The 144,179-nt window shown below is 40.2% G+C and overlaps 1 protein-coding gene across 4 annotated transcripts; it reads right to left on the reverse strand.

The window, feature by feature from the left end:
- Window positions 1–17,352: 17,352 nt before the first annotated feature.
- Window positions 17,353–86,050, reverse strand: c16h1orf159 (chromosome 16 C1orf159 homolog). Of its 4 annotated transcripts, XM_072586215.1 has the most exons (13): window positions 85,972–86,050; window positions 81,855–81,885; window positions 75,987–76,208; window positions 42,660–42,815; window positions 42,375–42,464; window positions 37,746–37,830; window positions 36,774–36,875; window positions 35,467–35,532; window positions 35,226–35,360; window positions 33,088–33,113; window positions 30,609–30,639; window positions 22,220–22,320; window positions 17,353–17,904 (listed from the first exon to the last, which is right to left on the reverse strand). In XM_072586215.1, exons 4-12 carry the CDS (start codon window positions 42,684–42,686, stop codon window positions 22,238–22,240), a joined length of 645 nt encoding a protein of 214 aa, XP_072442316.1. In that variant the 5' UTR covers window positions 42,687–42,815; window positions 75,987–76,208; window positions 81,855–81,885; window positions 85,972–86,050; the 3' UTR covers window positions 17,353–17,904; window positions 22,220–22,237. The 4 variants fall into 4 exon arrangements, with proteins under 4 accessions (XP_072442316.1, XP_072442312.1, XP_072442314.1 ...); XM_072586211.1 differs by having other exon boundaries at window positions 17,353–22,320; window positions 85,972–86,048; XM_072586213.1 differs by lacking the exons at window positions 75,987–76,208; window positions 85,972–86,050 and having other exon boundaries at window positions 17,353–22,320.
- Window positions 86,051–144,179: the final 58,129 nt, after the last annotated feature.

Genomic DNA, 144,179 nt, shown 5'->3' on the forward strand with positions numbered 1-144,179 from the left:
GAAATCAAGAATGTTGATGAGAGCAATGCCATTAAATGAGGTGTATATGAACTTTCCAAAAGGCCACAAAGTAGACTCATGAGCAAAGTTATAGCTCAAGAAATAAAAGGGACAGTAGCAACATGGATGCAGAATTACTTGAGTTACAAGAAACAAAGAATAGTAGTTAATGGATATTCATTGTGGTAGTGGAAGATTTGTGGTGGAGTTCCCCTGGGACGCTTGCTTTTCCTGACATATATTCATGGCCTGGATCTTGGTGTCTTGGGCACAATGTGAAAATTTGCAAATGGTACAAAACGTGGAAGTTTTGTAAACTGTGAGGAGGATAGTGTTGAACTCCAAAAGTTCATAGACAAGTTGGCAGAAGGGCATGAAGGAGGCAAGTTAATATGAAGTGATGCATTTTAGTAGGAAGAAATAATATGAAATAATGGAAATAATTTTAAAGGGGGGTGCAGTGGCAGAAAGACTTGAGTTTGTAAATCCATGAGTCATTACATTTGATTAGACAGGTTTGGACCGCAGTTAAGAAAGCAGACAGTATCTTAGATTTTATTAACAAGATGTAGACTACAAGAGCAAATAGATTGTGTTCAGTTCATATGAGACACTAATTTGACTTGAGTTGGAGTATTGCATCCAATTTCTTGTTTTATGGACCAAACCAAACCCCTTCAAAAAATGTCAAGGAGATAGCCCAGGTCCTAACTTTCTCTTACTTTAAAGGCAGGTGCCAGGCATTGCCGTCCAGGTGCAGTTTGATTGCTCAAACAAATGCAAAACACAATTTATTCATACAGTATAGTTAAAATATAGACAAAATAAAACTAAACGAGAAGAATTGACTTAACTATAACTCAATTGACAACGTAACAAAGTAATTAACTACTCATTATTGGTTCCAATATAGCAACATCCCCAAAGCACATGTTTGGCAAATACAAAGTTAGTAAAATAGATTTTCTCACATACAATTCCAGCAGCAGGAAGAGAATCCCAACCTTTAGCTGTAACAGAGGGAGGAAAAAGAGCTTCCATGTCCAGCCTCAAGACCCCAACAACTGTGACTGACTGTTACACTAAAAATCCTGGTTTTGTGGGAGCTTGACACCACATTCAGGCTGCTTCTGTTGTTCCAACTTTAAAAAAATACCAAGGCCTCATAAGCTGTGTACTTTAGGGAGAATGTGCAAACTCCAAACGGACAGTCATCCGAGGCTGGAATTGAACCTGGGTACCTGGTGCTGTGAGGCAGCTGTGCATTGGATACAGATTGGCTACAGCATTGGCTATACATTGGGTGCAGATGACATTGACCACAAGGGTTCCAGGGATGAGGAAAAATACAGTGATGAAGATAGATTGAGAAGTTAGGAGTGTTCCCTTTGGTAAATGCAATGCTGAAAGGAGATCTGAGAGAGATATTCAAAATCATTCAGGGTCTGGACAGAGGAGATAAGAAGATGTCAATTACACACATGGAAGGAATGAAACCAAAGGATGACTGATGCAAAGTAATTAGCAAAAGGAGCAAAAGTGATAGCTTTTACATGCGGTGATTAGAGACTGGATGCGAGTGTGCTAGAGAAAAGATCAATCGATATCTTCAGAATGGATTTAAAGTTTTATTTGAAAAGGAACACAGGACAAAGACTGGAGGATGGTGTTAAGTAAAGTGCTTATTAAGAGAACCACTGCAGACAGGATGGGCTGAACGGCCTGTTTCTGTGCTGGGGAGACAGTGGCCTTGTGGTAGCATCACTAGATCAAGCTGAGACCATGGATTCAGGTCTCACCGTGGCGGCTGGTGGAAATTAAATTCAATTATTAAATGTGGAATATAAATTAAGTCTCAGTAAGGACCACTGTGAAACTACGATTAATTATTGTAAAAACCCATAACTATGGATTCACCAATACCCTTTAGGGAAGGGAAATCTGCCATCCTTTACCTTGTCCAGCCTACGGGTGGCTCCAGATCTATAGCAATGTGTGTTGAAAACAACAAATGCTGGAAGTCACAGCAGGTCAGACAGCAAGCTAATGTTCTGAGTCTAGATGACTCCTCAACAAGACTTGAAATGTTAGCTTGCTCTCTCTCCATGGATGATGTGCTGTGATCTCCAGCCTTTGTTGTTATCAACACAGATTCCAGTATCTGCAGTAATTTACTCCTCCACTTTCAATTGTCCTCTAAAACAGCCGAGCAAGCCATTCAGTTCAAGGGGCAATTAGGGATGAGAAAAAAATTGCCAGTGATGCCCCCATAACCTGAAGTAACCTAAAAAAACAAACTATGTTTCCAACAGCCAATACTCTAGCCGTAAGACAAGAATTTAGAAGGTTCCAAAATCCTAGATTGAAGTGATATTTATGGTAATATTGTCTTCATCGTTATAATGAAGCCATAAATGTGCTCAAAAAAACATGTCACCAACACACAGCAGCTGAAGTAATTTCCACCTCTGTGTCCTTGTAAAGATTTGTTTAAAATCTTTATAGAGAATTTCAAAGGTCAACCATAAAAAAAACGGCTAAGTGACAGTCAAAAGGGTTTCCAACTGTGACGAGTAATTCATAAATGGATTTAATCTTCTATTTTGCAGCAGATTTATAGAAATTAGTTATGCAGCATTTGCTGCAGTACAATGGAAAAGCAATTGTACCTCTCCAGACAGGCTTTCTGGTGTCTGTTGCAAAGGGCAGTTTTTGTTCGGAGTGAATATTTTACTTATTCCCTCCAAGGAGTAAGGACCTTATTGATGTTGCAGAGCCACACCTCACACAGAAAGTTGGTTGTGCACCTGGTGAAGTAAACATTCCAGCACCTGGTTGGATACTATCCCAATACGCTGCACATTTGCTGGAGGATTTGAATATTCACAGCTACTGGGAATTGATTTCCAATGAGTGGCCAAACTGATTTGCATTTCTTCCCTTGAATGTTGACTGTCGTACCTGATACTCATGTATCTAGGCTTACAGTCCCGAGTTGGTGCTGCACAGTCAGACATGCTATCGTCTTGTTGTGTCTGTAAACTTAAGCCCCACCTGTTTTGTCAGCTGGATATATCATATGGCCGCCTACTTGTGGAACGTTTCAGAGATCACCTCTGGGACACCTGCACCAACCAACCCAACCGCCCTGTGGCTGAACACTTTAACTCCCCCTCCCACTCCACCAAGGACATGCAGATCCTTGGCCTCCGCCATCGCCAGACCATGGCAACACGACACCTGGAGGAAGAGTGCCTCATCTTCTGCCTAGGAACCCTCCAACCACAAGGGATGAATATAGATTTCTTCAGCTTTCTCATTTCCCTTCCCCCCACCTTATCTCAGTCCCAACCCTCAGACTCAGCACCACCTTCTTGACCTGCAATCTTCTTCCTGACCTCTCCAGCCATCACCCTCACCTTAACCTCCTTCCACTTATCGCATTCCCAATGCCCCTCCCCCAAGTCCCTCCTCCCTACCTTTTATCTTAGCCTGCTTGGCACACCTTCCTCATTCCTGAAGAAGGGCTTATGCCCGAAATGTTGATTCTCCTGCTCCTTGGATGCTGCCTCACCTGCTACGCTTTTCAAGCAACACATTTTTCAGCTCTGATCTCCAGCAGCTGCAGTCCTCACTTTCTCCAGGAAGAAATGATGAGACAAGACTTGGGACACAAACATACCAAAATGAGTAGAATGAATGAATACAAGCAATGACATATTTGAATAATAGCTTTTCAGAATGATCGGATCAATTCTGTACAGTTGTGGTGCTGACTTTACATATAAAAAATTAACTGATACAAGTCTTTGTTGTTAGAATAGTCTTCATTCGCCAATATCAATGGTCAGTTGCTTTAGACCCATCTGTCTGGTCATGGCAGGCCTGGTTCTTTCCCTAAGTAGAGAAGGAAAATGGACAGAGGGGTTGCCCTGGGCCAAACTGCAGCATCAAGACGAGATGATTGTGCAGCATTAATATAACTGCACAGAGGCCAGTATCCCATCACCATGTTACCCTTTATTTACATTTGCACAGTAACACTGACTGTGGCCACCCAGCTCGGAGTCAGTCCCTGAACAGAGGAGATTCAGAATCCCCTGTTCATGTCGGTCAGCCAGGGCTCCCTGATTAGCCCAGGTTAACAGCCCCAATCATGGATCTCATCATCAATAAGATCCACTTGATTCCAATCACTACAGGCATCATCAGCAAAAGCTAAGGGCAAGAAGCTTTTCCATTTCCCAGGCTTGGAAAGGGGCACAGAGAAGGCCAATAGTAGAAACAAGAACAAAAAATAAGTCAAGTAGTCGATAATGTAAGGAATAAACTGTTCTTTTGAGATCCATATGTTCCTATATTACAACACTAATAACCCTTCCAAAGCACTTTCTTGTGTGCAAAGTGTTTTGGTATAGCCTGAGGTTGCAAAAGACATTATATAAATTCAAGTCATTTCTTCTTTTTAAGGTAAAATTGGATGTTTTAATGTTGCCACAGGTATAGGTGATGAAGCGAGATTGTTTAGTGGAGAGTGATATTTGATATACGCCAGGATGATGCTGTTCTCTGTCAGAGCAGGGCGGTTCACTAAGACAGGGTGCACTATCAGCTTGTTAGCTCATTCAGTCATGCTGCAAAAAAATGCTGCCCACCCTTATGTTAATACATGGACAAAACCATTTTGAGGTGAGGCAGTATAATTATAGCCTGGCACTATAAAGGGTCCGAGTTCTCTTAGGACACATGCTTGAAGAGTTTTTGAGCAATGATTCCTGTCTGGACCATTGAAAGGAATTGTTTAGCCTGATCAAACTGCCGAGTCATTTCCTGTTTATCACTTTGAGTTATAAAGGTCAGACAGTACCCACCTCCTCAGTCATCATCAATCATAAAACTGGAATTTGCATGTAAATGACACTGCAATAATTAACTGGTTATTCTGGTTTAAAATTTTTAGTCCGAACTGAATGATGACGATGAGGAGCCAGTAATGCAGCTCTCTGACTCTGAGTCACAAGTTCTGGGTTCAAATCCCATTCCAGAGCACAGAAATCTAGGCTAACATTCTTGTGGTAATACAAACTGAATGCTACATTATTGGAGCAGGGGATTATTCCTTATTGTCCTGGTTAATATTTATTCCTCAACCAACATCACTAAAACAGGTCAATAAAGCTTGAGGCACTTATCACAGAGGTGCAATGAGGAAATGTTACTGTGTCAGGCTTTTTAGCCATAATAAGCGGTGAGACTGGAAACTGCGTAGAACACCTCAGGCTGTATACATGCAAAGGAAGGTTCGTTGTAAATATCAAAAGCATTGAAATCATATTGAGATACCTCAGAGTGGAACGTACCAAGCAGAGCAAACTTTTCGTAATTATTCCATTTGAAATATTTGGCCTTGAACTGTATCCTGGGCATGGAATACATATTTTAAACATTAAAAATATTGCAATTGTAATGAGAAACTCAAGGATGTAACGTACTGCATGGAGACAAGATTTAAAAGGGAACTAAGGGGCAATGTTTTCACACAGAGGGTGGTGTGTGCATGTAATGAGCTGCCAGAGGAAATGGTTGAGGCTGGTACAATTACAGCATTTAAAAGGCATCTGGATGGTATATGAATAGGAAGGGTTTACAGGGTAATGGGCCAAATGCTGACAAATGGAACTAGTTTGGGATGCCTGGTTGGCTTGGATGAGTTGGACCGAAGGGTCTGTTTCTCTGCTGTACACCTCTATGACTCCAAGTTGAGTTTTATTGAACATAGGGGAATGGGTGGGTTGCGCTTCGGCGGGTCGGTGTGGACTTGTTGGGCCGAAGGGCCTGTTTCCACACTGTAAGTAATCTAATCTAATCTAATTACTTAATTTATAATTTGAAATGCTTTAGACTCTTCATTTCCCAAAAAATATATTTAATTCATAACATTTCTCCAATAAGCATTTCCAAAACAGGTGACCTAGCCATCACTGTTTACAGGATTATGTACAAATTAGCGGCAGCATTTCTCACATGACTATACTCCTGAAATATTGCATTAGCTGCAGCATTCTTCAGGACATCCTGAGATTGTGAACGATGCTCCAGGTCAATAGTCCCCGACCTTTTCAGTATCAAGGTACACAACAACAAGACAAACAATACCACGGCACACCCACTGTTTTCACACCATATACTCAGTATCGGAAGAGTGCGCATCCGTGGTTCTGGAAGCTTGCATATGCACAGTCGATAGGGACATATGGTGTCAGCAGATACTGCCTTCAATAATAAATGCTTAAAGCTCTAGAGGTGATTGGAGGCACAGACATGGTCTCAGTGCTCAGGTAAAGTGGCACACTTTGCACATTGTTGTCGCATTATAGACACCTATTGGTAACCATTGCTCTAGACATACAATTCTGTGTTTCCTCACCCTCCCAAGTTTCATGACGATTAAATCTTGCTGAATTATACAAGACTGCTCATCCCATTTGTATTTTTCAAATTGTCCAATTCACCTGCCCTTTCCCTACAGCTGTGAAACTGTCCTACCTTCAAGTACTTATCAGAAATGGTAAAAATCAAGCATATTTTTGGAAAAAGAACATTTTGACCTCATAAAGCATTTCGACTTGGAAATTACAGAAAGTGCAATTCCTGTCTTTTGTAAAATATGACCAGTCTTGCTTCCACCATCCTTTTGGGTAAAAAGGCGAATGGCATGCTTGCCTTTAGTAGCTGGACATTGAGTATAAAAAATGGCAAAGTCATGCTGCAGCTGTATAAAACTTTTAGTTAGACCACATTTGGAGTATTGTGAGAGTTCTGGTTGCCACATTAGAGGAAGGACATTGAGGCTTTGGAGAGGGTACAAAAGAGGTTTACCAGGATGTTGCTGACTTGGAGTGTATGAGTTATACAGAGAAGTTGGACAAACTTGGATTGTTTTCATTAGAGCCTGAGGCTGAGGGATGACCTAATAGAAGTAAATAAAATTAAGAGAGGCGTGGAATAGGGTGAATAGTCAGTGTCTTTTTCCCAGGGCCAAAATATTAAATATGCAAGGCAGGTTTATTTACACAGAGGGTGGTAGGTGCCTGGAACATGCTGCCAGAGGAGGTGGTAAAAGCAGATATGATAGAAACCCTTAAGAAGTATTTAGACAGACACATGAACAAGCAGGGAACAGAAGGTTCCAGATCATGTACTGGCAGATGGGATTAGTTTAGAATGGCATCATGTCTAGCGCAGACAGGGTGAGCTAAAGGGCCTGTAACTCTACCGTTCTATGTGATATTCTAGATGCCCTTGCTGTGTAAAAAAAAAGTTCAATCGCACTTCTAGTTCTTTTCCCATTACGTAAGTTTTAATTTAACCTTTTTAAGAATGTGAGGTTACTCATAAAGTCATTCTTTACATCTTAGATCATTATTAATTCCCCTTTTTATTTGCAGATGGTGTTTCTTCTGGAGATTAATAGATGCTGGGCAATAATGGGCCTGTTGTTATTAGAAAGCCTTGTACTTGCATTACGCCATAAATTTTTGAATTGCTTTCTCTTTCCAGGCATACACATATATTTGAGTTAAAGTTAGTCATGTTGAACACAATGTTTATGCTTAATTGCCCTTTCCTATGTGTGAGTTGGTGCTACTTTTTGGGATAAATTTACTGTAAGGAAGGAAGGAGTGGAAGGCACTGATGTGAATTTACAATTTAAACTGCATGTCTACTGCTCAAAAATAATCCTTCCAGTCAAAGAGTAATGATGTGAAACCACAACAAAAGTGCAAATTACACATGGATTTACGAAAAGCTGGTCATTTTACTTTAATTCCGATGAGCAGTGGTAAGGGATCATTTGGATGGGTGCAGTTGAAGGGCAGGGGTGGGGTGGTGAGAATCTTTAATGTATTACTTTGCATCTTTATTGAGGTAGTTCACATGGGTACCTTGGTTTATAGAAAGCTTAATCTAATAAAAAACTGTAGTTACAAGCAATATTTTTTATAATTGGATTGTTCCAATCACGTCAAGTTACAGAGAATTACTATGAAAAGTGAGAGCTGTCCGATTAAAGGTTAAGTAAAATTATGACACATAAACCACCTGCAATGGCAGGAAATGTGCACATATACACAACCCTGCTGAACTACATTAATGCTTCATGAAGCTCCAATTTATATAATGAATATTGCTAAGTTGTTTAATTCCATTCACTACTGCTTTGGCTTGCATACTGTCAATCAGTTTCTTATCTCCCACTTTCCAGACTTGAAGTAAAATCCTCTCTTGTGTTTTGTTTGAATTACTCAACCTCTTCTTGCTTTTTCTATAATTTTGTATTGAAAGGGAAATAATTAATATACAAAGGAGGGTGGATAGAGGGGATCTTTACATATGTATGCACCATGTATGGAGTTCACTGAAGGGAGTACAGCTACTCCCACTTTTACTTCAATGTGGCATGCAAAATCCATAAAATTACCCTATCTGCATTATATTTAGCTGATTATTGTGTTAACTATTTCCAGAAGGTAATAATGTTTAATGCCCTTTAGCATCAATTGACCTAATCAGAATTCTCATTCAGCACAATTTTACATATTGTGTCCATTTTAACATTTGTCAATTACAACAGCATTCCAAAAAAATGACTCACCCTGAGCTGATCATGTGATAGGTCAGGCTGTATTTATGTAGAGGTAGCCTGTTTACATTTATTAATACTGGATTAGTGGTGCTGGAAGTGCACAGCAGTTCAGGCAGCATCCAACGAGCAGCAAAATCAACGTTTCGGGCAAAAGCCATTCCTGATGAAGGGCTTTTGCCCAAAACGTCGATTTCGCTGCTCGTTGGATGCTGCCTGAATTGCTGTGCTCGTCCAGCACCACTAATCCAATATTTGCTTTCCAGTATCTGCAGTTATTGTTTTTGCCTACATTTATTAATACTCAAGAGAACACTATTCTTAGAATCATCTGCCAAAACAATTCCTCCAGAGCTATGGATAAATTTATTTTCAGTTCTTTATCATGGGGAACTGTTCAGTTGTTAAGTATATTCAAGAGAGAGTTTGATAGATTTTTGGCATTGCAGGGAGCTAAGTATTAGAGAATATAGGTGGAGAGATGAAGTTAAGGCAGGAGATTACCTCATTGAATAGCAAAAAAGGCATAAAGAGCCAAATGGTCCACTGCATTTCCTATTTTGTTGTATGTATAGAGACAATCAATATCAATGAAAAAACTCCTGTGAACACTTTCTGTTATAAACTCTTCCTTTACAATGTATATGGCCCACATAAAATTGTCCTGCTACAATTGAATTTGTACATTGTAGGCTCCATAAACAGTGCTGATTATAAATGCGGTTGTTGGCACCTGTAATGGCAGTGTAAATAAACAAGAATTTAAAGTATGTCTTTAACAGGGCTGTGGAAGTACTGTTGCAATTTTCCACACCCTCAAACCCTGCTTCTTCTGAAATTGACCCCACCTTCGCAACAGCAAGGGAGACTGAATACTGTTTTGATACTGCTGAAAAAGACACATTTTGTTGATACTTAAGAGGAGAGGGCTAATTGGTAGGCAAGTGGACTCTGATTAGTAGAGGCAATACTAAGGAGAATGCATCTATTAGATGATGACTGGCAAATACAGGCACCTACCAAGAATTATTCAAATCTGGCAGGTTGACTCTGGTTGCTTTGAGAGATAAATGAGAGAAGGCTTGTTACTGGCATTGTTGAGTTGAAACAAGCATAATGTATGTATATGTTATTTCTGTCTGCAAGGAACACAACGTGTATTAATATATGCAAATGTAGCACTGTATTTATGAGCAATTTTTAAAAATAATTGGATTGTTCTAATCACGTCAAGTTACAGAGAATTACTATGGAAAGTGAGAGCTGTCCGATTAAAGGTTAAGTAAAATTATGACACATAGGCCACCTGCAATGGTAGGACATGTGCACATACACACAACCCTGCTGAACTACACTAATACTTCATGAAGCTCCGATTTATATAATGAACGTTGCTAAGTTGTTTAATTCCATCTACTACTGCTTTGCCTCACACACTGTCAATCAGATTCTTATCTCCCACTTTCCAGACCTGAAGTCAAGCCTGACTGACAATCTTAAATTTCTCTGACCTATCATCATCACCAGCCCCCCACCTCCATCCACCTATTGCCTTCCTACCTACCTTCCCCCAGCCCCACCCTCTCTTATTTATCTCTCAGCCCCTTCCCTCACCCATGCTTCCCCCCATTCCTGATGAAGGGGTTATGCCCCAAAATGTTGATTCTCCCGCTCCTCAAATGCTGCCTGACCTGCTGTGCTTTTCCAGAACCACACTTTTTGAATCTTAAATTGGTGGTCAGCATAATTCTTAACATACTCAAGATTATTGTAGCCCAGTCATGTACTCACAGCTTCTGTTGGACACTGTTTTGAGTTTTGTAAGCTTGGGCTTATTGAACCTCGTGCGTAGCAAACAGATGAAGGGCTATGCTGTTTGATATAATCAACCAGTTTTAGCACTTTATAACACACAAATGTAGCTGAAAATGTGTTGCTGGAAAAGCGCAGCAGGTCAGGCAGCATCTAAGGAGCAGGAGAATCAATGTTTCGGGCATGAGCCCTTCTTCAGTAGGGCTTCCTGAAGAAGGGCTCATGCCCGAAATGTCGATTCGCCTGCTCCTTGGATGCTGCCTGACCTGCTGTGCTTTTCCAGCAACACATTTTCAGCTCTGATCTCCAGCATCTGCAGTCCTCACTTTCTCCTAACACACATATGTAGCAACACACCTGCACTGAAATTCATAGACCACATTTACTTATTTTTGTGATAGTCAGCAAGTCTTTGTGGCTTGATGGCAGTATCCCATTAATGGCAAACACTATTTGTATTGCCACTGTATGATACTAGCATGAAACTGCCAGTTACATTTGTTGCTCAAACATTTTGAGATACTTTACCCATCCGGATAATTTGAGGTAAGACTCGGCACTTTTCAAGGCCAAAATTAATTACCTTAAGTCCATTCATGAGTTTGGATGATATACAGTGAGAAACTATTCAGATGGCCATTATCTCACCGTATGGCTGTGATGTATCCTATTTCAGCATTAAGAATGCCTGGTCTAAAAATGTTTCAGGCTCTGATTATGACTTTGCAGATGAGGCCAAACTTGTAGCAGTTGAAACTGCTAATATCCTAATGCATATATTGAAACCAGTGATGATAGGCATGTAGATTGTAGTAGATAACCCCTCCAATCAATTTCTCAATTAGGATGTCAAAAAGGAAGTCCATTTGACAGCTCCATTTCAAATGTGAATTTGAGTGCAGGATGGAATCCATTGAAACCTGGAAGGAAACTCCTATAGGCAGTTGTGGATTCAAATATAGCAAATGTACTGTGAACATATTGGATATATGCAATAGAAAGGTTAGATATCATTTCATCAAACACACATCTGTCAAGAAACCTAAAAAAGATATTACTGAATTGCCCGGGTTCAATTGCCACCTCGGGCAACTGTCTGTGTGGAGTTTGCATGTTCTCCCCATGTCTGTGTGGATTTTTTCCGGTTTCCTCCTACAGTCCAAAGATGTACAGGTTAGGTGAATTGGCTATGGTAAATTGCCTGTAGTACTAGGTGCATTAGGCAGGGGTACATGTAGGGGAATTGGTCTGTGTGGGTTGCTCTTCGGAGGGTCGGTGTGACTTGTTGGGCCAAAGGGCCTACTTCCACACTGTAGGTGATCTAATCTAATCCATTTGGGAATAGATGGTGTCATTAAAACTGACCTCAACTACGAGTTGCTAAGTTCACTGAATACTAATTCATGCAATGGTGGCAAGTCGAGATCACATAATATAATTCTGCAGTGCATACATCTATGGCTTCCTTGAATGGCATATTGGTGGACAGGCTGTCAATGCCAAATGAGCACATATGCATATTGATGGCAATGTGATGCCTGTCCTGTATGATCTTTGTAAAGGTAAAAGAATTTTCATCATCTCATATGGAAACCTTGCTCAAAATGGTTTGTTCCAATTTGCCCAACCATGTGGCCAGTATACATTGTGCAGCATCAGTCATAAAGATGACTTTAGAACATAGAACAGGGAACATTACAGTGCAGTACAGGCCCTTTGGCCCTCGATGTTGTACTGACCTGTGGAATTAATCTGAAGCCCATTTATCCTACACTATTCCATTTTCATCCATATGTCTATCCAATGACTATTTAAATGCCCTTAAGGGGTCTACTACTGTTGCAGGCAGTGTGTTCCACTCCCAATACTACTCAGAGTAAAGGAATTGCCTCTGACATCTGTCCTATATCTATCACCCCTCAATTTAAATCTATGTCCAGTTGTGCTAGCCATCGCCATCCGAGGAAAAAGGCTCTCACTGTCCACCCTATCTAACCCTCTGATTATCTTATATGTCTCTATTAAGCCATCTCTCAACCTTCTCTTGAAAGAAAACAGCCTCAAGTCCCTCAGCCTTTCCTCATAAGACCTTCCCTCCATACCAGGCAACATCCTAGTAAATCTCCCCAAACCCTTTCCAAAGCTTCTACATCCTTCCTATAATACGGTGACCAGAACTGTATGAAACACTCCAAGTGCGGCCACACCAGAGTTTTGTACAGCTGTAACATGACCTCGTGGCTCCAAAACTCAATCCCTCTACCTATAAAAGCTAACATACCGTATTCCTTCTTAACAACCCCATCAACCTGGGTGGCAACTTTCAGGGATCTTTTATACGTGGACACTGAGATCTCTCTGCTCATCCACACTACCAAGAATCTTATCTCTATGCCTGTTGCTCCTTCCAAAGTGAATCACTTCACTTTTCTGCATTAAACTCCATTTGCCACCTCTCAGCCCACCTCTGCATCTTATCTATGTCCCTCTGTAACGTGCAACATCCTTCTGTACTGTCCACAACTCCACCGACCTTAGTGTCATCTGCAAATTTACTAACCCATCTTTTTACGTGCTCATCTAGCTCATTTATAAAAATGACAAACAACAGTGGCCCTAAAACAGATCCTTGCGGTACCCCACTAGTAACTGAACTCCAGGATGAACATTTCCCATCGACCACTGCCCTCTGTCTTTTCAGTCATCCAAATTATGATCCAAACCACTAAATTACCCTCAATCCCATGCCTCTATATTTTGTGCAAAAGCTTACCGTGGGGAGCCTTATCAAATGCCTTACTGAAATCCATATACACCACATCAACCACTTTACCCTCATCCACCTGTTTGGTCACCATCTCAAAGAATTCAATAAGGTTTGTGAGGCATGACCTACCCTTCACAAAACTATGTTGACTATCCCTAACCAACTTATTCCTCTCTAGATGGTTATAAATACTATCTCATATAACCTTTTCCAATACTTTACTCACAATCGAAGTAAGGCTCACTGTTGTATAATTATCAGGGTTGTCTCTACTCCCCTTCTTAAACAAGGGGGCATTTGCTATCTTCCAGTTTTCTGGCACTGTTTTTGTAGATCATAATGTTGTCATTGTCTCCTCCTGAGCTTCCCAGAGAATCCAAGGATAAATCCCATCTGGCCCAGGGGACTTCTAGATTTTCACACTTTCCAGAATTGCTAACACCTCCTCCTTGTGAACATCAATCTTGTCTAGTCTAGTAGACTGTATCTCAGTATTCTCCTTGACAACATTGTCAGTATTCACACTGGAAAAAAGACAAAAAAAAATTCATTTAGCGCTTCCCCTATCTCCTCAGACTCCACACACAACTTCCCACTATTATCCCAAATTGGCCCTAATCTTTCTCTAGTCATTCTTTTATTCCTGATATACTGATAGAAAGCTTTCAGATTTTCCTTGATTCTACCTGCCAACAACTTCTCAGGTCTCCTCCTGGTTCTTCTTAGCTCTCTCTTTAGGTCTTTTCTGGCTAACTTGTAACGCTCAAGCGCCCTAACTGCACCTTCACATCTCATCCTAACATGAGCCTTCTTCTTCTCCTTGACAAGAGATTCAACTTCTTTAGTAAACCACGGCTCCCTCCCTGCCTGACAGATACATACTTATTAAGGACACACAGAAGCTGTTCCTTGAATAAGCTCCATATTTCAACTGTGCCCATTCCTGGAGTTTTCTTCCTCATTTTATGCATCCTAAATCTTGCCTAATCGCATCATTAACTCTTGCCTTGGGTTGTATACCTGTCTCTTTCCATCAGGAAAGTAAACATAACCAAATTGTGGTCACTATCACCAAAGTGCTCACCTACCTCCAAATTTAACACCTGGCCAGCTTCATTACCAAGTACCAAGTCCAATGTGGCCTTGCCTCTTATTGGCTTGTCTACATACTATGTCAGGAAACCATCCTGCACACATTGAGTACTTTAGATGGACAAAAACTGACCCAAACTATAGTATTTCCAATCAATATTTGGAAAGTTAAAGCCCCCATAACTGCCCTGTTATGCTCGATCTCATCTAGAATTATCTTTGCTATCCTTTCCTCTACATCTCTGGAAATATTTGGTAGCCTATAGAAAACTCAACAGGGTGACCTCGCTTTTCCTGTTCTAACCTCAGCCCATACTACCACAGTAGACAAGTCTTCAAACGTCCTTTCTGTAGCCATAATACTGTCCTTGACTAACAATGCTATACCACCCCCTCTTTTACTGAATCATGTAAATTGCAAAACCTGCAACAACCATTCCTGTCCCTGCTCTATCAATGTCTCTGAAATGGCCAAAACATCAAAGTCCCAGGTACCAACCCATGCCGCAAGTTCACCCACCTTATTCTGGATGCTCCTGGCATGGAGTTTGACACACTTCAAATCAACTTCCTGCTTGCTGGTGAACTCTTGCGACTGTGAAACCATATTTCTGACCTCACTACTTTCAACCTGCTGGACACTGGAACTGCAATTTAGGTCCCCATCCCCCTGCTGAATTAGTTTACCCACTCCCCCCCCACCCCCCGAATAGCATTAGCAAATTTTGCCTCCCAGAATAGTGGTACCCCTCTGGCTCTGGGGTGAACAATCCTGTTTGTAGAGCTCCCACCTACCCCAGAATGAGCCCCAGTTATGCAGGTATCTGAAACCCTCCCTCCTGCACGATTCCTGTAGCCATGTGTTCCAACTCCATATTCCTTGCCTCGCTAGCACATGGTGCAGGCAACAAACCAGAGATAACTACTGTTTGCTCTCGCGCTAAGCTTCCACCCTAGCTCCTGGAATTTCTGCCTTAAATCCCCACCCCCTTTCCTACCCATGTCGTTAGTACCTATGTGGACCATGACACTCCTTCCCCCTTAAGAATCCTGAAAACACGATCCAAGACATCACGAACCTTGTCACCTGGGAGACAACACACAAACCGTGGGTCTCTCTCGTTACCACAGAACCTCCTATCTGTCCCCCTAACTATGGAGTCCCCAGTAACTAATGGTCTACTCATATCCCCTCTTCCCTTCTGAGCAACAAGGACAGAGTCTGTGCCAGAGACCTGTACCACATGGCATACCACTTGTAAGCTTCTCCCCCCCCCCCCTAATAGTATCCAAAATGGTTTACTTGTTGTGGAGGGATATGGGCATGGGGGATCCCTGCACTGCCTGCCAGTTCCCCTTCCGTCCCCCAACTGTAACCCACCTGCCTTTTTTTTGTACCCGAGGTGTGACTACCTCCCTGTAACTCCTCAAATACCCCTTCCACCTCTAAAATGATCTGAAGTTCATCCAGCTCCAGTTCCCTAATGCAGTTTTCAAGGAGCTGGAGTTGGGTTCACTTCCCACAGATGAAGTCAGCGGGTCACTAGTGGTGACCATGACCTTCCACATTCTGCAGGAGGAACATTCAACTGCCCTAACCACCATCCCTACTTTTCTAAATTCCCAAAGTGACTGTAGAAAAATAAAAGAATATAATTAAAAAAAAACTAGTTCCCTTACCATTCCAGCACACAGAACCTTTTTCTTTTGGTTACAGGAGGACGATGGTTGGGAGACACTACCCAAGTAGTGTTTTGGTTAACGAAACCACCCAAAATGTATTACTTCACTTATTCAGCAGTCCCATGTCTGCTTCTGCTTTGTGTGCTCTGCCTAAAAACTTAACTTACCCTGTGAATAAAGTGGTAAAATGCTTTGATACAAAAGGAGTCTTTCCTTCACCAGTGCTCTAGTGTCTTGACAATGTCCCGGATAAATGAGGGAGAAAATATCAATACAAAGTTTACATTTAATGAAACCCTATAAATTCTAGCCTATTTTGAGTATAGGATTTTCTGTTGGAGGTTTCTGCCTCAATTTGTCATTTTCCAAACATTGATATACAGGCAGGTGAAACACAATGTCACAATTTAGGCAGGATTATTGTGATACTGATGAATTTGCAAAATCCCGATTGAATTCAACATTAAAATAAAAGTGCTGCAAGTGAAATCTACAAAACAGCTGTCCATCTCAAAGAAGTCAATTCTTCTGATGAGGCATTCTAGGAGGGGCAGAACCTTAAAATCACAGCTAGAGAGTGTTCCAGGGTTGCTATCAGAAAGCATTCCTTCATAAAAGGACAGCAACGAACACCAATTCTCTCCCTAAAAAGAGAGAGAAGTCAATTGACAATTTAAAACTATGAATATTAAATTTATTTTAGGTAGGAGAATTAAGGTAGAGATCAGCTAACAGTGAAGACCCCATAATCCCAGAAGCTGCTTTCTCACTTGGCAGAAAGAAATGATTCATGGTGGTTTAAATCAGAGGGTCACCGATCTGAAGGTGAGGAACAAGGTAGAGAAGGAGAACCTTCACGGTAATCTTAGCTGGTGTGGGAACTGAACCCACACTACTGGCATCACCATCACAAACCAGACATTCAATCAACTGAGCTAAGTGGCAGGCCATCATAGAATCACAGCACAGGCAAAAAAAGGGAGATAATTCAGCTAAGATCTAATTGAATGATAGAACAGACTTGAAGGATTGAATGGCCTATTGCCATTCCTTTGCAGGAAAGATGCCTGACGAGCAATGATGCCAAGTAGGTTCTTCAATAGTCCAGTGGTTATGATTTCTATGAAAAGTTACTGTAGATTGAAAAAAAACTGTAGTCAGGGTTTGAAGCTGTGACAGCGGATTTCCCCCCATTGGAACAGAATGGGAGAAAGAAAAACAACAAAAAAATGACCATTCTTGCCCAAAACAACTCTAGTGCACCACTCAGTGGTCACTACTAAGGGAGCAGCTGCACAGGCAAAATGGAAAGGCCTGTGGAAAGGAGTTGATACAGCGGTTACACGTGCAAAAATAAAGGATAATAGTTCTTTTATTTGAAATCATTACAAAACAGCTCAAAAATCAGTACAAAACAATTATGGAGCAAACATCACAAACTATCTTGCTGTACAACAGCAGTAAAACTTGCAACAGCCAGCACTGAATCCGTTTGGTCAGTTCCCGCAACACATTTGATTCATTCAATTAATAACACAAGGTTCAGGTTAATCATTGCATAGTATTTGGGAGATAAATCCTGATGTTTTCTTTCAAATTGCTGTCAACTTATTGCCAATATTGTCACTTCATTCTTATAAATAGACATTAAGATACTTTCTGTTGACCAACCACCATAATTAGTTTATGTTCTCTCCCAATCTCCTTATTTCCAACATATTCAATCTCAAGGGGAACAATAATTCTCAATAAACTGCATTAAAACTATTAATTCACTCCTTAAGTTGCAGTGAGAGAAAAAATGTGCTGGATTAATAAAATACCATCACTGCCATTTTCCAGAATGAAAACTTGTCAGGGACTCTCTGTTGCAGGCTCAACATTTCCCAGGTCACAGGTGCGGAGCCTGAAACACAGTAGTGCACACCTTAGCACCACTTGCAAATTAAATCCATATAGGTATTTAGGAGATTAGATTCCCTACAGTGTGGGAACAGACCCTTTGGCCCAACCAGTCCACACCGACCCTCCGAAGAGTAACCCACCCAGACCCATTTCCCTCTGACTAATGCACCTAACACATCCTGACAATTTAGAATGGCCAATTCACCTGAACTGCACATCTTTGGATTGTGGGAGGAAATTCACGCAGACACGGGGAGAATGTGCAAACTCCACACAGACAGTCAACCGAGGCTGGAATCAAACCTGGGACCTTGGTGCTGTGAGACAGCAGTGCTAACCACTGAGCCAACGTGCTGCCCATATGAAAAGTGGTGTCCTTTGCATTTCCCTGGGTTTGCTGCAATGGAATATTAGACACCAGACAGGGACACAGTTGTCCATAGGGTCTGAGCCTAATATGGTGAGGCTGTATGGAATTAGGATAACTATATAGTGTCATTATGTCATGGGCAATTAGCTGTTTCTTAAATGAACATCATTCAAAAACAAAAACCTCCAGGCATTTTAGCTCATTGCTGTTTGCTGAAGCTTACTGTGCATTAATAGCACAACAGTGACTACACTACATTAAAGAAAGTTTAGAAGCTATGAAATGTAAATCACTTTCTTATTGCTTCCAATGAAGCAGCCAGGGTGAATTTGATTTACATATGGTCAGACGATTTGTTTAGCAAGCCACTGACCTAAAGGCTGGAAGCCTTCTGGAGCTTGATATTCACTTACTTTGTGAGCAGAGCAGTTGATTCTATCATAATAGCCCATTCAGTGCATGTCAAATTATGGACAAATAGAGCAAATACTGCAGAGATTCAAAGAATGAAATTTTGGTTATTCAAGTAAGGATTTCACAACCCATGGGTTATAGCTGAATGAATTAGCAAATATTTCCTTTGCTATTGTCCCCCTCACTGAATGTGTTTTGTTTAATCCTTTTAAAAAGATTTCACTTATTTGTGTATTTTGTGGAAGGATTTATATTCAGCGCCAGTTGCCTGGTTGACTATAGTTTTAGATGTTGACAGCATTTTTTTGTTCATATCAAACTTTTCAATAACAATTTAGTTTCTGTTATAGTGAGATATAAATTAAAGCCTGGCAGATGGAGGGGAGGGAAGTATTGTTTAACTGTCGACACAGTTAAAATAAAAAGTAACAAAGAAATGGCATCATAAGAAACATCTTTGTTGAAGACAAGTTACCACTGTTTGAACATTCTCACAGAAATGATACTTCTATTGGTCTTCATGCATGCTTGAAAAGGATAAGTCCAGCCTAGGCATGAAGGCTTACCATGTTTTACCTGCCGAGCTGGAGAACTAGTATCGGGGTCTCTCGCTAGGGGCAAAATCCCAGCAGTGACAGAAGGAGACCCATACATTCTCATTAATTCACCATTTATGAGCCTCAACTAGCCCACAGGTGCAAGTGCTACCCAATGCCTTTCCTGCCATATATAAACTATCTATGCGAGTGGGCAGACAGGCTACAGGCACCCTCCACTGCCATGCTATTCCAAGGAGCAAGTGTAAAATACAGCCCATGCACCTTTAATAAAATACAAAACACTAGATAGAATCTTGGTTAAGGACTGGAGGATTGCTATCCCTTACTCTGACATCACTCTGAGATATCAGTCTTAATTGTGGAATCAAGATGTTGGATTGTGGCTTCATTTAATATCCATCTAGAAGCAGCAGTGTAACTATGAGTCAGGCTGATACAATAGAGATGATACACCTTTTATAGTGGGGTAGATAAAGTTTGGGTTGAGTGTAATGAACCTCCTTACAATCTTTCCCATCTATGTTCTATACAGCTGCAAGCTGTATGGAAAAGGGAGATCAACACTTCCTCTCAATCAAATAAGAATACTTTTACTTCTGAACTGTTTGCTGGATGCTGCATTTTTGACCAATTCTTCTTAAACATTTCCAAAAGTAAAACAAATCAGTATTGACCTTCTGTCTAATCAGTAAATGTATTCATTAACATGATATCATGAGGCAAAGGATTGATTTTTACCTTTCTAATAGTTTCATGATATCATCACACTTCATACCTGAATAATTTACAAAATAACAACCAGTTATCATCTTTCTTCCGATATACCAACTCGCATTTGTTTTGTTGTAAGTGTATCAGTGCTACAGTCCTTTCATAATAAATGAAAGTTAAGTACTGCCTTGTCTGGGATAAGTTAGTTAGTGCACGGATTCTATTCTGCATCAAGAAAAAAATTTATTCTGAGAAGTTACACTTTAAAAATTGTTGACAGTCAAATGAAAGTGAACAGATAGAGATTAGATTTCTATTGACTATTGCCCCATGGAGACCAGCGACTACCACCCACAGCAAGGCATTCTCCATAAATCAATGTCATCCCAAAGGTCCACATTCAGATCAACAAACTAACATCAATCTTTAAGTTGATTGAGGACCTCCTCAAACTAACAGTCCAAACTCAGTGGCCAAAATGCAGTCAACGGAGCTGGGCAAATGAAATTAAAAAAAAAAGGTCACTTCTGGAGAATGAACACTTGGGGCCTTTGAATTTCTACATCTTCATTTCAAAAAGTGAAAGAAATGTAGGCTGGTGGGGGGAGATTGCTTCTAGCTCTGCAAAGTAATGATAGCAAAATTATGTTTACCTGATTTGCTACAATGCAGGCTCAAAATACTGTAAGCAGCATTTGACTGCAATACAGAGAATCAACCCTACCCATATACATAAATTGTGGCAAGAGTCTTTAATCTGAAACCTAAAAATTAAAGGAAAAGAACTCAAAATTCTGTGAAAGGAGCTTGAAGTCTGCTTTTAAACACAGGAGTCACCTTGTCATTGTTTAATGTCACATCATTCCATGGATTGTTATGTTATAGGGTATCCATCTCCTTCAAAAGAAAAAAGTCCTATGACCCAGGGTGATGCAATCTAAATAAACAGACTGCAGCTATGCAGAAACCTCAGCAGCATTGTAAAGCATCTGCTTAGATCCCTGTAACCCATTTTCGTGTTTGATGGAAGTTGATGTTGACAGCACGATATTGCATGTCACGTTTTCCAGTAAGCCCAGAGAATTTTAAATTGCAATATTACAGTATGCATGGTTGGGTAGGTTGGTAATGTGAAGCTATTAGTTACAAATTCAAAGTCTTGACTGCCTTGTCCTGCCAACAAAGGAGAAATGAAGGGTAAAAAACAGAAGGGCTGGAGGAAAGAAATAGTAATTGAATAAGTGGACAATGTGGACTAAGGAAGGCTTAAAGGAAGCCAGATTAGAAGCAAGACAATGTCAATAGCCCCACTAAAGCTGGGTAACAATGAATGAGGTAGCAGAATGGAAGAAACATATTTACATTTATTCTACGCTCTTGAATTTTGAAAAAGAGTAAAATATCAAACTGCCAGACTAAAGTATTTCTGACTGATTATCTATTAAAGAAAATGCTAATGTTACCCAGTCAAAAGGGTGAATATCTGATCTGAGGTAATTAGAAGGACTGAGCTGAGAACGGAGGGAATATTAGCCTCAAAAATATTAGCTTCACCAGTTACCTTCAGGGACATAATTCAATATGAAACTAAATGATAATTGCTAGAATGTCTTGAGTTAAGAAACCTCAATGCTACATTCTGCATTTGGCACAATAAAAAGAAAGTGCAATGGACATTACAAGAAGAGGTGACCAGCACTCTTAAATCCACAGCCAGAAACATAACCTGTTACAAATCAAGCTTAACACCTATAGAAAGAACACTGGAGCTGATGGTTTCTAGGACAAAATTCTATCAGTACCTTTATGGATAGAGAGCATTCAGGATGCATAGACTATCTAAATTTAGTAGGAGTTGAAGACAGAGGTGTTGCAAAGAAATCAGGAGAAGGTTAGAAACTAACTGATCTCTCAGTCTATCTACAAACAGTTGGATAGTTTAGACCAATATAGGAGATATATGCTTTCATGGTCACATATCAAATTTTGACTTGGCCATCATTTCATCTCTGAAATAAAGTCAGAAGATTGAGAACAGCCCAATTATATTGAACAATATGTTCCCAGACTGGGGAGAGATCATGTTTGTACTTGCAAATGCCCATGTGATGGGTATGCTGCAGGCAGTATGTGTGTGTGCTTGTATCAATAAACAACAATTCTACAAAGTGGCCCTTGCAATTTGGTAGAATGATCGTGTCCATCAGTGCAGGGAATGTATATAATGTACAAATTAAAATAATACAATTTCTTGAACATACATGGTGGACAATGCAGGATCAAACATTGCTTATGGCAGCCGTTGCAAATGAAGCTGTAGAAGCAGAGAGTCTTTCTCTTCTCGAATATCTTTGTTTTCGCACTGGAAATGCAAAGAAAAGGGAAGTAAATGAACTAGATGCCAGTCAGTAATTTTATTGGGTTAGGAGACTATTAACATAGCAATCACACGAATGTACTGTCAGCCAAAATACATCCAATCTGGTTATCTGAAAACTAAAACACTTAATCTATCCTGCTTCAAGTTCAATTCAATAAAATTAAAAAAAACACAACTTACCTGGACGTTTGGTTACTGTATTGGCATGGTATGGCTCCAGGCTAGTTATTAACTTCAATGTTTTACACCCCACTTTATTCCACGTTTCTGGCAATCCTAGACTCCGCCACCCAAGTCAAATTCTAGAAATATCCAAAGTCCAGCACCCTAGGCACTGTGGTATTGTACTGGCTGCTTTGCGCAATCAGGAAATATCATAAAAGTGAATGAGGATCAAGTAGCAGCAAAGGCTAGGTTTGCTCAAACCTCAAAACAAACATCTCACGCTCATGAATAAAACAACGTACATTCTATGCTCCATATCACAGTACCTTTCATTGGAGTGTAATCAGACAAAAATGAAGAAAACTAACAAAGAATAGATGAGAGAAAGTTTGGATAAAGACTTTAAACAGAGTCTCAAAAAGGAAGCAGCAGTAGAGGTCTAGTTTGGAAATTCCAGAACCTCAGACCTACATAGCAGATTGCACGGTCATTAATGATGAAGTGAAGATTAGTGTTAGAGCTTTGTACAGTTTCTTGTGCTTGCTGATGGAGAGAAGAATGAACTGTGGCAGCATTTAAACATGATTGTAAGAATTCTGAAATCACGCTGCTGTTAAGACTAGCTGCTAAAGATGGCTAGTTGACACAAGGGTGGTAATCAAAGCCCCTCTACAAGTGGAATCTTAGAGGAGCTCAAACTCAGAGTGAAAGAAGGGTAGCTGAGGCAGAAAAAAAAAGTCTCAAAGACAGTGCATGTGCCTTTGCCAGTGTACATTACTTTTAGGTGATGGTTACACTACTAAAGGAACAGTGATAATGCTTCTAATAGGGGCTACCGTTGGTCTTTCCTTTGAGCAGATAAACATAACAGAAATACACAGTTTCCACATTGTTGCTTATTTGGATCTTCCCCATATCTTGGGAAAAGTAAGGCAACATCAACTGCAGGACAAGGGGCAAAAAGAAGAAGGAAGTTCAGAACACAAGCAGCCACATTCTGCTGTATTGTAGACCCACAACTGCTAGAATCAGTTCAGCAATAGCTACAAGTGTCAGATTCTTGCAGCTACACCTGAAAACTGCATTCCACATTACAACTGGGAGCAAATTCTTATGCTTAGGAGAACCAGGGTAATTAATATGCTGGATACAGTGCTCCCTTCCATTGCAATTTCTGCTCAGACCCATACTTCAAGCTCAAATAATTGACTTCTGGTCTATTAAACACTCGTTAAGAATTATAAATGAGTGTTAGACCTTCCAAACATACCCATAAATCTTGATAGGACAATAAAAATACCAATGTCATTAGGAGTTTTGGCTGGAGTACCTAGGTGTATGTGATCTCCTGGTCACTATCAATTAAAATTCATTGTCCTTTCTTATGGACCTTCTGCCACGGCATAATAAGCCACACAATCCAAAAAGTGCTGCCCTTGCTAATGATACCCACTTCTCAATAGAACATTAAAAAACTGTATACTGAGTAGAAAGGCAAATGGAATGTTATCCTCTAATTTGGTGTCCTCATTTAAGAAAGATGTAAATGCGTTAGAAACAGATCAAAGGTGGTTCAGAAAAGGTTTGATCAACTAATACTCGGATGGGAGATTACCTCAAAATACCTAAATCTATTGCAGCTTAGAAAGAGGAGAGGTGAGTCCATTGAAACATATACTGAGTGCATACTGTAAGGTGTCTCCTTGTGGGAGAGATTGAAACAGGTTATCGCGAAGGGTCAGATAGGGATACCTGGCACCAAATGGAACGAAGGAACAGATGGCAGTTATAAAAGAGATAATTGGATGAGAATTAGGTGTGTATAAGAGGAACAAATAATCAGTGGGTCGATGTTTTGTACTGTGCAAGTTGAAATAAAACTGACTTGAAGAGCACGTGCCTGAACATTGTCGAGCCAACTTTTTAAACCTGTAGTGTTTTTAAACAGTTAGAGCAAAGAATGGTTAGCTGGTTTTACATCAAACATTGAAAGCCAAGTATTATTCTAAACCAAAAATGATTTGGAGAAAACTTCAGAAAAATGGCTGAATGAAATAACCATGAGTACCTGTCAATTCTTTATGTAAGAGCAATCAAGCCTTCTAACCATCCAAAAAACAGGGTAAGAAAATCTTTCTCAGAATTGGAAATTGACAATATGAATATGAATGAAGATTTGAACAAATTGGATTTTATTGTTTAAATGAATCTAAAGTTTATTTGCTCACTTGCTAGGTGTGGTCAGATTTTGACAAATTCAGAAAGGCGGAAGCTAGTTCCATGAAAAAGAGTACTAATGGAGTTTAATAGACTTCTGCAGGATTGCAAAACAATTAAAATGTAAATTCTACAATCTATGCTGGCATTTAGATACAATGACAAGTAGGAACAAGAGTAGGCCATTAGTCCCTTGAAGTAATTTGACAGTGTCAAAGTACTAGGTTTAGACAGCTTTGATAGGAATTAAAATTTGCAGACTGAATGCTGGAAACATGTCAAAATAACAACAAACTTTTTCAAAGCGTCTCTTTCCAGTAATATTTGAGGTGCAACAAGGATATTGCCAGGGATGTAGAGTTTAAGCTATAAGGAGAGGCTGAATAGCTAGAACTATTTTCCCTGGAGTGTTGGAGGCTCAGGGGCAACCTTATAGAGGTTTATAAAATCTTGAAGGGCATGGATAGGATGAATAGCCGTGGTCTTTTTCCCAGGGTAGGGGAGTCCAACACTAGAGGGCATAGGTTTAAAATGAGAGGGAAATGATTTAAATGGAATCAGAGGTAACTTTTTAATGCAAAGGGTGGTGCACGTACAGAATGAGCTGCCAGAGACAGTGGTGGAGGCTACTACTACAACAAAAAAAAAGGTATCTGGATGGGTATTTGAATAGCAAAGGTTTAAAGAGACATGGGCCAACTGCTGACAAATAGGACAATATTAATTTAGAATAGCTGGTCAGCATGGATGAGTTGAACCAAAGGGTTGGTTTCCATGCTTTACAACTCTGACAGATAATTGGAGCAAGACATGAAAAAGGGCTGGTGGGACTGTCTAGATACAGATCAAAGGCAACAGTATGAAATAATAACTTTAAACAAAGAAATTAAGGCAGAAATGCTTTTGACAACTAAGACAAAGGGAAGAGAATTTAGGAATTACAATAAAAAAGAATGAACCCCAGAAATGCCCAGCATATAATCAACCTATATTTCAGGTATGATTCAAAATACCATTTCACATAACCTCTCCATGAAAGAACAAACACTTTAATGTTCAAAACTAAACATAAAAACAGAAGATTCAGAAGAGGATGGCAAAGGGAGTACATTGTATTGGTTGTTAGAAGTTTCAATCCAGTGATAAATGCATCGATGGCAGAATCTTTCAACTGTATTCAATAGCAGATACATAGCTATGTTCTGTAGAATAGTCTGTATGAATCTAGATTGACTAATAAGACCGAGAACAAAGTTAAAAAGAGTTTGAGAACAGTGTTCCTTCTAATACGTGCAGTTGTGGTCTGTACCACTAATTGGTATGCTAATGTTGTTCCCAGCATTGACGCGTGGTTATGGAAAATGCTTCCATGCATAAACCTCAGCAGGTCCTCACAGAAGAAACAAAAAAATGTGTAATTTGAGAATTCGAACAGCTTCGGATTTGGGGATGCGAACACAAAAGGTTCTCTTTTTAAAAGTAGTAACTTCTTGGAAACTAGCCTGAAATATTCATTTTATTAATAAAGGGTGCAGTAGCTGTTGAAAGTTTGTTGTTATTAAGTAGGCTATCAATGAAAAAGATGTAAGGTGAAATTAGACATAGAAAACAAAAACCTTTTATATATGGAAAGTCTGTGAACTTGTAATGTACAGGTTGCTGTGCTATAACACTTGTTTCATTAACACATTCGCTATAACACAATCGATGAATTTTGGACACTGTTTCTAAAGCAAAAGTTTTAACAAGTGTGTATTGGTTATAATGAGATTCTGGCCCCATTAGTTTACATGGTGCTGTTATTAAATAATTTTTTTTAATAACACGTGATTGCATGAGAACAGTTCTGCGTTGTAGTAGAACTGACTGTACACAATCAGGATATTGTTCCTTCAATGAAACATAACTTTCCCATGAAAGAAATTAAAGGTTTATTGACATTCAGGGGCAAAAATATAAAGGCCAAATAGTTAATTGTATTAAAACTACATTGGCAGAAGCATGGACAAATTGCCTCAAAAGTTAAAAACTTTACTAAAGGGTTCAGAAATAGCTGAAGAAGGATTCAATAAGTTTATAGGAGAGACAATAGTGTGACAAAGGCCAAAAGACACTGCCATGGTTTACACAAATTTGTCCTTAGCAAGGGATTTCAGTGAGGTACTGGTTATGAATTTAAAAAGGTCTGGGATAATTCATTTTATGATTTGTAAATTTGTCAACCAGATTTAGTTAACTGAAGATAATATAAATAGCAAAGACAAGAAAATAATTGTGGATAAGGTCTTAGTAAAATGGATAGGGATGGATTTGCTCCCTTTGCAAAGTTTTTCACTGGTAATGGTGGGACATTTGTTAACTATAAAATTAGTGGTATTCAAATAAGAATAGAACAGATATGAATTTTGCAGCAGAAAGCACTTTTAGTAATGGAATTTGTGAAACAGCGATGCCGTAATATACAAAACAGCTCGGAGTTTGCACGTTCTCCACGTGTCTGCGTGGGTTTCCTCTGGGTGCTCCGGTTTCCTCCCACAGTCCAAAGATGTGCAGGTTAGGTGAATTGGCCATGCTAAATTGCCCGTAGTGTTAAGTAAGGGGTAGATGTAGGGGTATGGGTGGGTTGCGCTTTGGCGGGGCGGTGTGGACTTGTTGGGCCGAAGGGCCTGTTTCCACACTGTCAGTAATCTCAGTAACCTCAGTAACCTCATAATTTACATTTTGATTGCCAATATTTTATTAGCTGCATTAGCCTAGGCTGTCCATGCCACAGGTTCACGGTAAACAGTCAGAGGATAAAAGGTCCTGATCAGTAGAAATCCTAAAGTTTGGTCAATAATAGGTGAGCAGCTCCGCAAGCATGGGAAAGGACTACAATAAACTCTAGTTGAACATCAGAATGCACCTCATGCAAGCAAAAAAAAGTTTTCATTAAAATCAAAATCACAGAAGCATTCAGTGATCCTTAAGACATAATGTAAGCCCAATGGAAACAATTTTCAAAATGGAGAAATTTCTAGAAGTACTCCCAAAAACTACATACTGTACACACAGTTAAAAAACCAAAACAAAAAAGGATCTGTTGTTATTTAGTAGCATCTGGCAGGACTGCTCCAGACAAAATGGAAATAGAGAACAAGCGATGGTTATGATTTAATTAAGGGATCACTGGATGATGATATTATATACATACAAATAGACACAGATTTATGGGAAACAACTAATCAGTGGGTAGGAGTTCCACGAAGAACAATTTGAAATAACACACTGACCAGAAAAGCATTTGCCCAGACTCTGTCTAACCAGACTATTAATTGCTGGCAATTAATAACAGTTTCAAAATAAAGGGGTCACCCATTTAAGAGCAAGATGAGGAAGAAATCTCTCAATAGATCAGAGCCTTTGAAACAGTCCTCTCCAGAGAGCAGTAGAGGTTGGATCTTTGAATATTTTTAAAGGCAGAGGTAGGTAGATTCTTGGATAATAAGAAATTTCAATGGGTGTTGGGAGTAGGCAAGGTTGTGCATTTGAGGCCACAAGTAGATCAGCTGTGATCTCATTTAGTGGTGGAGTGGAAGAGAAGGGCTGAATGGATAACTTATGCTCCCAATTTGCACTTGGCCCAAATGGCTAAGCAGGTTTATTGACTAAATGGAGAGATTGCGTGGTTTGAGCTTGGTGAAAAATCATAGACTTAAGAGTCATAGAGATGTACAGCATGGAAACAGACTCTTTGGCCCAACCTAATCTAGGCCCATTTGCCAGCACTTGGCCCATATCCCTCTAAACTCTTCCTATTCATATACCCATCCAGATGCCTTTTAAATGTTGTCATTGTACCAGCCTCCACCACTTCCTCTGGCAGCTCGTTCCATACATGCACCACCTATCTGCATGAAAAAAATTGCCCCTTAGGTCCCTTTTAAATCTTTCCCCTCTCACTCTAAACCTATGCCCTCTGATTCTGGACTCCCTAACCCCAGGAAAAGACCTTATCTATTTACCCTATCCATGCCCCTCATGATATTAAAAATCTCGATAAAGGTCACCCTTCAGCTTCCAATACCACAGCCTATTTAGCTTCTCCCTGTAGCTCAAATACTCCAAACCTAGCAACATCCTTGTAAATATTTTCAGAACATCCCTCTGATAGAAGGGAGACCAGAATTGCACACAATATTCCAAAAGTGGCCTAACCAATGTTAGGACTGTACAGTACATGACCTCCCAACACCTACACTCAATGCTCTGTCCAGTAAAGAAAGGCATACAAAATACCTTCTTCACTGTCCTACCTACCTGCATCTCCACTTTCAAGGAACCCTGAACCTGTATTCCAAAGTCTCTTTGTTCAGCAATATCCCCAGGACCTTACCATGATGAGTATAAGTCCTGTTCGGATTTGTTTTTCCAAACTGCAGCACCTCACATTTAGCTAAATTAATCTCCATTTACCACTCCTCAGACCATTGGCCCATCTGACCAAGATCCCATTGTATGGAGGTAACCTTCTTTGTTGTCCACTACACCTTCAATTTTGATATCATCTGCAAACTTACTAATTATACCGGCTATGCTAACATCCAAATCATTTATTTAGATGATGAAAATCAGTGGACCAAACACCGATCCTTGTGGTACACCACTGATCACAGGCCTCCAGTCTGAAAAGCAACACTCCACCACCCTCTGTCTTCTACCTTCAAACCAATCTGTATCCAAATGGCTAGTTCTCCCTGTATGCCATCAGAGCTAACCAGTCTCCCAACAGGAACAATGTTGAACACCTTATTGAAGTCCATATTAGATATATCTACCACTCTGCCCTCATCAATCCTCTTCGTTACTTAAAAAAAACCTCAAATCAAGTTAGTGAGACATGACTTCCCATGCACAAAGCCATGTTGATGATCCCTAATCAGTCCTTGCCTTTCCAAATGCATATAAATCCTGTCCCTCAAGATACCCTCCAACAACTTGTCCACCACCAATGTCAGGGTTACCGGTCTATAATTCCCTTGCTTTTCCTTACCACCTTTCTTGAATAGCAGCACATTAGCCAACCTTCAGTCTTTGGGCACATCATGTATGACTAATCGGTGCTACAAATATCTCAGTAAAAGGCCCAGCAATCACTTCCCTAGCTTCCCACAGAGTTCTACTTCTACTCTTAACTACACTGGCACAAAATAACAAGGAATCACCTGCACACAGATGGCTGACAAAAGAGCTTATACAGGTTGTTCTGCTATAATGCATGTTTCGTTAACATGAATTCGCTATAACACGATTGATGAATGGAGGACATTGCTTTAAAATGTGCGCAATAGAAACATCTATTGGTTAGAACGCGATTCCGCCCCATTAGGTTAAAATGTGATTTTCTTATTATACGGGATTGCATGAGAACAGAACTACCACATTATAGCAGAATTGAAGGTGTTTTGTAAACTGGGTTTTGCTAGTCAATAATTTAAAATTTCTTATGTAAACTGTGGAGTGGAGCAGAAGTAGAAGTGGATGCAACTAATGTTTATCAACAAATTAGCTTCTCGCAAGACTTTTCCATGGAAATAAGGCGTTATTTCGAGAGGTGTTATTAGAATTTGTGCTATGGTTAGCATGTGTATCAAAACTGTAATCATGTTTTTGTTTAATCAAGACAAATAGCAACCAGAATAATTTTCTATAAATGACAAAGAAGGGGAGTGGTGAGGGTGGCAAAAATTGGAAATTTTAGAATGATAGATTGAACTTTTCATGAGCACGGATTGTTTATTATGCATTGGAGAAGCCGAAATGGATTACAAAAGCAGTCAATATTATGAACATTAAATCTCACTATATATATAAAAACACCCCCAATCTGTTTTGTTGGAGTCTATTACCTGATCTAACAGGGCTCCTCATAATTCCTGCCTGTAAAACAAAAAAGAGGCCTTGGTCACATAATACCACTGATTAGAATGGTTATTTAATCATTAGAATTAAAACTCATTACTATCAAATTAAAAATAAGGATTGATTATAGCATGAATTACAGAGATAATTTTCTACAGCATCTGCACATAAGTTGCTGTGAGCTGTCCAGTAGATCAAATAAAGGCAGCTAACTCCGATCCAATTCCAAATTCCATTATATCTATTTCAATTGACACAAAAATCACAATCAAGTAGAAATCTAGAATTCTACTGCACTTTTTACAATGCTACTTTGCTTGTGTTTGCCAGATGATCATGATTTATGATTTGAAAAATTGTGAGGAGCTGTCACAATAACAACTTTTAAAACAAGAAACAACTGGATAAATACTTAAAGTGCAAAAGTACAGGACTATGGGCATATAGGAGAGTGTGATTATTTGGATGGCTCCAGCAAAACTGTTATCACATCCTGACTAGTGTCCTTCTTTATTGTCTATTTAATCTAATCATCTCAATCTGATTAACCATGTGAAATATATTCCAATTCAAAAATGCAAACCTATCTGAAAGGAGGTTTGTCTCCTGGTCCATGGCACATTACTGTTTACAGATAGATATTGAAACTAGTGTTCTTAAGATTGGTGGATTGCTTCATAATTACAAAGGTGTCCGCAGCTCAGAAATAGGCCAATCAGCCCCAAATGTTAGGCAATTTTTGGAATGCTGTGTGCAGTTCTGGTTTCCCTGCTATAGGAAGGATGCTGTGAAACTTGAAAGATTCAAAAAAGATTTACTAGGATGTTGCCAGGATTGGAGGGTTTGAGTTATAGGCTAGAGTGTTTTTTTTTCTGGAGTAGAGGTTGAGGGGTGACCTAATAGAGGTTTATAAAATCATGAGGGGCATGGATAAGGTAAATAGACGAAGTCTTTTCCCTCAGGTGCAAGAGGTTCAGAACTAGAGGGCATAGGTTTAAAGGAGAGAGGGGAAAGATTTAAAAAGGGGCCTAAGGAGCGACTTTTTGATGCAGAGGGTGGTGTGTATATGGAACAAACTGCCAGAGGAAGAGGCGGAGGTGGCTGGTATGATTACAACATTTAAAAAGGCATCTGGATGGGTATATGAATAGGTTTTTAGAGCGGTATGAGCCAATTGCTAGCAAATGGGATTATTAGATTTATCTGGTTGGTATGGATGAGTTGCACCGAAGGGTCTGTTTCCGTACTGTACAGCTCTATCAATATTTGAGGATTCTGGGTCTATGCTTGATGGAGAAGCTAATTGAAACTTAGAGAATACTGAATGGCCTGGACAGAGTGGATGTTGAAAAATGTTTCCATTGGTAGGAGAGACTAGGATCAGAGGGCACAGCCTTAGAATAAAGGGAAGACCTTTTAGAATGGAGATAAGGAGAAACTTCTTCAGCCAGAGAGTGAGAATCTACGGAATTCACTTCCACACCAGACTGTGGAGGCCAGGTCATTTAGTATATTTAAGACTGACATGGGTACGTTCTTGATTGTTCAGGGGATCAAGGGTTACAGGGAGAAAACAGGAGAATGGAGTTGAGAAACATATCAGCCATGACTGAATGGTGGAGCAGACTCGATGGCTGAATGGCCTAATTTCTGCTCCTATGTCTTATAGCTCTAGGACTCTGAGTGAGGGGAGGAGTAAAGGTCAGGCACCCCATATCAAAAGGTGGCAGGAGACAAGTGTCTAACTGAGAACTTGGAGCAGGACCATTGTGAACATTAGAATTCATTGTCTCGAACCTGGGTTACTCAAAAATCAATGCCCACAGACCTTTAAAATGAATATAAAAGAACCAATAACAGGCAATTCAAAGACAACTCAAAATTACAAATGCTGGATGTGAACAAGTCCTAAAACTAAAATGTGAACGTCCCTATTTAGAAACACAAAGACTATTTATTTCTAAGAGGTAATACTTTTATCTGAGGTGATACAACTGTTTCAGTTATCTTGAATGAGATGATTAACTGGTGTAAAAACAAAAGTGCTGGAGGAAGTCAGCAAGTTTGGCCGCATCTAGCGAGAAACAGATATAGGTTCCAAGGAAAGGTCGCTGGCTTTAAAATGTTAACTCAGCATCTGTAGAGGAAGAAACAATCAGATCTGCTGAGTTCTCCCAGCGCTTTGATTTTATTTCAGATGTCCGGTATCCAACATACTGATTTTAGTTGAGCAGTTACCTAGTCATTGTTTAGTAATCAAAATTGTGTGGGAGATACTTTGCTCCTTAGGTCCCTTTTAAAGTATCATTGTTACCAAAAACAACTAAGGAAAATAAAATAATGCTCTTAAAAACACAGATGAGGCATTTTCTTTCAAATGAATCAACTAGATCTGCATTTACATGGAGCCTGAAAATGTAAAACATCTCAGATGGTTTCATAATGAAACATTGCACTTTGACTTACCATTTCATTCGGCTGCAGTATAGAAGCTGAAAAAAAAACACAGTAAAGTGACTTTAGACAGCAGTAACACACATTTCAGACAGGTTGACACTACATTATGTCCACTCACCAATTCATGAAACAACTCCCTGGAGGCTAATTTTCAATGACAACATATAACTGTCCTAGCCAGAACCAATTAACAACACAGACAGGATGTGGAACTGGGATCCTTCTGGTTTGCAGCATTTAGCTGCTTTCTGGATAAGCTGAGTGATGTTTTGGGGTGTACTGCTGGGGGGCACACACTTACTGCACATGCAGTTGCAATAGCTGTGAATTTGCTGCATTCTACCAGAAACTTTTCAACAACTATTGCAAGAGAAACCAGAACAAATGAATCACAGCAATTGCAATCTGCTATATCCTACCCAAAAAGGATGGCAGAAGAAGGTACATTAGTAACTTTCAAAACCAAATTAGATAAAATACTTGAAGGGAAAGAGAGCGTGAGAGATCGAGATCGAGAGCGTGCGCGAGACAGATCGAGCGCGAGAGAGAGAGATCGAGATCGAGCAAGAGATCAAGCGAGATCGATATTAATTGGATAGCTCTACAAAAAAGATGTAGCACAGACATAAGGGCTAAATAGCCTTCTCTGCTGCACGATTCCTTATCATCTCAGCATCTGAAAATTCACCCATTGTTAAGCTGTTGGATACAGAGTTCCAAATGCTAATTTTAAAAAATGGTGACGGGGGAATTCACCTTTCCCTAGGGGTGCAAAGGGACACTGTTGGCATCACTTACCAATTTGTAAGTGGTAATACAAACTTCATTATTAATTCGCCACAAGTTAGCAAATTGGATGACTACAATTATTCAATTTTGTAGAATATTTCCCCTTTCTGGAAGCAGTTTTCTTTCTAAAACTGGAAACTGGAATAGGGAACATTTGAACAATATTGGTGAGGACTGGGGAGCCAGAAAATAGTGTTCGAGGGCAAGAAAGGTGAGATGGGAATAATTGAGCAATATTGTTTGAGCAACAGCACCACATCAAGTCTCTAGATCCATTACATAACAGGCCACATCACAAGTCAGATTATAAAATGGCACAGGCATCTTAATTTTAGCAATTTCAAGGGAAGGTTATTAAACCGTACAACTTTAAGACAAGCAGACATCAACTTCTAATGTCTGTAACAAATATGTAACAAACACTTGTCAGTTACAGTTGCCAAGGTGTTAAGAAAATAAAAGTTAAAATTATTAATTTTCTGTTTTCAAGCCAACATGTCCCAACAGTTTAATTTTCACAATAACTTTAATTTCTATATTGATGTCTTAAAGTGTGTTATGAATTATATATTTTGTACAATTTGCTCTAGACTTTAATATTCAGCCATTAACTCTGTATGCTCATGAAGTTGGCTATCTGGCAATAATTTGCATTGTTTTACCCCCTTCCTCCACAATGAGGAGTTCACATTATATAAAACAGCACCCAAGTGCACACAACATGGTTTTCACAATTTCTCATCTTGGTGAAAATACAATTAAGTTGTGAGAAAAATGAAAGCTTGCCTTAACAAATTGGGGAATATTGTTGCTTTAGCTTTTGACAAATTGCTTACAGACAGACAATTATTAGATTATCTGTTGCTTGATACACAATGAATGTTCAGAAATTCTATAAACAAGTTCTTCCTATAATTATCAAATTTGTCAACACTAAGCATGGCTTGGATTAACAAATCTTAATCTTGGTAATGGATTTGACCCAAAGGAGCATCATTAGCATGGAGTAAATTGGAGCAATGTGCTCATCTTGTGAAACAAGAAATCGCTTTGATCAAACCATTCTTATTTATAAACTTATAAAGCTAATATTACTTCAGCACTTGGATTTAAATGCTCCAATATTTGCTTGCCCATCAGTTTCAATCCATTAACAGTTCCCATGCCAGCTATTAAGCAGCAAATTTATGACATCAGGACAGAATCAGAAAGATACAGTCAGTAGTTAGTTGCGTAGTGAGGAAAGGATACCTAGAAGAAATGAATAATAAAGACCATACTTTAAACAGTACGCATATCCATCTAGAACCAAATGCTCAACAGCCATAAAATGAAACAATACAATATTAGGTCTTTACCTTTGTTTTGCTGGTAAAACAAATGTGGGAGTTTGTTGGATCGCTTGAGGTAAAAAAATGCAGCCACAGAAAGGATGAAGAATGAACTGATAAATAGTGTTCCAAGGCATAATGAGGCAGCTATTCCTGGCCCTCCTTTACAAAAAAAATAAAAATCACGATGATATATGGTAAATGATGTTACTTAAACAATGGTTAGAAGTTTCATGGCATCTCTGTGGTTTTCTATTTGTATTCTTACCAATTTTAAGGATGGTTGGGCCCACTGTGGTGCCATTTTCCACCTTCTCTTCACTACCAGAGAATGCTACAATAGGAAAACTAAATGGGCGTGAAATTCATACAATACTAAAGATATCCAAATAATGAATTCAAAGACATATTTGAACTTAGGAAGTTGCAGCATTTAATCTTTGTATTATTACCGTAACAGTTGAATTACTTCTCCATCCAATTTAAAAATGCAACCCAAAATTATAATCCAGCACTTAAAAGGGGGCGTTAGATAAGTAGAGAAAGGAGAAAGCAATTGAAATATCTGGTGATCGAGTTAGATGAAGTGGGGCATGAGGGTGAACAGTATAGACATCAGTATAAGCAAGTTGAGCTGAATGGTCTGCTTTTCTATCCTACAGAAGCTGTGAAATCTATTTAGATTAAAGAAGTACACATCTCTACACCATATTACAAAAATATGTTCAACCTAGTCTGATGAAACAGTTTGAACTCCAATATTCTCCCTGGAAACTTTGGGATAACTAGATTAGTGAAAAAAACCCACACTGAAGGCATGAACCAGTTTCCAGTAGGAAGTAATTTAAATGAGGAAACTTTACTGAGGTTCTCTGACAATAGGTTTGGGAACATTTAAAGTTCTTACTTACATTAAATGTTAATTGGGCCCAAAATCTTTTATTTGGGATAAAGGTAACTCAGCACTTTCAAATGACAAGGCTCATAATATATTGTATACAACAGCGACAATCTATTTGGTTGATGGTGTAAATTAATTCATAATGAATGTCAATTTTTAATGCTTTTAAATCACTTACATTGAATCCGGCTGGCTACAAACAGCAGAGAAAAAAAAAATTGGCAAGAGTAGTCACTGAAGTCAGAAACAAACTTCAGTTTTTGTCTCCTGTTTGCAGGACTTTAGCCTGTTGCTCCTCATTGGATAACAACTGAAACCCACTTATCTTTTTTTCCCCTCAAAAGAACTACATGTTAGTTTCCTTGATTACCAGCATAACTTGTAAAACTTGCCCAAACAGTCCAAGTAGTGGAGATTGGAAAATCAATTTTGACTTCTAATCAGATATATAGTTCTTACCCACTGTAGAGACTACACTTTTAGTTTAAGTGTTCAATGCATCTGTCTTCAGGAGACATCAGGTTGTGTGTAAGGTTGGATGTGGGCTTTAAAGGATACCTCCCACTAGAATTAGCTAGTGTTCAAACAAAATTATTAATGACTTAACAGTCTAGTCACGTTTTATGATATATTGCATTGTCAGATGAAAAAAAGGACAATGTTAGGTTACTCACAGATGATGCATTCAGTCCTGTTATTCAAGGAATCAATTAATGTTTCATTAATACACCTGATGCAGGTGGTACTTCCATTCTTAAACCAGTGTCTGTAACAGCCTGAAAATGGAAAGTGGGTGAATAAGAGACAAATGCTACTCAAACCTCCTGTAATTATTTTCAGCTAACTTGGAGTTCTTAAAATCAAGCTCAACTGAATTAGTGGAGTAACAGATTGGACTGCTCTCTTCTCCATCTGCCTTGCACTCCCAATCTACATGACCATGGACCAAAAGAGGTTGTCTCCAGATCCCTGCAAATTATGACACTAAAGCATGTAATCCATAGCCCCGAAGTGTTGGCAAAGTTTTGAGGGAAGCTAAATATTTACCTGACCCATAGACAGTGTGAAATGGTGGAAAAGGGTATTATTCTGGGAAGGATCTGCCTTTTTATATAATGTTAATTGGTTAGAAATCTATTTTTTTCCACCAAAAGGGCAGAATTGGCCAGGCAATTCTCTTTTACATTTATAAAATTTACAAGCCTAACACATCAGTTTAGGCAGACAACTTGCTGCTTAACAAGTGATTAATCCAAAAGGCTACCTCAAAATAAAATACTTGAATCATTATTTGAACTAAGCAATACAAGTACTAAAATGAAAATTCAATTTTATTATCTCTATTTTCTTAGCAACTGACAGTAAAAGTACACCAGTTAGCCATAAAAAAAAACTTGCATTCTTGTGTTCGAGTGAGAACACAAGTGGTAAGAAATGGAAAATACTCAAGTAATATAGTGATTCACGAGAGTGATACTCTTCTGGGTTAATGTCTTATCTAGGAACATTATAGACAAAGTGCTCAAAGTTGAGTGCTCCATTCTCCAGTACAGACGTTTGCTAACACCAAAACACATGGAATGAAAAGTTGACGTATGTTTATTTGGTTGGCCAATATTACCAATGGCGTTATGTTAAAAATGTACCTGAATAACATGAGCTGCTTTGTGGACAAAGGCCAGAATCATCGGAGAGATCTGCACAACATTCAGACAGAGCATTTAATGGAATCTAGAAAAGAAAACCAAAGCATCAGAAATTAGAGTAAAGACAAAGATCTGTATTTCTAAAGAGCTTTCCATATGCTTAGGTCATTCCAAAGTATTTCAGAACCAATTATGTACTTCTAAATCACTGCAATAATGTAGCAGTCAATTTGCACATAATAAGGTCCACAAAGTGTAACGGAATAAGTGACTATGTGTTTCAAGGGTAAATATTGGCCAGGCTAAAGTACATGACCCTGGGCATTCCTACTGGATTTGATCTTCAAGCTTCAAAACTTTGGAAAAGCAAATCAGAGCAGGACTTGTACACTTAATGGCAAGATCCTACAAGAGTGTTGCTGAACAAAGAGTGCAGGTTCATAACTCCTTGAAAGTAGAGTTGCAAGTAGATGGGATAGTGAAGGCAACATTTGGAATGCTGTCCTTTATTGGTCAGAGTGTTGAGTATCGAAGTTAGGAGGTCATATACAGGACATTGTTTAGGCCACTTTTGGAATATTGCATGCAATTCCAGTCTCCTTCCTATCAGGAGGACGTTGTGGAACTTGAAAGGGTTCAGAAAAGATTTACAAGGATGTTGCCACGTTTTGAGGATTTGAGCAATAGGGAAGATGCTGAAGAGGCGGAGGATGTTTTCCCTGAAGCTTTGGAAACTGAGAGGTGACCTTATAGAGGTTTATAAAATCATGAGGGGCATGGAGAGGGTAAAGAGACAAGGTCTTTTCCCTGGGGTGGGAGAGTCCAGAACAAGAGGGCATAGGTTCAGGGTGAGAGGGGATATATATAAAAGGGACTTAAAGGGCAACTTTTTCACGCAGAGGGTGGTACGTGTATGGAATGAGCCGCCAGGGGATGTGGTGGAGGCTGGTACAATTTACAGCATTTAAAAGGCATCTGGATGGGTATATGAATAGGAAAGGTTTAGAGTGATATGGGCCAAGTGCTGGCAAATGGGACTAGATTAGGTTATAATATCTAGTCGGCATGGACGGGTTGGACCGAAGGGTCTGTTTCTGTGCTGTATATTTCTGACTCTATGACTTTGTACAAGGTGACCTTTCCCAAAACCATAAATATTTAGAGAGAAACGCACTTAAATCAGCATTGGTTAGATCTAACGTTCTCAGCGAGACTGTACATATGCCTCCATTTTACTATGAAGTCAGAAAGAGAATGCATCTCTGTACAATAACAAATCACTACTAAGAATAGGAATGTAGCTTTTTTTAAACAAAGGGTATTTATTCAACTGATTTCAAGTATGCCCTCTTGTGGAAATCATTGACTTGTTGAAATAGGATTGAATTTTAACTGTCGTAACAAATACTCAACTTGGCAAAACGGCGATTTCAGGAGTTCAATCAGAAATGAGAATCTCAAAAGATAGAAGGCTTTTATCTACTGATTAAAAATACCTGCACACATGCCATAATTAATGGTACATTAATATACATTCAACTAGTGAAGTCAAGAAAGGCATGGATAAGCCTAGATGAAGTTTGCTTCTGTCAACCTAGGCACGCATATTGCATTATACATGAGCCTTAAAAGTATTTGAACCAAGAACACCGATCATAATATTGTGCACTCAGAGGTTGCAGCAAGTCAACCATTAGGATGTTAGCCTGACAATTTTGTCACTAGACCAAAACCTAACAAAGTCTTAATTCATATATTAGTTAGATTAGATTACTTACTGTGTGGAAACAGGCCCTTTGGCCCAACAAGTCCACACCGCCCCGCCAAAGCGCAATCCACCCATACCCCTACATCTACCCCTTACCTAACACTACGGGCAATTTAGCATAGCCAATTCACCTGACCTGCACATCTTTGGACTGTGGGAGGAAACCGGAGCACACGGAGGAAACCCACGCAGACACGGGGAAAATGTGCAAACTCCACACAGTCAGTCGCCTGAGGCGGGAATTGAACCCGGGTCTCTAGTGCTGTGAGGCAGCAGTGCTAACCACTGTGCCACCGTTCTTGAATCTATTTTAGCAAACAGAACTTCAGAACCATTACAGTAACAAACAAGTAATACATCACATGGAAAAAACAGTTTTATATTAGAAATTTCTGTATTGTCAACTCAAATACCAGAGATTGTTCATAAACAAAAAGGGACAATCCTACTCAGGTATTCATTTTTGAATGAGCTCTCAATGTATTGAAAGTATGCAATACATTTGTCATTCGGTAGGAGCTGAAAGACATCTGGGAGTGGAAACTGATTGGATATTAACAGACCCAGTCACTTGTGAAGGAGTAATCAATAAAGCCAATATTATTGTGAAATATATTTACTTATTATGTGCATAGTCACAGAGCCAAGTAATAGCCTTGACAGAGGTTAGGTGGGGTTCTTCAAGTCTGTCTTAAACTTAGTCAGTAGACACTCCTCAACAATGAGAGTCATTGTTTGGACTGCATAGAATGGAGGTCTTGTTAAACCCACTGATATTGGTTGGGTGAATTGTATTCCTAAATCATTAGAACAAAAAGGAGACGATGAAACATTAAACGATGCTGTCTAATTACAGCACACAAATGGCACCTTCAAATTTGGTAACCAAGATATGCAGAAAATATTCTAACATGGAAGCAATACACAGAAGAACAAAGGACACTATCCCTCAAGTTAAAAGCTTCAGCTAAGAAGGCAGGCCTAAGAAAGCTTTATAAAAAGTCGGTTAAGGGTTAAGTAGTTTATATATCATTACAAGGAGGATAAGTTCAAACTAGTGGGATTAAGAGTTAGTATTGTTGGTCAGAAGCTCATAATATAATAAATGACAGACATTTGGAATGGCCCTTCTGGTGTAAGATAGTACAGTAAAAGCCTATAAAAAAATATAACTGGCTGATGCAATGTAACAGGGTGGATGTTCCTTTTCAAATTATATAGGTCTAATACATTCACTCCACTACTTTTTGTCATTTACGTAAGTGATTGGAATGTGAACATAGGAGGCACAGCTAGTAAGATTGCAGATGACACCAAAATTAGAGGTTTAGTGGACAGTGAAGAAGGTTACCTCATAACAATGGGATTTTGATCAGATGGGTCAACGGGCTAAGGAGTGGCAGATGGAGATAAATTTACATAAATGTGAGGTGCTGCATTTTGAAAAAAAAAACAAATCAGAGCAGGTCTTACTCTTAATGCTGAAAATGCGCTGCAGGTCAGGCAGCATCCAAGGAGCAGGAGAATCGACGTTTCGGGCATGAGCCCTTCTTCAGGAAAGGATTCCTGAAGAAGGGCTCAAGACCGAAACGTCGATTCTCCTGCTCCTTGGATGCTGCCTGACCTGCTGCGCTTTTCCAGCAACACATTTTCAGCTCTGATCTCCAGCATCTGCAGTCCTCACTTTCTCCTTATACTCTTAATGGTAAGGTCCTGGGGAGTGTTGCTGAACAAAGAGATCTTGGAGTGTAGGTTCATAGTTCCTTGAAAGTGGAGTCACAGGTACATAGGACAGTGAAGGAGGAGTTTGGTACGCTTTCCTTTATTAGTCTGGACATTGGATATAGGAGTTGGGAAGTCATATTGCAGCTGAATAGGACATTGGTTAGACCACATTTGGAATATTGTGTGCAATTCTGGTCTCCTTCCTATTGGTAGGATGTTATGAAACTTGAAAGGTTCAGAAGAGATTTACAAGGATGTTGCCAGGGTTGGAGGGTTTGAGCTATAGGGAGAGGCTGAACAGGCTGGGACTGTTTTCCCTGGAAGCTGAGGGATGACATTATGGAGGTTTATAAAACCATGAGGGACATGTATAAGATAAACAAAGTATTTTCCAGGAGTTTGGAGAGTCCAGAACTAGAGGACATAAGTTCAGAGTGAGAGGGGAAAGACATAAAAGGAACCTAAGGGGCAATGTTTTCACACAGAGGATGGAGCATGTATGGAATGAGCTGCCAGAGCAAGTGGTGGAGGCTGGTACAATTACAACATTAAAAAAGCACTTGGATGGGTACATGAATAAGAAGGGTTTAGAGGGATATGGGCCAAGTGCTGGCAAAAGGGACTAGATTAGGTTAGGATATCTGGTTGGCATGGACAAGTTGGACCGAAGGGTCTGTTTCAGTGCTGTACATCTGGAGGACTCCATATGGTTAGTGATCATATACTATGGTCTTGCGGCAAATAACTCCTTTCAATGTGAAACTGGCTGAAAAGTGCACAAATTGCAGAAGCGAAATAATTGCATAACAACGTACTCACGACATTAAATGATACCTTCTGATTTCATGTTCCTTCCTTCTCGAATTAACGCTCTGTATAACTAATTTGAACTAAAGAATGAATTAGAGAGACGCTTGTTTGTTTACAGTCAAAAGGTTTTTTGTGTTATATAACCAGCATGGATTTATCAAGCTGTAAAATTCCACGTAAAGTTTTCAATCTAGTTTGCGTGAAGGGAAAATGTGATGTAGCAAACGTCATTTCAGGCACTTCCTGCAATTCAAGAAGCAGAATTAACCACCACACCTCGTCCTGAATAAATGCTGGATCACACAAAAAACAGAAGTGCAACGTACCAACGACTGTGGTGTTTCAGTGCAGACTTGAAGCACCAGTCCTGCCACAAATACAATGAACGGCACAGTCATGGCCAGTACAAGAAGTTTCTGTGAGAGTAAAAACAAAACTAAAATTAATTTGCCTGAAAAAAACATACAAAATGCAACTTCAGTACCAAGAGCTCAGCAGTTAGTTAAACATTGAAGTCAAGCTAAAGAAAGCAGTCCGTCAAAGTCACAACAATTGGTAAAGACATACAGGCAGACTTATTTACTGAACCTTTGAATAAAATAAAATCTTACTTCAGTGAAAGAATTAAGTTCAGGCATTCGGATTTTCACTCTATCACAGCAATTGAAAGCAGATTCCTCCTCATAATGGCAGCCTTGTTTGTTGCTAGGATACAAGGGGCCTTATCTGAATACAAGCACAGCCTTCTGATTTTATTCCACACCCACCTAAAATCAATTTTAACAATAACAGCCTGAGTCAAAGCTTTCATTGAAAATCATCCTTGCGAGTAGAATTAAGATAACTTTATTTCAAAAAGGAAAAAAAAGTCCTAATTTCTACTTCTCTTTTTTTTATTTTGCCAATTAGGAAATAAACAACTTAACAGGCATGCTGCAGCTAGTACCAGACAGAAACATGTTTAAACCTGGTAGCAGAATTTTTTTTTCAAGTCTCCAATAAATAAGACACCAATTGTTAAACTTCACTTGAGAATGTAACTTTTTAAAAACGTTTTGCGATTTACATATGAAAGAAGTCAAACTAACATGGTCATTGTAACAAATGACAGACTTGATAAACAATCAAGCTATTTTTCAATGTATAATTTCAGTTACATCATACTGTAAACTTTTGCTATAAATTCTGTGCCTGACAATCATGTACTCCACAACCACCTGATGAAGGAGCAGCGTTCCGAAAGCTAGTGCTTCCAATTAAACATGTTGGACTATAACCTGGTGTTGTGTGATTTTAACTTTGAACTCCAGTAAATAAAGAATTATTGAAGTGAAACAAAACTGTACAATAGCAAATATCCACAACTTTCTGACGCTCTGGAGTATCAGTATTGTCAGACACATCGTTTCTGATAGACTTTTATAACTCCAAGTAAGGTTATGTGGGAGATAGATTCAAAGTGCCATTTCCAATTTCAGTTTGGTTTACGTGGGATGGTCATTAAATATATTTAGACCTGTGGCTGTGAGAAGGACAAAGTGATGAGAATCTCCAAGCTTGCATACCTTTTGCAATTAGTTATAAATTACTTTGGACGATATTACCTTTGTTACACTTGGTAAGTGGCTTGGGGATTAGGAGGAGAAGGAACTGGCAATTTATCATTCAAAGCAAAAGAGTAACAATGTAAAGATAACTTAATGTGTGTGGAGACATCTTGTAAAATAACAATCACTGAACGACCATCCTAGTTCAAGCCTTTTTATCTTCCACCACTACAAAGGTAAACTAAGGCGATCATATTTTCCAGTTTAACTGAATCCAGGATCACACAACCTGACACATATCCATATAATTCAAAGCTGTTCTAATCTGGCTCCAGCTCATCAGTTCAGTTATCAGTGGCACCTTTTATTAGGAATTTTGATTCTGGAGCCATTTCCTCAACTTAAGTTTTGTAGGAAAGCTGCGCATGATCCACTAAACGTCTTGGGATTTATGGGGGCCAGGACGGTATTTGCACAATGGCCAAAGAGTATGTTATAGTGTCATAGAATCATACATCATGGGAACAGGTCCTTCAGTCAAACTCATCCATGCCAACCAAGTTTCCCTAACTAAACTCGTCCCACTAGCCTGAGTTCAGTCCATATCCCTCTAAAACTTTCCTATTCATGTACCTATCAAAATGTCTTTTAAATGTTGCCACTGTATCTGCATGTAACACTTCCTCCAGCAGTTCATTCCACATACAAACCACTCTCTGCATGAAAGAATTGCCCCTCGGTTCCCTTTTAAATCTTTCTCCTCTCACCTTAAAAATATGCCTCTAGTTTTGAATTCACTCACCTTAAGGATTTTATAAACCTTTATAAGGTCACTCCTCAACCTCCTACAGTCCAGTGAAAAAGGTCACAGCCTATTCAGCCTCTCCTTATAGCTCAAACCCTCCAGGCTCTGCATGGTAAATCTTTTCTGAACCCTCTCCAATTTAATAACATCCTTCCTGTACCAGGGCAACCATAACTGTACACAGTACTCCAAAAGTGGCCTCATCATCCTGTACAACCTAAACATGACATCTCAACTCCTCTACTCAATGGTCTGAGCAATAAAGACTAGGGTATTAAATGCATTCTTAACCATCTGTCTATCTGTGAAGCAACTTTCAAAGAACTATGTACCTGAACCTCTAGGTCTTTCTGTTTGACAGCTCCATCTAAGGCCTTACCATTAACTGTATAAGTCCTGTCCTCCTTTGTCTTACCAAAATGTAATACTTTGTATTCATCCAAATTAAACTCCATGTGCCACTCCTCAGCCCATTAGCCCAATTGATCAAGGTTTCTTTATAATCTGAGACAATCTTCTTCACTGTCAACTACACCACCAATTTTGGTGTCATCTGCAAGCTTACTAACCATGCCTCCTGAATTCTCATCTAAATAGTTTGCATAAATGACAAACAAAAGTGGACCCAACACGATCCCTGCAGAACACCACTAGTCACAGGTCTCCAGTCCTAAAAAACCCTCCACTATCACCCTTTGTCTCCTATCATCAAGCCAATATTTTTTCCAATTGGCATGTTCTCCCTGAATCCCATGTGAACTAATTTTATTAATCAGTCTACCATGCAAAACCATGAATTCAATGTGAACTAACTTCACTAATCAGTCTACCATGCAGAGTCTTGTCAAAGGCTTTACTAAAGTCCATGTAGACAACATTTACTGCTCTGACCTTATCAATCTTTTTGGTTATGTTCTTAAAAGACTCAATCAAGTTTGTGGGACACCATTTTCCAAGCACAAAGCCATGCTGACTATCCCGAATCAGTCTTTGCCTCTCTAATGGCATGTAAATCCTATCTCTCAAAATCTTCTCCAACAACTTACCAACTACTGATGTCAGACTCACCTGTCTATAGTTCCCAAGCTCCTCCTTACAGCCTTTCTTCACAACATAAGCAACGCTCCAATCCTCTGGCACCTCACTGGAGGATAAGCACCTCGCCAATGCCTTCCCTGCAGTTCCACTTCTCGTCTTTAAACAACCACCAAACCTTAAACAGATCGTGACTTATGGCTGTAAATGATATAAATGTGTCTCTGCTAGGGACCCTGGAATTCCTTCGCTAACTTCCCATAACATCCGAGGAAACACTTGATCAAGTCTTATAAATTTGTCCACCTTTATGTTTTTTAAGACCTCCCACACCTCCTTTTCTGTGGACTGTTTTCAAGACATCAACATTTATTTCCCTGAGTTCCGTAGCTTCTACGGCTTTCTCCACATTAAAAACTGATATAAAATATTTGTTTAGTATCTCTCCCACCTCCTGTGGTTCCACACATAAATGACCTTGTTGATCTTTAATGGGCCCTATTCTCTCCCTAGCTTCCTTTTGCTTTTAATGTACTTGTAGAATTTCTTTCCATTATCCTTAATCTTATTTGCCAAGGCTATCTCATATCCCCTTTTTGCCTTCCTGATTTCCCTCTTAAGAATGCCCCAAAATCTCTTATATTCTACATCTAATGATCATCTCTTGTAAGAGAACAGTCTCAACTTGAAGTAAGTATACATTTCTACTTTGGCAATGTGAACAATACCTTTTATACACACATACATATATATATATACACACTCTATCACGTGCACTTACACCCATATGCACACACTCACATGAACACTCAATCAATGCACACATATAAGCTTGTAGGGTAAATTAGTTTTTACAGAATTACTAATTTTATTTTGCTCAAAAATTGCATGAATCCATGTAAAACCTGTAAAACTATACAGAGGATTTGTCAGTCTGATATAGCATTGGGTCACAGACAGACTTCACACCTATTGTTTAAAAACTGTGCAATCTTGAAAAAGTATTTGAAAAACATTTATGGGATTTACATATCAAAGAACAGAAACTAACATGTCCCATTATAAAAGATGGAAGTTTTAATCTAAGATTACTTACTGTATCATGTCTCCATGACACTGGACTCCTTTGGCTATAAATTCTGTGAGCATGATCTTAATCTCCACAACCACCTAATGAAGGAGCGGCGCTCCGAAAGCTAGTGCTTCCAAATAAACCTATTGTTTAAAAATGTGTTGCTGGAAAAGCGCAGCAGGTCAGGCAGCATCAAAGGAGAAGGAGAGTCGACGTTTCGGGCATAAGCCCTTCTTCAGGAATGAGGAGGGTGTGCCAAACAGGCTAAGATAAAAGGTAGGGAGGAGGGACTTGGGGGAGGGGTGTTGGGAATGCGATAGGTGGAAGGAGGTTAAGGTGAGGGTGATAGGCCGGAGAGGGGTTGGGGGCAGAGAGGTCGGGAAGAAGATTGCAGGTCAAGAAGGCGGTGCTGAGTCTGAGGGCTGGGACTGAAAAAAGGTGGGTGGAGGGGAAAAGAGGAAGCTGGAGAAATCCGCATTCATCCCCTGTGGCTGGAGGGTTCCTCGGCGGAAGATGAGTGGCTCTTCCTCCAGGCATCGTGTTGCCATGGACTGGTGATGGAGGAGGCCAAGGACCTGCATGTCCTTGGTGGAGTGGAAGGGGGAGTTAAAGTGTTCAGCCACGGGGCGGTTGGGTTGGTTGGTGCGGGTGTCCCAGAGGTGTTCTCTGAAACGTTCGGCAAGTAGGCAGCCTCTCTCCCCGATGTATAGTAGGCCACATCGGGTGCAGCGGATGCAGTAAATGATGTGTGTGGAGGTGCAGGTGAATTTTTGATGAATATTGAAGGATCCCTTGGGGCCTTGGAGGGAAGTGAGGGGGGAGGTGTGGGCGCAAAACTTGCAAAACTTGCGCCCACACCTCCCCCCTCACTTCCCTCCAAGGCCCCAAGGAATCTTTCAATATCCATCAAAAATTCACCTGCACCTCCACACACATCATTTACTGTATCCGCTGCACCCGATGTGGCCTCCTATACATCGGGGAGAGAGGCTGTCTACTTGTGGAACGTTTCAGAGAACACCTCTGGGACACCGGCACCAACCAACCCAACCGCCCTGTGGCTGAACACTTTAACTCCCCCTCCCACTCCGCCAAGGACATGCAGGTCCTTGGCCTCCTCCGTCGCCAGACCATGGCAACACGATGCCTGGAGGAAGAGCGCCTCATCTTTCGCCTAGGAACCCTCCAGCCATAGGGGATGAATGTGGATTTCTCCAGCTTCCTCATTTCCCCCCCCCCCACCTTTTCTCAGTCCCAGCCCTCAGACTTAGCACCGTCTCCTGGACCTTCTTCTTCCCGACCTCTCCGCCCCCAACCCCTCCCCAGCCTATCACCCTCAACTTAACCTCCTTCCACCTATCGCATTCCCAACGCCCCTCCCCCAAGTCCCTCCTCCCTACCTTTTATCTTAGCCTGCTTGGCACACCCTCCTCATTCCTGATGAAGGGCTTATGCCTGAAACGTCGATTCTCCTTCTCCTTTGATGCTGCCTGACCTGCTGCGCTTTTCCAGCAACACATTTTTAAACTCTGATCTCCAGCATCTGCAGTCCTCACTTTCTCCTAGTCGAAATAAACCTATTGGACTATAACCTGGTGTTGTGTGGTTTTTAACTTCGTCCAACCCCAGCACCACCAAGTCTTTCAGATACCAATCTTCTTGTACAACATCCTATAGTAAAACACATTATCAGTGGTTGAAATATTTCCTCTCATTATTTGGAACCTGTCTTACCCATTTCAAACAACAATGTAGTTTGGAGTCAGTGCTTTCTAATTTGAACCCATGAGCCATTAATGGTTAACGTTTTCATTCAAGGCCAAGTTTTGTGAACCTTAGACTCTTGACATACAGTACTACATTTGGGCATTGCCCCCAGACTCACCTGATGTTAAACTCACTTTGAAGCTCTGCTTTAAGATTTAGTGTAGTCAATTTCCTACAGCATGTAAGGAGTCAAGAGCAAGTGAAATTACCCAATAAGACTTTGATTTGATACTTTCTATAACTACATTGCGAAACTAACAGCAATTTCAGGAAGTTAAAGTTGTGTCAGTTAGATTAGATTAGATTAGATTAGATTCCCTACAGTGTGGAAACAGGCCCTTCGGCCCAACAAGTCCACACCGACCCTCCGAAGAGTTACCCACCCCTCTCTGACTAATGCTCCTAACAACGATGGACAATTTATTATGGCCAATTCACCTGACCTGCATATCTTTGGAAATGTCATTTGGATTTCTCTGCATGACAAATTGGGGGATGTAAAATGACAGTACTGCTACAGGTAAGCAGGTATAATCATAGGATGACCAGTGTTGGTCAGCAGTTCGTAATACAAAAATGGAAATAGGAAATTATTTTTCGGAAACAGTTGATCCAAGAAGTGTGAAGGAACCATGACAACCAGAAGCAAGGCAGGAGGTTCTGCAATGTAATATTTTTATGAATTTTAATTATGTCACCCACTAATCTGAAGTAAAATGTACCAGTACCTCCTTTCAAAGGGGCACTAACTTCATTAAAAAATGCTTGGTAAACCTTCATTGTCAGAGATGGAAGAAGACAAGATGTATGTCATTTTTTGAAGGTCAACATAACTAGCTGGGGTAATGACACATTTTATTGTTTATGTTTATGACACATTAGGTGTGTCTGTAAAATAAATGTTGAAACATTTACTATAGAGGCTCTACAAAGTTCATTATCCTTTAAATACAAAAAACAAATAAGCATTTGTTATTTGTAGTTGGTCCTGTAGTTGATCACCTGGCAATCATGCAGCCTACTTTAGATACTGCCAAGCTTCAAGTGCTGCAGAAACTGCACTGTGCAGACAAGTAGACACTATACCACTGAAATTCTGACCTGTGCCTAGTACAGAAATTATGTTAATTTCACAGAATGCCCAGTATTTCAGCTGTTGTGTTAGCACTACATTTAAGCGGCTAGTCCAGTTAGGTTTCTAGCCAAGAGTGACTATCTAGTCACAGTCATATTCAGACAGATGTACAGCACGGAAACAGACCCTTCGGTCCAATTCATCCATACCGTCCAGGTATCCCAAACCAATTTAGTCCCACCTGCTAGCACCTGGTCCATATCCCTCCAAACCCTTCCTATTCATATACCCATCCAGATGCCTTTTTAAATGCTGCAATTGTACCAGCCACCACTACATCCTCTGGCAGCTCATTCCATACACATACCACCCTCAGCGTGAAAAGGTAACTCTTTAGGTCTCTTTTATATCTTCCCCCCCCTCACCATAAACCTATGCCCTCTAATTCTGGACTCCCCCCACCCAGGGAAAAGGTTTTGTCTATTTATCCTATCCATGCCCTTTATGATTTTATAAACCTCTATAAGGTCAACCCTCAACCTCCGATGACTCCAGGGAAAACAGCCCTAGCCTACTCAAACTCTCCCTATAACTCAAACCTTGGCAACATCCTTGAAAATCTCTTCTGAACCCTTTCAAGTTTCACAACATCCTTCTGATTGGAAGGAGACCAGAATTGCATGCAATATTCCAAAAGTGGCCTAACCAATATCCTGTACTGTTGCTACATGACCTCCCAACTCCTGTACTTAATACTCTGACCGATAAAGGAAAGCATACCAAATGCCTTCTTCACTATCCCATCTACCTGTGACTCTACTTTCAAAGAGCTATGAACCTGGACTCCAAGGACTCTTTGTTCAGCAACACTGCCTTGAACCTTACCATTAAGTGCACCAGTCCTTCTAAGATTTGCTTTCCCAAAATGCAGCACCTTGCATTTATCTAAATTAAACTCCATTTGCCACTCCTCAGCCCATTGGCCCATCTGACAAGATCCCTTTGCAACCTTCTTCTGTGTCCACAACATCTCCAATTTTGGTGTCATCTGCAAACTTACTAACTATACCTCTTATGCTCACATCCAAATCATTTATAAAAATGATGAAAAGTAGTGGACCCAGCACCGATCCTTGTGGCACTCCAGTGGTCACAGGCCTCCAGTCTGAAAAATAACACTCCTCCCCCACCACCCTCTGTCTTCTACCTTTGAGCCAGTTCTGTATCCAAATGGCTAGTTCTCCTTGTATTCCATGAGATCTAGCCTTGCTAACCAGTCTCCCATGGGGAACTTTGTTGAATGCCTTACTGAAGTTTATATAGATCACATCTGCTGCTCTGCCATTATCAATCCCCTTTGTTATTTCTTCAGAAAACTCAATCAAGTTTGTGAGACATGATTTCCTATGCACAAAGCCATGTTGACTATCCCTAGTCAGTCCTTGCCTTTCCAAATATATGTACACCCTGTCCCTCAGGATTCCCTCCAACTACTGCCCATCACCGACGTCAAGCTTACTGGTCTATAACTCCCTGGCTTGTCCTTATTGCCTTTCTTATATAGTGGCACCACATTAGCCAACCTCCAATCTTCCGACACCTCATCTGATCTATCAGTGATATGAATATCTCAGCAAGGGGCCAAGCAATCACTTCCCTAGTTTCCCACAGAGTTCTAGGGTACACCTGATCAGGTCCTGGAGATTTATCCACTTTTATGTGTTTCAAGGCATCCAGCACTTCCTCCTTTGTAATATATGTGTGTGTGTGTGTGTGTGTGTGTGTGTGTGTGTGTGTGTGTGTGGTGCAGTGGGGTCACCTGTCGTGTGACATGAACCCAAGGTCCCTGTTGAGGCCATTCCCATGGAAACCAAACTTTGCTATCAGCGTCTGCTCAGCCACTCTGTGTTGTTGCTTGTCCCGAAGTCCACCTTGAAGGTCACCCAAAGGTCTGAGGCCAAATGTCCTGGACCACTGAAGTGTTCCCCGACTGAGTACAACTCCAATCATCGATTGCCAGTTCCAACATGCCACAGAAAGAAACTGTAATGATCTCCTCAGGAGACAGACAGAGGCTGCAACAAACAGGGTACCCTTTGTTGCCCAGTACTTCCCAGGAGCTGAATGACTACACCAAGTTCTTCACAGCCTGCTATATATTATCGATGAGGATAAGTACTTCTCCTAGGCCTTCTGTGCAGCTCTATTTCTCACCTTTAAACAACCACCAAACTTTAGACAAATCACATGGTGTGCAGGGTGTTTTAGCTAGGTGGATAAAGAACTGGTTGGGCAACAGGAGACAGAGAGCAGTAGTTGAAGGGAGTTTGTCGAAATGGAGAAAGATGATCAGTGATGTTTCACAGGGATCAGTGCTGGGCCCACTTTTGTTTGTGATATACATAAATGATCTGGAAGAGGGTATTGTTGGTCTGATCAGTAAATGTGCAGATGATATGAAAATGACAGAAAGCATAGGGGGCTGTCAAAGAATACAGGAAAATAAAGATAGACTGGAGAGTTGAGCAGGGAAGTAGCAGATGGAGTTCAATCCAGGCAAAATGTGAGGTGATGCATTTTGGCAAGTCTAATTCTTGAGCGAACTATACTGTAATATGTGTGTGTAGGTAAACGGAAGAAACTTGGGAAAAATTGATGAGCAGAGAGATCTGGGAGTTCAGATCCATTGTACCCTGAAGGTGGTTGCACAGGTGGATAGAGTGGTCAAGAAGGCGTATGGAATACTTGCCTTCATTGGATGGGGTATTGAGTATAAGAGCTGGCAGGTCATATTAAAAATGTACAAGACTTTGGTTCGGCCGTATTTAGAATACTGTGTACAATTCTGGTTGCCACATTATCAAAAAGATGTGGACGTGTTGGACAGGGTGCAGAGAAGATTTACGAGGATGTTGCCTGCTATGTAAGGTGCTAGCTATGAAGAGAGGTTGCGTAGGTTAGGATTATTTTCATTAGAAAAAATTAGATTGAGAGGGGACCTGATTGAGGTCTAAAAATCATGGAGGGTACAGACAGGATGGATAGAGAGAAGCTCTTTCCCAGATGAGGGATTCAATAACGAGAGGTCACGCGTTCAAGGTGAGAGGTGAAAAGTTTAAGGATGATACACCGGAAAGTACTTCACACAGAGGTTGGTAGGTGCCTGGAACGTGTTGCTAACAGAGGTAGTAGAGACAGGCATGGTAGATTCATTCAATGTGCGTCTGGACAGATGTATGAGTAGGTGTGGAGCAGAGGGATACAGATCTTTAGGAATTGGTCAATAGGCTTAGACAGTGGATGGATAGAGAGAAGGGCCTGTTACTGGGCTGTAAATTTTCTTTGTTCTTTGTTCTAGATCATGATTCGTAGCAAGCTGGCCAGCCTTCAGGACAACACCATACAACCCTGTCACACCAGCTGCTGCAAGTCATGTCAGAGTATCGACTCAGGTAACACCATTATATGTGGGGAAACCTCCCGCCAAATACGCGATGAGTACTCGTGTACCTTGGCCAACCTGGTCAATTTCACACACTCACAGGCAAGAATGCCCTGAGGAATGGTACATTGGCGAGACCGAGCAGATGCTACGACAATGGATGAATGGACACTGTGCAACAATCACCACGCAGGAGTGTTCCCTCCCAGTCGGGGAACACTTCAGCGGTCCAGGACATTTGGCCTTGGACCTTCGGGTGACCATCCTCCAAGGCGGACTTTGGAACAGGCAACAAAGCAGAGTGGCTGAGCAGAAGCTGATAGCAAAGTTTGGTACCCATGGGAATGGTCTCAACCAGGACCTTGGGTTCATGTCACACTACAGGTGACCTCACTGCATGATACACTCTCTGACACACATACACACATACACGCACAAATGCATACACACGCAGACCCTTCCTCATACACAAGCTCTCTCCTATGCACACACATACACCCCCCCCACACTCACACCGACACACGCACCCTCTCACACATACCTCATCACACACACACACACAGTTAACCAAGCTTACACACACACCCGATCACGTGCACTCACATCCACACACACACGCGCTCAGTTACTTTGTTGCCCATGCATGTGCACACATATAAGCCTATGGGGTGGATTTGTTCTTGTAGAATTACATTTTATTTTGCTGATGAATCCATGTAAAGCTCTGTACTGTAGCGGATTTGTCAGTCTGACATAGCATTGGGACACAGACAGACTTCACACCTATTATTTAAAAACCTGAGCTACCTTTAAAATGTAATTTAAAAGAATGGGATTTACATATCAAAGCACAGAAACCAGCATATCCCATTATAAAATATGAAAGTTTTAATCTAAGATTCTTTACTGTATAGCATCTCCATGACACTGGACTCCTTTGGCTATAAATTCTGTGAGCATGATCTCAACCTCTACAACTAACTGATAAAGGAGTGGCACTCTGAAAGCTAGTGCTTCCAAATAAATCTGTTGGACTATAATATGGTGTTGTGTGATTTTTAACTTTATTATTGACGATAGTTGGCCTAAGACACTGCCCTGAAGAACATCTGCAACGATGTCCTGAGCTGAGAGAATTGATTTATGGCGAGGCTTGTTTTGAGGATAAGCCCTCTTCTGGATTTCACTGCTTACACCTGATCCTCTATCCTAACACCAAAAAAAACCTGCATTTTTAAAATGTAAAGACAAACTAATTAAGGGCTTTTTTTCTCTGAAATTACCACAGAGGCCAAAGACTTAAAATGGTTACTGATCCTCAGAACCGTTTGTGAGCAGTTTTTCATGGGGAGTGTCTGAACAATGGGTTCAAAGGACAGGCTAGGTTAAACATGGCTTTTTTTTAAAAAGCAAAATCCCACAACCTTATTCCACGTTCAAAGCTAATGGTAAGCCATGACAATAGTAAACATATATCAGTAAGTGCTAAGCTCAGATTAGTTCCACTTTTGTCAAATTATTTTTCTTTAAGTACACATAAAGGAAAGTATGAACAAATGCTCATTATGGATATAATAGATTTTGCCTCACAGCTGAGTGCATTTTTTAACCACCCAAAGCTACAGCTACTTAACTAAAATATAATTGCACATCCACCAATGCTTTACATGAAGTTCAACATACTTTGTCATAAATAAATGCAACTAACCTATTGAATATTAAATATCTCATTCCAAATTAGTCTTTAACTGTGATTATAATTCAATTGCAGTTGGAGTAACCTTTTACACTCAACTTAGTATTTTCCATTTGACCACTTCACATACAAATTACAACATAGAAAGCAGTAGAATTCTTTAAAAATATAATTACACATAATAAAGAGTCATAAAGGTTCTTATCTGTAAATTTTCCTTTTCTTCGATTTGCTATTATTTGCTTTTCTTCGCTGTTAAATTCTTTATCTTTTTCCTTCATCTGTAATTTCCATTGGCAGCGTCTCTCATGCACTCTCAGTCCTTTTCAGCTCAATCAATTGGCTTTCCATTCTCTTTGTTCTACACTCTTGGGAATTTTCATGTTAAATCAGATTATCTTTTACATTAATTCTTCTCTGCTCCTTTGTTCCCTCCAATGACATTTTCTCTTCATTGCAGTTGTTAAAAAGTTCTTCAAAATTAAGTATATTGCTAAAACTAAATAATTTCCAGCAACATTTCATCATTGCAAACAAAGGTTAAAAGGGTTTATTGAAAAGTCTAATGCAAATATTTCTATTGAATTTGTCACAGTACCAGCCTAATTTTTTTTAAACATAGGAGCAAGAATAGGCCACTCAGCCCTTCAAGCCTGTTCCATTATTCAATTAGATCTTGGCTAAACTTGAATGACCACTGATTCATTGTTTCCTTAATACCCATTTTCAGCAAAAATCTATCAATCTCAGTTTTGACATTTGCAGTTGATCCCCAACTTTTTAGGTGGAGGGAGTTCCACATTCCTACTATCCTGTGAATAATGTGTTGTATGAAAGCATTCCTGAATTGTCGAGTTAAAGAGTTTTGCCCCTATTTTCTGTACTGTCCCAGGTTAGACCACTTTATACACTCTATTCTCCTAGGAATGTAAACTTAGTCTATTCAGTCTTGCCCTATAACATAATCAATCATTCTTGATGATGAAATTCAACTTATTCTAATCTCAACATTGATATAAAATAATATTGCAATATTTTATGTGAACATACATAGGGAAAACAAAGAAAGAGAGCAGGAAATAAAAAAAGGGCCTTTCTTTGGAGTTTAAAACTCCCAGATTACAATTTTGTTATCCAATACACTCCTAATCCTGCAGCAATAGTCTTAATTCAAAATGTAGGAACAAATTACTGCAGATGCTGCAATCTTTACTAAAAACAACAAATGCTGGCGATCACCACAGGTCAGACAGCATTGGAGAAAACAAACGCAGACTGGGTGACCGCTTTGCAGAACACCTCTGGTCTGTGCGCAAGCAGCACTCTGACCTTCCTGTAGCTGGTCATTTTACCAGAGTGTCCGACTCGCATGCCCACATGCCTGTCCTTGGTATGCTGCAGTGTTCTAGTGAATCACAGCTGGAGAAACAGCATCTCATCTTCAGACTAGGTACCTATCAGCCTTCTGGACTTAATATTGAGCTAATATTGAGCTCAACACCTTTAAATTGTGAACCAATTCCCATTTCTTCCCTTTCTTTTAGTTTGTTATCATGTCCTATTCCACTTACTGTCCTTTGAAATCTGGCACGAGACACACCATTCTTCTGCCATTTTCACAATCTAATAGCTTAATCTGAACTATCAACATCTTTTCTCCACCAGCACCCTATACCCACTAACATCCCCTCCCCCAAACTATCGTGCAAATACTGTCCCAATCACTTCTGCTATGATGAAGTAATCTAGACTCGAAACGTTAGCTTCTTCTCTCTCCATGGATACCGTCTAATCTGTTGTGATCTCCAGCATTTGTCGGTTTCAATATTAATTCAAACTTTAGATCAGATGTCTATCTAGTTACTCATGATTTGGAGCTGCCTGTGTTGGACTGGGGTGTACAAAGTTAAAAATCATACACCAGGTTATAGTCCAACAGGTTTAATTGGAAGCACACTAGCTTTCAGAGCATCAGGTACCACCTGATGAAGGAGCGTTGCTCCAAAAGCTAGTGTGCTTCCAGTTAAACCTGTTGGACTATAACCTGGTGTTATGTGATTTTTAACTATCTAGTTACTGATCATGTCTGAGATGTTACTTAGTGCTTTCAATTTGTGGAAAAGACTGCCACCTAGTGCAGGGTTTAATTGAAAAGGAAGTAGAGGTCCTGTTTTGATTTACCAGAAATTAAAAGTATAAAATAGCAGAAGGGAGAAAGCTAGTTTCTGTCCTCTTGTATTATGTTGTTTCGAATTACAAGATGAATTTTTGTCATTCCTATCTTTGTTGCCAGTTCCATCATGATGTACTGATAACCAAAACTGTGTACATGACTTAGGTCATGGCTTATTTTAGCTAGCATTATTCAATATCTTTGCTCAGAGTATTTGTCTGAAAATTAGCACGAGATTGTAAACCATTTTTTCTTAGGAGAGAGAGGGAAGAAAAAAGGGTGGAATTTTCCCAGCCTCTGAATGACTTGGACAACAATGAGAAAGTTTGGAAAACACAGTGGGAATGGGAAAATAAGATTGTAGTGTCAAGATAAAAAATTGAATTTTGTGTTTATGGTTTCAACACCTAGGTGAGAATCTCACTAGTGAGTGATGAGGGGCCTATTTGCAATGCATTCACATTTCATTACTATCTAATTGTTCCTCATTTATATGTAGATTGCTATTTTCCAAAGTATTGGAGAGAAACTAAACTGTGACAAGACCTGAATGAAAGAGTGGGTATCTAGTGGCTGCAGCGCACTTACGTTCTCTCCACGTATCTATCTTAGCCAGCATTCCCCATCATTTCAGGGCCCACTCCATGGGCAGCTTCACAAGCACTAGCCTAACTACATCATCATGGCACATCCCTGACTCACTTATAATAGAAATCACTACTTCAATACTCACTTGGTGCTTACCAACACCTTTCAGTGCAATGCTGCTACTATGTAGATGAACACATTAACCAAATGGTCAGGTCTCAAGGTCTCAGTGGGAGAAAGTGAGGACTGCAGATGCTGGAGATCAGAGTCGAGAGTGTGGTGCTGGAAAAAGCATGAGCAGCTCAGGCAGCATCTAAGGAGCAGGAGAATCGACGTTTCGGGCATAAGCCCTTCATCAGGTGTATACCTGAAACGTCAATTCTCCTCGAATGCTGTTTGACCTGCTGTGCTTTTCCAGCACCACACGCTTGACTCGAAGTCTCAGTCTCAGGTGTAGTTCTCAGTCAAGTCAAGGGAGACTGTTGGTAATCAGTTGGTAGAATTAGAGTCAGTTATGATTATCATCTGTTATCAGTCCACAAGTTTGGACATGTACAACCGTTCTGAGGATTAGCAGTAGGTCAGTTGGAGAGCTGCGCTGATATTGATCAGCAGTCTGATCAGGAATTGGTTGGCACCATTGTTTCAAGTTGGCCAGGGGAGAGAGCTACAGTCAACTCTGGGCATTATTCAGTAAACATTAGGGGTATTATCAAGGACCACTTCTGTGGTAGGGAAGTTAGGGAAGTCAATTGTGGGGATTGGAGTCAGCATGCTAAGTTGCAGAGGGAACAAAACAATTATGAAGGGGGGAATCACACTATAAAGGGATGGAAGATGATAAAAAATGGGAGGAAATGAGTACTTGAGGAAGGAGGCATATTTCATTGACAGCCACCATCACCCTGGTAGGGTGTTGGAGGGGCAGGGGAGCAGAAACAGACCAGCAAGTTTAGCATAATTAAGCTATAGCCTGGGGCTCAGGGGGTAATATGAGCTGATAAATACTTAAATAAAACTGTTGAATGCAAATCTGGGGAGGTTCAAATCTGATAGGATTGTCAGGAAGAGCAAAAGCAGAAAAGAACATGAAGATTGCACATAGTGGGGTTGGGGGGGGGGAAATGCTATCATCTGGATTTAAAGATTGATCCTGTGATACACTCTGTGAAGCATTATCGTTATCACCTTCCATCTCATCCAAATCACAAGTGTATGTGGAAATGAAGCATGACTGTTACCACATCCAGAGTGGCCAAAGTTAATGGGCTTTCTCTAAGGGAGCAGGGTTCATTTGTGAATGATATGAGGCTCTTCAAGGGGTAATTTCATTAATTAGGTACTTGCATAACACAAAGACATTTGTTATCACAGAATTCTGGATGTGTACCTCCTGCAATGACATGACTATGTTGACTGAAAATCCCAGCCACAAGCAATTTTAACCATGTGATTCATTGTGACAAAGTATTTCTCATCATGGCTGTGAAATACAAGTAATTTCAGGTGAGCTGTAAAGTTTCCCATATGATCCAAAAATCATGAACACATTCCAAGGTCTCAGCCTACACAAAATTCAGGAACCTAATACCTAAGATTATAAAACTTCAACCATACTATCTTATATGCAGAGCTACCTCTCTTGGGTAATGTGGACGGGTAGCTTGGGGGAGTAGGTCTCTCTTATCCTAGCAGGCTTACAATCTGCTATTGTATATATGCAACTGGCTTATGCAGACACATCTAAATTAGGTATACCATGGTAGGTCCATGTAAAGGCATCCCATAACCGTACTTGTCAGAATGTCCTCTAATGGTTAAATGTTCAGTTCTCTGTGACTATTGACTGATCACATTACTGAGGAGCTGCTTCATTTCTGATATTCTTCCCATAGGCTTATTGGAACCATCATCTAGACCTGTTGCCAACTCTGTGTTTGTGGCACTACACAGACATTGATGAGGAATACATGTTTCTGGAAGACCAGTACCAGCATCAACTTCGAGCTGATATGGAACAGTTATCTATCACTGGGTGTCCAGCTACTTATGCTGTGGAGAAAGTGCGAGAGACACAACAATTATTCAGTTTTGATGGAATATCCTCCATTTGAGAAAGAGGCAGTGGTGCTGTCAGGTGAGGATAAAACTCTGCTGCAGCATTCCAGGGCAACATTATCTCTATAGAGGTAGCAGCAGTATTAAAATGAGGACGTTAATGAGTAGGAACATCTTCACCATCCTACAGTGCAGTATGTTGGCTGCAGCAACTCTTACAGGAATGTTTTTGGCAACCACTTTCAATGGAACTAAGTTGGGATGAATCGTTTACAGGTTGTAAATGAATTGATATTTTTAATTTCAAAAATATACTTCAGTCATTAAAAAACCTTTATATACATATATAGCCATTAGACCAGTTCAACTCTGTACAGTCTTTGCATATTGAGAACAAACAAAAACCCAAGACATTTTTTACTTATACAAGACTATATTTACATGCATTTAAATGGGTCTGATAACTGAACAGACTCCCACTTAACTTTGGCAGAAAGATGGCAGTCTTTCCCAGCTCTGCCTTGACGGCAGCTGCCCCAAGCTTTTAATACGTCCCTCAGCTTGTAGTTCTGGATCTTGGGAAATGTCAGACTGCAACACTCATTCAAGGTCAATTCCTCGCACTGGAAGACCAATAAGTTTCAGGCAGAGCAAAGATCATCTTTTACCAAGTTGATGGTCTTCCAGGCACAGTCAATGTTTGTCTTGGTGTGGGTCCTGGGGAACAGACCGTAGACCACAGAGTCCTGCATCACTGCATCTCTCTCCAGACTTCATTTGCAAAGGCACATTCCAGAAGGTGACAGTCTCTACCCACCCCACAACAGCTACTGCAGCTTGCAGTAGTGCAGACAGTCCACATGTACATGAAGGATCTCACAGCTAATGACCTTCTCACTATCAGCCAATTCATGCCTTGGTGCTTGTTATAAAGTTCTGGTGATGAGGCATTCTGCTAAATGACTTTGACAGTCTGTTCAGCGAATAACTCAACTGCATCCACCTTCTTCTTTTTCGCAGGGTCTTGAGGATGCTATGTGCTGACCACTCCCTGATGAACTTCTGGTCAAAGATGTTTTTCTTTGCAAATTTCTCCACAAAGGACAGGCATATGGAACAGTCCAACTACTTGGGGCATTCTGCAGCAATGAAGCCAGACCCATCCTTTACTACACTGGGAACAGGTACAGTCACTGACTCTAAATGGACTGATGCTATAGAGGCAAGCATCCTCTGTTTCATCCCAACTGCAAATCCATTTACCAAATTTCTCTTTCTTCTTTTTTCCTCTTATTTAATAAAAGTTAACATTTCAAACTGATGGAAGCTTGCACAACATCGCTCAATAATCATGAAGATTTACGCTGGTATGGATCCCGCATAAAAGAATACTCATCTTTCAGACAGGGTTAAAATAGTGTTGCGCTGAGGATGCTCCTTTATGTTAATTCTTGCAGCTGCAGCTAAAATGACAGTCAATCACTCTGGTGATGATGTCAAGTGAACATATATTCACTAATATGATATTAAATTTACAATAAGTATTACACATGCCACCTTTAATGCCTCAAAGATTACCTCTTCCTACGGGATGGATCAGGGCATTTGTGGCAAATGGCCCAGAAATGGTATTACTGTCCTGGCAGAGTCATAGAGTCATTCACTATGGAAGCAGATCCTCAGGTTTAACTAGTCCACACCGACCATGTTATAGATTCATACAGTCAGAGATTTACATCTCAGAAACAGACTCTTCGGTCCAACTCGTCCATGCTGATCAGCTATTCCAACATAATCTAGTTCCACCTTCGAGCATTTGGCTCATATCCCTCCAAACCTTTCCAGATATATATTCATATACCCATTCAGATGCCTTTTAAATGTTGCAATTGTATCAGCCTCCACCACTTCCTCTGCCAGCTCATTCCATACACATACCACCCTCTGTATGGCCAGTGGGTCCCTTTTATATTTTTCCCCTCTCATCCTAAACCTATGTCCTCTAGTTTTGGACTCCCCCACGCCAGGGAAAAGACTTTGTCTATTTATCTTATCCATGCCCCCATGACTTTATAAACCCCTATAAGGTCACCCCTCAGCCTCTGACACTCCAGAGATAACAGCCCCAGCTTATTCAGCCTCTCCTTATAGCTCAAATTTTCCAACCCTGGTAACATCCTTGTAAAATTTTTTTGAACCCTTTTAAGTTTCGCAACCTCCTTCCAATAGGAAGGAGACCAGGATTACACACAATATTCCAAAAATGGCCTAACCAATATCCTGTACAACCACAACATGACCTCCCAACACCGATACTCAATACACTGACTGATACAGGAAAGCATCCTATCTGCCTGCAACTCTACTTTCAAGCAGCTACGAACCTGCACTCCAAGGTCTCTTTGTTAAGCCTACAATCTCATCCCACTGTAATCTGAGGTAACCTTCTTCGCTGTCCACTACACCTACAATTTTGGTGTCATCTGCAAACTTACTAAGTATACCTCCTATGTTCACATCCAAACCATTATATAAATGACGAGAAGTACTGGACCCAGCACCGATTCTTGTGGGACTCCACTGGTCACAGGCCTCCTTTCTGAAAAGCAACCGCCCACCACCACCCTCTGTCTTCTACCTTCTAGCTGGTTCTGTATCCAAATAGCTAGTTCTCCCAGTATTCCATGAGATCTAACCTTGCTAACCAGTCTTCCATGGGGAAACTTGTCGAATGCCTAACTGAACTCCATAGAGATCACGTCTAGCGCTCTGCCCTCATCAATCCTCTTCATTACTTTTTTAAAAGACTCCATCAAGTTTGTAAGACATGATTTCCCATGCACAAAGCCATGTTGACTATCCCTAATGAGTCCATGCCTTTCCAAAAAGTGTAAATCTTGTCCCTCAGGATTCCTCCAACAACTTGCCCACCACCGACGTCAGCCTCACTGGGCTATAGTTCCCTGGTTTGTCCTTAATACCTTTCTTAAATAGTGGCACCATGTTTCCCAACCTCCAGTCTTCCAGCCCCTCACCTGTGACAATCGATGATACAAATATCTCAGCAAGGGGCTTAACAATCACTTCCCTAGCTTCCCACAGAGTTCTCGGGTACACCTGATCAGGTCCTGGGGATTTATCTACCTTTAGGAGTTCCAAGACATCCAGACCAGACCAAAATATAGACTTTTTCAAGATGTTACCATCTATTTCCCCACATTCTATATCTTCCATGTCCTTCTCCATAGTAAACAATGATGCAAAATACTCATTTAGTATCTCCCCCATCTCCTGTGGCTCCACACAAAGGCCACCTTGCTGATCTTCGAGGGACTCTACTCTCTCCATAGTTATCTTTTTGTCATTAATGTATTTGTAAAAACTCTTTGGATTCTGCTTAACCCTATTTGTGAAAGCTATTGCATGTCCCCTCTTTGCCCTCCTGATTTCCCTCTTAAGTATACTCCTACTGCCTTTATACGCTTCTCAGGATTCATTTGATCTCTCCTGTCTATACCTAACATATGCTTCCTTCTTCTTCTAAGTCAAACCCTCAATTTCTCTCGTCATCCAGCATTCTCCACACCTCTCAGCCTTTCCTTTCACCCTAACAGGAATATACTGTATCTGGACTCTCGTTACCTCATTTCTAAAGGCTTCCCATTTACCAACCATTCCTTTACCTGCGAACATCTGCCTCCAATCAGCTTCTGAAAGTTCTTGCCTAATACCTCAAGATTAGACTTGATCCAATTTAGAACTTCAACTTATAGATCTGGTCTATCATTTTCCATCACTACTTTAAAACTAATAGAACTATGGTACTGGCCCAAAGTGCTCCCCCACTGACACCTCAGTTTCCATCTAAACCCTGAGCACGATGGCAGTCCCAGTCTATGTTTGGAAAGTTAAAATCCCCAACCATAACCACCCTATTATTCTTGCAGCTAACCAAGATCTCCTTACAAATCTGTTTCTCAATTTCCCTCTGACTAGTAGAGGGTCTATAATACAATCCTAATAAAGTTATCATACCTTTCCTATTTCTCAGTTCAATCCAAATAATGTCCCTGGGTGCATTTCCAGGAATATCCTCCCTCAGTACAGCTGTAATGCTGTCCCTTATCAAAAACACCACTCCCCATCCTCTCTTGCCTCCCATTCTATCCTTCCTGTGGCATTTGTATCCTGGAACAGTAAGCTGTCTGGTCTGTCCATCCCTGAACCACATTTCTGTAATTGCTATGATATCCCAGTCCCATGTTCCTAACCATGCTCTAAGTTCATCTGCCTTCCCTGTTAGGCCCCTTGCATTGAAATAAATGCAGTTTAATTTATCAGTCCTACCTTCTTCTCTGCTTTGACCCTGCCTGCCCTGACTTTTTGACTCGCTTCTTTTCTAAACTATACCAGTCTCAGATTGATCTCTTTCCTCACTATCTCCCTGGTTCCCACCTCCCCACCTGCCCCCCCCCCCCAACACCCCCACAACAGTAATAGTTTAAATCCTCCTGAGCAGCTCTAGCAAATCTCCCTGCTAGTATATTAGTCCCCTACCAATTCAGGTGCAATCCATCCTTCTTATACAGGTCACTTCTACCCCAGAAAACATTCCAATGATCCAAAAATAAGGATACTTTTCCCATACACCAGTTCCTCAGCCATGCATTCATCTGCTCTATCCTCCTATTACTATCTTCACTAACTCGTAGCACTGGGTGTAATGTAGATATTACTACTCTCGAGGATCTCCTTTCTTAAATTCCTGCCTAACTCTCTATATTCTCCCTTCAGAATCTCATCCTTTTGCTTTCCTATGTCATTGGTTCTAATGTGTACAATGACCACCAGCTGGTCTTTCTCCCCCTTGAGAACTTTCTGTACCCTCTCTGAGACATCCTTGATCCTGGTACCAGGAAGGCAGCACACCATTCTGATTTTTCGCTACTGGCCACAGAAATGCCTCTCTGTGCCTTGGACTAGAGAGTCCCCTAACACAATTGACCTCTTGGAACTCGACGTACACCTCATTGCATTAGAGCCAGTCTCAATACCAGAAACATGGCTGTTCGTGCTTCATTCCCCTGATAATCCACCACCCCCTACATTTTCCAAAACAACATAATGGTTTGAAATGAGGATAGCCACAGAGGTCTCCTGCACTACTTGCCTACCTCTCTTACCTTTCCTGGAGGTAACCCATCCAAGTAACCGTATCTACAACATTTTTCTCTCCCTATAACTGGTATCCATTACAACCCCTTTCTCTTGTAAATTCCTCATTGCTTCTAACTGTCTCTCCACTTGATCCATTTGATCTGATAGGATTTGCAACCAACAACATTTATTGCAGATATAACCCTCAGTAACACGTAAACTCTCTCTAAACTCCACATCCGACAAGAAGAGCCTATCACTCTACACAAGGCCATTTTTGCTTCTTCCAATCTACAGACCCAGAAAATAGCTCTGTCTTATTGCTCTACAAAATATGGGTGGCACAGTGGCAATGGGCAGTATGGTGGCACAGTGGTTAGCATTGCTGCCTCACAGCGCCAGAGACCCAGGTTCAATTCCTGCCTCAGGCGACTGAATGTGTGGATTTTGCACATTCTCTCCGTGTCTGCATGGGTTTCCTCCGGGTGCTCCGGTTTCCTCAAACATTCCAAAAATGTGTAGGTTAGGTGAATTGGCTATGCTAAATTGCCCGTAATGTTAGGTGCAGGGGTAAATGTAGGGGAATGGGTCTGGGTGGGTGCACTTCGGTGAGTCGGTGTGGACTTGTTGGGCCGAAGGGCCTGTTTCCACACTGTAAGTAATCTAATATAATTTAAAAATGCTGCTTCAGGCTAACTTAATACTTATGGTTTATATTTTTAAGTTTAATTAAGAGACATAATCTTAATAAAACATTTAATCAAGAAAGAACCTACTCATCTCACTACTGCAGACTTTCTAGAGGCCGTACTTAAAAATATTCACTTATCTGTTCCTGTACCATGACTTCTCCCAAACAGGTTCCTCCAAGATTAGTTGTGAATTTCACTGTTCATTAATTTTCCCAAATGCACTCCGATATCCAGTGATGCATGAATTCAAACAGCAAAGGCAGTAACTGCGCAGCTTCGCTGCTGTGTCAGTTAGCAGTGTGGGTTTCTTTCTTTCTCTCTCTCTCGCTCTCTCCTGCACTGACCTCACCAAGTGCTGCCTTTGTCTGTTCCTCTCCCTTTTAAAAGTGCTGTTGTTTTGACTTTTTTTCTCCAAAATTCCAAGACAACGCAATAGCATATAAAACAATAATTGCTGCTCCTGGAATTTGAGGAAATCACCTCCAACACCTAAAATACCTCAAGAAAGGAGCAGCCTATTACAGCCAGAAAATTTTCCAGTCCTCCATCTTAGTTCACTTCAGAATGTAACTTTTAAAAAAGTTTTGTGATTTACATATGAAAGAACTGAAACCAACATGCCCATTCTAAAAGACGAGATACTTCACAAACAAGCCAGGTCTTTTTCAATATGTAATTTCAGTTACATCACATTGTAAACTTTTGCCATAAATCCTGAGTCTTATGATCTTATACTCCACAAGTACCTGAAGGAGCAGCACTCCAAAAGCTAGTGCTTCCAAATAAACCTATTGGACTATAACCTGGTGTTGTGTGATTTTTAACTTTGTACACGCCAATCCAACACTGGCATCTCCAACTTCTGTAATGTGAACTATTTTCAAAACATCAATATTTATTTCTGAGTTCTCTAGGCTTAATTTTATTTTCTACAGTAAAATTGATGCAAATATTCATTTAGTATCAATCTCATCTCCTGAGGTTCAACACATAGATGACCTCATTGATTTTTATGCAGATCTATTTTCTCTCTAGTTGCTCTTTAGCTCTTAATGTAGAATCTCTCTGAATTATCCTTAATCTTATCTGCCAAGGCTATCTCATGTTCCTTCTTTGCCATGCTGATTTCCCTCTTAAGAATGCCCCTACACTCTTAATACTCATCAAGTGATTCATTTGATCCCAGTTGTCTATGTAATATATGATTCTTTCTTATTCTTGACTAGAACTTCAATATCTTTATTCATCCATTGTACCATACTCCTACCAGCCTTGCCCTGCACTCTACCAGGAACATAATGCCTCGAACACTCGTGGTCACACTTTTGAAAGCCTCCTGTTTGCCAGTTGTCCCTTTACATGCGAACAGTCTACTCCAATCAACTTTAGAAAGTTCTTGACTCATACCATTAAGAATTGCCTTACTCCAATAAAGGAAATTAAATTTTATGGAAGGTTTATCCTTTTCCATAACTGTTTTAAAACTAATCGAATTATAAAATCTTTTCCAGTTTGAATTTCCATATTGTTGAGGGTTGCAAGCAGGTGAGGGGCCAGGTAGCTCTAAGTGTCCTGACAGGAGACTTCTGGGATCCTGCATGTGGCTCCTCTTCCAGCTGGATGCCTACTAGAATCACCCTGTATCCTTGTGAGGGAGTGGACCTAGTGTGAGGCCAAGGTCCCTCATTCCCCCTCTCACCTTGATATTGGTGCTGAACACAACTGGCTAACACATGTCAGTGCTCGCAATATTTGGATGATGCGGTGGACTCATCCTTAAATCCAGTTTGTAGGGTGTCCCCAATAAACCTATGTCTGTTGTGTGCATTTTAATTAAATTATTAATGAATGAAAGTTATGAGAACTTCCCATACCTGGGGCTGAACAGATGCCTGGTCTCTGGCAGTCCTCTTGAGTGCCAGTGATCTGGCCAGCTGCAGAGACATGCCAGAGATGTGTCTACCAGAAAGTACCCATGGAGCTGTCAGTATCCCAGCTGATGGACATTGCCTTGTTGCTGCTTCATCTGAAAAGTCTCAATTCTTCTAAAAGGAGGAAATGATGTTTGGAGGGACTGGTCTCTTAGTGGATGTCGCTCATGTTTCAGAAAACAAAAGAGGGGGAGTGAATCGAGTTTGAAACTTAGGCACATTAAAAAATCATTCCCAGAGGTGGTGATGTGAGGGAAACCAGCAGGGGCTATTGCAAAAGGGAAAGTGTACCGAGAGAGTGACTTTGAAGAAACAAGGTATTTGAGTGTTTCAGAGATTTGATTTTCTGCAGAAGTGAATTTTAATGACATCCAACTGCTGAGTGAAAAAGAGTATGAAAGCTAACACATGTCAGTGAAGCTGAGCTAAGATATAGAAAAGGCATACTGGCAGCAGCATGTTGATTTTTCTTGGCTACTGATGTGAGATCGTGAAAGTTCTTTCTGCATTGGTAATTCCTGTGGTGGAGGTTACGCTGAAAATCCATACCACCACTGCATGTTTATGGATCCCGTGCCAGTTGACTGGCTGCCTTCACCTTGTGGTTTCAAGATTCTTGAATGTTGTTGGAGCTGCACTCATCCAGGCAAGTAGAAAGTATTCCATCATATTCCTGATTTCAGCTTTGTGGATGGTGGACTGGTTTTGATGAGTGAGTAGGTGAGTTACTTGATTTAGGATTCCTAATGTCTGCTCTTGTCTTGTAGCATCAGTATTTATACGGCTAGTTCAGTTCAATTTTTGGTCAACGGTTTCTGTGTGGAGTTTGCACATTCTTCCCGTGTCTGCGTGGGTTTCCTCCAGGTGCTCCGGTTTCCTCCCACAGTTCAAAAATGTGCAGGTTAGGTGAATCGGCCATGCTAAATTGCCTGTAGTGTTAGGCGAAGGGGTAAATGTAGGGGAATGGGTCTGGGTGGGTTGCACTTCGGCGGGTCGGTGTGGACTTGGTGGGCCAAAGAGCCTGTTTCCACACTGTAAGTAATCTGATCGAGATCCCTCTGTGTATGGTTCAGGTCTTGCTGCATTTGGATATGGATATTTCAATAACTGTAGAGTTGCAAAAAGTGCTGAACATTGCGAAATCATCAGCAAACATCCCACTTTTGAACTTATGATGAGCGAAGGTCATTGATGAAACCATAAGACCATAAGACATAGGAGTGGAAGTAAGGCCATTCGGCCCATCGAGTCCACTCCGCTATTCAATCATGGCTGATGCGCATTTCAGCTCCACTTACCAGCATTCTCCCCGTAGCCCTTAAACAGCTGAAGATGTTTGGGCCTGCAAACAAGTGAGGGGCCAGGTAGCTCTAAGTGTCCTGAAAGGAGACTTCTGGGGTCATACGTGAGATGACCAACCTCCAACAACCATACAACCATCACCATATTACTTTGTGCAAGGCATGACTCCAACCAACAGTGATTTTACCCTCTGATTTCCATTGACTCCACTTTTGCTAGAATTCCTTGATCTCATATTCTGTCAAATGCAGCTTTGCTGTCAAGGGCAGTCATTCTCATGTCACCTCTGGAATTCAGTTCTTTTGTCCACATTTGAACTGGCTATAATGACAGCAGAAGCTGAGAGCCTTAGCAGACCCCAAATTGAGTATCAGCGAGCAGGATATTGCTAATTTGGTGCTGTGTGACAGCATTGTTATTGATCCTTTCCATCACATTACTCTTGATTGAGAGTTGACTGAAGGAGCAGTAATTGACCATGTTGGATTTGTCCTGCTTTGTGCGCAGGACAAATGTATCGGTGCAATTTTCCGCATTGTCAGGCAGATGTCAATGCTGTAGAAGCTGTACTGGAATTGCTTGTTTAGAGGCATGGCATGTTATCGAGCCTGAATCTTCAGTATTATTGCCAGGATATTGTCATGGCCGATATCCTTTGTCGTATCCAATGCCTATAGTTGTTTCTGATACCATATGAAATGTGTCAAATTGCCTTACGATTGGCATACTGTGTACCTCTCGAGAAGACAGAGATTGATCACCCACTCAGAATCCACAAGATTGTTACAAATGCTTCAGCCTTACTTTTTGCGCTGATGTGCTGAGCACCACCATCATTGAGGATGGAGATATCTGTGGAGATTTCTCCTCCAGTGAGTTGTTTAATTGTTCATCACAATTCATGATCGGATATGGAAGGAACGCAGAGCTATATCTGATCCATTGGTGGTTGACTTGCTTATCCCTGTCTATAACTTGCTGCTTCTGATATTTGGCACACAAGTCATCCTGTGCTGTATCTTCATCAGGTTGACACCTCATTTTTACCTAGCATGCCTCTCTACACTCTTCATTGAACCAGGGATGCAGATTTTGTTGCTGCTGATGGCAAGCAGTGCCTCATGGATACTCATTGTTGAGTTGCTAAATCTGTTCCAAGTTCATTCAATCTAGCGTGTAGGAGAGTATCTTCAATGTGAAGACTGGATTTCATGCACAAGGTCTATATGATGGTCATTCTGACTGATACTGTCTTGGACACATGCATCTTTGGCATGTAGGTTGGTGAGGATTAGATCAAGTAAGTTTCACCCACGCGTTGATTCTTTTACCACCTGCCACAGACTCAGTCTAGTAGCTATGTCCTTGAGGACACATCCAGTTCGGTTAGCTGAGCCACTCTTGGTGATAAACATTGAACCCATTGTACATTTATGGACTTGCTTCCTCAAAATGGTGCTCAACACGGAGGAGTAATGATTCATCAGCTGAAGAGTATGACACATGGTAATAAGCAGCAAGTTTCCTTGCCCATGATTGACCTGATATCATGAGGTTTCAAGGAGTCCAGAGATAACGTTGAGGACCCCCAGGGTAACTCCCTCTCGAAACGTACACCATTGTTCTGCCACTTCTACAAGGATGGTGATCATACTATCTGGGACATAGTGTGTAAGGTATGATTCTGTGAATATGACTATGTCAGGCTGTTACTTGATTTATGTGTGAGGCAATTCTCTCAATTTTAGCATTAGTTCCCAGATATTGGTAAGGAGGACTCAACAGGGCTGAGTTTTACATTGTTGCTTGCCGTGAATGGTCAATGCCAGGTGGTCTTTCTGATTTCATTCCTTTTTTGGAGACATTTTAGCAGTTTGATGCAACTCAGTGGCTTGCTTGGCCATGTCAGAGGGCAATTAAAAGATAACCACATCTGCTGTGGAATTGTGACAAAGAATCATTGGACTCATAATGCTAACTGTGTTTCACTCTCCACAGATGCTGCCAGACGTGCAGGAGCTTCCAGGCACTGGCTGTTTTAGTGCAAACATACCATGTGGCAGCACATCAGAAATTAGGGCCATCCATAAGTAGGAATAAATACAACTAAATACTGAAAGATAAAAATTCACAACTAAATTCAAGTCTCACCAATACATATACCTCTTAGAATAATAGTGTTAAAATAATGCATCAGATGTTCAAAAATAAATACAACACAGATGAAGTAGAGAGTCTGGATGATCTGAGGTTATGGTTCCATATCAGGACATTGGTTAGGCCACTGTTGGAATATTGTGTGCAATTCTGGTCTCCTTCCTATTGGAAAGATGTTGTGGAACTTGAAAGGGTTCAGAAAAGATTTACAAGGACGTTGCCAGGGTTGGAGGATCTAAGCTACAGGGAGAGGCTGAATAGGCTGGGGCTGCTTTCCCTGGAGTGTCGGAGGCTGAGGGGTGACCTTATGGAGGTTTACAAAATTATGAGGGGCATGGATAGGATAAATAGACAAAGTCTTTTCCCTGGGGTCGGGGAGTCCAGAACTAGAGGGCATAGGTTAGGGTGAGAGGGGAAAGATATAAAAGAGACCTAAGGGGCAATTTTTTCACGCAGAGGGTGGTACGTGTATGGAATGAGCTGCCAGAGGATGTGGTGGAGGCTGGTACAATTGCAACATTTAAGAGGCATTTGGATGGGTATATGAATAGGAAGGATTTGGAGGCATATGGGCCGGGCGCTGGCACGTGGGACTAGATTGGGTTGGGATATCTGGTTGGCATGGATAGGTTGGACTGAAGGGTCTGTTTCCATGCTGTACATCTCTATGACTCTATTTGTCATTGTGCAAAATTACTTGATCTATAGCTCACTGACATTGCCGTGATCTCGTCATACTATACTCGACCAATGGTGAGGTTTTGACTTTGCACAGAATAATTGAGGAACTAATGAACTGAGAGAAAACTAATCAATTTAAAGATTGATTTTTGTCAGGAATATCAACTATTGATGTCAGCTAACTGGGACAATTTACTTATATTATTATTGGCAGATTGGTTATATCTATTTAAGATAAAGTTGACAGTGTAGTTTGTGTTGTGTATAGAGAACAAGTGATTAGACCTGGGTAAATTATTAATAAAAGACCATGGAAATGTACTTTTTGACATTGGAATTACAAATAATTTTGATTTCATTAACATTTCATTCAGATCTTGTTGATGGTAAACTGTTATCAATTGAAATGAAATATTTGGTTCCTCCCCACTGAAAAGAGGTCGACCATCCTTTCCCAAGTTAGAAACGCTGAATTCATTCAGCCATCTTCAATTGTATTCCATATTCCAATTATGAACTGTTGCTTAACTTATTGTATGCCAAAGGTCTGGGATTCTAGGGAAAGGTATGGCATGAATAATACAAAGTCCAGACGATAACGTTTTTAATTTTACATTTCGCTTGTTCTAAATAACATCAGTGCTGTGGTGTGGCTGGGATACTAGGAGGATTGATGTGGTGATATCCTATATTCTCCATGTTTGACTTATTCCTTCATCCAAACTTTTCAAATTTTTGCTAACATTATTGTGACTGAATATGGGATTTGTCTATTTAATTCATAGTAAACTCCATATTTTCTCCTGTTACACAAATGTGTAACGTGGCCTTGATCTCTGGACTGTTTGAAGTAGTACCCAGAGTTTCACTGATTGTTCGAAATTCCTTTGTCTCAGCTTTGAGATCAGGCTGGGAATCATGTAATATACAGTTATTTCTGACAGTACTGCATCTTAATGGCCAATTTAAATGGTTCTATAAAATGCATTGTTTAAAGTGGTACTTGGTTTCTGAATCAAACTTATAATAAAACATACAACAATGTAATTTTAAAATCAAATTATTATTCATATTTTGGAGTTGAAGTTTTAGAGTTTGTTACAAATTTTTAAACCAACTCGTTTTTACTATTTATTTGCAATAAACTTCTGTATTTTCTCTCCTTTTCCCAGTACAAGTTTCAGAGTAGTTTCCTCCCATCTGAGAGAAAGCTGTGTCTGATTTTTCTCAGCCTTTCATCTATTCTACTCTATAATCAAACACAAACAGGTGTATAGGAGTGACTCTATATAAAACTCCCCTATTTTCACTCCCTCGGTACAATGGGGTTTAAGGGTATTACCAGATGCAGTTCATTTTAAATTGAACAAAAGTAAATAAAACTCAAATTAATCATGGTACGCCTCCTTGATTTTTAATTTTTGTACTCTGGGAATTCAGCTCTCTGCCATGGTGAACTATTTGCTTTGATCAGGTTTGTCAATCTTCTTATAACCTTCATTTAAATCACTACGTCATATCTTTTCTCAAATTATTAAGCTCAACTCCATAACCTCTGCACATAACTTGGATTCCTCATAACTAGAATCATTTGATTGTTCATTTCTCAAGGGTAGAAATATTTTTCCTATGATTAGGTCACCAGGATGGGTCAAAATGACACTAATATGTGTGAAAAAATACATTAAATTAATTGAACATAGCATTTCACTCCTGACATGTTGCTGAATGTCCCATCAGTTGTATTTAACCATTTTAAAGATTTTCCTGATAAATAATATTGCAGTTATCCTTTTATATTTTCCTTGAATATCTCTTGCACTTCTTTAAATAATTGAGTTAGAGAAGGTTTTTTTAATTCCTTGGAGATCTTATCTAAACTTACAAAATGTCATGAAGTTTCTCTCATTTCAGATCCTGATTTCATTTAAGTTTTGTGGGTTTATATTTATTTAGTCACGGCTATCATTAGCTGCATATATTACAGATTCTTCTTCTCGCTCATTAAAAGACACTTAGGAAATCATTCTACTCAACATAAATTCCCTCTATCATTTTAGCCCAAACAAATTACCATCAAATGGTGTTAATCGATAATTACTGTTTAAATTTCACCTTAGCAAAAGAAGCTTATAAATAGTTTGAAAAGAAGTGAGAAGGTAAAAAGGCCAATGGATCTACGGAATTAACTCAGAATTTAGGGCTCAGTCAAAGACATAGTGGTCACTGGGATTCAGTTTCATAAACCTGACACACGATGAACTCCGGCATTTAATGTGTGTTCAATATGAAAGAAGTTAAAAATCACACAACACCAGGTTATAATCCAACAGTTTATTTGGAAGCACTAGCTTTCGGACACAACCACTTGATGAAGGAGCAGCGCTCCGAAAGCTAGTGTTTCCAAATAAACTTGTTGGACTATAACCTGGTGCTGTGTGATTTTTAACTTTGTACACTCCAGTCCAACAGCAGAATCTCCAAATCAATATGAAGGAACAATTTTAAGAATACATGTGGTTTTTAATTTTCATAATCTATGATATACTTTTGATCACACATTTTCACAAAAGTAACACACATGGCAGATAAATGTTTAGGGGCAAATTTATTCAGAAATCCACTTGTTAATTCATTTTACTCAATTTGCATTGTTATCTTCAATCTTGCTTTGGTATGACATTCTAATTACATATAATTTGCCAGACAACATTTTTGTCAACCAATTAAAGGAAGAAACCATAAAATGCTGCAAAGCAAAATTGCATATATTGTATAGTCCATAGATATGCTGATGATTTTCTCCTTCCACATGAACCATCTACTATAAACTATTCTCCTCTGCAATTCCATTCCATTACTATTCCCTTTGAAAAAAAGTCATGGTTTTCTTCAATATTATTTTGAGGTATAAAAGACCACATTCTAACCAGTTTCTTGTTACTGTCTTACTGACCAAAATGAATAATTAACCACTTTTCATCCAATCATATTTCTTCATAACATTGAGAGCCTCTGTAACAACATTCTTCCAATTTTCCAAATCTAATGAAAATAGTCCTAAAGTTGCATGTCTTTCCTTCTTAGGTACAACTCTTTATCCCTGCTTGAAAGCACCCTGCAGCTTTGTCATTGCTTTTATATCCTTCTTTTGCTGGGCTTCCCCAAACTATACACAGTACTTGAACTGTAGCCTGACAAAATCCATATACAAGTTCAACATTATCTTCTTGCTTTTATATTCTGGGTCTAGATCCCAAACTGAGGATCCTATTTCCTTTCTATATCATATTTAGATTAGATTCCCTACAGTATGGAAACAGGCCATTTGGCCCAACAATTCAACACCGACCCTCCGAAAAGTAACCCAGCCAGACCTATTTCCCTACCCTATATTTACCCCTGACTAATGCACCTAACACTATGGGCAACTTAGTATGACCAATTCACCTGCATGACTCTTTTAATGACTCATGCATCAATGCACCAGGATTTCTTTGCTCTTTTGCTCTATGCAAAATGTTATGACTTTGAGATATATGTCCCTCCCTTATTCTTACCAGAAATATTGCTTTATATTTTCTGTATTGAATCATGGGGGTCATCAACCCTTCAGGATTTGGCTGGAGTCTCCATGAATTGAAGACACTAGTGTGTGCAGCCTTGGAGAAAAATCATGCAGACATTTAAAAAAGATTTTGTTTTGTTTGTCATTTTCTTTGAACATTTCTCTTTACTGGATAGAAAAATATTTCATATTAGAGAATAACATGTCTCTTTGATTCACAGTCAAGTACCATCCAACTGGTAATGTATTTTTACTATCCAATTGGCATAGGAAGGCAGTTCATTAAAAGGATAGATGTATTAGCCAAATAGTGGCTGGAACGTGGGTCTAGTCATGTAATGAAATCTCCACAAACAGATTTAATCACAGTTGGCAACCAAAAGAAACATGTCTCCCACACAGTCACCCTTTTTGCTCAACTATACACATTCTTTGGCAGACTTTGCCACAATTGCATTTTTTGATCATCACAATTTGATGACAGAAGTGAGAAAACATTAACATTGATCAGTGCTACATGTCTCAACCTTGGATTGTTGTAGTTCAGAAAACAAGGTAGTTAAAATCACCCTCACACTGGAATATGTAGCTAACAATTATTACTCGATGTTTATCCTACTTTCTTAGTCCTCATCAAGTGTCAATTTTATCAAATTTCATTGAGGGCTATTCCCTGTGTGACCCAGTGAGATTTCTTGTGTAATCTTCCCAAATTTTCCTTTTTACCTTTGCACCACTTGCCCTACGGGGACACTCTTTCCCATTCCCTTTCCTAGGAAAACTGAGGCCAATTGTAATGTCCTGATACAAATTAGGATGGATGGACTTGAACTTGGAACATTTAGTCTGCATGGGTTAGTATGATCCTATTTAATGCACCTTCACTTTAAGCCATCAGAAGAGATCTTAAATTGTCAGAGACATAGACTTGTTTTCAAGGTAATTTGAACATTAATTTACTCCTTTTGAAGAGAGGGGAAATACTTATCCTTATGGCCTCGATCATGTTTACACACATGCTTTTTCTTCCTGAAACTACAAGGCAGTTAGTCTCGATTCTGTTTTTTTAAAAAATTCTCTTGTAGGACGCGGGTGTCACTAGGTGACCAGCATTTATTGACCACTTCCCCCCCCCCCCACCCCAAGCTGCCTTTTTGAACCATTACAGTCCATGTGCTGTAGGTAGACTCACAATGCCATCAGGAAAGGAATTCCAGAATTTTGACCCAGCAATAGTGAAGGAACTGTGATATATTTCCAAGTCTTGATGTGGAGTGGCTTGGAGATGATGGTGTTCCCATGTATCTGCTGCTCTTGTCCTTCTAGATGGAAATGGAGACTGGTTGTGGGTTTCCAGTCTTGATAGGGACTGTATGGTGGTCACTCTTACTGTTACTGTCGTCGACAGATACATCTGTAGAGGTCAGATTAATGAAGATGAGGTGAAATATGTTTTTCTCTCTGGGTTCCTTTACCATCTGTCACCTAGTATAGCAATATTTATACATCCTTTCCATCCTCAATGCTTCCTCCAAGTGTTGTTCAACATAGAGGGTGACTGATTCATCAGCTGAAGGAGGATAGTATGTGGTAATCAGTAGGGGATTTCTTTATGTTAAACCTGATGGCCCTCATGGGGTCCACAGTCAATGGTGAAGACTCCCATGGCAGCTCCCTCCTTACTTATACCAATGTGCAGCCACTTCTGCTGGGTTATTCAGCCAGTAGGACAGAAAATATTCAAGGATGGTGATGATGATATCTGGGACTTTACATGAAGTTATGATTATGATTATGTCAAGCTGTTGCTTGACTAGTCTATGAGACAGCTTTGAGCTGAAAATGTGTTGCTGGAAAAGCACAGCAGGTCAGGCAGCATTCAAGGAACAGGAGAATCGATGTTTCGGGTATCAGCCCTTCTTCAGGATTCCTGAAGAAGGGCTGATGCCCGAAACATCGATTCTCCTGTTCCTTGGATGCTGCCTGACCTGCTGCGCTTTTCCAGCAACACATTTTCAGCTCTAATCTCCAGCATCTGCAGTCCTCACTTTCTCCTATGAGACAGCTTTCCCAATTTTGCCACTAGCACTCAGATATTAGTAAGGAGGACTTTGTAGGGTTGCCAAAGCTGTTTTCCAATTGTCACTTCCGATGCCTCGATCAATAAGAGGTAAAAGTTAAAAATCACACAACACCAAATTATAGTTTAACAGGTTTATTTGGAAGTACAAGCTTTCAGAGCACTGCTCCTTCATTAGGTAGGTGGTAGGGCAGGATCAAAAGTCATAGAGTTTATAGTAAGGGATCGAAGTGTCATACAAGTGATATGATGTACTGAATAAACCTAGATTGCTGTTAAGTCCAGAAGACCATAAGATATAGGAATGGAAGTAAGGCCATTCGGCCCATCGAGTCCACTCTGCCATTCAATCATGGCTGATGGGCATTTCAATGCCACTTACCCGCACTCTCCCCATAGCCTTAATTCCTTGTGAGATCAAGAATTTATCAATCTGCCTTGAAGACATTTAACGTCCCAGCCTCCACTGCGCTCCGTGGCAATGAATTCCACAGGCCTACCACTCTCTGGCTGAAGAAACGTCGCTTCATTTCCATTCTAAATTGATCCCCTCTAATTCTAAGGCTGTGTCCACGGGTCCTAGTATCACAGGCTAACAGGAACAAATTCCCAGTGTCCACCCTTTCTAAGCCATGCATTATCTTGTAAGTTTCGAGTAGATCGCCCCTCAACCTTCTAATCTCTAATGAATACAATCAAAGGATCCTCAGCTTTTCATTGTATGCTAGGTCTACTATTCCAGGGATCATCCGTGTGAATCTCCGCTGGACACACTCCTGTGCCAATATGTGCCTTCCTGAGTTTGGGGCCCAGAATTGGACACAGTATTCTAAATGGGGCCTAACTAGAGCTTTATAAAGTCTCAGTATTACATTGCTGTTTTTACATTCCCAACATTCTTGAGAGAAATGACATCACATTTACTTCCTTAACCAAGGACTCAATCTGCAAGTCAACCTTTAGAGAATCCTGGACTAGCACTCCCAGATCTCATTGTACTTTGGCTTTATGAATTTTCTCACGCTTAGAAAATAGTCCATGCCTGTATTCTTTTTTCCAAAGTGCAAGACCTCACACTTGCTCATGTTGAATTTCATCAGCCAATTCCTGGACCACTCTCCTAAACTGTCTAAATCTTTCTGCAGCCTCCCCAACTCCTGAGAACTACCTGCCTGTCCGCCTAACTTCATATCATTGGCGAACTTTGCCAGAATGCCCTCATCCAGATCATTAATATATAAAGTGAACAGCTCTGGCCCCAGCACTGAACCCTGCAGGACACTAATTGTCACTAGCTGAATTCCGAAAAAGAACCTTTTATCCCAATTCTCTGCCTTCTGTCAGACATCCAATCCTCAATCCATGCCAGTAGCTCATCTCGAACACCACGGGCCCACACTTTACTCAGCAGCCTCCCGTGAGGCACCTTATCAAAAGCTTTTTTGGAAATCTAGGTAGAAAACATCCACTGGGTTTCCCTGGTCTAACCTACTTAGTAGCTCTTCGAAGAACTCCATTAGGATTGTCAGGCATGACCTCCCCTTATTAAATCCAGGCTGACTTGTTCTAATCTGACCCTGCACTTCCAAGAATTTAGAAATCTCATCCTTAATGATGGATTTTAGAATTTTACCTATAACCGTGGTTAGGCTAACCGGCCTATAATTTTCTGTCTTTTATCTTGATCCTTTCTTGAATAAGAGTGTTACAACAGCAATTTTCCAATCATCTGGGACTTTCCCTGACTCCATTGATTTTTTGAAAGATTACAATCAATGCCTCTGCTACATCTTCAACCACCTCCCTCAGAACTCTATGATGTAGCCCATCCGGGCCAGAAGATTTATCAATTTTTAGACCTTTTAGCTTTTCTAGCACTTTCTCTTTTGTAATGGCTACCATTCTCAACTCTGCCCCCTGACTCTCCTTAATTGTTGGGATATTACTCATGTCTTCCACTGTGAAGACTGACACAAAGTATTTATTAGGTTCTTCAGCTATTTCCAGGATTGCCAGGCATGACCTCCCCTCACTAAATCCGTGCTGACTTGTTCTAATCTGACCCTGCACTTCCAAGAATTTAGAAATCTCATCCTTAACGATGGATTCTAGAATTTTACCTATAACCGAGGTTAGGCTAACCAGCCTATAATTTTCCGTCTTTTATCTTGATTCTTTCTTGAATAAGAGTGTTACAACAGCAATTTTCCAATCATCTGGGATTTTCCCTGACTCCATTGATTTTTTGAAAGATTACAATCAATGCCTCTGCTACATCTTCAACCACCTCCCTCAGAACTCTATGATGTAGCCCATCCGGGCCAGAAGATTTATCAATTTTTAGACCTTTTAGCTTTTCTAGCACTTTCTCTTTTGTAATGGCTACCATTCTCAACTCTGCCCCTTGACTCTCCTTAATTGTTGGGATATTACTCATGTCCTCCACTGTGAAGACTGACACAAAGTATTTATTAGGTTCTTCAGCTATTTCGTTATCTCCCATCACGAGCCTTCCTGCATCAATTTAGAGCAACCCAATTTCTACTTTTCCCTCTTGTTTGTTTCTTATGCATTGAAAGAAACTTTTACTGTTATTTCTAATATTACTGGCTAGCTTATCTTCATATTTGATTTTCTCCTTCCCTATTTCTCTCTTCATTCTCCTCTGTTTGCTTTTGTAGTCTTCCCAATCTTCTGATTTCCCAGTGCTCTTGGCCACTTTATAGGTTGTCTCTTTTTCTATGATACATTTCCCGACTTCCTTTGTCAGCCATAGCTGTCTAATTCCTCCTCCCCTCTCCCCCAACCCCCATATTAATCTTTCTTTTCTTTGGGATTAACCTCTGTACTGTGTCCTCAATTATACTCAGAAACTCCTGCCATTGTTGCTCTACTGTCTTGCCTACTCAGCTCTGCTTCCAGAACAGCCTGCTCCTTTATGGACTCCATCACAAGGTGTTCCAAAAAGCCATCCTGTAAGCATTCCATGAATTCCTTTTTCTTGGATCCACTGGCAACATTATTCACCAGTTCATTTGCATATTGAAGTCCCCCATGATCACTGTGACCTTGCCTTTCTGACATGCCCTATCTATTTCCTGGTACATGTTGCGCTCCTGGTCCTGACCACTGCTGGGAGGTCAGTACATAACTCCCACTATGGTTTTTTTGCCTTTGTGGTTCCTCAACTCCACCTACACAGACCCCACATCAACTGACCCTATGTCATTCAGTGCTATAGATTTAATTTCATTCTTAACCAACAAGCCAACCCTGCCCACCTTCTTTTTGATAAGTTGTAAATCCTTGGATGTTTAACTGCCGGTCCTGGACCCCTTGCAACCACGTTTCTGTGATGCCAGCACATCATAATCATTCACAATGATTTGTGCTGTTAATTCATTTACTTTGTTACAAATACTACAAACATTCAGGTAAAGCACCTTAATGCTGATTTTCTTATCCTCATGATTTCCATCATCTCCAGTAATATGTCCAAAGTTATCCTTCCTTATTTCTTCATTCTTAGTCTGCCTTGAACTTAAATCCTGTACACATGCTAACCTGGTGTTTATCTTTCTACTTGACTCCAGACTCCTGGTGCTATCCCTTTCCCTTCCCCCCGACTCACAAATTTAAAGTCCTACTGACCACCCTCTTTATCCTTTGCGCCAGAACACTGGTTCCAGATTGGTTCAGGTGGAGACCGTCCCATCAGTACAGATCGCCCCAGTTCCAAAACTGATGCTAATGTCCCATGAAATGGAACCCCTCTTTCCCACACTAATCTCTTAGCCATGTGTTTACTTCCCTAATTTTCTTATCCCTATGCCAATTAGTATGTGGCTCTGGCAGTAATCCAGAGATTATGACCCTCAAGGACCTGTGCTTCAATTTCCTTCCTAGTGCTTGATACTCCCCAAACAAAACCTCCTTTCTAACCTTGCCTGTGTTTTTTGTGCCAATGTGGACCACAACAACTGGATCTTCCCCCTCCCGTTCCAATATCCTTTCAAACCGATCGTTTAATCACTTAGGATGAAGCTGCAGGTTTCAATTCATTAGTATGTAAATCCCAGAATTTCTTTCAAGTCACATTCCCAAGATAACTTAAAGTTTCATAAAACAAAAGTGACATCTCAGCTCAGACAATGCATTAAAGTTGTGAGGTTAGAGTCTGTCTGTATCCCAGCCATGAGTCAGGCAGGTTCTATTTCCAAAGTAAGAATTAATAAAATGTCACATGGACAGACTGCCTACAGATAGTGTGTTTTTAGAACAAAATAGAATGTATCTGTGAAGATCTGGATCCCTCGGGGAAGGGGGTGTTGGGTCTCTCTGTTCAGTGATCGGTCAATAAGCACTCACAATCAGTCTGGTTCTTTCAGACTTAATTCTTTATTTCTTCATATGGCCAGGTTCAGAGCATTCAGAAACACAGAGTTTATACACTTCCATGTTCCTCAGAGGAGCTGCACACATGGCTTAAAACAAAGACATTTTTATACTTTTCTTAAAGAAAGGTACAGGCCATGATCGCACAGTACATTCAGACAATTACCAATCAATACATGATAATGCTTTATTTGACAGTTACTTGGTCCAATGATATTTCCTCGGAACCAACTTTGTTTTCCAGTACTCAGGCCACCCTTATCTCACTAACCGAGCCATTGCACCTGCATTTGAAGGTCAGTTACAATGACCAGTAATGTCTTATCCAGTCTAGTTATTTTTATGCTGTAAAGACAGCTTTGCCTGCTAATCTCTATTGAAGCAGACTCTGGTTAGTCAATTATGCAGCTATGATAGAATTAGCAATTAGTAACTTAAAAGCCATTTTATGCAGCTTTAGCAGCATTGTCAATTTGCAACCTAGAAACTATTTTGTCATGTTATTTGCATCAAGAAGCCATTTTATTAACACCTAAGTTATTAAGAATATCTGTTAAGCGGTTGTTCCTGACAACAACTACTTACCTTAGCCTGTATTGAGGTTTCAAATGCTCATCTGCAAATACAAATGGGATATTGTGAGACCAAGCAGATGTTACAACGTACAAATGGACATCACACAACAATTGCCAAACAATTCCCAGTTGGGGAACACTTCAGAGATCAAGGACATTCGGCCTTGGATTTTCGGGTGACCATCCCCCAAGGTGGACTTTGGGATACACAACAACAAAGAGGCTGATAGCCACGTTCGATACCCATGAGGATGGCCTCAACTGGGATAGAACATAGAACATAGAACATAGAACAATACAGCACAGAACAGGCCCTTCGGCCCACGATGTTGTGCCGAACTTCTATCCTAGATTAAGCACCCATCCATGTACCTATCCAAATGCCGCTTAAAGGTCGCCAATGAATCTGACTCTACCACTCCCTCGGGCAGCGCATTCCATGCCCCCACCACTCTCTGGGTAAAGAACCCACCCCTGACATCTCCCCTATACCTTCCACCCTTCACCTTAAATTTATGTCCCCTTGTAACACTCTGTTGTACCCGGGGAAAAAGTTTCTGACTGTCTACTCTATCTATTCCTCTGATCATCTTATAAACCTCTATCAAGTCACCCCTCATCCTTCGCCGTTCCAACGAGAAAAGGCCGAGAACTCTCAACCTATCCTCGTACGACCTACTCTCCATTCCAGGCAACATCCTGGTAAATCTTCTCTGCACCCTCTCCAAAGCTTCCACATCTTTCCTAAAGTGAGGCGACCAGAACTGCACACAGTACTCCAAATGTGGCCTAACCAAAGTCCTGTACAGCTGCAACATCACCTCACGACTCTTGAATTCAATCCCTCTGCTAATGAACGATAATACTCCATAGGCCTTCTTGGGTTCATGTACACTACAGGTGACCTCACTACACTATACACTTCACACAAACACATACATACATACATACACACTTTTATACATGATCACACTCACACACTTACACAGACCCTCTCTTATACACATGCTCTCTCTCAGCCACACACACACCCATATGCACACTCTCTCACAGGCTATACTCCGTCACACTTGGGCACACACTCTATCAAGCGCACACATGCACATATTCACATATGCACACTCATGCGTTCACACACTCTCTCCATCTCTCCCATATATACACACACACTCTCACTCCCTCACACACACATATAAGTCTATGGAGTAAGTTTGTACTTGCAGATTTGTATTTGCAGATACATTCTATTTTGTTCAAAAAGCACACGATCTACAGGTAGTCAGTCCATATGAGATTTTATCAGTTCCTACTTTGGAAATAAAACCAGTCTGACTCATTGTTGGGATACAGACAGACTCTAACCTCACACTTTAATGCATCGTCTGGGCTGAGATGTCACTTTTTCTTTATAAACATTAAGTTATCTTGGGAATGTCACTTGAAAGAAGTTTTGGGATTTACATATTAATGAATCAAAACCTGCAATCCTTTTCTAAGTGATTAAAGACATAAAAGCAATCTAGGTTTGTTCAATTCATCATATCAGTTGTATGACACTTTGATCTTTTACTATAAATTCGGTGTCCTTTAATCCTGCCCACTAGCTACCTGACAAAGGAGCCCTTTGAAAGCTTGTACTTTCAAATAAACCTGTTGGACTATAACCTGATGTTAGGCAAAAGTGAGGATTGCAGATGCTGGAAACCAGAATCTAGATTACGGTAGTGCTGGAAAAGCACAGCAGGTCAGGCAGCATCTGAGGAGCAGGAAAATCGACGTTTCAGGCAAAAAACATCGATTTTCCTGCTCCTCGGATACTGCCTGACTTGCTTTTCCAGCACCACTCTATAACCTGATGTGTGATTTTGATCACCCCAGTCAAACGCCAGCACTTCCAAATCATCAATACCAGGTAGTTAGTCTGGTTTCATTTCTTTTTTGAGACTTTGTAGCAGTTGACACATTGTCGCAGATCTGCCTGCTTCCGGATTCAGACCAAATGAGGATGGCAGACTTCCACCCTCGAAGGGCATTAGGAAGCCACATAGGTGTCCCTCAACATTGGCAATAGTTTTACGGTCATTATTATATCCTTGCATCCATATTTTTAACATAGAATTCAAATTCCATCATCTGCTGTGGCAGGATTTGAACCCAGGTTCCCAGAACATTAGCTGAGTTTCTGGCATAATAGCCTGGCAATTATATTACCTCCCCTGTTCAATCTCACTGAAGGGTTTTGCCTTGACAGGGTATCTTGGCTTTTTACTATTAATTCCAACAGAATATGTGTAGGCTAAAGCTTTATAAAATGCTTTAATGATCAGGGTTGCAATGCTAGAAAATATTTTTCAGCCATAGCATGTAACATACTTCAACAGTAAAAACAATTTGGAAGCATTGAAATGTTGGAGTTGAAAATTATCTCCTGATGTTGCCATACATTTCCATGCAAACTTGATCTACAATTAAACTGGAAGTCAAACATGGAGTGTAATTGCATACAACAAACATTGCTTTTGTGATGTAAATTGTAGAGCTGGAGATCTACACAATTTTGTTGCAAACATGAATTTACTAAAAATAAAGTAGTCCTTTGATTTTGTCCATGATCAGTGCCATTATTAGAGTCAAAGAGTCATACAGCATGGAAAAAGACCTTTCAGTACCAGATGCCAAACATAATCTCAAGCTAAACTAGTCCCACCTGCCTGCTCCTGGCTCATATCCCCCCAAACCTTTCCTCTTTATGTATCCATCCAAATGTCTTTTAAATGTTATAACTGTACCCACATCCACCACTTACTCAGAAAGTTCATTTCATATTTGAACAACGCTCTGTGTAAAAAAATGTGCCTCTGTCTTTTTTAAACCTCTCCCCTCTCACTTTAAAAATGTGCCCTCTAGTCTTGAAATTCCCCATCCTAGGGAAAACACAACTACCATCAACTTTATCTATACCTCTCATTATTTTATCAACTTCTATCAGGTCACCTCTCAACGTCCTATGCTCCATTGAAAAATATCCCAGCCTTACACCAGACAAGAACATTTTACTGAAGCTTTTAGACTACTTGTATCATATGGAAAAGTGAAAATCTACATTAACGATCAAATAGCACTTCAAACTATAATAGATGAATTATAAATGATCATTCATAAATAATAACAAACCGGATGCCAACATAGGTTGGGCACAAGCCTTTCACTATGGGACCCAACTTCAAATCACCTATTGCTTTGTGATTAAACTCTTCTTTCTGAGTCTAGATTGAGGTTCTACTCCAGAGATCTGAGCAAATAGTCTATCCAAACATGTCAGTGCAGCATTGTGTGTCAGAGGAGTCTTTCATTCAAGACATTAATCTCAAGCCTTATCTACCTTTTCAGGTTCAGGGAAAAGAAGCCACAATACTTCTAAGAAGAGCTGATATCTCTCCATTAGCTAACACCCAAAACAAATAATCTGGTCATTATCACATTGTTGTTTCTGAGACTTAGCAGTATGAAAGTTTGCTGCTTTATTTCCAACATTACATCAATGAGAAATTCAAAGTACCCAATTGGTAATAAAATGCTTCGGGTCAGCCTGAGGTTAACAAAGGTGAAATAGAAATGCGAGTGCTTTTGTCTTCTTTCCAACTTAGCAGTAATTGGCAGTTCACTAGTTTTGATTTTTTTTTCCTAAGAGCAAGCCAGCAAGGCAGAAATATATAAACGAAAAATTCTACACTGTACTTTGCTGTGCATATTTTACTTGGCTTATGTGCATCTGACTGGGGGTAGATGGAATTACATCTAAAATACAAAACATGCCATTTCTCAACACTAATGATCATCACCTTGATGAGCACTACACATAAATAAATATTTAGGTTATCTTACTTGTAATCAGTGGAATTAAGCCATGAGTAAATCTGAGAATTCAGATAATTAAAACATCCCCAAAGAAACCACGGTTGAAACCTTCATCACAAAATTACCAAACTCAACAAAACAATCTCAGCAGACAACTTTGTAAACAGTTTCCCTGCCGCTGAACATTAAAGGTCTCTGTTTGGTTAATCTCTTTGCATTGTAAAATTGGCCTAGGTAAACGTTGGACAGCAGCTGTCAATTGTTCTTACCTAAAACTTGCTTATTCGTTTACTTTGCAACCCTCTTCAGTGGGGGAGGGAGAGGGAGAGGGAGAGGGAGAGGGCCAATAGCACTGCGGGAATTGGAGTCCTACTAGGGCAGCCACAGTCTCTCCATCGAGGGCGGCTACCGTCAGGGCTGAACTACAACTCCCGTCGGCCCCTGCACTGCAGGCGCCTGCGCAGTAAAGTGGTGGGCTGGGAACAGCGGCGGCCGAGCGGCCAGCCCCGGCCCGTTGCTAGGCGACAGTGGCCGCCGGCTCGAGCATCGCCGAGGAGGCAGATTCAAACGAGCAGAGGCGGTTATTTTATTTCTTTTTTTTAGAGAAAAAAAAAGAGGCAAATAAACAAACAACAAATCGAGAGTTTTCAAAAACTTTGTGCGTCTGGGAATTTGCCAAATACAAAATAGAAGAGAAAAGGCAAGAATATTTTTTGTGACAGGGAGTAACGGGCTCCAAGGCTGCCTCCCTTGGCACAGTCCCAGGAAGAAAGTCAACTCCCAGCCAGGGACAGATTAATCAGTGACTTAAATCAGATATAATATCCAACCACGCTAACAGCCGGCCTGCAACTGTACTTTTCCAAGTTTAAAAAAAAGTGAGAAAACCAACACCAGACCCATCCTCCTCCCTGCTCGCTCACTTAAAATTCTGAGTTTTGTTGGCAAATTAATGCATTTGGGTTTTTGTGTGTGTTTGTGGGTTATTTTTTGCCCCCCCCCCGACTTTCAGCTTTCTAATCGAGCAGGAAATGGCTGTGGAGTCAGTGAGGAAGAACACAAGTGTTAGTCGGCACTTTTGGGAGGACTGTGCCGTTGGAAACAGGAAACAGAAACAATCGCTGACTCTCCAAGCAGCTGTTGAGAAATTTAGGAAAAAAACGTCAGGTAGGCTGTTTTTAAATTTCCCACCCCCTTCTTGATGCAGGAATTTCCTCTTGGGTTCGATTTATTTCTATGTGGATACATTTCAATGCAAGTTTCATCAGAAAGTGTTTACACATCAAGTGTAAACATATTGTTATATGTTGTTATAACATATTGTTTATGTTATAACGACACAAATAGTGGTTACGGCACAGACTGCTAAGCATAGGAATTGTTTTTCAGAAGAATTTACTTTTACCTGTGTGGTCCGTTCCTGGGCTGAGGAAACACATTTCTGTACTCAACTCTTCACAAACACGTTGAATAAATTGCAGAAAATACTGGAAATTCCTGATTAAGGGCTTTTGCCCGACGTCGATTCTCCTGCTCCTCGAATGCTGCCTGAATTGCTGTGCTTTTCCAGCACCACTCTGATCTCCAGCATCTGCAGTCCTTACTGTAGTCAGTTTCTCTAAATGAATCTGAACTTGACGTTTTCTTTAAGCGTAGATCCTTCATCAGATTTCTCTTTTTAACCACGGAAAATTATTTGATTCTTTTTTTCAATGGTTTGCATATGTACATAGACTATACAAGTTTCATCAGAAGGTGTTTACACATGAAGTGTAATAACATATTGTTTATGTTATAACGACACAAATAGTGGTTACGACATAGACTGTTAAGCATAGGAATTGTTTTTCTGTAGAATTTACTATAACAATGTTTTAAACGCGTGACAATTTTGTGTCACATTCACTTCTTTCTGAAACACGTGTGTTTTACACACTTCCAACTCTTTTAAGCCTTAAAATAACACGTTCCCTTAAAAGTAACACGTTCCGGTCGTTGTGGTTAGAAAACCTTATGCCTTTATAACAAGGACGCACCAACACTTTTCTCCAGCTTGAATTTGGGTGAGTGTAAAAAGAATTGTGATTCTGAATCAGATAGCTACATTATTGTGCATACCCTGGGCTGAGGAACAATTTGTTCTGCAGTAAGCCTATCCACTGAACCACGTTAGTTTTCCCTTTGGTTTTGATATAGTCAGCTGCAAATTGGACAATGCAATGTTTATAGATGGGTAGGAGGGGAGCATCTTGTAATGAAATTGAAGACAGTTTCAAAGGCCTGCAAATTGCAGAGTGATCTAAATATTTCAGTAGTATTACAGGAAGTAGAGTCTCATAGGTGCAATATAGTTTCCATTTAACACCAAGCATTAGAATAATGTGTTTGTTCGTTGAAATTGGAACATGTATAACCTTGTGAGACGCCTCCTTAATTGTAACACGGGACTAGTGGTATTGACGTCGTGTCTATGAAGAAATGTGAATGAACAAATAATCGCACTAATTATTAGCTCTAGTATGCTTTTTGTCACAAATATTTCTCATGGAAGTGAGTTTGAATGTTGTTTGGTGCAAGGGCAAATCGGCAGTGAGATGATATATTCATTTCACAAAGGCAAAATACTATGCTCAAGAAATCGGAAATAAAACGGAAAATGTTGGAAATATTCAGATTAGGCCACATCTGTGAAAAGTGAAACAAGTTAACAGTTCAAGTCAATTTTACGAGGTAGCGTCGGTGGTAGGGTGGGAGCAAAGACCCAAGGAGAAGAATTAGAGTGCAAGAAAGATGATAAAAAATGCATGCAAGACAAGACAAATTGTGCAAACGAGAAATATGTGTGAACGTTTAAATAGCAATAGTAGAATCATTGCAAGTAGGTAACTGTTTTGAAAAGTCATTGGAGCAGTTTTGTAATCTGAAGTTGTTAAACTCAATATTGAATGCTAACTGAAATATGCGTTGTTGCTCCCTGCGCTTCAATTAAATTTCATTTGAATAGGTAAAACAGGGAATAGTAGAGGAACGATGTCGAGTCCGGTGGAGTAAAAAGTGAGAATTAGGTGTATGCTATCATGGTTCTGGGAAGCAGGGCAATGGTTTCGAATGTGACAGATATAGTCAGTGGCTCTCAACCACGATGGAAGAGAATACTTGATCAGGGAAAAAGGGAAATTTATTTATAACACTTATTTGGAAGGTGACGTTGTCAAAATGAATGCAACTGAGAAACTGGGAGAATGGAACAAAGTCCTTGAAGGAAATTGGTGGGATGAAGTGCAGTCATGGTAACCTTGGAGTCAATGTGCTGGATGATATTCATGGAAGGATAATTTATCGCAAAATTAGACAAAGGTTGAGAAATGGTAAAGATGGAGACTGTCTTGACTCAACAACAAATTGACGATATTGCACATATTGATGATTGCAACAATTCCTTTAGACAACAGTTATTTATAAAATTAAAATCTTATATTGTCGTTCACACCTCCTCTAGATTTATCTTTTGTTTATTTCATTTGTCCCATAAAACAATTCAAACATGTGCCTTTTAGGTGAATCGGCCGTGCTAAATTGCCCATAGTATCCAGGGATGTGAAGGCTCAGGTGGATTAGCCTTGGGAAATACAGAGTAACAGGATTAGGTCTGGGTGGGATGCGGTCGATGAGCCTGGTCTGCTTCTACGCTGTTGGGATTCTTTGATTTTCAGTCTTTTTGCCGCATGAAAACAATTCTTTTGTTGTTTTAATCTCTGCTGCCTTCCGTCCCATTACAGAGCTTTCCTTTGGATTTTTTTTCTCTCCTACCCTAAACCTGACCCTAACTAGTTTAAAATCTTGTTACGTCTATAATTGACATCTCTAACCGTATTCATTTCTGACTGAACCACCGTGCTGCGTATGATAATGTTCATTGGTTAGCACAACTCGAGGGATCCGTGTTCGATTCCTGCCCCGGACGACTGTTTGTGTGGAGTTTGCACATATTCCCCGTGCCTATATTTCCTCCGGAATTCCTCCCACAATCCAAATATGTGCTGGTTAGGTGAGTTGGCCATGTAGGATAAATGCGTTAGTCCGGGGGTAAATGTGTAGTAGTCGGGTAGGGACTGTGCCTGGGTGGTTTTCTCTTGGAATGGATGTGGATTTATTGGGCCAAATGGCCCGTTTCCAAACTGTAGTGATCCTATGGTCAATCTGAACTGCTAATTATGTTTTCTTGCTATTGATGTTGTCTTCAAGGCAGGGATAGACACTTTTAATCAGTAAGGGCATAAAGGGTGATGTGGAAAAGACAGGAAAGTAAGGATTATCAAATTAGCTATGCTCACATTGAAAGGGGGAGTAGACTTAATATGTAGAATAGTTTACTTTTGTTCATGATGTGGAGGAGCCAGTGTTGGACTGGAGTGGACAAAGTTAAACATCACACAACACCAGGTCCAACAGATTTATTTGGAAGCACTATCTTAAGGAGTGCTACTCCTTCATCAGGTGGCTGTGGACTATAAGAGCATAAGACACAGAATTTATTGCAGTGTCATGAAACTGAAATTATATATCAAAGAAACCTGGATTGTTAGCACTTTAATCTTTTAGAATAGTTGCAAGTTTCCCCTCCGTGACTACCTGGTCAGGCCCACGCCCCCATCAAGCCACCCATCCGTCCTGGCACTCTCCCCTGCCACCACAGGAATTGCAAAACCTGCACCCACATCTCCTCCCTCACCTCCAATCAAGGCCCCAAAGTAGTCTGCCACATCCATCAAAGTTTCATCTGCACATCCACCAATGTCATTGCTTCCAATGCAGTCTCCTCTACATTTGGGAGACCGGACGCCACCTCGCAGAGCGCTTTAGGGAATATCTCTGGGACACCTGCACCAATTAACCCCACCGCCCCGTGGCCCAACATTTCAACTCCCCCTCCCACTCTGCTGAGGACATACAGGTCCTGGGCCTCCTCCACTGCCGCTCCCTCACCACCCAATGCCTGGAGGAAGAACGCCTCATCTTCCACCTTGGAACACTTCAACCCCAGGGCATTAATGTAGAATTCACCAGTTTCCTTATTTCCCCTCCCCCACCTTATCCCAATCCCTAAATTCCAGCTCAGCACCATCCTCATGACCTGTCCTACCTGCCAATCTCCATTCCCACTTATCCGCTTCACCCTCCGCTGTGACCTATCACCTTCATCCCCACCCCCATTCACCTATTGTATTCTTTGCTACCTTTACCCCAGTCCTCCACTCCCCCATTTATCTCTCCACCCTGAAAGCTCCCTGCCTCCATTCCTGATGAAGGGCTTTTACCCGAAACGTCGATTTTCCTGCTCCTAAGATGCTGCCTGACCTGCTGTGCTTTTCCAGCACCACTCTAATCTAGACTGCAAGTTTCAGTTCATTAATATGTGAATCTCTGAACTTCTTTTAAGTCACCTTCTTGAGATAGCTTGTGGTTTTATAACAAAAGGTGACATCTCAGCTCAGACACACACATATAAGTCTATGGGGTGAATTTGTATTTGTCGAATTATATTTTCAGATACATTCTTTTTTGCTCAAAAGATGCATAATCTGCAGGCAGTCAATACATATAATATTTTGTAAATTCCACATTGGAAATAGGACCAGTCTGACTCCAGATTGGGATACAGACAGACTCTGACCTCACACCTTTAGTGCATTGTCTGAGCTGAGATGTCATCTTTTGTTATAAAACCTTAAGTTATTTCGGGAAGGTGAATTAAAAGAAGCTCTAGGATTTACATATTAATGAACTGAAACTTGCAACCCATTTGAAGAGATGAAAGACTTAACAATCCAGGTGTTTTCAATATAACATTTCAGTGTCATGACACTGTAACATTTTGCTGTAAATTATGTGTCTTATACGCCACAACCACCTGACAAAGGAGCAGTACTCTGAAAGTTAGTGCTTCCAAATAAACCTGTTGGACTATAACCTGATATTGTGTGATTTTTACTTTTGTTCTTACATTTCATGGTTAGAGCTGACCACTTCCAATATTTTTTGTCATACATTTCTTTTATGTTGAGCAATATAATACTGTGGATTACCACAAAGATAATGAATTTTTGTGTAGTTCACCATTTAAAAAGTAACCACACAAACCCTTTGTTCAGTGAAGAATTTTCAGTTAACATACTATAAATAAGCTGACTGCTGTTAATTGAATCCTACTTATTGTAGTGAAATCAGAACGTATTTCTAGGAGCTTTTATTTTTAAAAAAATATATATCACTTTCACTGTGTTGTATAATAATATTCTTTATTCCATTGCTCAATTATCTGTATTTCATATCTCAATTTTACAATAAATGAGAAATGAATGTTGAACTTCCCAATTTTAATGTTTTGTTCATTTCCTGATTGTGTATGTATGGCAACAGTGCAGAGCTTTGGGAATTATAATTTTGGCTCTCCTTTTGGATGGAGTCATTCCCTTTAGCCCTTTTTGCCTAATAGATGCCTTCCTCAATCATTTTTTAAGATCTCATTTTATTCCACCTCCGTATTGATTGTTATAAATTCTCAAAGATTTGCTGTTGACAGATAAGACTTAGCACTAAGCTTTTACTGCTTTTTGGAGGGTCCTGTTTGCTGTTACGATGGTTCATCAGTTGCAATTATTCTGATGCGTTGCTTTTATGCTTCTATAGTAGTTATTTGCATCTGTATCTTGCCCTACTTTGATTTGCATAATTTATTATTTCAGGATAACCAAAAGTTCCATTAATATACTATGTAATAATTGGATAGTATCCAAGTTCTCCTATCTCCACCTTTACACATTTTTCCAGATTTTGTTTGTATGTTCTGTAGATGGTGATTTGAGTTGAGTATCAGGTTTGACAATCTTGAGATATCATCGACTTTAATCCTTCACGTCTGCAGCTAAATCTTTCTCACCCACTGTTCAAATCACTCATTAAATTGGCTTACCCCTGAAACGCTGCTCTCAGTATATGAAGCCACCTCATACTTCAAAACTCATTGTTTTATAGTGCAAACATGCTTTTTGATAAGATCAACTACAATAATGAGTAATCTTAAGGATTTTGGAACATATCAGTGGACTGATGGTAGCTGTTAGTAAACTTCAGTGTATGTCTGCATCACCATGGAGTATAACTACATTTGGACAAATAATTTGTTTTTTCATTCATGGTGTTGACTTTCCAGGGGAAGGCACAATTAAGATAAGGGACAATTTCTGCTGCCAAATCATTGCCCAATAGCAGAAAGCATCATCCTCACCTCCCAACCAATTCACCTCTCCTCTCAAACTGAAACAGAACAAAAAGGTATCCAGGAGTGATTACCAATGATTTAGGTGACAACATAAATCATGAGAATGAAGTTCAGCAGCCATCACCTGAACCCAAAGCAATCTTGTAATCACATTCATGGATTCTTTTGTTTTTCTCGTACAGGAGTAGATGGTATTGATTCTCAAGTATAATTATTTTCAACTGCTAGCCTGGCCTGTGCTTATCAGTACATCGCTTTAAGTAGCTAAAATCAGTTACTTATAAATGGGTGAGGTTAATCATGGGGCATTTATGATAGTTTGGAAATTTCAGGTTCTGAGTTAATGCCTTGGTTGGAGACAAAAAAAAACTGCAGATGCTGGAATCCAAGGTAGACAAGCAGGAGGCTGGAAGAACACAGCAAGCCAGGCAGCATCAAGAGGTGGAGAAGTCAACAGTTTGGATGTATCCCTTCTTCAGTACTGAAGTACCCCAAAATACGACTTCCTCACCTCCTGATGCTGCTTGGCTTGCTGTGTTCTTCCAGCCTCCTGCTTGTCTACCCTGAGTTAATGCCTAGCTTATACATTTTTTAAAAATTGCCTGTTATTGAATAAAGAGGATATCTGATATTTGGTAGAGATGTACTGAACATAGTAGATCAATTTGCTTTGTTGAAAAAATTCTTTCTATTTTGGCCAACATTTGCAACATTGGTTTGAATGTTTATGTAATTAATATGCAATGACACTCAGTTAGAAGGATTAAATTACAATTTTACAGAGGTGACAAGCTTCATAATTTTTTTACCCTTTGTCACATCCACACACATGTATTCCAATGCTCTCCAGCTCAGCAATGTATTCTCTAAATAAATTTCAACTTATCCAAAACTGTGAGAAAGTGAGGACTGCAGTTGGTGGCGAAGTCAGGTGAAAAAGGTGGTGCTGAAAAAGCACAGCAGGTTAGGCAGCATTCAAGGAGCAGGACAGTCAATGTTTCAGACATAAACCCTTCATCATTCATATTCCTGATAAAGGGCTTATGCCCGAAATGTCCACTCTCCTGCTCCTCGGATGCTGTGCTTTTCCAATGCACGCTTTTTGACTCTTTTCCAAAACTATGCTGTCTTATGCTCCTTTTCATTAGTAAGAAAAAAAACTTAGTGGGAGTTCTTCCCTCGGTTTCCCATTGACTTTAGTTTCGTTCTGGCTTCTTGATACAATAGACAATAGATGCAGGAGTAGGCCATTCAGCCCTTCGAGCCTGCACCGCCATTCAATATGATCATGGCTGATCATTCCTAATCAGTATCCTGTTCCAGCCTTATCTCCATACCCCTTGACTCCACTATCTTTAAGAGCTCTATCCAATTCTTTCTTAAATGAATCCAGAGACTGGGCCTCCACTGCCCTCTGGGGCAGAGCATTCCACACAGCCACCACTCTCTGGGTGAAGTAGTTTCTCCTCATCTCTGTCCTAAATGGTCTACCCCGTATTTTTAAGTTGTGTCCTCTGGTTCGGCACTCCCCCATCAACGGAAATATGTTCCCTCCTGCCAGAGTGTCCAGTCCATTCATAATCCTATACGTTTCAATCAGATCCCCTCTCAGTCTTCTAACCTCAAGGGTATACAAGCCCAGTCGCTTCAGTCTTTCCGTGTAAGGCAATCCTGCCATTCCAGGAATTGACCATTCCAGGAATTGACCTCGTGAACCTACGCTGCACTCCCTCAATAGCCAGAATGTCTTTCCTCAAATTTGGAGACCAGAACTGTACACAGTACTTCAGGTGTGGTCTCACCAGTGCCCTGTACAGCTGCAGAAGCACCTCTTTGCTTCTATACTCAATTCCTCTTGTTATGAAGGCCAGCATGCTATTAGCCTTCTTCACGACCTGCTGTACCTGCATGCTTGCCTTCATTGACTGGTGGACAAGAACACCCAGATCTCTCTGAACAGCCCCTTTACCTAATTTGATACCATTGAGGTAGTAATCTGCCTTCCTGTTCTTGCCACCAAAGTGGATAACCAGACATTTATCCACATTAAACGGCATCTGCCATGCATCTGCCCACTCACCTAACTTGTCCAGGTCACCCTGTAATCTCCTAACATCCTCATCACATTTCACCCTGAATTTAAGTTCCACTTGGTTCAGAAGTATCTAGTAACATCTCTGAACAGGTTCATTTAAAATAACTTAAATATATGACCTATCAAACTGGCCTTCTTTCTAGGACCTCATTATCTAACCTTCTAACTTAGTGACATGCATTAGGTCAGAGATGTTTTATTCTTCTAAGTTGTTGATATACACTGTAAAAAGCTAGCAGCCCAAGTATAAACTTGAAAAGGTCTCAGCAAAGCCATTGCCACATGTTGCAGTAAGTTCGTAATTAACGGAATTATATAATTAGTGATCGAACTTTGAAGCAAATGACAATGTTGCCACTAAGCTATTAAAATTTCATTTTATCTATTTAATCAGTTGAGTGACTCTAAGAATGGCAAAATTCCTCTTCCTCATTATCAAACTCTCTCGTTCATTTTAAACAGAATAACCATGCATGAAAGTATTACAATATTATGTACAGTAATTAATTAGCTGTGGTTTTTGAGTGAGCTGATGAACTGAGGCACAGAACCTTTTCCTGTCTGAGGTCCAGAACCTTTTCCAGTCTGAGGCCTACCTTTTGGTTTTCAGGAGTTCATTTTTGTTATCTCCTTTAGAAGCTGATTCAATCATGCAATAGCAATAACAATACCTTTTTTTTGTTGACAAAGACAGTATTTTGACTTGAACGGAAACAGATCAGACAAATTAATCTGTATTCTCAATAAGTATCAGTCCTCCATTAAACTTAACCTCACACTTTCCCACGTGGTGACTTTACTTTGATTGCCCACTTTGATTGCTTTTTCTTCAGTATTTTGGAGAATTTGTTCACTATCGCAGTGTATTTTTGGAACGAATTTAAATGTGGAGAATATGTGTGGATACATTTCATGACACTGAATTAACATTCTATCTGGTGTGAAGCATTTTGTTATGCACTAGTATAGTGGGTATTCCTTTTAAATACAAGAATAGAAAGGCCGATTGGTGCGTTCATTTCAGGTCATATCTTATTCTGAGGTTGTTGACAATCTGATTCAACTTGAGATAGGTGGGTAGAAAAAAGGATGGATTGGTGATGAGGCACTAAATTTACGTTGGTGATTGAAAATTATGGCATTTTCGCCAGTGTTAAATTGGTAAAAAGTATGCCATGAAAACAGTCATGAGATAACAGAACATCACTATGCATACAGAAAAGAGGCTGCAATTCTGTTGACCTGCCACTTGGGGCAGCAACTAGAGGGCATAGGTTTAAGGTGAGAGGGGAAAGACTTAAAATGGACCTGAGGGCTAACTTTTTCTGCAGAGCGTCCTGCACCTATGGAATGAGCTTCCAGAGGAGGTGTGGAGGCAGGTGTACAGTTACAACATTTAAAAGGCATCTGGATGGGTACATGAGTAGGAGGGGTTTGGAGGGATGTAGGCCAAATGCTGGCGAATGGGACTAGATTTATTTAGGACATCTGGTTGATGTGGACAAGTTGGATTGAAATATCTGTTTCTGTGCTGTACAACTCTATGCCTCTATGAGGAAGGGAATGAGTAATTGTCGGATCCTTGGGGAATCTGGAAGTGTCTGGATGGGATGCTTTTACTGTAAGTAAGTAAGCTATTGTTGATTTGGGTGAGGCAGTCTCAACAATCTGGACAATAAAGGAGAGCGGATAGAGGAAGACGATCTGATGACAGAAAAGAATGAGGAGAAAGAATGCACTACTTTAGCAACCGTGAAGACATTTGTTTGCAATTGGTAGGCCAAAATCTGGTACTGCAGATGGGTGAAAATCTGATTAGGGATCTGCAATCTGGGTGTTCTGCAAGAAAACTGGACACAGATTAAGGGAGAGAAAAAATCAAAAGACCCCAGCCTGTGAATTTAGTTCATCTATTATATTCTGGTGAGTAGGTTTTTGGCACTTCACTGTCTTATTTTACAGGTTAGTTTGGTTGTAAATTAGACAAGAATTGTGAAATAAGTCCACACAGGCCAGTTGCTCATCACCAAATCGCCCTTTATTAACATGTGCATAGTACTTGACACTGGTCCAGCTTCCTCAGAGCCAGCTCTGAGTGAACAGAGCCTTGTTGTTACCAAATTTTGACCTCTGAAGTAAACTGTCTCTTGCAGTAAGTGGAGTCTTGTATCTGACATTTGTATTCTTGATGCTCTTTCATCCCCCTCTCCATGTCTGGGAAGATCAGATTTAACTTGGTGGGTGGTCCAATAATCAAATCGGAACTGGGATAGTTTGGTATCGTGTGAATGTGTTTCTTTAAAGCTGCTTCAAAGTTTGGGCTGCTGTTTCCACCAGACCATTGGATTATGGATGGTACGAAGCTGTTCTTAAATGCTGGACAGCATCCGACTTTTGGAAATACTTGAATTGCCTGCTGGTAAATGATGACCTATTGTCTACAACAACGCTTCTAGGAGCCAGTGTATTGCAAAACATGCTTGCATCTTTTATATTGTCGTCCCTGTGTTTGGAGAATGAACTCTAAACATGTTCAACCACTGAGTGGGCATCTACAATGGATAAGAACATTAACCTCATGCAAGTCTCAATGGCATAGTCAACATGTAACCGAGTCCAGGGCTTGCCCGGCCTTTCCCATGAATATGGGGGAGCTGTCAGCGGCAAGTTTTATCCTTGTTGATACTCAGGACATTCCTCAATCAATGCAACTATATCTGCATCCATTCCTGGCCACCAAGCATAACTTCTCACCAATATCTTTATTTTAGACATCCCTGAATGACCCTGATGGAGTTCAGCCAGTAATTTGGCGACTTTTGCTCAGGATAATGTTCCCCATAATAAAATACAGACCTCCACGGTGATCTGGTCTCACAAGGCCCAGAGAGATTTCGACTGGTTATAATGGCCCTTTTGTTTCATCTGTCATCACTAGCTGATTTACTTATGTCAGGACTGGATCGTTTTGCATCCGCAGTCAGATATTATCAACGGTGACTGGAAGGGTGTCCAGAAAGTTTATAACCCGAGTGGACTCTTCCAGTGGCAGCACCACTGATGGTGCATCTCCCAGAAGGAGGCAGCTCAAGGTATCCACATTTACTACTTGGCCTCCCAGTCAATGTTCCAACTTGTAATTGTAGGCACTTAGAATGTGAACCCACTGCTGAAATCGACCTGAAGCTATAGGAGTCACAGCCTTGACCTCAGAGTAGCCCTAGCAGGATTTGAGGTCTGTTGCTATGACAATGTCTGTAAAGGACTTGGTGGAACTTTCTCACTCTAAAGATGACTGCCAAACCTTCTTTCTTCATCTGGGTGTTTTGCACACTGCATCAGCCAAAGTCAGACAAGCATTCTTCTCCACTGGGCCACCTGTGAGCCAACACTACCCTGATACCATACCAGAAGATATTGCATGTCAGCTCCAAATCTCGCTTGGAATCATAATCAATACCTTAGACGACGATAGCTGCTTCTTCACTTCCTTAAAAGCTACATCTTGGCTACGAGACCAGTTGCAAGGCTGACCCTTTTTCCTAAAGCAGATGTAAGAGTGGAGGCCAGGTTACGTATGAACTTTCTGTAATAATTCACCAATGCAAGGAAAGACTTAAGCCCTGGATCAGATGTGGGAGCCAGTGCATCTTTGATCACCTTCACTATATCTTCCAATGAGTGTAACCTGGTCTTGTTGACTCTGTAGCCCAAGTAGGTCACTTGGGATGCATGGAAAACACCTTTTTCCCCTTCCTATGCCTGTCTTGGAGAAACATCTAAGGACTATTTCCAAGTTCTCTAAATGCTCTTTATTGGTCTTCCCTATTATCAGCACATTATCCAGATAAATAACCACCTGTGATAGACCTTGCAAAATTTTCTCCGGCATCTGCTGAGAAATGGCACAGGTCTATGATATTCCAAATGGCAGTCTTGTATATTGGTACAGACCTTTATGGGTATTAATTGTAGCATATGTCTCGGAATTCTCAACTAACTGCAATTACAGGTACACATGGCTCATGGCTCAAAGGTGGGAGTCAGGGTGGTGGTGGAGGGTTGATTTTCAGACTGGAGGCCTGTGACCAGTGGTGTGCAGGAAAGGATCAGCGCTGGGTCCACTGCTTTTTGTCATTTATATAAATGATTTGGTTGTGAATATAGGAGGTAAGGTTAGTAAGTTTGCAGATGGCACCAAAGTTGGTGGTGTCATGGACAGCAAAGAAAGTTGCCTCAGAGCACAATGCACAGGCAGGAGGCTGGAAAAACACAGCAAGCCGGGCAACATCAGGAGGGCAACATCACTGTTTTGGGTGTAACCCTTCTTCAGGACTGGGGGTGGGTGTAGGGGGAAGCTGCAGATAAAGGAGGAGGTGGGACAGGGTGGTGAAGGCAGGATAGGTGAAGACGACAAAGAGCTGGACGGATGAGGTCCTTAATGGGACCTTGATTGGATGGACTGAGGAATGGCAGATGGAAATTAATTTAGATAAATCTGAGGTTCTAAGTTTGGTAATGCAAATCAGGGCAGGACTTATACATTTGCCGAACAAAGAGACCTTGGGTTGCAGATTCATAGTTCCTTGAAAGCGGAGTTGCAGGTGGGCATTTGGTATGCTTGCCTTTATTGTTCAGTGCATTGGGTACAGTTGGGAGGTCATATTGCTGCAGCACAGGATATTGCTGAGGCCACATTTGGAATACTGTGTTCAGTACTGGTTTCACTGCTGTGGAAAGGTGTTGCTAAACTTGAAAGGGTTCAGAAAAGATTTACAAGGATATTGCCAGGGTTAGAGGGCTTGAGCTATAGGGAGAGGATGAGTAGATTGGGGCTATTTTTCCCTGGAGCATCAGAAGCTGAGGGGTGACAGTATAGAGGTTTATAAAATCATGAGGGGCATGGATAGGGTGAATAGACAGGGTAGGGAAGTCCAAAACTAGAGGGCACAGTTTTATTGTCAGAGGGAAAAGATATAAAAAAGGGACCTAAGTGACAATATTTTCACACATTGTGAGTGTATAGAATGAGCTGCCAGAGTAAGTGCTGGAGGTTGGTACAACTACAACATTGCAACAAAGGTGAACCACCCAGTTGGACCTCACAAACGGTATGACAGATGCTGCCCATTCCGCAAACTGTTTGATGACTCCTTCACTTTTCACCTCCTGCCTCTACTTTTGCTTGCAAGGCAAATGGCATGAGGCAAGCCTTGCAGAATCATGGAATTGCTTCCTGGTCAATATATAAGATGAGGTAAAAACAATGACTGCAGATGCTGGAAACCAGATTCTGGATTAGTGGTGCTGGAAGAGCACAGCAGTTCAGGCAGCATCCAAGGAGCAGCGAAATCGACGTTTCGGGCAAAAGCCCTTCATCAGGAATAAAGGCAGAGAGCCCGAAGCGTGGAGAGATAAGCTAGAGGAGGGTGGGGGTGGGGAGAAAGTAGCATAGAGTACAATGGGTGAGTGGGGGAGGGGATGAAGGTGATAGGTCAGGGAGGAGAGGGTGGAGTGGATAGGTGGAAAAGGAGATAGGCAGGTAGGACAAGTCCGGACAAGTCATGGGGACAGTGCTGAGCTGGAAGTTCGGAACTAGGGTGAGGTGAGGGAAGGGGAAATGAGGAAACTGTTGAAGTCCACATTGATGCCCTGGGGTTGAAGTGTTCCAAGGCGGAAGATGAGGCGTTCTTCCTCCAGGCGTCTGGTGGTGAGAGAGTGGCGGTGAAGGAGGCCCAGGACCTCCATGTCCTCGGCAGAGTGGGAGGGGGAGTTGAAATGTTGGGCCACAGGGTGGGGGGTGTGGTTGATTGGTGTGGGTGTCCCGGAGATGTTCCTTAAAGCGCTCTGCTAGGAGGCGCCCAGTCTCCCCAATGTCGAGGAGACCGCATCGGGAGCAACGGATACAATAAATGATATTAGTGGATGTGCAAGTAAAATTTTGGATGTGGAAGGCTCCTTTAGGGCCTTGAATGGAGGTGAGGGAGGTGGTGTGGGCGCAGGTTTTACAGTTCCTGCGGTGGCAGGGGAAAGTGCCAGGAGGGGAGGGTGGGTTGTAGGGGGGTGTGGACCTGACCAGGTAGTCACGGAGGGAACGGTCTTTGCGGAAGGCGGAAAGGGGTGGGGAGGGAAATATATCCCTGGTGGTGGGGTCTTTTTGGAGGTGGCGGAAATGTCGGCTGATGATTTGGTTTATGTGAAGGTTGGTAGGGTGGAAGGTGAGCACCAGGGGCATTCTGTCCTTGTTACAGTTGGAGGGGTGGGGTCTGAGGGCGGAGGTGCGGGATGTGGACGAGATGCGTTGGAGGCATATTTAACGACGTGGGAAGGGAAATTGCAGTCTCTAAAGAAGGAGGCCATCTGGTGTGTTCTGTGGTGGAACTGGTCCTCCTGGGAGCAGATCCGGCGGAGGCGGAGGAATTGGGAATATGGGATGTCATTTTTGAAAGAGGTAGGGTGGGAACAGGTGTAATCCAGGTAGTTGTGGGAGTTGGTGGGTTTGTAAAAAAATGTCAGTGTCAAGTCGGTCATCATTAATGGAGATGGAGAGGTCCAGGAAGGGGGGGGGGGGGGGGGGAAGGTGTCAGAGATGGTCCAGGTAAATTTAAGGTCAGGGTGGAATGTTTTGGTGAAGTTGATGAATTGCAGAGACTGGGCACCTCCTAGCAGAGCGTTTTAGGGAACATCTCCGGGTCACCCGCACCAATCAACCACACCCCCCCCCCCCCCCCCCTCCGCCGTGGCCCAAAATTTCAACTCCCCCTCCCACTTTGCCAAGGACATGGAGGTCCTGGGCCTCCTTCGCCGCCGCTCCCTCACCACCAGACGCCTGGAGGAAGAACGCCTCATCTTCCGCCTTGGAACACTTCAACCTCAGGGCATCAATGTGGACTTCAACAGTTTCCTCATTTCCCCTTCCCTCACCTCACCCTAGTTCCAAACTTCCAGCTCAGCACTGTCCCCATGACTTGTCCGGACTTGTCCTACCTGCCTATCTCCTTTTCCACCTATCCACTCCACCCTCTCCTCCCTGACCTATCACCTTCATCCCCTCCCCCACTTACCCATTGTACTCTATGCTATTTTCTCCCACCCCCACCCTCCTCTAGCTTATCTCTCCACGCTTCGGGCTCACTGCCTTTATTCCTGATGAAGGGCTTTTGCCCGAAACGTCGATTTCGCTGCTCCTTGGATGCTGCCTGAACTGCTGTGCTCTTCCAGCACCACTAATCCAATATATAAGATGGCCTTGGCTCCCCTAGACCTACCTAAAAAAATTTCAGGGTATTTAATTAGGACTTCACTCGGGCAGACATCAAAAAAATGTTGAGCCAATCAACGTGAATCTTTCTCAATCAGGCTTGGGCCCCAAGCCTTTTACTACAATCAGTAGTAACTGGTCCTGGTTTCTTAAAAAGCAGCTGGTTCAAAGTTGTACCCAGGTACAGGTTCAGTCTAGCAGAGGCCTTACACACACTTAAAAGTTGGAGTCCAGAGTGAATTTTGTTCAAGACTGGTTCTGTGATCACTGATTCAGTCACACGACTATCAACCTCCATTAGGACCAGGTAACTTTTAAACCTGATGTTTATTTTGATTGGTTCTGCTTTGGATATAAAGCAATTTAACTGTTCCAAGCCAGATGTGAACTAAACTGGATACTGGCCTAGCAGGACTTTTTTGCTTTCTCAAGTCCGTATACCAGCAGCGACTACAATGGCTTGCCAGCTCGGATCCTGAAGAAAATGTTCACTGTTTGACAGGCTTGGTTTGCTTTAGGGTTTTGCTATGGGCTGACCTAGATACCCATCTCTATTCAGGATATGTCCTGAGTGAATCTATGCAATTGCCTTCACTCAACTGGTGTCTCCCAAGCTCAGTCCATCTGGCAAGGGTGGCCATTTCAATTGGCATGCTCTGTAACTCATATGGTCCACTTTCTAATAAAGTTAGTTGTAGTGCCTCTTTGAAGTCCAGTTGGGCTTCGGCTACTAGGTGCTTTTGCATGGTTACATCATTATCTCACATACCAAATGATCTCTCAGCATCTCATTTAGGTTAAATCAATGTTACATCTCTATCAGTCATCTTAACTTTGTCAAAAATTCCAACACTGATTCCCTTCATTCTTGATCTGCCAAGTAAAACAGAGAACATATCAGAATCAGAGGGGGCTTGGGGTCATAATATTCCTCAACTAAATCCATTAACTCTTGCAAGGTTTTTGTAAGCGGGGGCCTCAGGAAACATTAAGTTCCTAATAACTGAAAATGTTACTGATCCACAAGCTGTCAGAAGAATTGCTCATTGCTTTTCATCTGCCCCAATGTCATTTACCTGGAAAACATAATGCATTCTTTCCACAGTCTTCAACAGCAAGATCAAGTGGGTCAAGCTTCCTATATAATGGCATGATCCCAGAAATGCTTACCCCAACTCAAAGACAACCATTGTGAGCAAATTTCTTCAGGAGCATATTTTATTCTCTCAAAACCACTGAAATGACGGACCAAGGACCACCTTGAATAGTACTTAACACTAGTACAGCTGCCCTCAGAGTAGGCAGAACCTGACACTCTTGTTTATATCTTTCACCCAGAACTCACTGGGGCTGTTGACCTGGTCCAATCAGCGAACTCCTACTCCATGAGGTCCACCTGGCTAACGTCAGTACAATCACTACAGTTTCTTTATCTCAAACATTTGGCAAATGGTGACTAACAGGGTAAATCGCTTAAAGAACCAGGGTCACTGTTTTACAACTACTGATTGTCAGTTGGGATTTGGTTCTCTAAAGTGCTGAAGCAGCTGCTGTAATCTCCGAAATGGATAGCACAACACTGCCACTTGGTGGTAGGAGTTGCAAATAAAATATAGAATATTATATGGCTACCTAATAGAATCATAAAATCCTTACAGTCTGAGTTAAAAATCACACAACACCAGATTATAGTCCAACAGGGTTATTTGGAGGTACTACCTTTCAGACTGCTGCTTCTTCATTGTGGAGCAGGATCATAAGACACAGAATTTATAGTTAAAGATTACAGTGTCATGCAACTGAAACAATATACTGAACAAACCTAGATTACTGTTAAATCTTCCATCTTTTAGAATTGCAAGTTTAGGGTTGCAGGTTTCGGTTCATTAATATATAAATCCCAGAACTTCTTTTAAACCACATTCTCAAGATAACTTAAGGTTTTATAAAATAAGGTGACAGCTCAGATAATGCATTAAAGGTGTGAGGTTAGAGTCTATCTACACCCCAATCTTGAATCAAACTGGTTCTATTTCCAAAGTAAGAATTTATAAAATGTTATTTGGATTAATTGCCTGCAGATTGTTTGCTTTTTGAGCAAAACAGAATGTATCTGCAAATACAATCCTGCAAATACAAATTCACCCCGTAGATTTATATGTGTGTGTGTGTATGTATGAGAGAGTGAGTATGAGTACACAAAGTGTGTGTAAGCTTGGTAGAGTGTGCATGTGTGATGGAGTATAAGCCTGTGAGAGGGTGTGTGCATGGGTGTGAGTGTGGGGGATGTATGTGTATGTGCGTATGAGAGTGAGTGTGTGTATGAGAGGTTCTACGTGAGTGTGTGAGTATGTACGACTGTGTGTGTATGTGTGCTTGTTTGTGTGTGTGTGTGAGAGTGTATAGTGTAGTGGGGTCACCTGTAGTGTGACATGAACCCAAGATCCCAGATGAGGCCATCATCATGGGTTCCATCCTGACAGTTTGGAAAGAGACCATTCAGCCCATCAAGTCTGTACTAACCCTTTGAAGGTTATCTCAACCAGGTCAAGCCCTCACTCTGTTCCCATTACCTTGCATTTACCATAGCTAATCCACCTAGTTTGCACATCCCTGGGCACTACATAGCAATTTAGCATGGTCATTCCACCTATCCTGCACATTTTTGAACTATGGGAGGAAATTAGAGCACCCAACAGAAACCCACCCAGACTTGAGAATAGTGTGGAAACTCCACACAGTCATCCAAGGCTGCAATCGTACTCGAATCCGTGGGCAACAGTGCTAATCACTGAGCCACCATGACATGCAGTTTTTCATGAAGTTGTCCCAACCTTCCCAAGTGTTCTTGTGGTGCAGTGCAGTGTTGCTATCTCTGGGCCAGAAGTCCAGGTTTGAATCCCGTCTGCTCCAGAGGTGTACCATAACACATCCAAACAGGTTGATGAAAAAATCTGTAGAGCTCATAGGAAAAGAAAACTATTTCAGTTCAGCATTTCAAGATAGAAATTATTCTAGACCCTTTTTTGGGTCCAAGCACATTTTATCATGAACACCATAACTGAGTAAAAGTTGTTCTTGGGCCTTAACCATAGAGTGAGGTTTGCTACTGTTCTCCAACATGAGACAAATAAATTTTGGCCCATGACTGGCCCTTTGGATAAATTCTAGAAAAAGAGTTAAATCAGGCAACAAGGAATGTCTGATTGACTGGACTGAGGAGTTGGGAGGACTCCCTGGATTATTTGAGTCATGCCACTTTGGAATTGGAAATCTTTGGCAGAGTGTGGAGGCCTGACATTGCATGATAGACAGCCATATTTAATATACCAACTCTTGTGCAGTGCTGTGCTTTGACAGCGCTAGTATGAGCCATTCTTCACCTATTTTCGCTTCAGGTCCCTGCTAATAACTACTTAACGTCTCAGCCTAACAGGCTGTCCCTGCATCCAGATTTTGAAGAGTGTATATGGCAAGACACAGAACAAAGCCTCATTTTTATTTACATGATTATATTTAACATGCACTCACCAAATGAGAGAGCATTATGTGAAGTGTTATATTTACATCTAAAAGAAGAATGTACTGATTATACACAAGGACTGAAGAAACAATAATAAGGATATCTTATTTGAAAATAAGATGATATCCTGATAGTAGTCACTGAAAAATTAGGTACAATGCATCTAATCTATACTGCACATTTTACAGACTGGTTAGAAGTTGTGGTACAAATGCGGAGCCGTCTTGATAAGCCAAATGGTCTACCTCCACTCCTTTTTCAAGTGTTCAAAATACATCACGTCCTGTCAACATGGTAGTGGTTGACAGTAGTTTAAGATGTACGCCCTTGAACATATATGTATACAACTACAGAGGTCCCAACTAGGTGAAAAATCTCTTTAATTGAACCCTTGGTTAAAAGACAGAGATGCAATACACCTGCTGGGAACTTTACCACTGAAAAGTTGTTATATATTTCATTATAAAAATAAATTGTTTTTAATTATACTAAGTAATTTATTTTTGTGGTGATCTCCTTTCACATTCAAAATTGTAGGTTGCTTGGCAAGTAACTGAGAAGCCAAGTGTCCCATTGATTTATTTCCCATTCAAAATTAATAATTGAGCAGAAATAATTCCATAATTCTTATGGAAGCTTCAAGTATAAATATAAAACTTTATTTGCATTTCTGCACTGATGGATTACCAAACATCTGGAAGGAGCCATTCCAATTAACCTAGAAAGCTTCTACCACTTTTGTAATTGTATTAGGTTACCTTACAATCTGAAGGGGCAGAAAATGTATTAATTTTGAGTTGAATTACAGTTTGTAAAACAAAAACCATAGCATTTTCTAAAGTTGTAAAACATCTGAATCTAAGAAACTTCAGGCTTACAAGATGTTGCCTTTAGTTTTTTTAAATGATTAATTTATTATTTTGCACATTCTTTTTCCCTTTTTCATCTCTATTGATGATACAACTGAAAGGTGGATTGATGAATTATTTCCTGGCCTCTGCTGTTCTCTAATCGTGTTGAATTGAATTTGCTTGGAAAAATGTAATCAGTTAGATTGCCCTTTACTCTTCCACTTGTTCCCTGTGAGGAGACTCTTAGTTTTACAGGAAACAGCAGAATTAGGGAAATAGAAATGTGATTCAGAAATACTGGATAAATAAAATGGATATTGTGGGATGTGTATGCATGTCATGTTCATTAAATTGCTCCAGCTATTTTTGTTGTGTTGTACATCACCAGAAACTGTGGGTTGCTGCTTCATGATATGATCTTACTTAAATTCAGGATAAACCACTCCTTGCCATTGCAGCATCTAGTTTAACTATGTCACTAAACTACCAAAAGGATTTGGATTTTTTGAATTTGAATATGCTGAATTGTACAATACAATAGTCATTGGGGGTATTTTATAGAGCCTGCTAGAATGGGAAATGTCTGTCGGGTGGCTAAATTAGGCAGGTTGCAAAACCTTAATTTCCCATTTGTGGGTTGAGGTGGAGAGGTAAGGTTAGCAGTATGTCTACAGTGTGTCAAATTTCATGCTGGCAGAATGCTCATATTTGGAATACGTTGCAATATGTTTGCATACCATGAATGCTAATTAGTGTTAATTTTTTAAAAATTGCATCTGACCTTCAAGATGAAGTCAGTGTCATGTGAAAATCTAATGGCACCTGACACGTGTTTGCTTAAAGGTGGTATGCATAAATTGGCTTTGTTCAGTTAGGATTTAGATCAGTGTTTTTCTTTAATTCAACCAGTAGAATGGCCGTTTGCATCGAAGCTTGGGATTGGTATTGGTGAGTCAATGGTGGGATGATGAGTGTGATTGAGCAATGGAGGATTGGAAGAGGGATTCCGGGGAGAATAGAGGCATAGAAAAATGACATTTGAAGGGCCTGAAATCTTGGGTACAAAGACCATATCTTGTTATTTTTCTGTAATTGTAATTGTGATTATGGATTCAAATAGGAAAAGAACTGTTTGTTTTAAAAACCAAGAATTGTTGAAGGATTGCTTTAATTTTTAAAAAATAAGTAACTTGACACTCATTGTAAGTTCTGTTTACACAACTACTTGTTCAAGCAGTAGTGGAAGCTTAGTTTGCTTATGGGGTAGAGGCAACGGGTGTGGTATGAGAAGAGATTTGGCTAGTAACAAGTAATTGATTGGTCTTTGGACTAGTGTTTATAGTTGCTGAAAGCTGTGACTTTTACTTGATAATTCTAAGACCCTTATTAAAGTAGAAATAAACTGGTCAAATTCAGGCTTTTTTTTAACTGCAGAGCAAAACAACTCTTCCTCCAGAGGTCCTGCCAAAACATTCACACCCCTACCCGGAAACCAGTCACATACGTTGGCAGTCAGAAGGCCTTTGTCAGCAATAACACTAGTCCAAAGACCAATTAATTACTTGTTACTAGCCAAATCTCTTCTCATACACACCCATTGCCTCTACCTCATAAGCAAACTAAGCTTCTACTACTGCTTGAACAAGTAGTTGTGTAAACAGAACTTACAATGAGTGTCAAGTTACTTATTTTTAAAAACATGGAGCAATCCTTCCACAATTCTGGGATTTAAGCTGTAAGCTATGACATAATTTATAATTCTAAGACCCTTATAATTGGGAATCAGTCACCCAGTGCCTCTTGCAAATAGACGAAAGGAGAAGGAAGATCGACAGACAGCATTCTGACTGGCACAAATCATTTCAGCAAACTCTGTAGACAGGGACTATTGATTTGCCTTGCCAGTCTTTCTCTCTGCCAATATGACCCATATTTTTCCCCTTCTGTATGTCTGTGCATAGAAGGGAGTTTATGAGAAGGTTCCTCAGGACAGCTCATTGTTAATCTGTGGTTCAAATATATTTGTTATATATTCTTGTTAAGCACAGAAACCTGGTCCATGGTTTCCATCAATCTGGGTCTAAAAGTCAGAATAATCAGGGAATTCTGCATACTTCATTAAAAAAAAACTTCAACTGCTGTGATGACTCCAGGAAGGGCAGTGCTTGATTTTAAGTGTGCTACCCCATTTAGTCATACCATGGACGTGAAGGAAACAATCTGTTAAAGTGGAAAATTAAGAATCCTAAAGTGCAGTGTCAGGGTTGTCCAAATGTTTATCAATCTTAGTGTATTGGTTGCAAGTGCTTGCAGAGCCTGGAGTTCACCAACATAATTGCAGTTATCCCTGTGAGGAGTGATCCTGGATTATATCAGTCACAATGCATAGAAGGAAATGCTAGCTAAGTCAGCAAGTTTTGCCATGCTCCCAAGAAGTGATAAGTACAATACTGGACGTAAACATGAATATTCAATAAAGAGTGAACAATAAAAACACATTTAGCCTTCTAGAATAAACAAAATGTCCCGAATTCCTACAATGTTTGCTAACCAGGAACCATGCTAGTACATTTAGCTTTTTGACTAAGCTAATCTGAACAAATAATGATGATGTGCATATAAATAAAGTGAAATCACTGGAGGGGAAAGTATTTATTTACAAGTGAAATTTAATAAGTGGATTTGGGAGGGAGGGTTTTGGCAATGATCAGAACTTCTTAGCTTGACTAAGAATCTCTTTAATAGACCACATGCAGCTGCAATGTTTTCAGCTGATGGCGGGTTCCACCATTGCAAAATTTCCTTCCTGCAAAATCAGCTTTGTGGAAGCTATTAACACTTTAAATTTAATTCTCAATCATTTGGAAAATGGGAATAAGCAAAAGACTGGAAGTACTGTACACTTGCAGTTTGCCAATGGGAACAGTAGGCTGATAAAGGAATCCCCCTACACCCCAAACTGTGTCAGGAATCAATTTTCTATTCCTGTATTTTAGAATTTGTAGTGCAATGTTTGACATTTAACTAATCACAAAGTGGGAATGGAAATTTATAGGGGCCTGAATGACAGGTGGGCTTTGGCAAGAAATGTGGCAGAATTGCAGGAAAAGTATTACAAAACCTATCTGGATGTCTGGAACAATAGTAATGTTGGGTTTAGGTAGCAGACAGCAAGTGAGGGAAGATATTGTGGTCAATAATAATTGTGGTGGATCAGCAGCCTCAATGAGAGATTTCTGCAGTTGTACAGGTAGTGAGAATAGAGTATAAGAGGGAAGATGATATTCTGCTGGTGGAATGGAGAATGTTACTGATCTTCTATGACCAACGACCTAGGTAGAAAAAAGGGATAGGGATGCAAGGCAGGATTTCAGGGATATAGGGAGGAAACTGAGAGGTAGAACAAACAGAGTTATCTCTAGTTTGTTACCCGTGCCACGTGATAGTGAGGTAAGGAATAGGGAGAGATATCAGCTGAACATGTGGCTGTAAGGATGGTGCAGGAGGAAGGATTTCAGGTACTTGGATAATTGGGGCTCATTCTGGGAAGGTGGGACCTGTACAAACAGGACGGTTTTCACTTGAACCAGAGAGGTACTAATATCCTGGGTGGGAAATTTGCTGGTGCTATTCAGATGGGTTTAAGCTAGCTCAGCAGGGGGATGGGAACCTGAGGTGTAGTTCCAGTGCACAGGAGGATGACAGTAAGTAGGACAGGGACAGGATTTCACGGTCACAGGAATGTGCTGGCAGACAGCAAGCTGGTTTGAAGTATGTCTACTTCAACGGCAGAAGTATCTGAAATAAGGCAGGTGAGCTTGCAGCGTGGATAGGTACCTGGGACTTCGATGTTGTGGCCAATTTGGAGACATGGATAGAGCAGGGTGAGGAATGGATGTTGCAACAATTTGACTTCAGTAAAGTCTTTGATAAGGTTCCACATGATAGGCCGTTGGAGAAAATGCAGAGGCATGGGATTGAGGGTGATTTAGCAGTTTGGATTAGAAACTGGCTTTCTGAAAGAAGGCAGCGAGTGGTGGTTGATGGAAAATATTCAGCCTGGAGTCCAGTTACTAGTGGTGTGCCACAAGGATCTGTTTTGGGACTACTGCTGTTTGTCATTTTTATAAATGACTTAGACACATGGATGGATTAGTAAATTTGCAGACGACACTAAAGTTGGTGGATTAGTGGACAGTTTCAAAGGATGTTACAGGTTGCAGGGGGACTTGGATAAACTGCAGAACTGGGCTGAAAGGTGGCAAATGGAGTTCAGTGCAGCTAAATGTGAGGTGATGCACTTTGGGAAGAATAACAGGAAGGCAGAGTACTGAGTCAATGGAAAGATTCTTGGTAGTGTGGATGTGCAGAGGGATCTTGGAGTCCATGTACGTAGATCCCTGAAAGTTGCCACCCAGGTTGTTAGTGCTGTTAAGAAGGCATCCGGTGTGTTAGGTTTTATTGATAGAGGGATTGAGTTCCGGAGCCACAATATCAAGCTGCAACTATACAAAATGCTACTGCGGCCACACTTGGAATATTGTGTACAGTTCTGATTGCCATATTTTGGGAAGGATGTGGAAGCATTGGAAAAGATGCAGAGGAGATTTACCAGGATGTTGCCTGGTCTGGAGGGAAGGTCTTATGAGGAAAGGCTGAGAGACTTGGGTCTGTTCTCATTGGAAAGAAGAAGGCTAAGAGGGGATTTGATAGAGACATACAAGATGATCAGAGGATTAGATAGGATAGACAGGGAAATCAGCTTGTATGAGGGAGCATAACTACAAATTGAGGAATGATAGATTTAAGACAGATGTCAGAGGCAGGTTCTTTACTCGGAGAGTGGTAAGGGCGGGGAATGCCCTACCTGCCAATGTAGTTAACTCAGCCACATTAGGGAGATTTAAACAATCCTTGGATAAGCACATGGTTGATAGTGTAGGGGGAATGAGCTGAGAATAGTTCACAGGTTGGCGCAACATCGAGGGCTAAAGGGCTTGTTCTGCGTTGTATTGTTCTATGTTCTATGTTCATCCTGCATTACTTTGCTTTTCTCCAGATGGCTGACAATGTAGTACAATGCAGTGTACTACATCAAAGAATAGACTTAGAACCCTATTTTGTCAGGTAATTATTTCAAAGTTTTGTTTTGCACCATACTGTGATTTGTTATTTTATATTCTGTAGTTTAAAGCAGATTAAAAATGTGGCTTGTGTGGAATATATACAATTATCAGCTCTACAAATCTGATAAAATCAATGTGGTTTGAACTGCCAGAGTTCGCTGGGAGAAAACTCTAATCAAATTGAGAATTTCAGTTGGTTCGAGTTAGGATCTCTAAATTCCTGAGTCTGGGGAGGGTAGTTTCACAGCCGACAGTAAAGGGATTCAGGGTGGAACTGATTTCTGTACCTCGTCAGATTGTTCTATGACCACACTATTTCCCCTATTTGGATGGAATGTACATTCAATAAGCACTTCACTTCTATTTTTCCACATTGTAAGAAATAATGTATTTTTTAATACACCTGAGAGTACAATGCTGCATAATGCCAAATCTTGCACATGGATAAAATCAGCTAACCAAGATATATCATTTAAAGTAAGAGTCTGGCTTTATTGTATTGTAAGCAGCTAACCAATAAGTAACATATCTATACAGACATTTTATTTTGCCCAATTAAGACAAATAGGAATGTGAAATGCGTTTTTAATCCTGTGCGATACTACATAAGTGAATTGTCAGTTCAAACTGCATTACTGACAACAGGCATTAGAGGGAGCAAGAGAATCACTACATAAAATAGGATGGCACCCATCATAAGATGCGGATTTTGTTTTCATCATCTTAACTTTTCAGCTTTTAATTTTTTTTCTTTCTTTTTTTTTCTTTCTTTTAGATAGGAAAACACCCAAGTGGCCAGTGACAAGCACTGCCCTTCAAACCACAGGGCAATGCTGTGTGATCAAAACAGTGAAGGGGAGGGTAGGGACTAAATCAAAATAGAGTTGGAGGGAGAAATAATGCACTCCACTCCCTGCGGCACACACCTTTCCCTGAACAACTCCAGGGTGTTTTTCAGCTTTTAAAATTGTTAATTGATAGTTTGTTGCGAATTTTAAATAATTACATTTGAATTTCTATTATACATCTGTTAAATTGAAATTATTTAATTTGATTTAAAACATTGGATAGTTTGAATTAAGCTTAAACACGTCTAATTTTGTTCTAATTGTTTAATTTGAATGATTTGATATTTATAATACCTCCAGTTGACCCATCCGCATTAAGAGACTGCATATAATCGTTACCTCCTCCACTGAAGAACTTTATTGTTTCCAGTCAAACAGATTATATCCCAAAAGATGATTGGATGAATGGACTCCAATTAAAATTGGTAAACTTGAGTAAGACCCACAGAAGAATTGTTTTTAGCAATGATGAAGATCTGGATCCAGATTTTAGACTTTTTAAAGAGATCTGTTAAGATTTTGAGATGGGCTTTTTAAAATATAAGAATGTTAAAATTTGCATTATTTCAAATGTTGATTGTTTTAGGCTGTTGTGGATTGCCTTAGCTGGTATGGTGGAATCACAACTGCCAAAATTTGAGCAGACTTTTCAGAACAGTTTGGAGAGGGGTTGGCATGAAGTGTTCTCAAAATATAGAGTGAAGCTTTTAATAAAAATATTTCTTTTTGCAGTTTTGTAATTATAGAGCATCAACTAGGAAGGGAAAAACATCAAAGAACTGTAATTGTAATAATATTGAGTCAACATAATGTAATTGAGATACGTCCTGTACTGAATACTCTTTTCACTTGTTACAAATGTAAGTGTAGAATTCACATGGTAATGAAAGAGATCCTAACAGCTCACTCCAGAGCAAAATGGAAAGAAGATCAGAGAAAATGGCAATCTCATAAAATTGAAATAAACAAAATGCAGTTTATTTGCGATATTCTTTTAGGAAAATAACACAGAAATCGTGGGTCATTCTATGGATAGAAATGATCATTTCACTGTTCAGCAGGTTGATGATTCACAGAAGGAGAAAGAAGACCTGCTGTTCTACTGCACAGTGTCTGAAGTGGCAAATTGTGGAATAACAGCTATGTTTTCGCACCTGGTGAGTGTCTGTGGCTCTCATATTGGGGAAATTCCACAGCACAAGAAAGGAAAGAATTACTCCCTTGACTTGATGCTTGTGGCTCTATGACTCAAAAAGATATCAGCCAATGCATTTGTTTTTGGAGAGAAGGTTCCCCCATCCCTACCACTGGGGAGATTGTGTTGTTTCTCTTCATAACAAGATATCAAAACAAGTAATTAATGTAGAGGTGAATTGTGAGTATGTACCTGTATTCTAATCAATGCATTAACCAGTAATGCTCCAGTATGCAACATCACAAAGGGCCAAATACCTAATCTGTGTAGGACATTTTTTAAGTTGAGAATATAGTAGAGATAATTGAGTAAGCCGTGAGTTGGTGAAACTAAGCTTGTGTTTTAAAACCTTATGGATTGAGGGAGAAAAGTGACATTTGGGAGGAGAGGAATTTTTAGAAGGAAGGAAAAAGTCTTAAGGATGAACCTGTGGTGACTACTATTGATAATTGTGGGTTACAAGTTGGAAGATTGTTCCATTTTATTTATTATTTTTCATACCCTTGAAATTGAAAATCATCATATGACACTTTTGCACATGTACTTTAAATTTGGCTGCTGAATTGTGGTGCTTTTGTTGCTGACATGTTTGTGTTTTTCAGCAGCAGTACCATGTCTCAGTGCACTGCATTTCCAAGGTGTTGCACTTTGGAGTAATGCAGCATGAATATTTGCCTGTGTTTCTCAGTGAGTTTTAAAACTCAGCTACATTGTGGGGGAAGTACATCAGCCAACTGAGAATGAGAAATATATTGAACGTGTGGTCATTCTACTTATATGAGTTAAATACTTGCTGCTTATACTGTGGAGGCATTTTGGGTGATGGAATCTCTATTTCCAGCTGTGGAAATTTATATGACAACGTTTGGCTGTTCATTCAGCTCTCTTAAAATTGATGTTCACATGCAGAGTTTTATTTGTGTGTGGTGTCATAGTAAGATTGCTAATCAACCATATGTTAATTCAACTCCATTTCAAAATTAACTGTAGCCACAGCTGAGACAATCTTGGGCCTAATTTCAAAATATTGATAAGTAACAAACTTTCAGTTTATCTAATTAAAATGGGACTTCACAGTCTGCACAAAGATTGAACATTGGGCACTTATCAGGATACAATTTTGAACAAAGGCCAGCTAACAGGCGCTTTAGCACGGTTAGCTCATTAATTTCTCTCAGCATCTCGTTAAGGGTTAAACCAAAGTCACATGCTTCTGCCAATCGTTTTAACCTTGTCAAAAATCCCAACATGGATTCCCCTGGTTCTTGAACTACTGGGTAAATCCAATAGCTTCTCAGAATTCGGTGAGGCTTGGGGTTGTAACATTCCTTAAGAAATCCGTCAATTCTTAAAAAGATTTAGTAACTGGTGCCTCAGGAAAAGTTAAGTTTCTAATAACTGAAAAAACTACGGGTCCACAAGTGGTCAGGAGAATTCCTCGATGCTTTTTATCTGCCCTACTATCATTTGCCTGGAAAAAATGGCGTATTCTTTCCACACAATGGCTCAGTCTTCGATGATAGGATCGAACAAGTCAAGTTTCCCAAATAACCGCATGATGCCAGAAATGCTTACCTCAATTCAAAGACTACCGTTACGAGTGAATTTATTCTGGAGTGTATGTTTTTTCTCATTGCCACTGAAATAACTCCACATAGGTCGATATCCTGTCACTACATTACCCTTTATTTACATGTACATAATACTTCATACTGGATGGGCTTCTTCAGTGCCAGCTCTTGGAGTGACCAGAACCTCTGATAATCCTCTTTATTTCTGTTAGTTAGGGCTCCCTGATTGGACCTGACTGACCTCATTACAATCACTACATGTTGGTCCTTTCATTTGATCACCAGAATTTGACATGGGCACCATTGATGGAAAGTCTCAAGGATATTAATTTGTCAGCACATGGTCCAGATTTCACTGCGGTAGAGGAGAGTGATCAACATACCACAACCTTTCATTTAACTGTTTTGTGAAAGACATATTGCAGCTTGAAAAAGGCAATGCTGGGACCATTGTTTCAGTGTTGGACTTTCTCGCCAATGGTAGTCCCTTGGAAGAGATGACTCCTTATAAGTGGGAAGGGCTCCAAAAACTTTGAAGCCACCCATTTCAAGTAGATGATGGCAAGGATGCTAATCTGGCCTGGGAAAGGCAGGTGGATGACCTTCATTTTGCAATGTTAACACACAGGCTACACGTCATATTTGAGATGTTGAAAAGTTTGAGCATTTTTTGTAATGTCTATGTGGAATAAACTATCAGGTAGCAGTCATCCACAAACTGAAGGTTGTCGATGTTCATGGTGGTGAGCTTTGTCATTGTCCAGAAATAATCTAGGTTGAAGAACTTCCCTTCCAGACGATATTGGATGCTGATATTTTGGTAGGTCTTTTTGGATGCAGTATTTGTGATGTGATACTCATTCACTGTATTTGAAGTCACTAATAACCTTTCTGTGAGCATAGCTTATTATTACAATTAATAGTATTTCTCATTTTCTTGTCCAATTATCTCACTCTTGTCTCTTTCCTTTCATAGAATCCCTACAGTGTGGAAGCAGGCCATTCAGCCCATCGAGTCCACACTAACATTTCAAAGGGCATCCCACCCAGATCCATCCCCTACCTGCATTTCCCATGGCTAATCCACCTAGTCTGCACATCCCTGGATACTATTTCATATAATCATAGAATCCCTACAGTGCAGAAAGAGATCATTCAGCAAATCAGTACCAACCCTCCAAAGATCATCATCTTTTTCTTCTTGATAAAGCCCCACCTTATCCCCATAATCCCACATTTACCATGGCTAACTCACATAGCCTGCGGATCCATGGACATTACAGGGCAATTTCCCATGGCTAATCCACCTAACCTGCACATTTTTGGATTGTGGGAGGAAACCAGAGCACCCAGTAGAGAACCAGAGAATGTGCAAACTCCACATAGATAGTTGCCCAAGGCTGGAATTGAACCCACATCCTTGGCACTGTGAGGCAGCAGTGCGAACCAATAAACTACTGTGCCACCTTCCTTTTCATGGTACTTTATTATGCAGTGACAATTGGTGATTACTCCAGGTTCTTCTGTCATGGAAATAATTAACTACTGCATGAAATGCATCTGCAGGATCTGCTTTGTCCAAGGACAAAGACAGAAGGAAGAAGAAATAAAATTAATCAAAATGATCCGGCTTTGATAGAGAGCCAGGGAAACAGTCAAACTGAAACTTCTGAATAGATTAAATGGAGTTACTCATTACCTATTTATTCTAAGATAGTTCTTTCAGTGGCTTGAAGGAACTAAAATAGCATGTGCAGTGTTAATAATTTGTGACATTGTAATGCCAATAGTGTGCATGACAATTCAGCTTTCTCGCATTGTAGATGACTCCTGCTATCCCTCAGAGGCACTTGTTTGGTTGCACCAAAAGATCAAAGGGATGTTTTGGGTTAATCAGTTTGAATACCTGGAAATTTACAAGTGAGTCTGCTTACAAACTCCCTTTTTTAGAAGTCTGTGTTCAAAAGTGGAACATTCTGGCTCATCAGCTCTGTTCTTTGGCTTGCTTCTAACAGGCTGGACAATCCAATGTGCAAGGTTGATTTGATATGAGGAGAACCTAACGTAGAAATGAAGGGTTTAATGAGGCTGTTTTAAGTACCGTCTCGTAGCTTTTCTTTTTATCTACCCTGTCAAGCCCCCTAAGAAACTTATATGCTTTAATAAAGTAACCTCTTATGCTTTTAAACTCTAATAGGTACAGACCCAACCTCCCAACCTCTCCTCATAAGACAGTCCATCAATGCCCAAGGTCAACCTATTGAACCTTCTCTGGACTGCATCCAAATGCCAACATATCTTTTATTTGATAAGGGACCAAATTGTTCATAATATTCTGGGTGTGATCTCAGTGGTGGCCTGTAAAGTTTTAACAAGATTTCCCCATTTTTGTACCCATTTCCTTTGAAATAAAGGCCAATATTCCAATTGCCTTCTCTATTACGTGAACTTGTATGGCACCTTTTTAGTGATTTACTAATGAGGACTCCCAAATCCCTCTGAACTGCAGCTTTCTGTAATCTTTCTCAATTTAAATTATATTTAGCTCCTCTAATCTTCCGATTAAAGTCCAAAACCTCACATTTTCCCATGTTACATTCCATCTGCTTAGTTTTTACCACTCATTTAATTTATCCATATCTGTCTGCACTCTTTGTGTGATCCTCACCACTTGCCTTCCCACCTATTTTTGTGTCTTCTGCAAAAATGCCAATAGTAAATTCACTTCTTTCATCTAAGTCAGATATAAATAATACATTTGATTTCTGGCACTCCACTGGTTACAGGTTGTCATCCTATATTTCAACTCTCTCCTCTGTTACTTAATCCTCTTAAGCCATAACTTCCCACTTTTTTGACCAAACTTTAGATCAACTCTCCTACTATGCCCTTTTTTTGACTCAATGTCGAGGTGCTGGTGTTGGACTGGGGTTGACAAAATCAGAAGTCACACAACACCAGGTTATAGTCCCTGTCAGACTGTAATCTGGTGTCATGTGACTTCCTTTATTGATTCAACATCAAATTTCTCTGTGAGGGTATTTTAATGTCATAAACATGCAATATGAATGCAAGTTATTATTAAGATTCTTTGCAAAGAAAAGGTTATCAGATGTCTGCATGTCTAGATGCTGTGATTTATCACTAGCCTCAATATGTTATATTGGAGTTCAGATTTGACTGAATACAAAAATAAAGTAAATTAAGACCTCCATTTATATGATGCTTTTCATAACCATCATGTAGTTATCAAAGCATTTTGAACTATGGTCACTGTTATAAGATCATAAGACCATCAGACATAGGAGCAGAAATTAGGCCATTCAGCTCATCAAGTCTGCTCCACCATTCAATCATGGCTGATATGTTTCTCAACCCCATTCTCCTACTTCCTTGTTGCCCTTGATCCCCTTTACAATCAAGAACTATCTCTGTCTTAAATATATTCACTGACGTGACCTCCACAGCCTTCTGTGGCAGTGAATTCCCTAGATTCACCACTCTCTGACTTAAGATGTTTCTCCTTATCTCTGTTCTAAAAGGTCTTTCCTTTACTCTGAGGCTGTACCCTTGGGTCCTAGTCTCTCCTACCAATGGAAACATCTTCCCAATGTCTACTCTGTCCAGGCCATTCAGTATTCTATAAATTTCAATTAGGTACCCACTCATCCTTCTAAACTCCATTGATTATAACCCAGAATCCTCAAATGTTCCTCATAAGTTAAGCTATTCATTACCGGGACCATTCTCGTGAATCTCCTCTGAACATGCTCCAGGGCCAAAACATCTTTCCTGAGGCCCAAAACTGTGCAAAATAGTCCAAATGTGAGTTGACCAGAGCCTTTTAGAGGTTCACAAGTACATCCCTGCTTTTGTATTCAAGTCCTCTTGAAATAAATGCCATCATTGCATTTGCTTTCATAACTACTGACTCAACCTGCAACTTTACCTTGAAATAATCCTGGACTAGAACTCCCAAGAGTCTTTGTACTTCAGACTTCTGAACTTCCTTCCCATTTAGAAAATAGATCATACCTCTATTCTTCCTACCTTACACTTTCCCACATTGTACTCCATAGCCACTTCTTTGCCAACTCCTCTAACCTGTCCAAACCTTTCTGCAACCTCCCCACCTCCTCAGTGTTACCTGTCCATCAACCTATCATTGTATCATCTGCAAACTTAGCTAGAACACCCTCAGTTCCGTCATCTAGATCGTTCATGTATAAAGTGTAAAGTTGTGGTCCCACCACTTGTCACCAGTTGCCATCCTGAGAAGGACCCTTTTATCCCCACTGTCTGCTTTCTGCTAGACAGCTAAGCTTCTATTCAGGCTAGCACCTTGCCTCTAACACCATGGGCCCTTATCTTACTCAGTAGCCTCCTGTGTGGCTCCTTGTCAAATGTCTTCCTGAAAGAATTCTCGCAGATTTGTCAGGCATGACCTCCCCTTGATGAAACCAAGCTGACTTTGTCCTATTTTACCATGTACTTCCCAAGTATTCAGAAATCTCATCCTTCACAATGGATTCCAGGATCTTACCCATGACCGAGGTTAGACAAATTGGTCTGTAATTTTCCGTCTTCTGCCTTACTCCTTTCTTAAACAAGGGTTTATATTCGTGATTTTGCAGTCCTCTGGGACCGTCCCTGATTCTAGTGATTCCTGAAAGATTACCACTTATGCTTCCACTATCTCTTCAGCTATCTCCCTTAGAACTCTGGGATGTAGTCCACCTGGTCCAGGTGATTTATCAACCTTCAGGCCATTCAGCTTTTCTAGCACCTTCTCCTTGGTGATGGCCACCATACTCGGGTCTGCACACTCACTCTCTTGAATTCTTGGGAAATTATTCATGTCTTCCACTGTGAAGACTGATGTGAAGTAATTATTCAGTTCCTCAGCCATTTCTTTGTTCCCCACTACTATCTCTCCTGCATCATTTCCCAGCGGTCCAATGTCCACTTTTGCCTCTCTTTTGCCCTTTATGTATCTAAAGCACCTCTTACAATCTTCATTTCTATTACTGGCTAGCTTACCCTCCTATTTGATCTTCTCCCTCCTTATTTCTTTTTTGTTGCCCTCTGTTGGTCTTTGTAAATATCCCAGTCCTTTGGTTTCCCACTTTTCTTCACTACTTTATATGCTATCTCTTTTGCTTCTATGCTATCCCTGACTTCCCTAGTTTGCCGTGGTTGCCTCATCCTCCCTGTACTATGCTTCTTTTTCTTCAGGCTGAATCTCTGCTGTGACTTCTGAATTGCTCCCAGAAACTCCTGCCATTACTGTTCCACTGTCTTTTCTGCTAGGCTCCTCTCCCTCATGCCTCTGCAGTTGTCTTTATTCAGCTGAGATAGTGTTACTTCTGATTCTATATTCTCTCACTTAAATTGCAGAGTAAATGTGAACATGTTATGATCACTGCTTCCGAAGGATTCCTCCACCTTAAGTTCTCTTATCAAGTCTGCCTCATTGCACAACACTAAATCCAGAATTGCCTGTTCCATACTGAGCTCCATCACAAGCTGTTCCAAAAAGCCATCACATAGACATTCCACAAATTCCTTTCCTTGCAAACCACTACCAACCTGACATCCCAGTCCACCTGCATACTGAAATCCCTCATGATCACTAAGTTATATTGCAGAAGACACTGGAACGAGGCAGAGTAAACTTTAATGTGATAGTGACTAGATAACCTCCTTTCATGATGTTGATTGAGCATTCAGGATTGACCAGGATATTGTAAATATCTGCTTTTCTTTGACATAGCACTATGCATTTTTTCTGTCTCCTCAGGTAGGCAGTTTGGACTTCAGTTTAACATCACATCTGAAAGAATGGACCTCCTGCAGTGCTGTATTCTGTAAACAGTAGTCCACTGGAGTTTCAGCCTCAGTGTTTGTGCTCAAGCTCTAAAGTGAAACTTTAACGTGGAATCTTGGGACTCTGGTGAAAATGCTGCACAATGTGCTGTGACTGACATGGAACAGACAACAGATTGATCACCTGTTACATCTCATCCAATTTCCTACTTCATTTGGCAAGGCCAATGGAGGAGGTGGGGAAGTGGTCATATCACTAGACTAGTAATCCAGAGTCCAAAAGTAATGTTTTGGCGACATATTATAGAATTTATACTTCTGCATGTAAAATTCAGTACTGTTCTGTTAAAGAGGTTTATACGTATTTTGTCGTAGCTGTGATATGAAAACTTCTGTCTTTCCTTCAGCTGAAAAGTGATCCAATAGGTTCAGAAACAGGCCTTCACAACACTCACTGTTCTTTCAGGATTGGGATTAAATAGATGACGCCTGATGGAACATTGGCACCATTTCAGGCCCTCTAGTGCTTGCTTAGATTTACTACATGGCTGCGATGTGTTCTACGGATTTGCATCTCTGCTGTGCTGCATACCAGCCTATTTGGCCTATCATATTACTGACGAGCTGTTTGGTGTGACATTTCTGCCATTGCGACATTGGCAATAGCTGGGATAAGTGCTTTAGTCGAGGTTCAGTTAGATACTCCTCTGCCAAACTCAGAGTAAAGCTCAGCTTGATTGTCATTCCATACCGCTACAAAGTTGATGTTCCTTTCTATTTTACCTCAACACCAACTCAAACCTCGACCCCTGCCTTCTAAATCCATTAGATACACTCTTCTTTGTTTGGCTTTTTCAGTCTTCAGGGGCCTATTAATGTGAATGTGTCCATTTCTAGTGTTGTGTCAGCTGCAGTGCCTTCCTTGGTATGTCTCACTGAGAAACATTGAACTCTCCAGCACACAAGCTCTTGGTTACGCAATTCAAGCAGAAGAAGGAACCCCAAATAATAGCTGACAGTGCCCAATCTGTGCCACTGGGGCAAGGAGTCTCATCAACTATATTTCACGGAGCCCATCTTTTTAGTTTTGTAGTAAATGGGGTGAAGTAACACCTGGAGAAACATAACTGAAGTTTACAAGTAAATGTTCTTTAACAAGGAGCATTGTAGGGAGATTTGAAAAGAAAGAAGTATTCTCAAAAAAGAGCTCGATTGGGAAGATGATGTCTTAGAATGTTGGTGAATTTCTGCAGTGCATCTTGTAGAGGGTACATGCTGCTGTTCCTAAGTGTTGGTAGCGGAGTGAGTGAATATTTGTCAATGTAGTTGTATTAAAGAAACATTACGTTTTTGTGACTAAAACTGAAAAAGTACTTGCATGTTTGGCTGTTGCTTAGTTAGTTTTTGCCACTTTAAAACATTGTTTTTGCTTGCCCTGCATCAGTTTTTATACAATTTTGTCTGTATGTATGTATTCATTGCAGGAAGTGAGTTGTTACACACGTGCTGTTATGGTTCTGGTTTTCATGAAAGGGGCAATAAAATCAACAAATTTTCTTCAGCTTTGTACAAAGATTGCCTCGACCAAGCTGCAGTGTGAGTAAATGGGAGAATAGCTGGATCAGGGTATGATTGGAATTTAGACATTCAATAAAAAATTTATGCCCTCCCTTATAATGACTTCTATCTATCTATTTTCATAATGCTGTACAACATTGGCACTGACTGGTGGTACATTAGCATGTGTGTGCTAACAATCCTTGTTCTTCTGGTGCACCTTCTGGTGCAGTATCACTGTCTGAATGTTTCTATACCACCAACTGCAATTACAATGTAACAGACTGTTTTTCATGGTCAGGTTGCATTAAGATGTGGATGTATGAATTGTAAATGCAGTTATGTTCACAGGAAGAGCACACAAGTATAAAATTTTAATATATTATTCATTTTGGTTTAGATCTTCCATGAAGTAGCAATCACCCAGCTTAATTTTTGTTCTTAAAATATCTATGAGAACTTAACAAAACATTCCAAGTCTGACAAAATACTGTAAAATGGCACTTTTCTCAAATGAGCACTTTGTGCTCTTTGGTGCTTCGAGCTAATTGCAAAAATTTGGCATAAACCTATGTGATATTAACTCTACATTTCATTACAAGTTTAAGAGCAATGGGTTTTTAAAGTTACCAGCCCTTTGGTCAATTATGACTGAAAGGCCTTAGACTTTGGGCTTTCCTCATTGTGTCTTTCCAGTGGCTGTTCCAAATTTTAATGAAACCCTCAGCATGTAGCATGCCAGTCTGCTGGCACTTTAGTCGAGGACAATTCTTCGCGATGGAAAACCAGCAGGTTTCGGGCAGACTAAAAAGCTGCTTTCACCATGTTGATGATGTTCCAGGCAAAAATGATCTTTCAATTGACATCCAGCTTGCGAAAAGCCTGTACAGTGCAGGGTGCTGTGGCACAGCTGTTTGGTATGAACCTCGACAAAACCACTGCATCTCTCTCTAGATGTTCTTTGTAATGGCACACTCCAGAAGGGCTCTTCAACACTGTAGCCATCTCTCTCCTAAGAAACCTAACTAGACATTTGTAGAATTTGCACAGGAAACAGAAAGGGTTTGAGATCAGTAGCTTTGATCACTAAAGCTGGAGGAATGATTTTAGACTAAAAGGGAAATTACAATTATAGAAGAATTCCAAATTAGCATTCCTGAAAACCTAAACTCCTATTTAAAAGAGTGTCAAGTGTCAGAAATCAGAAGCAGCATACCTCTGATACTTTGCATATTCAAGATTTGGAGGTGCTGGTGTTGGACTGAGGTGTACAAAGTTAAAAATTGCACAAGACCAGGTTATAGTCCAATAGGTTTATTTGGAACACTAGCTTTTGTAGCGCTGCTCCGTCATCACAACCACCTGACGAAGGAGCAGCGCTCCAAAAGCCAGCACTTCCAAATAACCTGTTGGACTATAATCTGGTGTCATGTGAGTTTTAACTTTGCACAGACAATTACAAGTGGACACATGTTTATTTCGGAACCCATAAGGAAATTGCTCTTGTGGTGGGTTGGTAGAGTCCCTACATCTGAGCAAGGAGACCTGCATTCAAGTCCCACCTGCTTCAGGGGTTTCTGAACTGGCTGATTAGCAAATATCTAAAAACTCTGCAGATAGTTCTGGATATAGGTTTGCTCGCTGAGCTAAAAGGTTCCAGCTCAGCGAGCAAACTGCATCCAGAACCTCAACCTGAGCTACAAATCTTCTCAAAGCTCTGTAGAGAGTTTTTAGAAAGCAAACTCATGGATGACAGATGAGAAAGAGAAGTTGGAACCAAAAAGTAATCATAGTGTGATTTACATGTATTTTAAATATATTTTTGTAAGTTTGGGTTCTTGGATTCTAGGTTAGTGAGCCACAATTTTTTTTCTGTGTATTTGAAGTTAGTAATTAATTTGTAAGCATTTCTGCAGCCATGGTGATTTTTTTTAAACACAGTTTTAAAGGCATAGCTTTAATAGGTTTTTATATACATTGATAAGCTTTAACTGCTGAACAAGGTAAACAAGCTCTAGTTTAGAAGGTTTTTAGGTTTACAGGAAACACCCAAAGCTTGGTAAGAGTGTTTTAAAGGTTTTATTTTGAGTTTTGAGCATTCCTGTGAAGTTGTGGGATGAAGATGGTTGCATAGATGAGAAGGGAAGGATATAGTGAAATATGATTATCTTAGAGTAAAATGTTAGTGGTAGTCCCAGACCAGATGCGTTGAAATTCAACCCTGAAGAGATGAGTATGTTTTAAGCTCAGGTGTACAACAGCTGCAGAAAAAGCTATCTGGAGTTCTAGTCTGTAAGTTAAAGACACAAACAAAATCAGAGTTTGATGGAAACAGTCAGTATGATGGCAGCATTTGTGGAGACAAAACAGTGTTAACATTTTGGGTCCAGTGACCCTTTTTCAGAACTGCATGTTAACTTTGCTTTCTCCCACAGATGATGCCAAATTTGCAGAGTTTTTTCCATCAGTTTCTGATTTTGTTTCTGATGGTTCCATTGTAATAAAACTGTACATATCAAAATTTAGATGGGAAACCAATTTAAGTAGTAGGAATATCTAAGGAATCCTCAGAAAAGGGGACTTTGGAAAAGGAAGTAGTCATTAAAATTTTTAACAATAGTATGGAAAGACATGTTTCCTTAGAATGTATTAAGAATCAAGATGTGACTTGGGACAGTCACAAACATTCTTCTTGGAATATTGACCAGGAAAATCAGACTACTGGAGGTTCTGAGTATTTTACTAATAGGACAACCTTTTTTCACCTTCAAATCAAAGAGGTAAACCAATAAACATATTTAGAGACTCTAGAGCAAGTAAGTTATTGATGCTGAGTGATGAAACCTTTACCTGAAATTATCCCTCCTGCTCTTTGCACCTTCTTCACAAAATCAATTAATGTCTTTGTTGATATCCAAAAAAATCACCTCTGCAATGATTAATTTATTAGATTGCATTAGGCTGAATATGACAATTTTTTTGGTTAAGAGTTGCATCATGTTTTGTTTTTGGAGGGATTTCCTCCATAAGACATAGCAAGTTTTCAGGCTCACCCCTTAACTATCTACCCCATCTCATGGCATTGGTCACATCTGATTCCAGCCCTATCTGACCACACACCATTCCCAGAATAACAACTCAATGGCTATTCACCAAAAGATTGGTTTCCCTTGCACCCTATGCCATCTTTGAAAGCCTGCTGTGCACTCAGGCAAATGTTGGCAATCTAATGTTGCTCCTTGCCAGCAATGTCATAGCACAGCAGCCATGAAGCCATGCTGCCTTCATCTTCTTAGGGAGCCACAGTGACCAACATCCCACAAGCAGAAAGCTATAGGACTCAGTGAAAATTACCTACTTTGGAAACCGGAGGAGTGAAAAAGGCTCTTAGATCTCAGAAAAATCATAGTTGACCTATCATACAGATGAGGACTGAACACACCGCTCTCCATGCACTGAGTACAGGTCATTGTTACACTCATTAGATGATGAAGCAATGTTGTGTGGCTGCCACAGCATCCTTATAAGTTACAGGAATAGTAGTTTGCCCTTGGCCAACATTGGCCTTTTTGTAGCAATAATTGCTGCTAACTTCAACATCATGTTCAATTTATAAGCACCAGTGGCCTGTTGCAAGTCACCTTGGACCAACATCTGACCCCTAAGCACATCACGCTGCATGCATAGCAAATGAGTGATGAAATGATAGCAAATTAATTGTAATTCTGGTTTGCAAATGGCTGCTTCATATGCTTGTTTCTTCAATGACTTAATGTCCAGCAAATGTGTAGCCTGCACTATTGCTATCAAAGTGATACTGACTTCACCCATCCTGATGAAGATCATCCATCACTGATTTTCATCCATCATGTCTAGAGAATGGTAAGTGATGACAGGGAATGCAGCTTTCTTTGGACACTCAGCACTGGGCCACACCAAATCACCTGCTACCCCCAGAGCCTCCCTCCTAACCTAACTCTATCCCAACAATCCATTTAGATCCCTCCTCCCCATCTGAAGATCCACTACATCGAACTTCACATGTGACACATGCCCTGCCCCTGAACCCAACATTACAACTTTTTAATGATGGAGGCATGGTGATGGTCACTGCTGGTAAATAGTATCCCAAACCTATCATGGCTTCTGATACTGTTTTGTAAGCTCTCTGATGCTGTTCTACACACCACCCCTCCCCATCTGATGTCATTTGTTCCTGCTAAAATCTTGTTGACAATAAAAATTGTTGAGCCTGTGTTGGTCAGGCACCCGTAAAATTTTACCCATTGTCTTATTTTGACTCATTAATCAAAAGTTTCTGGAATTAGCATCCTGATAGATGGATTGATAATTCACATTGATCAAATAATTTCAGTGATCAGTCCTCCTTTCTTTTCCTAAATGAGGAAAATTCACACCTGGAGAAAGAGGAAATAACTCCGCTGATTAAAAACTCAGAAATATTTTGCATTCCTTGCTGTTCTGTGAAGCAGCTGTGCCACTTTTCCCATTTTAAATGAAGTGATTTTGTTTTTCTTTCCTGCAGATGTTTCATGTGGGATGGGAGGATGATTGCAAATAGTTTGTTGTCTTGCACTATATAATGCTGTCTGATATTTGGCTTTCTACACGTCCAAAGTTGAAATTCTGATGGATGGTAGCACTGCTTCAGCCTGAAATTGCCTCCAGTTATGTGACTTAATCGAAAACACTGTGGGGTGTAGAATCTTAATGTTCCATCCTCTTCAAAAGTTAAAATGTTACTAGCCGACATTGTCCTGCACAGTACATCAGCACATGGTTCAGAGCACTAGTCAGAGTTGTATTTATAGGTAAAGTATTATAATGCATCATTTGTTAAAAGAGTACAACTTCCCTATGAATTTCACAATAATTCTTAATGCCATATGGTACAAAAATGACAATGGACATCTTGCATTAAGCAGTCATTAATTTTAACTTTCACTTTTGTTTTATTAATGATTGATTTTTCACTGACTGATTTGTAAGTGCAATTTACTTTTCTAAGAAAAAAAGCATTGTGGTGTGGCTGGGCTGTTTTTATCCCCAACCAAGGAATCCATTCGTGAGTTCTCATTGTTTTCATGTGACATTGTTTTATGCGAGGAGGTTCTAACTGCACATTGATGCAAGGCTTTCACTCCCATTGTATTTAATAAGGTAATATTATTTAGTATATGTCAGAATAGCTACACAATCACTAAACTTTCCACAATTTGGTCTGAACATTCCAGATTTGTTCTAGTTCATAAAGTCTTACCAGCGATATTTGAAAAATTCAAAGTTGTAAAATCTGTTAAACAATTGTATTGTAGATGTTTTTTTTAGAAAAAAATGAAACAAAGATGGTTTGAAAGACTGCTGTAAATAGCTTTGTAAAAACATCATTCATCTCTATGGTGTCACAGTTTTTGAATTTATCCAATCATGTTTGAAGTTTTCTATTGAAACTTCTTCCATCACCCTTTCAGACAGTGTTTTCTAGATTATAATAACATTCATTATTTCAATACAAACTTATCTTATCCCACTGGTGCATTTTTTGCCAACAATTTTAAATTTGTTCTCTAATTACTGATTCTTTTGCCACTGGATGCATATTTTCTCATTAATGCTCTTCAAAACCTCTTACATTCTATGTTACTCTATTAAACCACTCCTTAGAATTTTCAGCTCTGTGCAAAGTCCCAGTTCCTCTGCTCTCCCTGCATTATTGAAATCCTCATTCTTGGTTCCATTCAAGGAAATTTCCTTTGTATCCTCTCCTAGCACTGAACATCATTCCTAAAGTGTGGTGTCCAAGTTGGACACAATAATCCAGCTGAGGCCTAACTGCCAGGTAATGACAATTGCAAGTCAGCAGGCCATCTTCAAAAAGGAGACAGGACAATTCCCTTCGGCTAACTTGCTGAACCAAGAATGTCCAGAACAGCTACTCAAGTCACGAAAAGGACCAAGCAATTTGATGGCTGAGACGTATCACCTATTACTCATGGGCAAAGACCGAGTCGTATATCTTTCTTATACCTTGTATTTCTTCACTGCTCATTTCTGATTTGTGTGCATGGTTAAGTTGTGCCTGGTCAAAATGGCTGCTTTAAAAAAATGGAAAATACATTGGAACTAGGAAATGTGTTCATGAGGGAAGGAATCATTTGTGTTAAGTTAACTTTGTTATGACCGTATGATTAGATTACTTTTTTAGATTACTTACAGTGTGGAAACAGGCCCTTCGGCCCAACAAGTCCACACCGCCCCGCCGAAGCGTAACCCACCCATACCCCTACATCTACATCTACCCCATACCTAACACTACGGGCAATTTAGCATGGCCAATTCACCTGGCCTGCACATCTTTGGACTGTGGGAGGAAACCGGAGCACCTGGAGGAAACCCACGCAGACACGGGGAGAACGTGCAAACTCCACACAGTCAGTCGCCTGAGGCGGGAATTGAACCCGGGTCTCAGGCGCTGTGAGGCAGCAGTGCTAACCACTGTGCCACTGTGATGTGGGAAGTGGGGGTTGTCGCTCCCTTTTTCATCAGGAATTTAACAATTTATGGGGTGTGTCCTATCTGGAATTGTATGAATTGGAGCCTACATATTTGCTTCTAAAATAAATAATTTCTGAATACTTGTAATAGTCACAAACATAATAATATAGCTGACTTGGTTTTTATCTTTAGTTTTTAAGTTATTACTCAAAATCAGTTTTAGTTTGTAGTTTAGAACTTGGTTGTTTTCGATCTTCAAAATACATGTCACATTTTTAACACTCTTTAATAGTACACTGGGCTCAAATTACCTTTCACAATGTCATAGAGTTTATTTTTACTGAAGTAGTTGTTCAATCATTTGTCCCTTTTTCATTTTCTTAAGTTTTATTGCTGCTACAACTGGTTCTTTGGTTTGAATTATATAGTCCAGCAATTTTTGTTCTTCATAATTAAGACAGCACTACACACAAATAAATAAGTATTTAATTATTACTTAGGTTTAAGAAGATGGTAAGAAGAACATGCAGGATTTTCTTCTGGATGTTGAATGTTTGGGAAGAATACTTTATGTAAAAAATGTCCAAAAGGGAAACTTTGTTCCTTTATAACATTGAACAGTGTAGAAGTCACTTAAATTATATAAAGGTTTAATAAAAATTATATTGACATATGAGTAAGTAGTATAAACCATAGTCTAGCTTGTGGTATGAGTTTTTGCAAAATAATTTTTAAAAATAATTTACTAGCACAGAAATAAGACAGAATTTTAGAATTTTGTACAAGTTTGAAGGATTCAAAACACATTGCATGAAAGGAAAGTTCAATTTGTTGATGTTAGATTTGTGATTTGAAATTAGTGCCTTCAAATCATTCCAGACTTTTAAGTGTAAGTTTTGATATAACTTATAGTCATAGAATCATAGAGATGTACAGCATGCCGACCAGATATCCCAACCCAATGTAGTCGCACCTGCCATATCCCTCCAAACCCTTCCTATTCATATACCCATCCAAATGCCTCTTAAATGTTGCAATTGTACCAGCCTCCACCACTTCCTCTGGCAGCTCATTCCATACCTGTACCACCCTCTGTGTGAAAAAGTTGCCCCTTAAGACTCTTTTATATCTTTCCCCTCTCACCCTAAACCCATGCCCTCTAGTTCTGGACTCCCTGACTCCAGAGAAAAGACTTTGCCTATTTACCCTATCCATGCCTGTCATAATTTTGTAAACCTCTGTAAGGTCACCCCTCAGCCTCCGATGCTCCAAACTTGATGGATTACTTTGGGGGTTTTTTATTATTAAAGATATGTATGCTAAGAAATGGTACTGTTGGTAGGAAGGGTTAATTGAAGTTTCTCAATTTACCCTGTTGTGTGCCTTACCTATATCGCTGTGTTAGTGTGAGCTCTATCCCTTGCTTATTGAATTTTGTCAATTACCATCTTTTGTTTCTTGTGACGTGCAGCTATATTCACTGGGCCTATGTTGCCATATTATTAGTGATGATATTGTTTCCCGTATTACCTAACATTAACTTTCACATGTTCATCTTATGAGGTCCAATAATGTAACAAGCATGCACTCCAATTAGACAGAAAGAAACAACAAATGCAAATGGGACATTTCCAACTAAACCAATTGATTTATTAGTGTCCACTAGAATGAAACTGCCATAACTGACTTTGGATCAGTCTCTCTTGTAGTGATCATAATGTCCTCACCAAAGAATAAAAAATATAGTTAATCAGCAGCTAATTGAAAATAATGTATCAGAGTATCTTGTATGTTGATCAATATTTGTGAAATGCAACCTACTCATGACTTACAATCCATTGATTCATGGAAAATAGGTAATTTAAAACTGATTATATTCGGGAGTGAGCTGTTAATTAACAGCATCGGGCAACAGGTGGTGAGTAAAGATGTGAAAGATGTTGTTTTGCAGCTGTTTTATTAAGCACTTGGGAATGTGTTAGCTTTAGCAGAACCCCATGGCATTTTCCCACTGCAGTGCTGGTACCTGAGGTTGTGCAGTGATGAAGTACTTCTCCAAGCTGAAAACCTTGGGAGCCATAAATGCCAAGGGAGTTCTGGCAAAGCAATTACTACTATCTTTATGTTTTCTCAATACTGAGACTGATGAACAATCCACCCACACCTTCCAGCAAAAGACTTGAAGTAATTTAAAATAAATAAATAATTACTTAAGCTGAACTTTGAATTTGTGCTCGAAAAACAAATTCCCATATTAATTTTAATTGCTATCTATTTGGGGAATGTGTTCATGTGCACTTGGAACAAACCAACACCCGAGTTTGGAGCTTTCTGATCAAAAAGTAGGGAGAGCTTGTGTTTGCATCTTATATAAGATTTAATTACAAAATGTGCTAGGAAATATGATTTGAATAGCACGTACTTTGTAGTTCAAAAGCATTAATTCTTTACATTGTTTTGTAATAGATTGGGGGAAGACATGACTATCAAATGTTTAAAAATATATCCTTTTCCAAAACTAACTGGTAAGCCAATATTCCTGGCAGTTTGATCTTCAATCTGTGATTTTTTTTAAAAAAAAAGAGATGGGACTGGTGTCAAAATTATAACTTTGTTGCAGATTAGATATTATAACCTGCGCAGTTTATCCTCACTGAATGATGGCCAGTCTTAAGTTTTCAATCTGATATTATCATGACAGATTAGAAATAATGGCTGAAATTTGTGAATAGTGTGCTATGGTACACTATATGAAATAAAACAAAACTTAAACGTTTCAAAGCTTGCAATTGGGTGAGTTAAAATTGATTTATGTTTGCAGCTCAGTTGGCTGGATGGCTGTTTTGTGATGCAGTAATGCCAATAGAACAGATTCAGTTCTTTGAAGGTTCTGCCTTCTCAACCTCACCCCTTGCCTGAGGCATGGTCACCTTTCAGGATAAACCATTACCCTAGAGAGCAGTCCTGTGATTCTCTGGACTATATCAACTTTACTTGATGTATACGAAACAGGAAATCCCACAAAAAAGGCTCAAGTGGACAGAGCAGGAATTAAGAATCATAAAGGCACATTTTTTAAAAAAATGTAGCAGTTTTCCATCATTGATATTCCACCATCCTAGATAACCTCTTCCAATAGTTAATGCTATTCACAAATTGGGACGGAGTTGACTTCTTAAATCTCTTACATTTCTTGTTTAATAGTGCACTGATTGAGGTTTCACTGATCCCATAAGGAAGGTAATGAAAGCAAGATCTTGAATATAGATTTAACTGATTGAGGAAAGTGAAGGGTAAAAATAAAATAGGAATGTAGGAAATTGAGTAAACTATGTAGACTTTTTTTACCTTGTTCATCAATTCAATAGAACCATGGATAATCTCTGACCTAACAGCTGCCTTTGACTTCTTTTTCTCAATAATTTTAGCTAAATAAATCTCAGCCTCTGATTTAAAATTTTTATTTATAAATTTACAGAAGAAAGCTTGATGTCTAAACCCATTGAGCAAAGAATTGTTTCTAATTTCATTCCTGAAAAGACTTGTTCTAATCTTTAAAATATACCTCCAACTCTTAGACTTTCCAAAAAGTGGAAGCTATTTTTCTCTGCGTGTTCATGTTAAAATCTTGAAAGCTTTGATCACATTACCCATTAACCTTCTAAAGTTCAGAAAATAAAACCGTGGTTTATGTAATCTTACCTTATATATTAATTCTTGGAATTCAATCTTATTCTACAATGAACCCCCTCTGAAGCTAATATTGCATTCAAGGTGTAGTGTAATCAGTGTTTCATGAGAAATCTTTTTTAAGCACTAAGTGCCAAATGTTTCACTTGTAGCTACTGTCACATTACAATGGCATTAAGGGGTGCATTTTGTCCTTTTTTAACAAAGAAAAGTTGAGGCAGAGGTACCAAATGGTCTGTTCAAAACCAATAAATTATACAGCTTGTGAGGCCTTGGGAGCTTTTTAAAAAGTTGGAACATTAGAAGCATCCTGAATGGGTGGGGTCAAGCTCCTCCAGAATCAGGACTTTTAGTTTTAGCTGGGGTCTTGAAGCTTGATGTGGAAGTTCTTACTGCTCTCTCTGTTACGGCTAAAAGCTGGAATTCTCTCCCTGCTGATAGAATTACATGTGAGACAATCTATTTTATTAAATTTGCCTTTGCCAGGCATTTGTTTATGGGATGTTACTATATTAGAACTATAAATTAGTATTGTTAATATAAAGATTGTTTTGTTCAGCATTTCGATAGATACAGTTAAGCCAATTCATTTCTTTTATTTTGTCTGTGTCTTAACTGAAATGGAAAAATTAAATGTGTTTTGCTTAAAGTTGAGTAGTTTGACCAATGAAATTGCATCTGGAACTCAACTCCTTAAAATAAAGTTAGGGTCTAGACCATCTTCTTAATATATTTTGAGGAGGTTTGGTCCACTCCATAACACTACTTGAACGAGTTCCAGTGAGGATCATGGCTTCACTTGTTTGGTTCAATACAATATGCAACTCTTTGTTTGCTTCTTGTAAACATGTGTAAGATTTAATTGCCTGAGCTTAACAGTAGTTGCATAATACTGTACTTGTTATGTATTTGTGAATTTGGACACATGCTATATCGAGGTAAACTGAGTGTGGCCTAGTTTATTATAAACATGCTTCAGTCGCAGGTGTTTTTTTAAATATTTGTTTTGTTTTCCATGAGGAAATAGCTCTAAGGATAAACCTGTATAGATGCTAATGTACCTGTTGTTATAAATATTGAAGCTTGTGCATCAAATGCTTTTAGTCTTCCTTTCTCTGGGCAGGACTTCAGAGATTTCTATTTTATTCAAAACTTAATAAAAGCTGAAAAGAAATGGCCATGCTGCCAAACAAATTATTTCATAATACTAATACTTCCAATTTGTCACTGCAAAAGCACAGAATTAAATTTATCATTGTTAAAGATTTTGCAAAAGTGATGTACTCATTAAATTATTTGTATGACTTGAGAAGCAGACCTTGGTGAATTGAAAGCAATTTTTGTGTACTTGGACTTACATAGAAAATATATTTTCACTGCAGTGATCCAAAGGCTCAAAACATATTTCAAATACTGAAGATGAGGTTCACTGGATTAACAAAATAAATGGGATAATGTTCTGAAGATGTGATTATTATTTAAATTATAATGCAAATGGATTATAAGAGAATAATTTTTTTTCTATTAGCCATTATGACGACATGGATTACAGAGTGAACAAAACATTTCAGTATACTTGACAGTTTGAATAGATATGCTAATGTGCTAATCTCTAATCTGGGACATTTTCAAAAACCTTCTGAAAGTCCAAGTAAACCACATCCTACTGGTTTCTCTTATCAATTCTACTAGATTTTCATAAGAAAATTCCAGTAGATATACCAAGCATGATTTCCCTTTCTTAAGTCCATGCTGACTCCATCCAATCCCGCCACCGTTTTCCAAATGCTATGCTATTAAATCTTTTACTGAAAAATGTGTTGCTGGAAAAGCGCAGCAGATCAGGCAGCAGCCAAGGAGCAGGAGAATCGACATTTCGGGCATAAACGTCGATTCTCCTGCTCCTTGGATGCTGCCTGACCTGCTGCGCTTTTCCAGCAACACATTTTTCAGCTCTGATCTCCAGCATCTGCAGTCCTCACTTTCTCCTATTAAATCTTTTATAATGGGCTCTCGCATTTTCCCCACTACCAAAGACTGGATAGTCAGACTGTAATTTCCTGTTTACTCTCTATCTCCTTTTTCAAATAGTGGGATTACGATAGTTACCTTCCAATCCATAGGATCTCTACCAGAGTCTATAGAACATTGAAAGATGCACCAATACATCGACTATTTCAAGGGCACTTTCTTTAGAATTCTGAGATGTAGATTATTAGTCCCAGGGATTTATTCACCTTTAATTTAATCAATTTGCTGATATCATTTCCCTACTTGATATTGATTTCCTTCAGTTCCTCCCTCTCACTAAACTCTCTGTTCTCAACATTTTTGGGACATTATTTGTATCCTCTTTTTGTGAAGACAGCTAAGTATGTATTTAATTGTTCTGTCATGTCTTTGTTCCCCATTATATCTTCCCTTGTTTCTGATTGCAACGGACCTACATTTCTCTTCACTAATCTTTTTTCCTCATATGCCTACAGAAGCTTTTATGATCAATTTAAATGTTTCCTGCAAGCTTACTCTCCTACTCTATTTCCCTCCTCTTAATCAATCCCTTCGTATTCCTGTGAAATCTAAACTGGTCCCAATTCTGAGGTCTGCTGCTTTGCTTTTTTTGAAAAATTTGAATGCCCCCTTGTTTTTTGGATCTAATGCTATCCCTAATCCATTGTTAACCTTGGTCAGGCCACCTCTCCCATTCCCTCATAGGAATGAACAATTATAGTACCTCCACGCACTCTTGAAGTGTTTACCATTGCCTATCCACCATCATCCCTTCGAGTAAGATTCTCCAATTATCATAGCCAGCTCAAGCCTCATGCCATTATAGTTTTCTTTTTTAGATTCAGGACCGTAGTCTCATAATGAACGTGTTCCTTCCCAAATTAATGAAAAATTCTATCATTATACGGTCACTCTACCCCAAAGAGCATAGCATAGCTGATTACCAATTATTCCTTATGCATTACATAATACCCAGTCTAGAATGGCCTGTTCTCAAGTTAGTTCCTCAACATATTGATCCAGAAAACCATCTTTTACAAACTCTAGGAACTCTTCTTCTGTGGCATTGCTACTGATTTGATTTCTCAGACTATATGCAGAATAAAGTTGCCCATAATTATAGCTATACCTTAGAATTATAAAAAACATTTTAGGCAGCTTAGTGGTGCAATTGTCAGCTCTTCTGCCTCACAGTGCCTAGGACTTTGGTTCGATTCCAGTCTTGGGTGACTGGAATTTGCACACCTGTGTCTGTGTGGGTTTCTGCCAGATGCTCAGGTTTCTTCTCACAGGCCAGATGGATTGGCCATGCTAAATTGCGCCGTTGTGTCCAGAGATATGCAGGACAGGTGGATCAGTCATGGTAAATGTGTGGTTATGGGCTTTGGTTGGGATGATCTTGGGAGGAGTGGTGCAGACTCGGTTGGCTGAATGGCTTTTATCTCTACTGTGCGGGCACTATGATTCTATTCTTTGAAATTATATGCAGAGTAATGTCACCTATAATTACAGCTGTAAATTTATTGTTTGCTTATCTAATTTCCCCAATGTTACACTACAGTTTAGGGACCTGTATATATAAAACCCACATTATCTTTTCTGCCATTCGGTATTTCAAAGCTCTACCCATACAGATTCCACTTCAGCAGGGCTGATATGCTTCCTCACTATTGCACAAATGTCCTCTTGAGCCAGCAAAGTTACTTCACTTCCTAAAAACTGACACCCATGGATATTCAGTTCCCATCCCTGGTCACTCTGCAACCATGTCTCCACAATCCGAATTATGTGATACCCGTTTATATCTAAATAATGAATTAAAATAATTAATTTGTAACAAATTATACATTGCTTTAATGGTTTTAAGAATAATCTCACAGGGAATGTGGTCCAAGAATGTGAGACTAATTTATATACTTTCCTTGAGAATGCTCCATGCATTTAGTACACAAGGCATTGAGGTTTGTCTTTTTAACATTCATAGAATTGCAGGGTATGTGCCTCCATGAAATAGGGTAATTAGAGTCATAGTCATAGAGATGTACAGCACGGAAACAGACACTTCGGTCCAACCTGTCCATGCCGACCAGATACCCTAACCCAATCTAGTCCCACCTGCCAGCACCCAGCCCATAACCCTCCAAACCCTTCCTATTCATATACCCATCCAAATGCCTCTGAAATGTTGCAATTGTACTACTCCACCACTTGGTCTGGCAGCTCATTCCATACACATACCACCCTTTGCATGAAAATGTTGCCCCTTAGGTCTCTGTTATATCTTTCCCTTCTCACCCTAAAACTATGCCCTCTAGTTCTGGACTCCCCACACCCTAGGAAAAAGGCCTTATCTATTTATACTATCCATGCCCCTCATGATTTTGTAAACCTCTACAAGGTCACCCCTCAGCCTCTGATGCTCCAGGGAAAACAGCCTCAGACTGTTCAGCCTTTCCCTGTAGCTCAAATCCTCTAACCCTGGCAACATCCTTGTAAATCTTTTCTGAACCCTTTCAAGTTTCACAACATCTTTCTGATAGAAAGGAGATCAGAATTGCACACAATATTCCAAAAGTGGCCAATGTTCTGTATAGCCACAACATGACCTCCCAACTACTGTACTCAACACTCTGACCAATAAAGGAAAGCATATTAAACACCTTCTTCACTATCCTATCTACCTGCAACTCCACTTTTAAGGAGCTATGAACCTGCAGTCCAAGGTCTCTTTGTTCAGCAAAACTCCCTAGGACCTTACCATTAAGTGTATAAGTCCTGCTAAGATTTGCTTTCCCAAAATGCACCTCACGTTTATCTAAATTAAACTCCATCTGCCACTTCTCTGCCCATTGGTCCACCTGATCAAGATCCTGTTGTAATCTGAGGTAACCTTTTTCGCTGTCCATTACACCTCCAATTTTGGTGTCAGCTGCAAACTTACTAACTATATCTCTTACATAAATGATTTGGATGTAAGCATAAATGATGAAAAGAAGTGGACCCAGCACCGGCCCTTGTGGCACTCCACTGGTCACAGGTCTCAGTCTGAAAAACAACCCTCCACCACTACACTCTGTCTTCTACCTTTGAGCCAGTTCTGTATCCAAATGGCTAGTTCTCCCTGTATTTAGTGAGATCTAACCTTGCTAACCTGTCTTCCATGGGGAACCTTGTCGAACGCCTTACTAAAGTCCATATAGATCATATCTAACGCTCTGCCCTGAATCCTCTTTGTTACGTCAAAAAACTCAATCAAGTTTGTGAGACTTGATTTCCCACGCACAAAGCCATGTTGACTGTCACGAAATCAATCCTTGTTTTTCCAAATACATGTACATCCTGTCCCTCAGGATTCCCTCCAGCAACTTGCCCACCACTAATGTCAGGCTCACTGGCCTACAGTTCCTTGGATTATCCTTACCACTTTCCTTAAACAGTGCCACCATGTTAGCCAACCTCCAGTCTTCTGGCACCTCACCTGTGACGATCGATGATACAAATATTGCAGCAAGAGGCCCAATCACTTCCCTAGCCTCCCACAGAGTTCTCGGGTACACCTGATCAGTTCCTGGGGATTTATCCACTTTTATGCATTTCAAGACATCCAGCACTTCCTCCTCTTTAATGTGGACATTTTTCAAGATGTCACCATCTGTTTTCCTACATTCTATATCTTCCATGTCCTTTTCCACAGTAAATACTGATGCAAAATACTCGTTTAGTGTCTGCCCCATCTTCTGTGGCTCCACACCAATACCGCCTTGCTGATCGTTGAGGGGCCCTATTCTCTCCCTAGTTACCCTTTTGTGGGGGGACTTTACACTGCCAGGCACGAGAGGTGAGTTGGTTAAGATGGATTTCAAAACTAGATCAAAAAGTGTGGGAAACATTTAAATAATTAATTTGTAACAAGTTACACATTGCCTTAATGGTTTAAAAAAAATCTCACAGGGAATCTGGTCCAAGCATGAAATATTAAAGATAGTGTTGGATTAAAGGAAGGGTCTTTTCATGTTGCCCAAAAGAGTAGAAAGGCTGAAGATTGTGAGGAAGGAAAAGCACACAAAACACTGAAAATAACAATGTTGTGTGGATCAACCAAGCAGTTACTCCAGGAATGTGGCAGTTGTAATTCCACAACAAATGTGTGAATCTTAATAATGGTTGAGTCACAATCCCCAGTTGTTTGCTGGGGATTTGTCATGAGGGCACTGCTGAAATTAGCCCAACCTCTCCAGAACAGACCTGTCCCGTTGTAGTCCCAAATCCACATTCATCCTGTCAAAAAAAAATTGCTTGAAAGCATTCCAACTCTTAATTGTAAAACATTTGGGTGCATGTAATATGCAGGAGAGCATTCTCAAATTACCTGTGAGCAACAGTACAGGAAATTTAGCCAGAATATTTTTAATTAATATTAATATATCAATTGTATAACCAGTGTGCTCTTTGGCTTTGGTTCAGATTAGTGATTGATTTGTTTGTGTAAAAATATTTCCTGACTAATAATAACAGAAGATTGATAGGGAACAGGGACAATGCTTTCAACAAGGTCACCTATCTTGCACCCTCTCAATATCAAGTTATGAATACTGTTCAGATTACTTTCTTGGTGCATTGTAGTTATAACAGCTGAAAATGTCGGTCCCACAAAATCATTAGTTTTTGGTTTAATGGTGAAATAGTGCCTGTTGCTGGTGCCCTTTTTCAGCATGGCCCACATAAGTCACCCACTTAGTGAGAGTGTTATGATTGGCCTATGCAGTGGGCACAATAGCCACAACCATTTTTTTTTTGTGCAGTGTATGGCTCCAAGGTGTGGAGAGTTCCCCCCCACCATTTCCAATTGACTTCTGTTTTCCTAGGATTCCTTGATATCACATTCTATCAAATTTTGCCATGATTTTCGGGTCATCACTTTTACTTCATCACAAGAATTTAGACTTTGACCATAATGATATCTGGCTTTGATGGGCTGGGATAGAAACCAAACTGAGCATTAGTGGGAAGATTGCTGCTGGTTCAGTGCTGCCTGATGGCACTGTTGATGCCATCCTCCATCATTTTGCTGATGTTTGAGAGTAGACCAATGGTAAAGACATTAGTTTATCAGGTTTGTTCTTCCTTTTTGTAGACGAGACATACCTAGGGCAATTTTCCAGATATATGTGGACCAGTTTGATTGAACATAAATTTGATTGGGATTCACAGTTCATCGATACTACTGCCAAGAATGTTGTTTGGACCCATATATTTTTCTGTATCCAATGTCTTTAAGCTATTTCTTTATATCATATGGAGTGAAATGAATTGGGTGAAGACTTGCATCTGTAGTGGTTTGTCAAGACGAGGTTCAGTTATATTATCCATGATGCACTTTTGGCTGAAGAAATACCTTTGTGGGAAGCTAGGGAAGAGATTGCTGGGCCCCTTGTTGAAGTATTTGTAACATTGGGTGAGGTGCCAGAGGACTAGAGGTTGGCCAATATGATGTGGTTGTTTAAGAAAAGCTGAGGGGGAAAAGCCAGGAAACTATAGACTGGTGAGCCTTACGTCAGTGGTGGGTGAGTTGTTGGAGGGGATTTTGAGGAAGAGGATTTCCATGCATTTGGAAAGACATGGACTGATCAGGAATAGTCAACATGGCTTTATGAATGTGAAATCATGTCTCATTAACTTGACTGAGTTTTTTGAGGTGGTGGCAAAGAAGATTGCTGAAGGCAGAGTGGCATATGTTGCCTAAGTGGACTTCAGCAAAGTGTTCAACAACTACAGAGGGGAGGAGCTGAGACCAGCAGGAAAGACAGCGGAACAGCAATGGCAGTAGTTTCTGGGAGTAATTCAGGAGACTCAGCAGAGAAAGAAAAAGAAGCATGGTACAGGGAGGATGAGACAACCATGGCTGACTAGGAAAGTCAGGGATAGTATAAAAGCAAAAATGTGAAGGGCACTGGGAAACCCCAGTGTAAGGATTGGGAAGCTTACAAAGACCAACAGAGGGCAACAAAAAAAGAAATAAGGAGGGAGAAGATTAAATATGAGGGTAAGATAGCTAGTAATATGAAGGAAGTCTGTAAGAGTTTGTTCAGATATATAAAGGGCAAAAGAGAGGCACAAGTGGACATTGGGACACTGGAAAATGATGGAGTAGGGATAGTAATGGGGAACAAGGTAATGGCCGAGGAACTGAATAATTACTTCGCATCAGTTGTCGTGGTGGAAGACATGAGTAATATCCCAAACATTTAAGGGAATGAGGGGGCAGAGCTGAGTATGGTGGCCATCACTAAGGTGAAAGTGCTAAAAAAAACTGAATGGCCTGAAGGTGGATAAGTCATCTAGACCAGATGGACCAAATCTCAGAGTCCTAAGGGAGATAGATGAAGAGATAGTGGAGGCATTAGTGGTAATCTTTCAGGAATCACTAGAATCAGGGAGGGTCTGAGAGGGTTGGAAAATCACCATATGTGACACACCCATTTAAAAATGGAGTAAGGCAAAAGATGAAAAATTATAGACTGATTAGCCTAACCTTGATCATGGGTAAGATCTGGAATCCATTGTGAAGGATGAGATTTCTGAATACTTGGAAGAGTATGGTAAAACAGGGCAAAGTCAGCATAGTTTCATCGAAGGGAGGTCATGAATTCTTTGAGGAAGTAGTGAGCAGGTTAGACCAAGGAGAGCCAATGGATGTTATCTACTTGGACTTCAAGGAGGCCTTTGACAAGGTGCCACCCAGGAGGCTACTGAGTAAGATAAGGGCCCATGGTGTTAGAGGCAAGGTGCTAGTATGAATAGAAGCATGGCTGTTTGACAGAAAGTAGAGAGTGGGGATAAAAGGGTGATAGCCGGTGACAAGTGGTATTCTGCAAGGTTCAGTGTTGGGACCACAGCCTTTCAATTTATATATTAACAATCTAGATGAAGGAACTGAAGGTGTTCTGGCTATGTTTACAGATGATACAAAGGTAGGTTGAAGGACAGGTAACATTGAGGAGGAGAGGGGGTTTCACAAGGATTTGGACAGGTTAGGAGAGTGGGCAAAGAACTGGCAGATGGAGTACAACCTGGGAAAGTGTGAGGTTATGCACTTTGGTAGAAAGAATAGAGGCATGGAGTATTTTCTAAATAGGGAGAAAGTTCAGAAGTCTGAAGTGCAAAGACTCTTGGGAGTTCTAGTCCAGGATTCTGTCAAAGTAAAGTTACAGGTTGAGTCAGTAGTTAGGAAAGCAAATGCAATGAAGTCATTTATTTTGAGAGGGGTTGAATATAAAAGCAGGGATGTACTTCTGAAGCTTATTAAGGCTCTGGTCAGATCACATTTGCACTATAGTGTGCAATTTTGGGCCCAATACCTCAGTACTGGCCCTGGACCATGTTCAGAGAAGGTTCATGAGAATGGTCCCAGGAATGGAAAGCTTAACGTATGAGAAGCTCTTGAGGACTCAGGGTTTATACTCAGTGGAGTTTAGAAGAATGAGTGGAAATCTAATCAAAATATACAGAATACTGAATGGTCTGGACAAAGTCAATATCAGGAAGATGTTTCCATTGGTCAGAGAGACGAGGACCCGACAGCATAGACTTAGACTAAAGGGAAGATCTTTTAGAATGGTGATAAGGGGAAACGTCTTCAGCCAGACAGTGGTGAATCTATGAAATTCACTGCCACAGCAGGTTGTGGAGGCCAAGTAATTGAGTATAGTTAATGTTGAGATAGATAGATTATTGAATATCAAGGGGATCAAGGGTTACAAGGTTAGTGTGGGAGAATGAGGTTGAGAAACTTATCAGCCATGATTAAATGGCAGAGCAGACGCAATGGGCTGAATGGCCTAATTTCTGCTCCTATGTCTTATGGTCTTATAGCCTAATGGACAAGATTCCACATGGTAATCTGTAAGGTTAGGTTAAATTGGATTAGATCACATGGGATCTAGGGGGAGCTAGCCAACTGGATGCAAAATTGCCTTGAAGGTAGGAGACAGAGGTGGTGGTGGAGGGTTGCTTTTTTGATTGGATGCCTGTGACCAGCAGTGTGCTACAAGGGCTGATCCACTGCTTTTTATCATTTATATAAATGGCTTGGACGTGAACATAGGAGGAATAGTTAGTAAGTTTGCAGATGACACCAAATAGGTGGTATTGTGGACAGTGAATAAGGTTATCTCCGAGCACAACAGGACCTTGATCAGATGGGCCAATGGACTGAAGAGTGGCAAATTGAGTTTAGTTTAGATAAATGTGAGGTGTTCTATTTTGGTAAGACAAACTAGGACAGGACTTATACAATTCTGGGGAGTGTTGCTGAACAAAAATACCTTGGGGTGTAGGTGCATAATTCCTTGAAAGTGGAGGTGTAGGTAGACAGGGTGGTGAAGAAGGTATTTGGCGTGCTTGCCTCCATTGGTCAGAACATTGAGCACAGGAGTTGGGAGGTCTTGTTGTAGCTGTATAGGACATTGGTGAGGCCACTTTTAGACTACTGTGTACAATTCAATCAAAAAGATGTTGCTAAATCTAAGAGGGTGCAGAAAAACGTGTTGCCGAGGCTTGAGGGTTTGACTTCGTGGAAAAAGCTGAATAGGCTGGGGCTTTATTTCCTGGATCATCAGATGCTGAGGGATAATCTTTTAAAGGTTTATAAAATCATGAGGATGAATAGCCAACAGCTGTTTCATAGTGTGTGGGAGTCCAAAACTAGAGAACATAAGTGAGAAGAGCTGAAAAATATGTTGCTGGAAAAGCGCAGCAGGTCAGGCAGCATCAAAGGAGCAGGAGAATCGATGTTTCGGGCATAAGCCCTTTTCCAGCAACATATTTTTCAGCTCTGATCTCCAGCATCTGCAGTCCTCACTTTCTCCTAGTTGATTTTAACATAAGTGAGAAGGGCAAGATTTGACAAGGATTCTGAAAAAGTAACTTTTTCACATGGAGGGTGGTGCATGTATGGAACGAACTGCCAGAGGAAGTGGTGGAGGCTGGTATAATTACATGATTTAAAAGGCATCTGGGTGGGTCTATGAATAGGAACGTTGAGAGGGTTTTGGGCCAAATGCTGGCAAATAGGACTAGGTCAGGTTTGGATACCTGGTCAATGTGAACGAGTTGGACTGAAGGGCC

This window comes from Chiloscyllium punctatum, chromosome 16 (genome assembly GCF_047496795.1).
Source record: "Chiloscyllium punctatum isolate Juve2018m chromosome 16, sChiPun1.3, whole genome shotgun sequence".
NCBI lineage: Eukaryota > Metazoa > Chordata > Chondrichthyes > Orectolobiformes > Hemiscylliidae > Chiloscyllium > Chiloscyllium punctatum.

Coding starts and splice junctions, on each gene's coding strand:
- c16h1orf159 (XM_072586215.1), bottom strand. CDS start 42,686: ATGCCTGAACTTAATTCTTTCACTGAA. Junction 35,533..36,773: donor CAGGACTGAATGCATCATCT/GTGAGTAACCTA, acceptor TTCCTATTGTAG/CATTCTCTGGTAGTGAAGAG. Junction 35,361..35,466: donor CCCAACCATCCTTAAAATTG/GTAAGAATACAA, acceptor TTTTTTGTAAAG/GAGGGCCAGGAATAGCTGCC.